The sequence below is a fragment of the Arachis hypogaea genome, chromosome 6 (assembly GCF_003086295.3).
Source record: "Arachis hypogaea cultivar Tifrunner chromosome 6, arahy.Tifrunner.gnm2.J5K5, whole genome shotgun sequence".
In the NCBI taxonomy this organism is placed as follows: domain Eukaryota; kingdom Viridiplantae; phylum Streptophyta; class Magnoliopsida; order Fabales; family Fabaceae; genus Arachis; species Arachis hypogaea.
In genome coordinates, this window is record NC_092041.1 from 118,720,471 (window position 1) to 118,864,649 (window position 144,179).

Here is a 144,179-nt window from a genome sequence, read left to right on the forward strand (position 1 = left end):
TTTCAACAGGAATCATATTTACCTATTTTCTTTTTCGAAGATTTTTATCTTTGGAACCGACAGGCCTGCCATACTTCTGGCGTGTATTTGCTTCAGTGGCTATTTGTCTTACTGGGACATCAATTCGAATTGGGGCATTTTTCGCCCTGCCACGCTTCTGCCATGAATTTGCTTCAGTGGCTACTTGTCCTACTGGGACATCAATTCGAATTAGGACATTTTTTGCTGGTATATAAGATTTGGTTATCCTCTTTGTATCGTAAAATGTATCAGACAATTCATTTGCTATTCTTTGCAAATGTATAATCTTTTGAACTTCTAGTTCACATTGCCCTGATCGAGGATCTAAATGCATCAACGGTGATGCATTCTAATTAAGTTCCTTTTCAGGAAGCTTATTCTCTCCCCTTAATGTTGTAAATTTTGATTCATCAAAATGACAATACGCAAACCGGGCTTTAAATACATCTCCAGTTTGTATCTCAAGATACCTCACTATAGAGGGAGAATCATATCCAACATATATTTCCAATTTTCTTTGGGGTCCCATTTTGCTGCGATTAGGTGGTGCAATGGGAACATATATCGCACACCCAAATATTCTAAAATGGGAAATATTTGGCTGCTGGCCAAAAGCTAATTGCATAGGAGAGAACGGATGGTAACTTGTTGGCCTCAAACGAATAAGTGCTGCGGCATGTAAAATAGCATGCCCCCAAACCGAGGTTGGGAGATTTGTTCTCATAAGTAAGGGTCTAGCAATCAATTGGAGGCGTTTAATAAGTGATTCTACTAACCCATTTTGTGTGTAAACATAAGCTACTGGATGCTCAACACTTATTCCATTAGCCATACAATAAGCGTCAAATGCTTGGGAAGTAAATTCACCAGCATTATCAAGACAAATTGCTTTGATTAGATTTTCTGAAAATTGTGCTTTTAATCGAATAATTTGAGCCAATAATCTCACAAACGCCAGGTTGCGAGAAGATAATAAGCACACATGTGACCATCTCGAAGATGCATCTATCAGGACCATAAAATATCTAAAAGATCCACATGGTGGATGAATATGTCCACATATATCACCTTGAATCCTTTCTAGGAATTCAAGGGACTCAAATCCAACCTTTACTGGTGATAGCCTTAAAATTAACTTTCCCTGAGAATATGCAGCACAACAAAATTCACTAGTTTTAAGAATCTTCTTGTTCTTTAGTGAATGTCCATGGGAGTTTTCAATAATTCTCCTCATCATGGTTGTTCTCGGATGACTCAATCGGTCGTGCCAAGTTATGAATTCATTTGGGCTAGTAAACTTCTGGTTTACAATGACATGTGATTCAATTGTACTAATCTTAGTATAATATAACCCAGATGAAAGTGAGAAAAACTTTTTTAATGTAACCTTTTTATTTGAATCATGAGTTGTGATACATAAGTACTCATAATTTCCCTTATTCATAGTCTTAATATGATATCTATTTCGGCGAATATCTTTAAAGCTCAACAAGTTTCTCAGAGACTTGATAGATAATAGTGCATTTTTTATTATAAATTTTGTTCCTCCGGAAAACAAAATTATAGCTCTTCTGGAGCCTTCTATCACATTTTCTGAGCCAATAATAGTATTAATATATTCTTCTTTTGGCACAAGATGGGTAAAATATATATCACTTTTAAGAATAGTGTGCGAACTTGCACTATCCACAAGGCAAATATCTTCAGAATATGTCCTTGCCATTTTTCTTCAAAGACAAATGATAATAATAATAAAATGAGTAGAAGTACATGCATAGTAAAATTATTCACATGAATACTTAACAAACACATACATATATCAAACTATTCCATCATTGATCAAATAGCCAATATTTTCTTCAAAATCCTTAAAGAAATTATATACATCATAATGAGTGGTGGAATTTTCATCATTTGAAACAAAATTTGTTTCCTTTCCTTTGTCATCCTTTTTCAAGGATGCTTGATAAAGATCAATTAGGTGTCTTGGGGTACGACAGGTACGTGACCAATGGCCCTTTCCACCACAACGGAAGCATTTATCTTCAATTGATATACTTTGCCCATTATTTCTTTCTTTATCCCACTTCTGGTGGGATTCTTTCTTGTGAACATAATTTCTTTTCCTTCCATAATTTTTTTTACTACCAAAGCTTTGTCATTTACCTCTTCTGGGGTTATGATTTGCCGCATTTGCTTCAGGAAATGGGACGGCACCAGTTGGGCGCGCTTCATGATTTTTTTTAAGAGTGACTCATTGTTGCACTCAGCAACAAGAAGGCAAGAAATTAGCTCAAATTTTTTTTTAAAATCCTTTTTCTCGATTGCTACTGCAGGAGCACATTCGAGGCATGGAAGGTCGAGAAAGTTTTCCCTAACATATCGGGCTTGAGGAGGTATCACCGTCTTTTGATGATCGTACCTTTCTTCAAGGTCTTTCCACAGATCTATATTCATTTTTCAATCATACGTCAAGATGAAGACGAAGGAAAATCATAACTTTGGCTTTATCCTTTTGGGATGTATTATTTACAGCCTCAATGGTATCTCCAAGATCCATTGAATCAAGATGAATTTTAACATCTAGTATCCATGATAAATAATTATTTTCAGATATATCAAAAGCATTATATTCAAGATGAAAGAGATTCGACATAATAAAAATTTGTTACCTGAAGTCTTTTTAAAATTTCGTTAGAATTTCGTGCTGATAATGTGTTGCAGAATAAATAAAGAAGATAATATAAAATATAAATAGAAGACTCTAATATTAATATTTATCAATATAATTATCTCACTATAATAATAAAAGTAATTAATATATTTACTAGTATTATATATGTAGTAACGTATACTCAAAAGAGAGAAGAAAGAGTGTTTGTACAAAAGAGAAGAGTGTTTCTATTTCTATAGTTTGTTGTATGTTTGCCTAAGGTTTAGCCTCTTATTTATAGGTATACAAAAGATAAATTTTCAGATGGAATTAAATTCAGTCTTTCTTTGATAGCCTAAACTTTTTACTTGAAAAAGTTAGTCGCTTAAACATTAATGGACATTCACCTCATGCCTTATCACAATAATAATTATATTTTTTGTGATTGAATTTGAATTGATTGATTAAATTCAGCTTCGGTTAGATTGATTTGGATAATTATATATTGAATTAAAATTAAATTTGTAAAATATAGAAAAAATAGAGAAAGAAAAAAGAAATATGTGACACTAGAAAGAAAATTATGCTAAAGAGAGACGAAAGAGAAATAATGACTAAGAATAAATTAAAATTAATAAAAGTTATATAAATATTATTTTTTTAATAAAATATATTTAAATAATCAAATAAATCAATTGGTTTGGATTCTGTGATTCTAAATTCAATGTGTAAACTAATTAAAGTGAAATATAATCGGATTTTATATTCATTAAATACAATACTTAAAATTCTGAGAATAGAATAAGATAAGGTATTAAAAATAAGGCACAAAAAATAGAGACACAAAATTTAATATTTTTTATTTAATTTGGTAGTAAATTATAATAAATTATAAAAATTTAATTTATTCTCATTTTATTTTATTCAAAAAAATTTGAAAAAAAAATACAAAAATAAAAAATATAATTATAAAAATTAACAAAAATAATAAAAAATAAAAAATAAATTATGTCTCTTATATATCTTTGATCACAATATTTTTATTTATATCTTATTTACTAAACGATATTTTATATCTCTATATTTATATTTTAGTATTTCGTATATATAAACAAATGTAGCCAATAATAAAATCTAATTGAATTTAATGGAGTAATCGAGTTATCCATACCTGCTTTTGCTTATTGAGTATATACCTATTTTGGTCTTCAAAGAATTTTGGATCAGACACTTTAATTCCTAACAAAAATTAATTATTCGATTAGTCCCTAACAATTAATTCTGTTAGACACTTAGATCCTTTGCTCCGTCAACTCTAACGGAGAACAAAATAGTCCTTGACAACTCTAACAGATGACAAAATGGTCCCTAACAACTCTAACAGAAGACAAAATGATTCATGGCCCACTCTTTTCGGAAACGACACCGTTCTCTCCCGATTTCCATCATATCTCATATAACCTTAACATTCATACTTTCCTTCTTTACCTTCATAGTCTTCTTCTCCATCTTCTCCTTTCTCCTCTTTAACTCAAAGATCAAGTCATGATGTAACTACCACGCATGTCACACCTACTTCAACATGTCATGAACCACACACTTTCCAAATATCTATGACTAGTATACACACCTCCTCCCCACTTCGCCCACCAAAAGTATACACCTCCACATCCTCGATATATTACAACATCACTTCCAACTCCGACAACGTCCACCACATCCTCAAGATCAAGTTCTACAATTACCCTAAGGGCACGTCTTTTTCCACTATCTGCCAAGCAATATAGATTGTTGGACACTAGGACATCACGAGAAGATTCTCCTTCAACATCATATGTAAATTCTCATTTAGAATGGATCCCAAGTGCTTCATTCCTTCTCTTCTCAGGTCTAAGCTGGTAGACAGCTTTAACCTTGCATCCAAGCTATCAGTATAGCAAGCAATGTCACCGTCACCGCTCATATGAAAACTAAAGTGATTACTGAACATTAATTTGGAGAAGAAGATGAAGGAAGCGATCGAAGTGGTGGACAATGTGGCCATGGAAATAATAAGGCAAAGGAGGAGGGAGATGGCAATAATAACGACGGGTCTTAACAAATCGAACTTGCTGTCTAGATTCATGAGATTCATCGAAGACGATAAGTACTTGAAAGATATAGTCATTAGTTTCTTGAATGTGAATTGGTTGAAAACAAGTTGAGAATTTTTTTTCTTTTGAACATTGAAGTTGCAGAATATGCACATGTAACTTGAAATTGTAATGTTAAACTGTTAGGATTATGCGATATATGATGAAAATTGGAAGAGAACAGTGTTATTTTTGCATTGAGATTGCCAGGGATTATTTTGTCCTCTGTTAGAGTTGTCAAGGATTATTTTATTCTCTGTTAGAGTTGATAGAACAAAGAATCTAAGTGACTGACAAAATTAATTATTAGGATCAATCAAGTAATTAATTTTAATTAAAAATTAAAATATTTATTTTAAAACTTTTTGAGTACTAAAATAGGTATATACTTTTGCTTATTTTGTTGATTATTATGTGGAATTGGCAAAGCTATCGTTATCGAAAAGTTAGCAAAGGTAGGTGACAGATAGATATGAGTTAGCGTAGTTATACAGCATGCATGGTGTCGTGGTCCACTCTACAATAATACAAACTCAAATGCATTCATCATAGATGAATGAAATTTGATTGGGTTTTCACAAATCACAACTCATCATGGATGCTAATGTCATCAAACCAAAATACAGACATTACACTCCACCAACCAACTAATTCACTTGTCATGTATATAACAACACCATTATATATTATAAATTCTATCTCAATGCCCAATAATATAATAAGAGGTAAATGTTATTTTTATCTATAAAAATTTAGAATACTAATAAATTTTTTTTGTGAATGAAATAAATTAATTTTATATTTACAAAAAATATTTTTATATGATAAAATTATTTAAATATTTTGTTTTTATACTTTTATTCATAAATAATTTTGTTGATATTCTAAATTTTTTATGAGTAAAAGTAATATATAGTTTATTCATCTCTGTGGATGCAAAGCTAAATTCATTTATTATGCATGGATAAATTTTTCAATTTTTTGAACTCTCATATGAGTATTATAAATAGTAATTTATTCATCATTGAAATTAAAATTAGTGGGCAATAATTTTAAGAGAATATACATATACACATACATGTGTCATGAGTGCGCACACAGCAATTGAGAAATGTTAAGCAAATAAATGTTTTCAAATCAAATTTCTAAAAAATGTTGCTTTTGTTTTTAAATAGCAGGAAAAAAAATTTAACCAAAATAAAAATTTTATAAAATTAACACAACTTTAAAAAAAAAAAAACACTGACTTTTGAAAGGGATAGCTTTGTTAGTGTTTTGATTTTTAATTTTATGACGATGACTAGGTGATTGGTGAAGAGATTATATTATGAATATCGACAAATAAATAACCAAATAATAGCTTTGCAATATCTTTTTGGTAAGATTGTAATTTTCTTCTTCTTTTTATTTTATTTTATTGAATACTCCTACACATTATAAGAATATTTGTAAAAAAGAAAGAAAATCTTATCAGCTTTGCAAATTGTAGATTGATACGTGTAACAAAATGAACAAAATCGATCATCAATTCATATGTTAAACTTCAAGCTAAGTGAAATGATTATGTATTAGCCTCCTTTGCTTTGTTCATCATGATTATGGTTGAGGTTAATTTCATGCCATTATTGTTAGTGTTTATTACTTATTCACTAATCACCATAATATTGTTTATTCCTTTAATTTAATTAATGGTATAATCAACTTACCTTAAAAGCCACGAACTGATTTGTATGGCTCAAAATTCTTAGTGCACTAATTTTTTTATTTGTGTAACCAAAGCAACGAATTAGTTGTATTCGGTTTTTCTTGAATTGTATGTCATTACTTTGGTTAAATACATATTACTTAAAAAAAATCTAAAATCAAATATCTGAAAAATAAAATTGTCAAACTATTTTTATTTAAATATAACATCTATATGAAAAATAAAAATCCAAATTTAATTTCTACCAACATAATAGTTAATCATTTTTTAATGCCAATATAAGTTAAAGATATAACTAATAATTTAATAATAAAATTTACTAAAAGAATTATAAGGAACATATAAGTAATTTTTATTTAACAATGTTATATAATCAGTAAATATTATTTTTTTTAACCAATATTTGATTAGTAATAATTTGTACTCATATTTATAAAAATTTTATACACAAAAAATATAAAATTTATATCTATATTATCATAATTTTTATATATAAATTAATACAATTTGCATCTATATTTTTTAAAATTAAAATTTATTTATTAAAGATAATTTAATATTTGTGTCAGTTAAATAATAACAAAAATATTAAAAATTGCTAATTTAAAGAGTTTCTCATTTTTATTAGAAGCACTCAAGTGGCTTGTGCCATTATAGCTAGTGGATGACATTATTATGTTGAAAGTAGCTATACTCTATAAAAGGCCAACAAGGGGAAGACATGAGCATTGGCCTTACTTTTTTGAATTTAATATGAATTTTGATGACTACTATTGGATATGATATTAGCCTACCTAATAATTTTAAGAAGATATATTTTGTTTGGTTTACTAAAGGGGAAAAAAAAAGGAAGGTGGAGATAAAAAAAATTGTGGACAAGGCTAATTGTTTTTACATATATTATTAGAGCGAGGTTGTATGGTTTCATCATTGATTATTAGTCTAATTATTTCTATAGATTTTTTTTTCTTGTGTTTATTTTTAGGTAAGCTATATATATATTAAAGCTAAGTCTTGTAAATAAATGAGATTAACTTTTATAATATAATAAAACAATTCGACATTTTAAATCTATGATAAGAAATTAAAATACCAAATTATGAAGCAAAATTAATCATCGTAGTCTTAGTTATCTTTTATTGTTTATCTTCCTACATATATATTTGCTTACATAAATTCATTCTGTATTGTTATTATATAGAAATTATAATATATAAATTTAACACTAAACTCATCTATCGCAAATTAAATTAGTCAAATTTCGAAAAAAAAATGTAAAAATTGGTGCTAAGGAGAACATTGTGAGGGTCATAAAGAGAAAGGGACAAAGAAATCGTAAAATAAATAATAAAGAGATAAATAAATTTTTAAAAATTTATATTTTAGACAAATTAATCTCTAAAAAAATATATTAATAAAATTATTCAGGATAATAAACATGAATAAATTAGTTTAAATTAAGATTTTTTATTCTAATCATAGAAGTTAATTTAAAAATAATGTATTCATATTTATTATCTTAAAATATTTTATTAATACTTTTTTTTAGAAACTAATGTATTTGAAATATAAATTTTAAAAAATTTACTTGTCACATTACTCTAAAATAAAATAGATTTCACTTTAGTTATCAAATTATAAATTAAATAATATATTTTTCACACACTTTAGACAATTACATCTTCAAGTGTATGATTGCATGCACAAACTGTAGCCCACTCCCATGTCAAGGGAATGATTACCAACACTCATCTTAATTCCCTTTCTTTTACATGCGAGAGCTTTCTTTAATTTATTATTGCATATAAATTAAAATAACAATAAAAAATACATATTAAAAAAAAAAACAAGAAATATAGGCCAAAGAGTGCAAGGGGGTGCTTGTTGAAGAATCCCCTTTCCGGCAATAAGCAGAAAGTAAACAGAAAAAATATCAGAAAAAGCAATTGTCATTATCAACTAACAAAAAGATCCCACTATACCAACAATAAAAAGAAAATTAAAAAAGAAAAGTAAAAGATTAAAAAGAAATATAAGAAAAAGATCCTTTTAACCATTTTTCCGGATTCAACTTTTGTCACTTGGTTTGTTGTGCTACAAACACATGTATACACAAATACTATATACCACATATTTATGTATCATTATATATTTTTTTAATTTATTTATAATATATATTTTATATTTTAATATATTATATATATAATTAATTTAATATATAGTTAATTATATATATAGTTTTTATATATTAGTTTATTTCTGCTTAATTTAATCTATAGAGATCCATTATAACAACATAAAGAACGTATGCATAATATTGCAAGATATGAATAAAATTAAATTGATGATGGGCACAACTAGTATATATGCATGCACATTGCCAATATCCTCAAGAGTGAAACAATCAATAAAAAATGACTGCTATGATAGTTCCTAGAGCAAAATTTTAATTTTTTATAAAATGACAAATAGGTTCTTGATCTTTTAGTTCGCAGATATTTATTTTTTTGAGAATTTAAAAATATATTTAAATATCTGACTTTATCAAAATCTGAACATATCGATCTTTGGTCTAATTTGTCACATTTTAAAAATTCTTCCATATGTAGATTTGTATATCGACTTGGCCAGTACAACAAAAGCCATGTTTAATTTTTTTGTTAGGTCTGTCAAGTTTAAGTGAATAAATTTTGAAAAGATCAGAGACTTAAATGTATTTTTAAATCGTTAAAAATTTAAATGTTCGAAAACCAAAAGGTGAAAGATCTATTTATCATTTTTTCTTAATTTACAAAAAATTAAGTTTGAACCTCTCTTTTTTTTTTTGTGTGTGTCAGACCTTTACATAGTTTTCTCAGAAAATTAAACACTATTGTTGTGTGAAACCAGAACCCATGCTTAACCTAACAGATTTGGACTTTTTGTTAAGGTGTCATCCTCCCTTCACTATTTTTAGAGAATATTTACATCACGGGCTTGACCTTGTTGGGCTCAAAAATCATTGTCTTGTAATTGATCTTTTATGTTAGATACTTTTTTAATTAAATTCGTTTTAGTATTTTATAATTTATCATATATCAAACGCAAATATGAATATTAAAAGATATTTCGTATTTTCTTTAAAAAATAGCAAAGATTTAATTATTTTTTTTATTTTGAATATTTTCTTAGATTGTTTCATAGTTTATCATATATCAAACATAAATGCAAATATTTTTAAAATATTTTACATTTAAAACAAATAATTAACAAACAATTAATTTTTATGTAGTATAAATCCTCAAAAACCAACTTTTAAAATAATAAATTAATAAGAATGTAATTAAAATTAGAAATTTAGTAAAATTATAATTCAACAATAATTAAACAATGTTTGTTATCCACAATAATTGGAATATGCACCACGAAATACAATGATTATTCTCTTGCTAGTTAGATTAAACAATGCATTTGCCGATAGGTTCAAGAAAAAGAAGTGTGCTTTAATTAGTTAATTAGCTGTATAGTTAATTTTGCCTTAATTAATGACACGATAATATGAGGTCAAAAATTCATGAGCTGTGGCAAAAACTTTTGTGTTTTATGCAAATATTAATTTTTTTTTGTATTATGTACAAAATTTTCTATGATATATCCATAATTTTGTATTTTTAATTATATTAATACAAAGAAAAAAAAAGCGCACAATTTACACATATATCATGTAAATAATTTTTGGAGTAAATGTTTTTTTCGGTTTTTATCTTTTCTAAAAATTGAGTTGTCTTTTAATATTTAAAAAATGATGAATTAGTTTTTGTCTATTTTTTTATTAGACACATGGATTCTTTTGTAATCAATAAACAGAAATTGATATGTCTAACAAAAGAAATAATAGAAAAATCAATTTATCTAATAAAAAAATTGATGTATCTAACAAAAAAATAGATAATAATCGATTTATTATTTTTTAAACGTTGATAAATAATTTGTCAATTTTTAAAAAAGATAAAGACCAAAAAAATATTTACTCTAATTTTTACTAATCTAAACTAATTTAACTGGATTTAGTTGCAAAAATTGTTGTACAGTTAGCACTGCCGTCACAAAATTCTCAGTTGAAATATTATAGTATTAAAATTATGCTAACTTCCACTATGCATGTTTTTGGACTTTTGTCTCGCATTAAAGTAGAAATTATGATAATATTGATGACAATAGTGACAAAATATGAACGGCGAAAGCATTGAACACAAAAGAAGAGTTGGGTGAAGATATTTTCCCTTCAAGATAAGATTGTTTGAGTAATGCGGATCCCACATCAATAGAGACAAGCACCATTACATTCATTAATAAATCATCATCATCATTTTCATTATCAAAAAATAATATTATCATTTACCAAAATGCATGGCATCATAATTCATCACCCTATTGTTGGAATCGGCGTGACATGAAGTAGGTCCCTATCTTACAACCCTACATACATATTTTTATAATTTTTATCAGAGAGTTGAGACTTGAGATAGAGACTAAACTTTTTTTATTCATAACAAAAATCTAATTATTTAACGCTTTGATGAATATCGGAAAATAGTTAAATTAATCTTTAAAAAATTATTTATTTTTTAATTATTTTTTAAATTTTAAAATAGTCATATTAATTTTTTATTATTTTATTTATTAATAGTATTAAAATTTATTAATATGATATGTTACTCTAATTTAATATATATTTAAAAATTTTAATTAATTATTAACCTAATTAATTTATAAAATTAGATAAAATTAATTTTAAATAGAAAAATTTTAATGTCTTAAATTTTTTCTACAATTAAATTTAAATTTAATATAATTTTATAAATTAATTATGTTAATAATTAATTAAAATTTTTAAATTTATATTAAAATATTATTTAATATATTATATTAATAAATTTTGATATCATCAACAAATAAAATGACAAAAAGATTAATACGACTAATTTAAAATTTTAAAAAGACGAATTTAATTAAAAAAACTTTTCAAAAATTAATTTAAAAAACAAATATTTTAAGAATTAATTTGAGTATTTATTCTTTATAATATTAGTGAATAAGATTTTTTGCGCGTTGGTTAAGTTTAAGATCACTATATATACATTCGAATTTGATAAGTGATAAGTAATTAAGTATTGATAAATTACCAGTGAAAAAAAAAAAGTCAAACAATTCTATTTGTTCTTAAATGGAACATGCATTATGGTCTTAATAAATAGTGAGATCTCACTAATAATTAATATCATTCATCTTTATTTATAAATGTGATAAGCTTAAGCTGACGATGTTATTTACTCATCATTTTGAATTTTTCTTTTCTTTATACAAGACTTTTTTTTAGTTTAAACGTATATATATAGTTTAAACGTATATTATTCAAATAAAATTTTAATTAGTCCAGGTACATAACCTATAATAATTTTCACATGTAATAATTATTATTCACCTACTTTAAAGGGGTCACAAAATAACAATGCAATTTCTGTGCTACTTTATCCCACGCAAGCGGGAAGTTCGCCCGCTATGCTTCGCCAGAAGTCCGTTTCGTCTCATCTAGTGAGGTGGTTTTAGGATTTTAGTCCGTTTTATTTAACGGCGAGTTAACAGATTGACAGATTTAATATTTTTATTTTTTTTAACTATTAAATAATATATATATAAATTTTTTTATTTTTTATTTTTAATTATTATAATTTTTAAAAATATAAATAAATTATAATTTTTATATTTATAAATATTAAAATTTTTGTAATTATAAATATCTAATAAATATAATTATAAATCAAATTTTCATCCAAAACATAATTATAAATATTGTTCCCAAAGCAAAATAAACATAATGCAAAACATAATTATAAATATTGTCTCTAAAACAAAATAAATATAATCCAAAATACTCAATTTTCATTTTTATTTTCTTCTAAGTTAGATTGGGAGAAGTTGAATTTTGACAAAAAAAAATTATAAAAATATCCCTTACTAAAAAAATACTAAACTCGACAAAAAAAACCTGCGTTACCCTACCAAAATTTGCAGTTTAAACGGTGCAAATTAAACGAATTTTTACAATTTGACGGTTTCAATTTTTTAACCCAATCTATTTTTTTTAATGGGTTAGACATATCGACCCAGCAAGTTTAGGCCCATTTACTACCCCTGCATACCTGCTCAAAGGGATAATTAGTGGAAAAATACCAAAAACTGCCGAACCTAACGCCACATTGTTTTCATATTCTGTGGGCTACCATAAGTGAAGCCTAGAATATTCATTCACACACTAATTATTAATTATTGACTAATCACAAATTAAGGAATCAACTTTACTATTTTTGGGTGGGACCCAATTTCACCCATTTATTTATTAATACATTGAACAAGTGGATAAGACTAAAAGAAAAAGAAAAAGAAAGCTTAGCTAGCACACTCATCGACAAGCACTATAAAAAATAGTACTATCTAATATCATTATAAAGTGAGTTATCTAATAACATTTTAGACAGACATTGTGGTTAGTGAGAAAAAAGTTTGATAGCACACAGAAAAGGATTTTTTGCAATAATAATGGGTTCTCTTATGGCAGGATGGGACTCTAAATCAGGTACCTTAATTTTTATGTTATTATGATTTTATTTATTTTTAATTAAAAAATTGATATGTGAAAAAATCTGGATTTTTTTTATTAGCAACACTTAAGAGGAACCGTTCCCTTACCAAAGATGAAATTGATGCTTATTGGAGATCAAAGAAGAAGATAGAGGAAGAACATCTTAGAGCTATTTCAAATTTAGCACAAGTTGTTCAGGTTTGAATTTGATGGTGAAATCCATATAATATCACTGCTTTATCATTATTGTTAGTGTTTTTCTTTTGAATCAAGTTCTCGTTAATAGGACTTATAAGAAGCTATTATGAAGTGTGTCTTGATCAAAGTTGGCATGATTTAATTTTGTTATGGTTATGATTATGATTTCAACTAAATATGAGCCATCAACTTCATATTTATTTATTTTTATTTCAATTTGAACTGTATTCTGGTGATTAAATTTAGATTTTCTTTTTTAATATATATTTTTCTTTGAAACAGACAAGTACAACATCAATTGAAGTTGAGAAGAAGCTTCGAAGGGCAATTACCATGCCCTTAGGCCGTGGAAATGAGTCATTACATTTGAATATTGACTCAAATTTGGAGGAGCTTATCAAGAAAAATGGATGGTAATTAATTAGCTCTTAACAATCTTTATTTTATTTTATTTTATAATTTTCTCATTGATAGTTTGGACATTTTTAATCCTGTTTTATCATTTTTAAATTTTACAAATAACTTCTTAAAATTAATTTTTGAATTATAATTTTTAAAAATTATGGTAGCTATATATGATAAATAAAAAAGTTGAAAATAAAAATCGTTTTCAATAAATAAAAGTTATAAAAATTGTTTGATATTAAAAATTGAAATAATAAATATAATAATTAATTTTTTTATTTTGATAAGCACAATTGAAAAATATTTAAAAATCACAAAAAACAAATACATAATAGTTTTTTATTTAACAAAAAGAAAATGATATTATTCTTTTTATTAACTCTCAACACTAGAATAACTTCCAAGAAGAAATAATAGTATCATCATTTTGTTAAATATATTTTGATACTCGAGCTGGACAATCAATCTGCACTTTTGATATTTATTTCATAATAATCTTAATGGAATCTTAATATATAATTAATTAATTTAAATTGCAATATATATATGGTAGGTGGACCAAGAGTAGCTGGGCATTTCTGAATGAGCCTCCAGTTACTGAATCTTCATCCAACAAGTATGTGTCTCAATTTCATGTTGCAAACATGGGAACTACTCATGGAGATGGAATCAGTGCTTGACGCCGATGATGATGCATGAATCTAACTTAATACTAATATGTGAATATATTGGTTAATATTATGTGTGATGGAATGGTGTTTGTGTTTTTGAACCAATTAATATATAGTGGGGTTTGTTCTTTGAGTTATGATCAGAGTATGTATGACGAAACTTAATATTATTAAGATAGTTATAGATAATAGTTTCCGCAAATCTTCAATCCGTTTTTATTGTTTTGTTGAAGAGAAAAAAATCAGAAGAAAAAAGTATATATATGTACGAGTCGTTTTGATGAATTAGTATTTAATATTTATTTAACAAAAGTTTCTCCTTTTTTTTTCTTCGTTTAACATACCAAATGTTGATTAGTACCAAATGTTGATTAGTGTGCTTTGTTCTTCAGTACACTATATACTGTAGTAACAAATTGAAGTAATAAAAATTGAAGGAAATGATAATGGTGAAAGTTTAAATTCAGACAAATATGATATTCTTTTAATGCATTAAGCATGTGATATTCTTGTAACTGAGGTTGCATCCCACAAACAACATTATTATTGAGAGAATCTAATTAAAAATGGTTGGTTGATGTAATTGATAATTTTATTTTATAACACTTGTAAATTAATGTGTGATGTATCCAAAGCGTAAACCCAGTTGAAATGGATACAAAATTTCAATATGACAACTATTTTGAAATAGACATGACATATGAATGATCTTAGTTCATTGAACAAACTCTCTAATTGTCATGGAGCAGTGAGTACCGCATAATTTGCATCAAAGAGAGAGACTTTTAGAAAATTGAAAGGAAATACTTGAAAATTCTAAACAATTTCTTTGTGACAAGTTTAAAATAATTAAATAAATAGAAATGAAAGGTTTGTTATTATATATTTTGGATTTAGATCCTCTAAAGTTGTAAATTTCACTTTAGAGAGTAAAGTGTGATCTTTTACCCTTGAATAGTTTTTCTTTCATATTTATTCTTGGTTCCACCTATGAAATCTATGACGGTGAGAGATTGCACTTTACTCTCTAAAGTGAAATTCAAACTTTAGAAGATCCAAATTCATATATTTTTACACTTTTATTATCTATTAAACATTACGAATTAAAAAAAAAGTAAATAGTAATACAATAATTTATTAAAAATTTAAATTTAAACTTCATAAAATCTTCCAATTTGAAGGACCTTGAAAGTAGGGGTGTTCGCAGTACAGTTTGGATTGGTTTTGAGTAAAAAATTCATCCGATCCGAACACTAATTTTACTTGCGGTACGGTTTAAATTGGATGATCTTTTAAAAAAAACTCGATCCGATCTGATCCAATTTCAAGTGGTTTGAATTGGATTGGATTTGCGGTTTTGTAAATTAAAAAAATTAAATACATATAACAAGTCTCAATATCAAATTTTAAATAATCAACGACATAACAAGTTTCAACAATATTTTAAAAAGCCAACCATAACATAACAATAGAAATAAAATTATAAGTTAATTAAAATAAATAAATAAATAATATTTTGAATATAAAATATTTATTAAATAATAATAATATATAAATAATATAAAAATATATAACAAATTGAACATGTTATAAGTATAATTGTAAATATAATAATAAAATAATAATATTCTAACACATTGTGCAATTTAGATTGGATTAGATCGATTTTGAAAAGTAGATCCGAAATCCGATCCGATCCAGCCGTTTGTAAAAAATAGAATCCAATCAAATCTGAATTAGTGCGATTTTAATCGGTTTTTGGTTTGGATTGGATTAGATGAACGATTTAATTTGGATCGGTTTGGATTTGAACACCCCTACTTGAAAATAGAGAATTCTGAGAACCGTGAAAACCGTGAAAACCCTCTAAATCCAACCACAAGGACACACCTAGTAGTCACCTACAACTACAATGTGGTCTAATCAGGACATAGTTGGTGAAAGTGACATGTTTCTTTTACTTAACGAATAGTTCACACTCGAATATAAATAATGGGGAGATTAGCATTGAAAAAGCCATACTCTATGTAATCTTGTCAAGATAATTAGTAGACAAAGCAATGGACAGAGAGTTAGAAAAGATTCATTTAGAGGGCAAAAGTTCAATGTTACATTGGTAAAACTGATGGTTGGAACTTGGTGAAAAATAAAACAATTTATTGACCGGTATTAAAAGATTCATCATAATGTACAATTTTTTTACCTCGATTAAATGTGAAAAGATGGTAAAGATTGAAGAATTTTCACCAGTAGTCCACCATCCTTGGGACTTTCACCTTCCTTCCAAACCTTGAAATCAGAAGGAAAGTAATTAGCATCACTCCAACGTTTTAGGGAAATTAGGTCAAATGGTCCTTGTACATTTCCCTGTGGATCTTTATAATACCACATCTTCAACTGATTAAAAGGTTGAACCTCTTTTGTAATGATTGGTTGATCACTTTCATCGTCGTCGTCATCGTCGTCGTCGCTCAGCTCTATAACCTGCGGTTGAGATGGTGGTGCTGGCTCGGCCTGCTGTGCTACAGAGATCCTAAATACATTCGATTCAGCTGGCTTAGACACCCCATTAGTCTTCAATGCAAAGTTTAATAGTTGTTCTGCCTTAGACACACCATCATTCTTATGTGCAAAGTCTATTAATTGTTCTGGCTTAGACACAACACCATTTTTATATGAAAAGCCTACTAGTTGCTCTGGCTGCTGTTGATGATCTTCTGCCAAGACATAGACATACCACTGAATTATACAATGTATAAAGCTTAATCAATTCTAATATGCAGAATTAGTTTGATATGAAAAAGTTATATTCATAAGCAAATTGGCATAGAGCTACAGACTCATTTATTTCATTTTCTTCTTTTGCTGTCTAACCACACGAAAGCAACCTCATCTAGCCAGAAAATTAAATAGAGAACATCATGGAACAGAATAAACCTGCAGCAGTTCCACGAGAAATGGAGTTAAACATACTTCCATTTGTTGCCACATTGAAAAAAGGAACTTCTGATGATCCACTGCGACCAAGAATTGATGTTGGAGAATCGCTTTCTGGTTTTGCAGGATTCGGCACATCCAGTAGTTTTGTATCCTTGTATGAGAAAAAATCTGTATCTTTAGATGGTTGCTTGCTGGTAGGCTGCCAAAACTCTTCTACATGGTTTTCTACATTTTCATCTGGATCCTCTGGTGAAATAGATTCTGATTCTAGATCCTCAGCAATAACTTGAGGAACTTCGCGCAATAACCGTTCCTGTTCATCTGGATTCTGAAGCTTCTCCCTTTTCCGTAGGTACTCATCCAGTGTGCTTCCTATCGATTAAGGAATCCACATCTTGCATAAACTATATTTTACAGAATCCAAAGCCAGAAGAAAAAACCTCTAAGCAAAGGATTTCCTATTGAAAAATGTTCGTTGCTATACGTGACTGTTTTTCTATTCACAAGCATGGTTACTAAAAGAAAGTAAGGCCACTAAGATAAATAGATAAATCTAAAACAAATATAACCAAGGATCATAAAGTTGACATGGTTGACATATTGATTGCAATAAACAGCAAAAGATAAACAAATTACAATTAATGCGTTTAAAATCTATGGGGGAACAAATGCAATTAATAATATGGTTATGTATGCATTGAGTAGGTTCAGCAGTATACTTCACACCACATATTGCCATCATTTGATGCAAAAAGGTAAGGAAAGGAAGCCACAATACGACAAAAATGTCATCTAATAAGATAATACATATCAAGAAGGATATTCTTTACGCCAACCCTTTTCATTAGCTCGATCAATTAGATGTTTTAACTGCACAAGTTCTCTTGCAAGCCACTAAAAGAAGATTCAAAACATAACAAGAAAGAAGGAAAGAAGTTAGTTGAAGAATCAAGCCAACATGACTCTGGAGCTAGTCAACTAAGTGTGAGGAGATTAATAAGGAAATTGTAACACAAGGATTAATAATGGTTTAGTACATACATGCTTAGTCACATCCTCATGCAATATTCTTGCCATCTTCTCTATATCCGCCTACAATGTATATTATATAAAAATATTGTCACAGTGTATAATTTAATGAAGTGGATTGCTCTAGTGTTGCAAGAATTTCCTTACTTTAGAATAGCTCAAAGAATTGGAGAAAACTTACAATCATGGGTTTCTTGAGCAAGCCATCTTTTACCCTTTGATGCAAATCCTCACACTCCTCCTGCGACCAAAGTCACAGATCCAAAACCCCAAATTTAAATTATAAATACAATTTGAAGCATACAGTTCTTGAAAATGATTAAAGCATTAAGACCACTTGACATTTTTATTTTCTGGTATATGATTAAAATTTAGGGGCGGGGACGGTCAACAAATTCCAAGCTCAGGGCATGCCATACGTTTTGTTAAAGGTTTCCAATGTGACTTATGACTTAATGTAAGATTATCAGCATGAGTCAAACTGAAGTCCTGTGAGTTGAAGCCATTTTAATAAAATTAAGTCTGAAAACAGTAAGTTAAACTGATTTACCTCAGTGAAGTTATCATCTGAAAGCATTTGAATGCTGATGTCTTCAACAAAGCCAGAGGCTCGCAGGAGGATATCCTCATCTGAGCCCTTCTCTAAACCTAGAAGACATCCAAGAAAGAATTGTACACTAGCTAATCAGTAGAAAATAATCTTGGGGCCAAATTTCTATATCTGTCATACTCAGACATCCATTGTTATACTAAATGCAGAAATAAATATTACATGAATATGCAACCCTAAGAGAAATAGCAGCAGGGTGCAGCCAACATGAAATTAATTGCATGCTGAACACTATTGCTTATCCTCCATTTTCAGAGTTATGATTTTATTTTATTTTATTTCTATTTTATATATACATCGAACTAATATGCCTTCCTCATTCTATTTGTCACATGCTGTATATATGCGACTCAAACCCAGCATGAGTAGAACTGCTAACAGCTAAGATTGTTTTCTTCAGTGGCATCTGTTGCATATGCCCAAATCATTCAGTTAGGACTAATCACACCTGCTAAGTAAATACAACTGATGCCAAGAGAAAAATGCATAATAAGCACATGTGCGCCTGCTTCATTTATGGGAATGCCATATGGCATGAGCCTACTGGATTAGATTCAGCGCTTAATCAAATTAATAGCGCCAGGCATGCGACTTATGCAAATGTTACCAAAATTGAGTGCATAATAAACACATTTGGGTTTACTTCATTTACAAGAATGCAATGTCATAATCAACTAACAGCAGCCATGTCACCTGTTACTTGCAGCAGCTGGTGAGAGTTTTTCTGAAGATAATCGTTCGGGTCACATCTGACTCTTATGAAGCTTCCAACTACTTTAGTCTCAAATGTTTCGGGGTCCTTCACAAGCTCCTGAACAAGACTTCTCTTCAAGTAAACAAGTTTGATATTGAAAGGAACAATGGCTGCGAAACAGCTCTTGGGTTTTTCCACAACCCGTCCCCTCGGTTGACATTTCCTCTCCGAAGAAGCCATTGTCGTTCGTGGAGTTTCACATGCCGGGGAATTATCATCATCATCCGAATTGAAGTAGATATCATCGTCCGATTCAACACAGTTTGCGGCAAAGTGGGACTCGAGCAAAGCATTGATCTTCAACCGGCCAATTGTCTTCCTTCCGAACAACAAATGCAGCCTCTTGTCACAGACAATTCTCTTCTTTTTGGTAGGATGCTGAAGGCTATTCTCCCTAACATACTCATTTATGAGCGCAGCAGCCTCATTCTGAGTTATCTGCCTGCTTGTGTCAAAACCGAGGGATTGGAGAAACTGAATAAGATTGGTTGATCCCCAACCATCGTATTCCTTCTTTCTCTTAACATATTTCCTTTTCTTTCTCATAGGAGTCTCAAGCTGAACCTCGCCATTAATTTCCTCAACCCAGAAGGACCCATCATAAACATCGTCATCCATTTTTTTCCCTTATTTCCAAATCAGAAACCCTAAATTCAATCAATCTCTAACAGTTATAACAAGTCCTCCCTCTCACCTCTCAAATTTCCTATGCTTCCATGCTTTCTCTTCTTCAGTTTTCCCCAACCTCTAACAACAAAGTTAACAATAATAATTGTAAAGACAATAACAACAACAACAACAAAAAAAAATAATAATAAATTCAAATTGGCATAGGTAACCAAAAACAGAAACAACGTTGACAAATGATTATTCAAAAATGGCTTAAAAGTAAAACTGACGTCACTGTTTCATCTCCGGAATCCCAAAAAATTTAAATTCGGCAAAACAAAAGAGGGAATCGTGAAATGAAACATTTAAGAAGGAGAGAAAGAAAGAAATGGAAATAATGGAAGAGAAGGAAATGGAATTAAGGTAGGTTCATAAGAGAGAACGTGAGAACGAGAATACCTGGTTGTGGTGTGGTGCTGTTACGGCTGAGGAAGATTCTAGAAGCAGAGTGAAAGAGAGAGTGAGAGAAAGAGAGTGTGCGTGCGTGCGTGCGGGTGCGTGTCACAGTGTCAGTTGATTTCATTTGAAGTGCCGAGTGGAAATGAAATGTGGAATGGGAGAAGCTCACAACTCACAAGGACAAGCGCTGCCGCTGCTCATAGTTTTTGTTGTTTTATTTTATTTATTTATTTATCCAACATACTAGGTGTATACCATCATCAGCTATTAAATTTAGTCATTAATATAAAATATATATTAAAATATAAATATACATTAAAAATAAATTAAATAATTTATATATAAATATATTAATAATTAATTTTAATAACTAATTTTAATATATAAATCATATTTTTGTTTATTTATTTACTTTTTTGTTTTTTCTTTTGCTCAACCACCGTGGCACCGTTAGATTTGGAATATGCTTCCCTCCGTGTGACAAAAGCCATTGTACTAATTTTGCCTTTATATGTTTCATGCAATGTAGAAAGATTTTAAAATAATAATTTATTGTGTATTATTATATTAATAAAAGTAATTAATATTTAAGTCTCTTATTTAAAAAGTTATTTAAATAATAAATATATATTGAATTAGATAATTATATCAAAATTTTACAATAAATGCATCAAAACTAAACACACACATATACATATATAAGGGTACATTAAAAATAAATTATCATATTAATTATTATATATTTGTATATAAATATATATATATTATTTAATTTATTTTAAAGTTTTATATAAATAACTGATTTAATACCTATTTTTTAATGTAAATTTAGCATAATTGATAAGAGTAATAATTATAATTCTTGATTCATTTTTTTAATATGTAAATAACTAAAAATTTGAACATATGTGTTATTTTTTAAAGGTATGAAAATGATAAAAAAATTTAAAATATTTTTATCTAGAAATTAAAAAGAAAATTAGAAGACAAGATAGAACTTTTAATTATTTGTCATATATATGGTGGATATTGTCACTTTTTAGTTGATTGTTATTCTCCTAATGAAAATTTTCTTTTTTTCACCGTAAAAAATAAAATAATGGTAAAAATCACATGTAAAAAAATAGGATTATCAAAATGACAATATCATTCTTCTACTTAAAAAGTATATATTATTTGTTAGGTTATAATTCAATTTTTATTGTATATTATAAATTATAATTCGATTTGTTTGCTTTATTTTTAAGAGAAACTCTAATAGAAAGTTTTCGAAGTATCATCTTTTATACTTACGAAAAATAGATTAATTTAGAATTAAAATTTATATTAAAATTATTAGATTAAATAAGATTAGTCTCATTTAAAAGAGACGGTATCATCTTAATAAAAGAATTAATACATTTTTATTATTTGTATAATTATTATGATAGAATAATTAAAAATAATATAAAATTTAAATTGAATTAAGACCAAATATTATAATAAAATCTTACATTTAGTTTTAAATTATTATTTATAAAGTATGGTTCAACAAATATTCATGTGATATTTTGCAAGACCTAAAATAAAATTAAAATGGCTAATAAATTATAGTTCAAATAGCATAATCTTCCTGTTACGGTAGGTAACCGGAGATTAATAATAAGGATGGCGTTTGGCGGCCCAAGTGTATGATGGAGGAGAACTCCGGAAAGGTCCGCAACTCGGGAGGCTCCGTCCGACTTGTGCTCGCGTGTGAATGGGGGGTGGTACCTGCAAAGACACTCCGATGCCTAAGTTAGCAAGAGTGTAAGTAGGTCTTAGAGAGTATTGGACTTAGAGATACCTGAAGGGGTGTCAGGGTATTTATAGAGGCGAGCCAATAACCACCGTTGGTGTAGTGCCATATCTTTAGGGTGGTAACCGTCCCTATTATCTTGGGGAGGTTAAGATATGGCTTTATGAGACGGTTAGAGAGATTTTAGGGGCGGTTACTCATTTGAATGAGTGTTTATCTGCCAGCTAATCTCGCATCCGACCTCTTCTGACCAAGTCGTGGTTGATACCGACTTCTTATGTGAAGGCCGGTACTTAGCTAGGCTCTAATCCTTTAGATTAGGCCTTTTAGTTGGACCTGGGCCTTTATATTGGGCCAGGGTATGAACAGTGCCCCTACTTGAGCCCAAATTTTCTTTAAAGTTTGGGTTCAAGTATTCAACTCGGGCTCGCAGTCGACTTGTTTGAAAGAGTACGGATCTTGGAAACCGACGTGATTTTCGCGACCTTTAGTTTCTGACAGTTACGTCAATTCAAGCGTCGTGTCCGTTGAGGGATCATTTAGGGATTGAGGGCTTTGGTAACGGTGCAGTCTCATTAATAACTGCCTCGCTTTTTACCATTATGCCCCTTAGCCCTTCTTATAAATATTTTCCCTCTCTTTCCATTTTCCGTTTCTGCAATCTTTCAAACTTTCTCCTTATCTTGTTCATACTGCATCTTTGTGTTCGAAGACTTCTGTTCTTCTCCAACCTCCATTTTCGGATAAAGGTTAGTTTTGCTTTTTCCATGTCATGCTTTATGTTTGCATGTTTTGTTTTGCGAGTAGATAGGTTGACCTGTAGATTCTGGTTTCGAATCTCTCTTCTTTAGTGGCCGTATTTTTTTATTTTCTTTTTCTTTTTCCTTTTTGTAGGTTTTCTGCCACTTTCTTCTTTATATAAAAAATGGCTTCTGTAGACATTCTTTCTCAGTGGGTTGACGATACGGTCCTTGGGGAGGAACCGTTGGTTGACGCTGAGTTTATCACCCACCTTCGTACTCATCATAGGCTCTGTACTTCGGACGAGGATGAGCCCAAATACGAACTGATAATCCCGGGTCCTGAAGACCGGGTCTGTTTTGGGAGAGCTAATGAGGCGGCCCCTCATTTTTTCTTCATGTATGAATGTATGATCACCCGTTTGGGTGTTTTTCTTCCTTTCTCTGATTTCGAAATGTCCATTTTGCACCACTGTAAGGTTGCCCCTACTCAACTCCACCCCAATTCTTGGGGTTTTTTGAAGATCTATCAGTTTATAAGCCATGCTCTGGACTTCCCGACCTCTTTAAGGATTTTTTTCTTTCTCTTTCATATGACTAAGCCCTTCAGTGGGCTAAACAACAAACAACAATGGGTATCCTTCAGAGCTATTCAAGGTCGGAGGATTTTCACCCTTTTCGACGAATCTTTCCACGACTTCAAAAACTTCTTTTTCAAGGTTCAAGCTGTAGGGGGTCACCACCCCTTTTTTCTGGACGAGCATTCCTCCCCCCGCTTTCCCCTTTACTGGTTGCCGGCCTCCCCTTGCGAAAAGATTGGTCTAGATGACCTAGACGAAGTGGAGGCGGCCATTGTGGGGTTTTTCCGAGAAGCATGGGGGAGGGCCCCATACTTAGATACGAGGAAAATCTTTCAGGGGACGTCGACTTTCGTTCAATCTTGCATAGGTGGCGCATGTATTTTTTATTTCCGAGTTGTTTATGCCGACTTGTATTCTACCGACTTGTAACTTGGCTGTTTCTTTTATAGATATGGCAAAAAAGAACGCTCAGGAGGCCTACCAAAGGGTCCAGGAGGCTAAGGCGAAGTCCCGGGCTAGGGCCAAGACGGTCATCTCTCCGCCACCTCCTCCTCCTCCTAAGAATGTAGTTACTCCCTCTCAACCTCTTGTCATTTCTTCCTCGAGTTTGCCCCGACCACCCCCTTTTGCCCAAACTCTCTCTGAGCCCGAGAAGAAGAAGCGCAAGACTTCAGAGTCTGGCTCTTCTTCTTTTGATGGCGGGGTTAAGGCGGATGCTTTGACATTCGTTCGAAAGAACATCTATCCTTTTATAAGTATGGATGATGTTTCTGTTCGAAACCACCTTACCGCCATGGCTGAGGAGAGTTTTAGGACAGCGGGTGTTTGTAGCAAACTCTTGGACATTTTTGAGAAGGCTCCCCTCAGCTCTTTGGGGGCATCCTCGAAGGTTGAGGAGCTGGAGGGGAGACTTCTTATTTATGAAAAACATGAAAAAGAGTTGAAGGAGGAGAGAGATAGACTGAGGAAGGAGAGGGATCACCTTAGGGAGGAGGAGGGTAAGCTGCGGGCTCAATGCACCTTGGAGGCAAATTTGAGGAAAACAGCGCAAGAGAGCTACCACAGTTTGTTTCAAGATATTGTTGCTGTGAGGAAGGACTTGCTGAATTCCCGGAGCGCATATGCCGAGTTGGAGGATTCTATCGCCGAGGGCGCCGAGGAGTCTTGGAGAATTTTCTTGGAACAAGTCAGAGTTATTGCTCCCGACTTGGACCTTTCTCCTTTACATCCTGACAAGGTAGTTATCGACGGCGCTATTGTTGACCCTCCTGTCCCCGAGGTCATTTCCGAGTCAGACCTAAAGACTCGGGGGCAGAGGATTTTAGAGTCTCCTCCTCGTCCCAGAGATGCTCCGGGTTCTTCAATCCTTTCCCCGACTTCCTCTTTGGCTCCTCCTCCCGGTCCTGGTGGTGTCCCTCCTGGTGGTGGTGATTCCTCTACTCCGTCCAAAAAATGACTTTTTATTTTTATGGCTATATGGGGGCCCGGCCTGTGGGTCCCCCCCTTTTTTGAACTTATTTATTTGTTGGTGGTTGTGAACAATTTCCTTCTGGCCTTTTAAGGCCGTAAACAAAATATTCTGTTTGGTGCCCTTTTTTGGATAAGGGTTTTAAACAAAATAAATGCCCTTTTTTGGATAAGGGTTTTCTAATCAAAGTAGGTGCCCCTTTTTGGATAAGGGTTTAAGTTACTTTGCGCGTGTACATGCTTTTCCGTTTTGAATATGTTTGATCTTTTTCGGAAAACCCTTTTGTTAGCTTGCATTGTTTTCTCGAGCCTTTTTCGTGCAAAGACTTGTATGCAAACTTTAAACTTTTCAGGTTTTCATATCTCTTTTGTTATCCTTTATACTCAACTTTGCTTTAGTGAGCTTTTATGACTTAGGTTATTTTTGTGATGCGTTTTTCATCTACTCGGAGCTCGGTTTTCTTTTACTCGGAGCTCTTTCGAGTTTGTTTTACTCGGATTTCCTTTCGACTTAAGAGTCGGATAGTTTCCGAGTTTAATACGATCAACTTGTATAACCTCTTTACACCGACTTGTACCTCGTCGTTTTATCCTGACGACCATGTTAGGTCGATTCATGGGATTTTCACGCTTTGTCGAGCTTAAGTCGGCGCGTTTCGTAGAAAGACTTATAAGAAATAAAGGAGGATATTTTAAGAGAAATATAGTGATAATAAAGATCTTTATTAATCGGGAAGGTACCTTTTTGCTACTAAGGGTCTTGACAGTGTATTTTCCCTTAGCCTCTACTATGATGCCTCGTTAAAAACCCCTCTCCAGAAAAAACCCTTTTTTGGGAAAAAATCATGAAGCTGGGAAAAGAGTACATCAGGGAGTAGAGTTCGCTTCTAGCTGTAGTACCTTTTCATATTACATGCATGCCACGACCTTGGTAACTCAGTGCTATCCAGGTCGGTTACTTTATAATAACCTTTCCCTAACACTTCCTTGATTTTGTATGGCCCTTTCCAATTTGCGGCGAGCTTTCCACCTCCTGACTTGTTGACTCTAATGTTGTTTCTGATTAGGACCAAGTCATCTACGGCAAATGTTCTTCGAATGACTTTCTTGTTGTATCTGGTAGTCATCCTTTGCTTTAATGCCGCTTCTCTTATCCGGGCGTTCTCTCGGACTTCGGGGAGCAAGTCGAGCTCCTCTTTGTGCCCCTGTACATTTCCGACCTCATCATGAAGAATTACCCTTGGGCTTTGCTCACTGATTTCTATAGGAATCATGGCTTCTACGCCGTATACCAGTCGGAAGGGTGTTTCTCCTGTGGCGGATTGGGGTGTTGTCCTATAAGCCCACAGCACTTGAGGGAGCTCTTCAGCCCAAGCTCCCTTCGCTTCCTGTAATCTTTTCTTCAAACCTGCCAGTATGACCTTGTTAGCTGCCTCGGCTTGCCCATTGGCTTGTGGGTGCTCTACCGAGGTGAATTGATGTTTGATTTTCATACTGGCTACCAGGTTTCTGAAGGTGGCGTCGGTGAATTGGGTTCCATTATCTGTGGTGATGGAATAAGGTATCCCATACCTTGTGATGATGTTTTTGTAGAGGAACCTGCGACTTCTTTGAGCGGTGATAGTGGCTAACGGTTCTGCTTCTATCCACTTTGTGAAGTAATCTATTCCCACGATTAAGTATTTAACTTGCCCTGGTGCTTGGGGAAAAGGACCTAACAGATCCATCCCCCATTTTGCGAAAGGCCAGGGGGAAGTTATACTAATGAGCTCTTCTGGTGGAGCCACGTGGAAATTTGCATGCATCTGGCATGGCTGGCATTTTTTCACAAAGTCTGTTGCATCTTTCTGCAAGGTCGGCCAGTAGAATCCTGCTCGGATTACTTTTCTGGCCAGCGACCTTGCTCCGAGATGGTTTCCGCAAATCCCACTATGTACTTCCTCCAAGACCTCGGTGGTTCTTGAGGTCGGTACGCACTTCAGCAATGGTGTTGATATCCCTCTTCTGTAAAGGACATTTCTCACCAAAGTATAATGTTGTGCTTCCCTTCGGATCTTTTTAGCTTCTTTCTCCCCTTTAGGGAGGATGTCGAATTTTAGGTATTCGACTAAGGGATTCATCCATCCGAGGTTTAGGCCGACTACTTCAAGTACCTCTCGTTCATCTTCTGCTTTTGATACCGAGGGCTCTTGGAGGGTTTCTTGAATCAGGCTTCTGTTGTTCCCTCCGGGTTTGGTACTTGCTAACTTGGATAGGGCGTCAGCTCTGCTATTTAGATCCCGAGTTATATGTTTGACCTCGGTTTCCGCAAAGCGCCCTAGGTGTTCCAAGGTTTTTTCCAAGTATTTCTTCATATTGGGGTCCTTTGCCTGATATTCCCCATTTATTTGGGAAGTCACCACTTGTGAGTCGCTGTAGATCGTTACCTTTGTGGCGCCAACTTCTTCTGCTAACTTTAATCCTGCAATCAAGGCTTCATATTCTGCCTGATTGTTTGAAGCCGGAAATTCAAATTTTAAGGAAACCTCTATCTGGGTTCCTTTTCCATCTACCAATATTATGCCTGCGCCGCTCCCTGTTTTGTTGGAGGATCCGTCTACATAGAGTTCCCATGTAGTCGGTTTTTCCTCTTGCTCACCTGCGCATTCTGCAATGAAGTTGGCGAGGCACTGGGCTTTAATTGCAGTCCGAGTTTCGTATCTCAAATCGAACTCAGAAAGCTCTATCGCCCATTGAACCATTCTCCCTGCAACATCCGTCTTTTGAAGGATTTGCTTCATGGGCTGGTTCGTACGGACCCTTATTGTGTGAGCCTGGAAGTAAGGTCGTAGCCTTCTTGAGGCTATCACTAAGGAGTAAGCAAACTTCTCTAGTTTGTGGTACCTTAGCTCCGGACCTTGTAGAACCTTACTGGTGAAATAGACCGGGTGTTGCCCGACCTCGTCTTCTCTAATCAGGGCTGATGCGACAGCTCTGTTTGCGACGGATAGGTATAGGACGAGGTCTTTTCCCGGTTCCGGTCGGGTTAAGATAGGAGGTTGGCTTAAGAAGCTTTTGAACTCTTGGAACACCTCCTCACATTCCGGAGTCCATTCGAACTGGCATCCCTTCCTTAATAGGGAGAACAGTGGAAGGGATTTTAGTGCCGATCCTGCCAAAAATCTGGAGAGGGCTGCCCGGGGATTATCCCTTGCCCATCCTCTTTTGTGAATGATATAGTGGGGAGGTCGGGTGTCTTATCCCCAACCTGAAAGACTCTTTTGAGATGTCTTTTGCGAGAAGATTTGGTGATTCCACCTCCCGCAAATCCTCCTGAGATCATGTGGATGTGTCTCTCAGGGGTCTGTGGTGGAGGATCTCTTCTGTCCATATCATCTCGCTTTCTCTTTCCATGGGCGTCCGACCTCTCCATGAGATATCTGTCAAGCCGACCTTCTCTAGCCAGCTTTTCTATCACATTCTTGAGGTCGTAACAGTCGTTGGTGGAGTGACCATATATTTTATGGTACTCGCAATACTCACTGCGACTTCCCCCTTTTTTATTTTTAATAGGTCTTGGGGGTGGCAGCCTTTCAGTGTTGCAAATCTCTCTGTATACATCCACTATAGAAGTCTTTAGAGGAGTATAAGAGTGATATTTTCTGGGCCTTTCGAGACCGGGTTCTTCCTTTTTTCTGACTTCCCTTTCTCTTTCCCTAGAGGAGGAAGTAGGTCCAGGCCGCGAACTCAAGTCTCTTAATCTTGCATTCTCTTCCATATTGATGTACTTTTCGGCCCTTTCTTGTACATCACTTAGGGAAACGGGGTGTCTTTTAGATATGGACTGTGAGAAGGGACCTTCTCTAAGTCCATTGACTAACCCCATTATTACTGCCTCCGTCGGCAGATCTTGAATCTCTAAACATGCCTTATTGAACCTTTCCATATAGGCTCGTAAAGATTCTCCGACCTCCTGTTTTATTCCCAGGAGGCTCGGTGCATGTTTTACTTTATCCTTTTGGATTGAGAACCTCATCAAGAATTTCCTCGAGAGGTCTTCAAAACTAGTGATGGATCTCGGGGGGAGGCTATCGAACCACTTCATCGCTGCTTTTGATAAAGTGGTCGGGAAAGCCTTGCATCTCGTAGCGTCGGAGGCATCCGCTAGATACATCCGACTTTTGAAGTTGCTAAGATGATGCTTTGGATCCGTAGTTCCATCATAGAGGTCCATATCAGGGCTTTTGAAGTTCCTTGGAACTTTTGCCCTCATTATGTCCTCGCTGAAGGGATCTTCTCCGCCTGGGAGTTGGTTTTCTCTTTCATCGCGGGAGTTCTTGAGGGAGGATTCTAGCTGCAAGAGTTTTCTTTCTAACTCTTTCCGCCGTTCCATCTCCTCTTTAAGGTACCTTTCGGTTTCCTTTTGCCTCTCCCGCTCTTGTTCCAATTGCTCCAAGCGGCTATGGACCAATCCCATTAGTTCAGTTACATGAGGTGGTCCGCCCTTTTCTGATTCACGTCCATCTGAGGAATTTACCTTCGGATTCTTTACTCCGGAGGTGCCCTCTCTGTGTTGATCATTGTCTTCATTGCCATTGCCCATGTCTAGATTCTCTTGTTCAGAATCTGTTTCCACATGGCCTTCTTCGTGGGATCTATCCGCCATCGTTGAGTGATCTCTCGGGTCCCCGGCAACGGCGCCAATGTTACGGTAGGTAACCGGAGATTAATAATAAGGATGGCGTTTGGCGGCCCAAGTGTATGATGGAGGAGAACTCCGGAAAGGTCCGCAACTCGGGAGGCTCCGTCCGACTTGTGCTCGCGTGTGAATGGGGGGTGGTACCTGCAAAGACACTCCGATGCCTAAGTTAGCAAGAGTGTAAGTAGGTCTTAGAGAGTATTGGACTTAGAGATACCTGAAGGGGTGTCAGGGTATTTATAGAGGCGAGCCAATAACCACCGTTGGTGTAGTGCCATATCTTTAGGGTGGTAACCGTCCCTATTATCTTGGGGAGGTTAAGATATGGCTTTATGAGACGGTTAGAGAGATTTTAGGGGCGGTTACTCATTTGAATGAGTGTTTATCTGCCAGCTAATCTCGCATCCGACCTCTTCTGACCAAGTCGTGGTTGATACCGACTTCTTATGTGAAGGCCGGTACTTAGCTAGGCTCTAATCCTTTAGATTAGGCCTTTTAGTTGGACCTGGGCCTTTATATTGGGCCAGGGTATGAACACTTCCTATATTTATTTAAAATTTGCGAATTCGAATTTTCTAATCTTTGATTAAAAAAAAAAATTCTATGTAACCCTACAGTGAGATTGGCTAAATTTGATGGAATCATTAAACAGTAGTGTGCAAGGCTGTTACAAACATCATCCGCAGGAGATTGAGTATTAAAATTATCAGATCAGATTGGATCCAATATTTATCATTTTTAGTTTTAGATTCAATCTAATCCGTATATTTGGAGATTGAGTTGAATATAAAATATATTCATAAAATATAAAAATATTTTTAAAAAATATTTTTTATTAAAAAATATCAATAATTTTTTTTATTTTTTTAAACATGTTTTTTTAATAATATTAAATATATTTTTTTTAAATAATAAAATAAAATAATACAATATAAATAATTATTATTAGTTAAAATAAAACATAAAAGATATTTATTTATTTATTTTTGTGGGTCCACAAATATGCAAATCAGATATACAAATACTTAAATAAAAGAGTAATTCTTCGCATACAAGCGATTAAGGCTTGTAAACCTTACAAGTTCAATTAAAACTAACGCTCAAAACACGCTTCCAACCATTCTTCTTCCTCTTCGTCTTCTCCTTCTCCTTTTCTTTCGTTTCTTCTTTCTCCTTCTTCTTCTTCTTGCTGCACGTTCTTCTTCCTCTTACTCTTCTTCTTCTCCTTTTCTTTCGTTTTTGCATGTTCTTCTTCATCGTCTTCCTCTTCTTCTTCATTTACATTCTTTTCTCTCTGTTTTATTTTTTTTTTCAATTTTTCATGGTGAAATCGTTTTTGAAGAAGAAGAAGCAGTAGAAGATGAGAAGGAGAAAGAGAAAGAGTTCTGAATTATGCATAAGATGTATTTTAACGAATTTTGGGTGTATTTCTTTAAATCCTTTGGGTGTATTTTCTGTAATCCTTTGGGTGTATTTTCTATAATCATTTGGGTGAATTCCTGTTACCATTTGGGTATATTTCTGTAATCCTTTGGGTGTATTTCTGTAATCATTTTGGGTGTACTTCTGTAATCGTTTGGGTGTATTTCTGAAGTTCCATTATCTTCAAAAGGATTACAGAATACACCAAAGGATTACGAAAAATACACCCAAAGTATTTAAGAAATACACCCAAAATTCGTTGCATAATTCAGAACTCTTTCTCTTTCTCCTCATCTTCTGCTGCTTCTTCTTCTTCAAAACGATTTCAAAACTTGATTTCAGAAACCATGAAAATCGAAAAAAAAAAACGAGGAAGAGGAAGAGGAAGAGGAAGAGGAAGAGGAAGAGGAAGAAGAGGAAGAGGAAGAAGAAGAAGAAGAACCGTTCTAAGTGTAGCGCTTTAGAAACAGGAAACGTTGAATAACGCATTAAAAGGTCTAGTAATTTGTAAGACTTGTAAGTCAAAAAGACTTATATATATAGCACTTCATAATCTGATTCTATTATTGCAGATTAGATCCATATCGATAATTTTTAAATTGATATAACAAATTTACAAATTAAATCCGATCTATAAATACTCTTATCTAATACATCTGAAGAACAAAAAATAAAGTGTTCTTTGCGAATCGCCGTCGGACACCACTGGAAATTATTGAACAAGCTTGTCGAATGACCGAGGAATGTCATCCCTTACCTGAAGCGGGAATTTCTCAACCATGTTTAATTTACCTTTACTTTTTTCACTTTCCTTTTGTTGTTTTATGATATTTCTATTTGTATTGGCATAGTCCAAAATACCCTTTGTTTGTAGTCTATTGTGGACTAATTTTTTTCATTTAATGAAAATTCTGTTGTGAAATAAATAAATAAATAAAATATAATATAAAATAAGAAAATATAAATAAAATAATAAAATTTTGATATTTATTAATATAATTATCTTACTATAATATAAGTAATTTATATATTAGTAATATATTATAGTTCAAAAGATCCAGGAACAGAGATAAAGAGTGAGAAGATTATTATTGATTGTAATGTGTATTTCTTTTGTATCAGATCATACTTATTTATAGGCGTACAAGAATATTGTTATTTAGTTTCATTAATTTTATTTTATTTTGAGAAAGTGAATTCTCATATGTGGAAAGAGTGAACCGTTCATTAAATGAGCATCCACGTCATCATACTTATCTCAACATTCTCCTTTGAATGACTATTTAGGAATATGCCTCGTTAAAACTTTATTAAAGAAAAATTAAATAGAAAAAATTTTAGTGAAGGAAAAAAAATACAATATCCTTTGTGATAGAAACTGCCTCATTAAAAATCTTGTCAAGAAAAATCCAATGGAAAAAAATCAAACTAAGGAAAAGGAGTATAGTCTCCCCATATTGTCGATATTATTAAATATCTCGAAATCGGCGCATCCCAATCTCATGTACCAATCTTTCAAAGGATGATTTTGGGAGTGACTTTGTGAATAAATCTGTCAAATTATGACTTGAGCGGATCTGTTGGATATCAATTGTCCCTTGATTTTGAAGATCATGAGAGAAGAAGAATTTGAGAGAGATATGCTTTGTTCTATCACATTTAATGTATCCACCTTTAAGTTGAACAATGCATGTTGTATTATTTTCAAACAGGACAGTTAGAGCTATCTTATGATCAATCAGTCCACATGATGACATAATATATTGGATCAAATTCCTAAGACAAAAACACTCGCGACTAGTTTAATGTATCACTAGTATTTCAGCATGATTAGAGGATGTTGCTGCAATTGTCTGCTTTGTGGACCTCCATGATATAGCTATACCACCATATGCGAACATGTATCCTGTCTAAGATCTCCCTTTGTGTGGATCAGACAAGTATACAGCATCTGCATAGCCAACTAATTGTGACTTGGATTTATATGGATAAAACAATCTCATATCAAGTATTCCATGAAGATATCAAAAGATTTGTTTAATTCTATTCCAATGTCTTCTAATTAGAGAGAAACTATACCTTGTTAGTAAATTCACAGCAAATAATATACCGAGTAGTGTATTATTAGCAATATACATTAATTAAGGGAGGGGTATATTTGAAAAGAAAAATATTAATTATCAAAAAATTAGTAATTAAGGTAAAATTGATGCAAATTGAAAATTTGATAAACAAAGTTGAAATAAATCAAAATTTGGGAATATTTTTAAAATTTTTAGTAAATTTTAGGATAAACAATATACTTTATCTTATTAGTTTCTCTAATGCTTTTGAAATATGTATTTAAAATAAATTAACAAATATGATATGCAAAATTTATTCCTATTAATAAATAATTTATTTAATATGTTCTAATTTAAATATCATAAAAATAAATAAATCTTAAAATAATTTAATTTTATGTATATATTTTTTATTGTATTCAGTTAGAAATGGTTATAAAAGTTAAAGTATCATTTTATATGATAATGAATATAAGAACTGAGAAAAAATATAGATAAAAAAATATTTATTAATGGTAGTTTTTTTTGGACAAGATATTAACGGTAGTTAATTAGTGTGAGATAAAGTTGTGCCTAATTTTGTTGAAATTTTTTAACTTTTGAAATGATTAGAAAAAATTAGTGGGACTCAATTTGCTATGATAGTGAACATTGAAATAAAGAAACATGAGAAGTTTATTAACGGACTAAACATTAGTGAACTTAAAAATATAATTTAAAAAAATCAATCTAAAATTTAAAAGAAAAAGACAAGTTTAGACTTTTGCTTTTAAATAAAAAAAATATAAATACATACAAAAAAATATTTTGTAACATTAATTATTGTGCAATAAAATTTTAATGTATTAAAAAATTTATATACATATTTGTTTTAATTTTAAAATATAAAATACTTAAAATATAAAAATAATTACAAAATATTATTATGCACTCTTTTCTCATTTAGTATAATAATATAATAATAATGATAGTTTCTAAACCCAAATTAAATTCTTATCGTAAATAATTCAATTTAAATGATTAAAAATTTTTTAGTCTATTTATTTTAATAAAAAAATCATAAAATGATACATAGATATTAAATCAACGAGATATTATAAGATAGTGGAACGAAAAATAAAATAAAACACATAAAATATATCCTCTAGCAGTTTATATAGTATTCATTTTTTTTACATAAATATCTACACATTATAGGAATTATAGGAATTTATGATAGTAATCAATTTTCACATACATTTGTACACTATATAGATTTATGTATAAATTTTGAAATATCTACACCCTATAACAAATTATTGATACTTTCTAAAATTTATATAATTATATATTCATGCATTTCATTTTCTGTATACTAACGAGTTAAACCCTAAAATAATCCATGAGATTGGTGTTGTGCATTAAGATGGTTTCTGAAATTCCAATTGCACAATTATGTTCTTGAGATCAACAAAAATGTACCACATTGGCACGTTAGTTCTTGACCTATTTTTCATTAACAGTGTGATGACATGAACTGTTAGTGACACATATCACTCTATAGTTTGACCACGTGTAATGATATGATGATAGATTGACTAGTGATAATGACATACTGATGTGGATAGTTGTGCCACATGTCACAATACTATTTGACCATGTGTTAATTTGTGCCACGTGTCGCAACGTTATTCGTCCACATGTAATCTGCTATGTCATTATTGTAGATACACTAAATTAGTCCTTCAATTTGCATTAAGAGACTCATTTTAGTCCCCAAAATTAAATGTAGATACACCAAACTAATCTCTTCACCAGTTTTTTCTCATTTTAGTCCGTGAAGCTAACAACATTTTTATATGACATCATGTTAGTAGCGGACTCAAATATGAGAGGAGACCAATAGTGCAATATATCATATCTACCCAAATCACGCCATGTCTACACATGTAGAAAGCGCAACACCTTTTATACCAGAGACTTCGCCTGTAGTGGATGAATGTTTCATGTGTTCACTATCCCTGTTCTTTGAAACTTAAGAAAATTCCATTGGGACAAAAGAGAGTGTATTACTAATAATATGCAGCAAAACTTAAATTAACCAACTTCGGAAGGACAAAAACGAAGGAGAGCATAAGAGACGTACGAAGGACGAAAAGCTTGTGCATTTAAGTAAATTTTTTTTCTAAGACAAAGCCTAATCATGGTTGAGCTAATTTAGCCAAAATAACTAGGTCTAAAATCTTGACTTCCAACGTGTCATCTACCTTTACAATACCATCAGTACCATCAACACCAATCAACTTGCCTGTAGACACCATCAATGCTCCACCCATTATCTTTATTGTCTGATTTCCTTGGCACCACGGCCTCCATTTCATTGGGAAGGGCAGTTATCGTTTCACCATTTCCACTTGAGCCAAGCTCTACCTTGCAAGACCCATCCTGAACAAACGCATAATTACAATGTCCATTAACAGTATAATCAGGCCAAATGAATACAGTTCCATTAACTAGGAAGGTTAAATACCGCACACATAACTAAAATTCAAAACAATAATCGGTCAAATACAAAGGTCGGCTTGAAAAACCATGTATACAAATTCGAAAGCAACAAACAAAAACGTGTATAAAACCAAAGCTTCTAGGATCACATACCGGAAGAACATCTCTTATAACTCCAATAGATTCTTCACCTGGCCTGTGTACATTAACTAATATGTCTGGCATAAACCATGCCCCCTCATTGTCCCCACCTACAACAAAATCAAACCATCAAATTAACAACCTGACAAAGATACACACTACCAATTGAAATCTTACTGATAAGTTAACCAAATAAGTGACAAAAAATATCAATCACATGAATGAATCTACATTCCAGCCAGTCACTAGTCCACTACAGAGAGCATGTTTGTTAATAATCATTACTTGCCGCCTAAAGTATGATGACTTAATGAGAATTTGGTATACCATAGATGCGTGTAATAACACCAACACAGAGTAAATCTATGTGCAATATGTTAATTACAGAACAGATAGCTACCTAAAACTGGGGACATCATGTCCAGACCACCAGTTCCTGGAGTCATGGGTGGTCCTCCAGGGGTGCTAGGAAGATACACAGCGGAATTTGGGGTCATAGGCTGCCACCCAAGATGGGATATTAGTATTAAAATACTAAATATTTGATATCATGGAAAAAAGTAAAAAAGCACAATCATATGAGTCATGCGGTGTTCCAGCCTCATTATAGTTTCCGCCAGGAGTGCTACCCCAACCAGCACCAGGAGTGGGGGATTCATATAGCCGTGAAGGTGAGCTTCCTGCCTGAAAACATCAAAGCAAAAAGAGAAAATAAGATTTTTTGTTCATGCCATACAAATTCCAAGGCATATTAAAAGTTAAGGAACTGTTTTGACCTGGGACTGTGGGCCGGTTCCCCATGAGCCTGGATTTCCATCTTCCCAGTCCCTGATTAGTTTTCACCATCAGAATGCATAATACATATATCACATACACCTTACAACAAATATAATAATGAAACCCACATGTAACTCGAAAGTACTTAACAGTCACTATAAACTAGAAGTGCTTCTTATAACCCTCTTAAACTATAGTTTTATGTTTTGGACATTGAAATATATTACAAAATTGAAGAACCTAGATAAAAGAAGCAATCCATCAAATAACACATGCCAAACCAATAAGCCCATAGTCTGTAAATAAGAGGGAGGAGTGCTGAGCTTGTTGGAAGATGGCATGTAACAAGCCTCAAGTAAAGATTGACGAGAAGTTGGGGAAATGTAGGTCATTTAACAGGGTTGTTGATAGGGAGAAAAAACATAACAGGAGGCAGGTATCAGCTGGCAATGGAAGACACAACAATAGGAGAGAGAAATGGGCCATCATTTTCCCCCTTTGATTTTGCAAATAATTCCCCCATTTCTTTAAACCTATAACTGGATGCCCAAACATGTCAGAAGAGCAAAGCTTTCCAACCACTCTTTAGCATAAGAGATATCACGAGACTTGCATAAAGGTTAACGATAATATATATATTCAGAATAAAATAGGAATGGACAAATTACAAAAAAAGCAATATACACTATGTCACATCGGAAGGATGACAATAATGCAAACCTTGTTGGACTCATTGGGGTATAAGGATTCCATGCCCGGTCACGCCTTGGTGTCCTCATTCCATCATGTATAGGAGTTGCTACAAATAGCAGTTCAGTGAACATTATTAGCAGTTATGTTAATCAGTTAATCAAATACGAATGCCTCTAGTGTCATAAAATAGATTAAACAAACCTCCAGGATCTCTCATAGGGGTCATATATGGATGTAGGGGAGTTCGAGAAGGATGCATTGGGGTTTCACATCCAATCGAATATCGAGTTTCACTGGTTAAAGACATGGTCAAATGGGTAAGTATCCTCTGTTGAATGCAGTTAAGAAATTGTTTAAGAATACATGCATGCAACTTACCGCTGTGGGGTTACAGCTACATTATCCGATATATGGTTGCGATCAACTGCAGCAAACACAAGTCAGATAAGTTAGAGAAACACACCGCATAAAAATACAAGCATTGCAGGTGTTTTCAAAAAAGACTAGGCAACCTACCCGTCACAACCTTCATTTGGGACTCCAATTCAACCCGAACTGTTGTGCCTTTAACTTCTATTACACGTCCACAATAACCTTTATAAGCACCCTGGCGTACTTTGACCGTTGCACCAGCCAAACCATCGTGTCCTGTTCCACCCCTGTGCCTTCCTCAAGCTAAATCACATTAAAAGAAATCAACATCAAATCTCTCTCGTCAAAAGAAGCATCAAAATGGTACTTTAACTCAATATTCCAGTACATCTGAAAATTAAAAAAGATTTAACATACAATCAATTGGAGGCCCTCCTCGTGAAAACCTTCTCGGGGACTGGGGAATACGAGGTGGAGTTCTAAGGCCACGGAATCTCGAGTAGGCATCACCCTGAGAAGACATGGAACAACTTAACCAAGACATATTTGCATGAATCAAACTAAAAAACCAAAATGCATAATTTAAAAATTAAAAATTAAAATAAATAAAGGATGAAGAACTGGCTACGTTTCTGTCACCACTCGAACGTGAACCTCCAACGACCAAACACGAGCAAGCCCTAGCACATATAAAGCCTGCATGTTCAAGATGATGGCGATCATAGATGAACAAGAACCCCCTATATATGTGCTCCACAGGACCAGATTTTCCCTTCAAAAGAATCAAGAAAGCTGATCATCTGAACAAGAACTCTAAAGAAAGAAATAAGGCATAAGTTATAGAATCTTACATGGCAAGGACCTTCAACAACTCGCACAACATCCTTTACTGAGACTGTATTCATAGCGTTATCCTGCGCATTTATTTTCTTCTCTATCTTACATTTAATCTCTCTTAATTTAACAAGTGCAACTTCAGGCCTGTCTGCAGTCCCCTTAAGAACCTATAAAAATGTATCACATGATGATGTTAATATAATAATAAAAAATTCATTTTAAAAATGAATAAAAAAGGTACTGAAGTATTGGCTCAAAGTAAGAAAGTAACCTGAAATGCCTCGCTTTCTACACGAATTATTACACCAAAGTCCATATTACTGCACATGCATAGTTAAAAGTGAGAGAAGTGTGAACCATGATATACAGGCAAGAATTTAAGATAATCTCAAGATCAACAAACGACTTACTCTAACAATACAAGATCACGAAGTTCATAGTCCCCAATTTTTGTAATTCCAGTGGTCACTTCAGAACTCTCCACAAAATCATCTGCAAACACACGGATCTGAAGAGAGGACATTTCCATGTCACTTTTGCGCTACATATAAAAGCAAAAATTCACAAACCCTAGATCAACTTTATGTAGGGACCATTGAGCTCACATGTTCTTTTGTTGGTTGGATAATAGAATCAATACATGCTGTTCCACCTTCACAACCATGCCGGTAGCACCCTCTTGAGCACCAGTAACAACCTTAACGTGGTTTCCAGGTTCAAAATATTTACAAAGTTCCCTTTCATTTACAGCAAGGGTTTTCTGGTGGAATAAAAGGTAACTAAATCATCATGGAAATAATTCATTACAAAACCTTGGGGAAAAAAAGCACATTTCGGAAAGAAACTAGCCAATTAAAAATTTATACTTACAGGAAGACCCTTCAATTCTGGTCTTATATGAACATTATCTTCATCTACTTTCTCCACCCACCCCTTCAACTTATTCAAATCACCCTTCACAACAATTACAGCATCACCTTTCATAAAATGGCCTTTCTTTCTGTTAGCGAACAAAGTTGACAGACTTGCTACATCGCTGTCACCACTCTCACCAGGTTTTCGAAAATTTTCAAGTTCATTCAAAGTAGGTTTGACGTTTAGAGCATTAATGGATTTTATTGATACAGTTTTGTATAAGAATCCATCCTTAAACATCATTCCTCCAATTGCATCAAATCTTTCCCCATAGGCATCACGTCTATGCTCGACACGAATATGCAGTTCCCTGTATAAAACACACAGTCTATCAGACCAGGAAGAAGAACAGGAACAACCACCACTATCAAACCTAGTACAATGAGAAGGGATTGGACACATGGATCAGTCAATGATATCATGTCCTATCAACAAAGCATGCCTATGGATGATCTATTAAAGCTATTTTTTTTCCCAATGGTTTTGTGAATAGATTTTGCTATTCACTTTGTCATTTCTGACTAGTTATTGGACTACCCTGACTTATTTACTCTCCAGATTGAACATCTATAAGACTAGGAAGGAGAAAATTCCCAGGAAACAGAAGACATTCACTTATAGAGGAGATAATCACGAGTTACCTAGCTTCATCAACATTTAAAAAACGAGGAGGAGGGACAAACGCCTTCTTTTTCACAACTTCTCTACCTTCCTGCATGATACATCATTTTCACAACAAGAGACTCAAGTTGGTACGACTCCAATATGGAAGCTAAGAATTTAATAAGACATTTAAGCATTTCATACCAGTTTATTTGCAAGCGCCTGCAAGTCTATCCTTGGAATCAGTTTCACCGTAACCCTCTGCCTCACATTATCAACATCAACTACCTACAGAAGATATAGTTTGATAGTGAATATCGCAGCCAAAACGGTAGTATGAATAATTTGCCTAGAATATGATAAATACCTTGGCAAGGTCCCCTTTATATGTGCCAATCTTCATTCTGACCCAAGTATCTCTGGCAAGATCAATTGCTTTGCTTTCAACTGACAGCACATCCGTCATTTCTCTTATTGGAACTAGTGTTATTTTTGACGCCCCATATATGTTCCTTAAACCCTTAATAGCCTAAAAAATATGAAAACTATGAAAAATGTACAGAATATTGTTGATAACGATACACATGATCAGTAATTAAAACATGTTTCACATGACATTGCCTCTCTCACGTGGGCCTCTTTATCTGCTTCCACATAAATATAGTTTTTAAGATGATCAAGGGCAATAGCTGACCTGATTTGCAATTCAGCCCCCTTATCTATATACTTTTGCATAAGGCAAACAGCTGTCTCTCGCTCACGACCAATCTAATGAACATCAACAGAAGAATATATAACATGCTTCTATATCTTTGCAAAAGATTATCACAAAATCGGTTGGGTCATACCATACATTTCACCATCCACAGCTTTGGATCTCTAACAGATGGCAAAAGAGCTTGCTGGTCTACATCTGTAGCCTCTTCATCAAAAGATTCCACACGCCTTGCATATCTTTCCTAGATGTGTCTTTCTAAAGCTTCAAAATCTTCATTATCTTGCTCATGCAAAGGCCTATGAAGTCTGATCCTACTGACATTGTCCTCAGGAATATCATTTCCATTATCAACAAAGAAATCTGCACCGTCAGATTATTGTTTGCTAATTAAGATATTTGACGTAATTATGCAAGGTAGCTTATACACACAGAAAATTCAAATCTTACCAGAATTCATCAATTCAGAAAAGGCATAGATAAGATTTATAGCATTTCATACACTATGAAAGTGCATTTGTTACAGCTTTAGGGTAGGAAATGAGTGATTATGAACTTATATCTTTTTTATATGATTGAAAAGCTAAACAGATTTTCTCACAAGTCACTCTTTTCAAATTTATTAAAAATATGAAACTGGATTTTTTTTTTTTGCAGCTTAATTATTTAAACAATTTATCCAAACACATGAGAAGTTATTTCTTAGCACCGATTTCCCTGAAGCAAACAGACCCTAAATGAATGTATTTGTGAAAACTCTACAATCCCATTCACTATGTAACATCAGTCATATTAGGGGGGAAATGTAAAATAGAACACTGGGATTCAGACAACTAGAAGAGACAAATATATAGAGCCTATTGCCTACTCTTGAACAGAAGCACATTGAGAGAATCAGAACTTGAAACAGTGCTGGCACCGATTAACTTCATTACTTGTTCTGCCATTTGCACGTCTGAATGAATCCGGCATGCACCAAGCAGTGCCCCAAAAACAGCTTCATTCGGTTTCATTGGCATTCTCATTATCAAGTCATAAGCCTTTTTTAACCTCCCTGCTCTTCCCAATAGGTCAACTATGCATCCATAATGTCTGATTCCTATTTCAATTCCATATCTTTCCATTTTAGCTGCTACTTCCAAAGCCTCATTTACCAAACCACCATGAGCACAAGCAGAGAGCACAATGAGACAGGTGATTGAATCAGGCTTTATATTTGATTCCTCCAATCTGCCAAAACACTCAAGGACTTCATGGAATTTTCCATTGATGGCAAAGCCTGAAATCATTGCGTTCCAGCAGATGATGTTCTTCTCAATGGACTCTGATGCTTCAAATACCAACCTTGCATTGGCCAGGTCCCCACATTTTGCATACATGTCAACCAATCCACTCACAACAAAGGGACTCAACCTCATCCCTCTCTTCTTTATCATGTTATGGATTTCCTTACCGGCATCCAAGAGTCCCAGCTGAGAACATGCAGATAAAACACTAACAACAGTGAATTCATCTGGTTCAAACCCTTCACCATTCATTTCCTCAAAAAGCTGCAGTGCTTTTTCACCAAATCCATTCTGGACATGCCCAGCAATCATTGAATTCCAAATCTCCACGTTGCGTTCTGGAACGCGCTCGAAAATCACCCCAGCCTCCTCGACACTGCCCTTCTTGCAATAACCACAAATCATAGATGACCACACAAAGCAGTTCCTCATTGGCATCTGTTCAAAGATCTCCCTGGCAGCTTCCATATCCCCATTCCTAGCATACCCATCAACCATCACAGTCCACGTCACTACGTTCTTCGCCTCGTCCAGAACCTTATTAAACAACCTCCTAGCAGCAGCAGTATCCCCGTTCCTTGCAAACCCGTCAATCATCTGGCTCCAGGACACCGGAGTCTTCCCCGGCATCGCCTCAAACATTGAGGAGACAGATTCTTTGTCCCCAGCTCTCAAGTACCCACCAATCATTGCATTCCAAGTGACAACATTTCTGTCAGGCATTGTATCAAACACCTTGCGGGAGTCCCCAAGGAGACCACATTTTGAATAAGTTCCAACCAATGCTGTTCCAATGAACACATCACAATGTGAACCAGCTTTAACGGACTCGGCATGCAAGGCCTTAACGTGGTGAAGAATTGAAAGAGAAACACAAGCCTTGAACAACAAAGGGACAACGCTGGGATCATATAGACCTTCGCGGCTAGTTTGTTTATACAGAAGAAGAGCACATTTATGAGAACCTTGACTAATGTGGTTCCTTATGGAAGAAAACAAGAGCGATGGGTACGTTAATGTATTGTTAGTACTTGTGCAAAGGCTAAACCTTTGCATGGTTAATTAAGCAACTTTTAAAAGCTGCTCCAAATCTTCATGAAAGATTCTACCAGCATAGAAGTATGAACACTAATTTTATCTCTTCTATAATCCCTTGCTCACTCTTCCAGAACTTGAAACTTTTCCTTCCTTATCCTTTCAAATTTTCAATAATAATAATAATGTATTTATCAAATTTCGTTATTATCATGATGATGTATATAGTGAAAAAAAAAGTAGTTAACTCTAGCATAAAAAACAACCGAAAATTGTTGTGATGGAACCTAAAATCTTGACAATTGACAAATCATTTCAGTTACGATTTAAGGATAACTGCTGTGCATAGTTATAACTTATAAGTATGAACTCGTTTGCAAATAGGCATCGTTGACAAATGAAAAAAATTTAGGGAAAAGGACATATGATTATTTATGTAATTAATATAAAATAAATTATTTTTATTAATATAACATTATATAATTAAATGTATATATAAAATTGTTTTACAATAAAAATATATACAAGATTATCTTTTAAAAGTGATAGATGATCTTTATTGCTAACAACTATTATTTACACTAATATCGTGATTTAACTTGCTAACTTTTAAATTCGTTAAAATAAAATAGTTTAGAACAAAACTTGTCCTGCAAAAAATGTCAAAATTAATATACATTGCATTAACATATAAACCTATATTGTATTTTTTATGTAATTACATGTAAAAATATATATATATTAATTTTAAGTGTTAATTAATCTAAATGCATTTTGAAGTGAGTCAGAGAAAAACGAGGAAATTGAACTTCTTTATCTTATTGAGAATTAGAATTTCACATTTTTAAAAGCTATCTAAAGTTCTAAACATAAAACATATTATTTGCCATTAACTTTTAATACGTTTTAAAATTATTTTCTCTCTTTAATTATCCATTTTTTTTTTGGTGACTTCTTTAATTATCCATTTAAACGCAAAGCAATATTTATGTACATTAATTTTATGAAAACATTATTATTTTATAATAATAAAATAATATCTATCTGAGAGAAAAAAAAATATCCCTTACTATGATGTAGTAAATCACAAGAAAATTCAAGAAAAATATATAAAATAGTGTAAGTGAAAGAAAAATTGAAAAAAAAATGATGAAACATTTTTTCTTTGACAAAATCCATTTTGCCCTATGCCACCGAAGCACTCTCCCCCATTTTCTAGCTCAGTCTCGCTCCTAGTGCTTCCATAACTCAACCTCAGCTTCCACAAAAACCCTAAATCTGAAAAAAAGAACCTAATTTTCCACTGAAATTGAAGAATCAGACAAAATGGGAACCCTTGGGAGAGCCATATACACTGTTGGATTCTGGATTCGAGAAACCGGTCAAGCAATTGATCGCCTCGGTTCCCGTTTTCAAGGGAAATATTACTTCCAAGAGCAGCGTTAGTATTTCTTCAAATTTTCAATCTTTTAGATCGCCTTATTTTTTTTTTCATTCTCAGTTCAATCCCGTTTTGGATCCCATTGTTTTATTATGATCATTTCCTGTCATAGTGGATCAATGACTACAATGTAATAAAGTTTGATTTTTTGTCTGTTTTGGTATTTGAAGTTTGTTAGGACAATGATTATGGTGCTGGTTTTATAATGAAATGAATAACATGCTTTGAAAAAGAGAGGGGGGGGGGGGGGCGGGAATGTTACTTTTGCCAGAATTTAGCTGTTATTATGGATTTGAAATGATGGTTGACTCTTAGAATGAATTAGGGGATCATAATAGTATTACATTTTGTGAATGTGGTTGCATAGGATTGTTAATGTTGTATGAGTTTTGGGAAATGGATTGAAAGTGAAAGGTTCTTTGGCTTGATTACTATAACTTGTGATCCTGGCTGGCAACTAAGCACTTTAGTTTTCTCCCCTTCTTCACTCTATGTTATGCAGCTGTTAGTGCATTTGATAACCTTAGCTAAGATTGTAACTTAGTTGCTGACAACCCTGTGGTGCATAGAATTCCGATTGTGTTGCCTACCATTTTTCTCCCTAAAGAAGTACTTGTAATATAACTAAGACTGCAAAACATGAAAATCGTGTACTGGTGGAAAGGAAACATAAGATAGTAATTGCTTTTTAGAGTTTTCTTTGTAATTTATGGCATGTAGTTTATAACAAGTAGCAGTGGATACTTATTCATTAAACTTATAGAAAAACTGGATTCATGTGCTGTCTTTACTGGTTTGCATAATTCCATAAGATATATATACTAATCTGCTTCCTTCTTTTGTTTAGTGTCTAGGCATCGAACTCTGATGAACATATTTGACAAGACTCCTCTGGTTGATAAGGATGCATTTGTTGCCCCAAGTGCTTCCGTCATCGGTGATGTTAAAATTGGAGGTGGATCATCAATTTGGTATGGATGTGTCTTGAGAGGTAAGGGTTTTCACTTGATCAATTAGACATAAAAAGTACTTAGATTGTTTACTGCTTGATGCTTCAGTAACTAACAAGATCAAGTTTTGGAAGATGTTTTCTATTTGGGTTAGCAGTCAGAGCCTAAGAGGTTACCCTCCTCATAAAAAATAGATTCAAACAAAGTTTTCCCATAAACCAGCTTTCTTCTATTGGCAATATGATAAAATTGCAATACTTTGATAATCTAACGTAAATCAAAACTGAAGGTTTTGTCAAGTCTCTATGTTGTAGATCTACATAGCAATCATGTTTGAATTTCACTTTATACTTAGGTGACGTGAACAGCATCAGTGTTGGTAGCGGAACCAACATACAGGACAACTCCTTAGTGCATGTTGCGAAGTCAAATTTAAGTGGAAAGGTGTTGCCTACTATTATTGGAGACAAAGTTACTGTAGGTGAGTAATATTTTTGGATGACCATGAATATGCTACTGCATTCTACCCTTACAAGGGTGTTAAACTTTGCTTTGGGCAGGTCATAGTGCTGTTCTACATGGTTGCGTCGTTGAGGATGAGGCTTTTGTTGGTATGGGTGCAACACTACTTGACGGTGTTGTTGTTGAGAAACATGCAATGGTTGCTGCTGGATCCCTTGTGAGACAGAATTCAAAGGTTCCAAGTGGAGAGGTATGTATATGTGTGTTCAGGCTAAGCATGACTATGCTTGGGGTTTCGGATTAAAAACCATTTGTAACATACAATGCGTTGACCTGGATCAACTGGGTGAATTATAATTGTGTGTTCCATTTTATTTATTTTTAGGGGATTTTACATGGATATTTAGATATGGTAAGGATAATTATGCTAGAAATAAATCACAAAATGTAACATGGATTAGAAATATCTGAAGGGTTATTTGTTGTCAGCCACTTATTATGCCTTATTCTTTTACATATATAAAGTTTATTAAGAGGTATTTCCTCTTCTAATCTATAAATAGGCCCTTAAGAATCAACACTGAGGTGTATGCAGCAGCCTTTGATAATTATGAGGTTTTAGCAATGAATAAATAAGCAAATATGTCTAGAGAGGTTTTTGAAACCTGATGCACTTATTCTGTTTTCCAGCTTTGATTGTAACGTCTCACCCTATTATATTTCAAGGTTGCTATATATATATATATATATAATCTTTCTTCGAAGTTTGCACCACTGCCGAAAACAATAAACCTAAAATACAAGTTTGGTTCTTAACTCACTCTTCTAGATGATACCTTAATATAGCATCCTACTCCACTTTTATTGACCATCACTTATATCTATTAAGTATGAACTAATGGCATGATTTTTGCACTCTACAACAAATATAAGTCCTATTTGATCAATTCGAAGAGCTGTTTCCCTTGAACAGTATGAATATTAATGCCTTCTAACCTGTAAGATGTATCTAAATTGCTATATCATAGATTTATGGTAATGGAAACCTTTAATGACCTCAAATGTGGAATTCAAGACACTGTTTGTTAGATTGTGAAGCTATTTTAGTATCAGAAAGCTGAAGTAGTTATTCTTATGGTTGCATTTGGATATACCTTTTCTTAAAGAAAATGAAGGGAAAAAAAGCACCTTTAAATACTTTTAAAACAAGTACTCTTTTTTTTTCTTTTTTTCTTTTTTTATCGGATGCAACCTTTGCATATTTATATAAATAAAAATAAGTAAAACCTAATTGTTTTCTATTCTAGTGTTTTAGGAATGTTATCCAAACATTATACACAAGTTTAAGAAATATATTTATATTAGAAAAGTATTTTTCTTATAAAATAAGCTCAAACAGGTTCATCCAATTTGTTTGGTTGATTTGTTTCAAATAATGTTATGATATTATATTTGTCGTTGAAGATATGAAACAATAAACTTGCATATGTTTGTAGATATGGGCAGGCAATCCAGCAAAGTTCCTGAGGAAGCTCACTGATGAAGAGATAGCTTTTATCTCCCAGTCAGCCACCAACTATACTAACCTCGCTCAGGTGCACGCAGCAGAAAATGTGAAATCATTTGATGAAATCGAGTTTGAGAAGGGGTTACGAAAGAAGTATGCACGTAAGGACGAGGAGTATGACTCAATGCTCGGTGTTGTCCGTGAGATTCCTCCAGAGCTTATTCTTCCAGATAATATCCTACCGAAACAACAAGAAAAGTCTCTTAAAATTTGAGGTCTTCAATAGAACTCTTTTTCGAATTCCAATCCTGAAAGGACACCAAGGGATATTGTTGTTTTGTTCAAATTCATGGAAGAGGGATTATTTTCACTTCCAATAATACCAGACATGTTCTAGGCTAGAGTATGACTCCTTTCCAGAGGACACAGGAGTCAAAACATTTCCATAATGTTTCAAATTCCGTTATCTAGTCGGAGAAAGGTAAGACTTCTGAAAGATGGTGTATTTGCATCTTTGGCCTTTTGATGTATTCATTGCAAGTCAATGTCACATGTTTGTTGATGATCTTTATGTTCAAGACATAAACAGATCATAATTTATTCTTGTTCACATTATTAGTATAAGAGGATGATAATGTTTTTTTTTTCCTTTCTTTCTTCAATGGTGAACATATGGTTATTCCTTCTTAAACTCCGATATTTCAATCTGCCATTGAACATCATATACTAGCCTGCCATTGCCATTGAAGGGTTATACATAAGGGTGGAAGCGAGTTGAGCTGAGCCTGGTAAAGTTTGCGCTCGGATCACGAATATTAGGTCGACTTCAAGCTCAAAGCGAGTCTAATTTTCGAGTTTAAACTCAATTCGTCAAAAGTTCATTCAGCTCAAGTCTCGCAAGTAGCCTAAATCTATTTAGAGAAGATTTACAATTTAAGTTTACTCCTTTTTTTGGTTTCATTATAAGATATTTAGTTATGAGAACCTAATCTCAATAACTACTACAAAGTATCAGTTGGCTTGATTTAGTAAATCTAAGTGTGATTCCTGCAGCTTCTCTAAAGTAGTAGAAGCCTAGAAGGTTGAATTGAGTGTGTAAGACTAAGAGATTATTATTTGTGTTAGCCATGAATGAAATAATGCAAGTTCTACATTGTTGGCTTTTTCAGTTTGTGTGTGTGATAGTTATGGCATACACTGATATACTCTTAATAATCATATTAAACTTAACCTATTTGCTAGATTCTTAGGCCAACACCAAGGAAGCATAGGTAGGCTGTTATACTGTGCTTTTTCATAAGATTCTTTTTTCTGACACCCATGTTCCAGATTCTGTCTAACTCCTGGGTAATTCTGCTGTTAGAACCTTATTTTTTTTATTTTTTTTAATGTTCCTTGTCTTTGTCTTATGTATCAAAAACATTAGTGTGACAATATAATCTAAGATTCAACAAGCCAAGTTCTTGGCTTGATCTAATAATTAGTCCCCTCGTCCGTTTCGTTTTGTGTATGTGCTAATGTATAAGCTAGTAACAATTCCTTAAATAGAGTTTAGATTTGTATTAGATTAGTCTTTATGAAGCTGAGTTTGTGGCAAATTAGTCCTTAACTAATGGAAAGAGAAAATGCCATAAAAAAACCAAAAAAAATATCTAAGAATTATGGTGAATTTTACATATAAAAATATATTGGTTATTGGTTTTTAAATATTTACTTAAAGGTAAATATTAAATTATTGTTTCAGATTTTTGGCATATTTTACCGAGCCCAGAGACAATGCTTCTAAACCTTATGATCAAAGGTACAATAAATTTATGTTATCAACACCATTTTTCTTTTTCTTTTTCGAATTCGAGATGTTTTGTCTTTATAAGACAAAACGGCAAATAGCTTATTAATTATTATAATGAAGCAAGTTCCCCCCCCCCCCCCCCTTTCTCTAGCCTAACTTCCATGCAAGTGGATTATGATATTTCTAGTTCAAATTGGCCTTGTGACCTTCTTTAGAATAATATATACTGCTACAAAATTATTATTATTATTATTTTTACTTTTCACAGTATTTCATAACTCGATAGGCTAGATCTGAAGTCCGTTTAAGAATGTGTTGCTTGCTGATGCGTGAGCATCTTTTCTATCTTTTCCTAGTGAATTTGCATGGATTTTGTCGAGTTTAATCAAGAATTAATTATATTTTAGCCACTATGGATGCTATTTTGAGTTTCTGCAGCACAAGAATCAAAGGAGATGACTGCGAGTAGCGACGCGCACGCGTGACTGACGCGTACGCGTGACATGCGCTACGTGCAGAAAAACACAGAAAAACGCTGGGAGCGATTTTCGGACTGTTTTGACCCAGTTTCCAGCCCAAAAAACACAGATTAGAAGCTGCAGAATGGATAATCAAGTGGTCCCCACCCATCAGCTGAAGACTTGTTAATTAATTTGAATTTAAATTCAAATTTGATTTTTAGGAAAAGATATTATTTTTAATTTTAGATAATTAGATTTTAAATTTATTAGGATTAGTTATAAATAGGAATTTAGATGCCATCAGATGGGAACATGGGACATTTTACCAGAATCTTTATTTTTCTTCTCTGAACCATGAGCAACTAATCCTTCATTGTTAATGTTAGAAGCTCTGTCTATTTGTATGGATTAATTCGTTTGATCTTTCTAATTTAATCCAAGTTTTGATTTATATTTCAATAATTGTTTTCGCTCTTTATTTTATAAATATGGGTGGAACGGAAGTATGACCCATGTTCTAATTAAGTTATTGTAAAACTTGGAAAAGCTCTTTACTTGAACAACAGCTTGAAAACATATTATACTGAATTTCTAATTATTTGTATTTAACGGGATACATGACATATAATCCCCTTATTTTTGGATAATTAGAATTCTTTTGGCATATAAACTAGAAATTGATCATCACCTTCTAATTGGAATTAATTGACCAAGGAATTGGCAGTTAATGAATTTTAGATGAGACTAGGAAGGTTTACGGAATTAGGGTCTAGTCACACATAGTTTGCCATGAGTTAAATCTTGCATGATTAAAATAGTTAGTAAGAAAAATTAATTCGGAAAAATAGATAACTCTGAAATCTTAATTGTTTTCTCAATATTTTATTCCCAACTTATTTATTTGCCTGTCTTTAATATTGAACTTCCAAAAACTATTTTCTGTTTGCCTAACTAATCCTATCAAACACTATTGTTGCTTGATCCATCAATCCTCGTGGGATCGACCCTTACTCACGTAAGGTATTATTTGGTACAACCCGGTGCACTTGCCGGTTAATTTGTGGGTTGTAAAATACCACACTATTTGCCAATAAATAACTCCATGCACAAGGTGTAATTCGAACATCCTACATTTACTTAACCGATCTAGTGATAGGGTGTCATTAATGCTAGTCATAGGCATGCAGCATGTGTATAGATTATGATTTTTATGTCATTTGTGAGATGCTGATGAATGGGAATCTAAAAAAGTTGCACAAAGACACAAATGATTGGTCCTTGATTTCAGCTACATTAATAGTTCTATTCATCACAAACAAAAGAAAGGTTCTTCAACCGGCCATATCTCACCTCAATTATGGTTATGGGAAAGGAGATCACGTTCTCTCTTCTTTTCTCTTGATTCCTTTTCGGCCCCTTTTCTAAAATTTTGAACAATAATTGATAGAGCTCTTTGGGAGCAAAACCTATCATTTGAGATATTTAGATCATCTCATATTTAAAATGAACATAACATTGCTCATATTTGTATATAAAATTATATTATATGCATATATAAAATCAGTTGTTAATTAGTTATTATGTATATAAATATATTATACATGCTTAATATTTTATATAAAAAAATTATTATACTATTGTAAACAAATTTAATTTATTTATTAAAATTTTGTTCTACTATAATAATTTTAATTATTCTAATAACTGATTATTTAATTAAAATATATGTGAATCAATATATATAAATATATATGCAACAACAAAGCAGCTTATTTAATAGCATATTTTTAGTATATATGAAGTATCTTTGTTGTATAAACTTAAATTTGGTATAGTAAAATATGTTATTTTCTACCTTATTTTCTTTGCTAAAATTTCATTAAATTGCCATAAAGGAAATTGATTTTATTTTTGGTTGAATGAGAATGCTATGTTTTACTTTACATATATACATTGTATTCTCAGAATATCGTCAGCAAATATGAAAATGCATTATCAACCTTATCTCAATATCATTTTTCGGATAAAGTGAATAGTGATTGTTAAATTACTTTGTTGTATTTAATACATTTATCTTTAAATCATTGCCTATATTATAAGGATTTGGATCCTCTAAAGTTTGAATTTCACTTTAAAGAGTAAAGTGTGATCTTCTACCCTTGAATAGTTTCTCTTTCATATTTATTCTTGGTTCCACCTATGAAATCATTGGTGAGAGATCACACTTTACTTTCTAAAGTAAAATTCAAACTTTAGAGGATTCAAATCCATATTATAAGTATACAAATCCACAATGACTTTGGAATTCTATGTCATCTTTATAATGCATACCTTCCGCCATTTGCTCATCATGCTAGATTCTTTTTCAGGCCATTCAATTTAGGAATAATTTTATATGAAAAAATATATAAAATAAATAATAAATTTTCCATTCATTACAATACCAAAAAAATAAACAAATGCTAATGAGTTATAGTCAAATGGTATAGTGTTCCAGAAAATGGTACCCTCAATCCCTTATTTTGGCTTAAGTACATGTATAACAAAAATGATGAAGACACAAATTTTTAATTTAAAATGTTAATTTTTTTGATAATTTTTTTTTCTGTCTAACTTATCAAACACAATATAAAATTAATATCTTATGTATTTATGTACTCTTGTATATTTATATCTGTCTTATTTATATTTATATATTTTTGTGTATTTACATCGATGTCTCATTTATATTGACACAATAACCAAATACAATCTCGATTTTGTAACTAAAAAAAAGCAGGATTTTGTCTATGCAAAAATTAGAGATCAGTTAATAATGATGTGATAATGGAATAATTAATCCATTAAAATCATTTATTGACAAGAAAACAAATCATCCATTTCCCATGAACAACGAGTGATATTATAGATATATATTATAGTTCCTATCACTAATATATATACTTTGCATGTTGAATTCTCAAATATAGTAGCTCTATTCAGTTAGATTTTCATCTTTATTTGATCATTGACCAATCTATCAACACTATCATGAATATCTTAGTTTTTTTTCTTTTATTTCAACAAAAAAATAAATATTAGATAAAAGGAAGTGACGAAAAGCTAAATTACACGTTCACCATATATATATATATATATATATATATATATAATATATATATATATATATATATATATATATATATATATATATATATATATATATATGAAGTTCTTTGTAAAAACCTTCAATTTATTCTTATATTTTAAGAGTATGTTCTACCAGATATAAACATGGCCAAGCTTTTGTAGACAAGTTTAATGTTTGCAATTAGATATAAATTATATCAATACAAATATTCAATCATTTAAATATTAACTGATTATTATATCTTTTCTTGCATATCTCTTACTTTCATGGAAAAGATACTTAAATAAATTTAGTAAAAAATGGTGAAAAATTTTTATGTACTAACTTTATGAAAAATAAATGGCATAAGAAATTTATTTCCCAATATTAAACAACACATAATAGAGCCAAAAAAAAAGTAGCAAAAGCAAGTACAATCTTTATCTTTATAGTAATACAAATGGGGAGTTCATTTGCTGACGTGGCGCTCATACGTTGAGTTTGGGAGTTTATTTGCTTACGTGTCGTCATTAGAAATTTTTAGATTTATATTTATAAATTATAAATTATTATTTGCTTAGGTTGTTATTTTCAAATTTTAAGTTTGGGTTGTTTTACTTAGGTGGTTATTTTTTAAATTTTAAATTGTTTTATTTGTTTGGGTTGTTTTACTTAGGTTGTTGTTTTTTAAATTTTAAATTAAAGTCAACCAAATTTAAAAAAATTTAGTTATGATGCAACTATAAAAGGATAAATTATGAGAGATGTAAAGCACCACAATTTAAAGTACATCAATCCTACAATCGACAATTTGTGTGTACGTATACGAGTGATACAGTTATGGACACTATCAAATTACGGAAATTCTCCATTGCCATACTCAATTGAGATGGTTTGGCTCGATGAAGACACGAGTTTTCTACTAATATCCTTTTATCCATGACTCCAAGGTTATTTATTTATTTTTTTAAATTAAAGTCTATGTACATTTGATTAGATATTGAATAAGTCTATATTTAACTTTTTTTTATGTTATTTTCTTTTTTAAGCAGGTATCGAATAAAGCTTGGTGTCATTGATGGTTCTAACGTGCATGTTATGTAGTCTTTGACAAAGAGGTAAAACAAGTTTTGGGAAAGAGCTGTGTAGAGATACTTGATCCACTCCTATTGGTAAGATCTAACCAATATTTATTTCTAAAAGCATTAGTGAAGATATTTTTATTGGTACTTTTTATATTATTTATTATTAATATATTATGTAATACCCTGCAGAAAGGAGATCTATCGGATACACCTACACTTTTACTCAACCTAATTGATAAGATCTTTCTCTTCATCGTTGAAGTTCAAATATCTGATAATCCACATTTTTCCCCTTCTTATAAAGTTAAGAAGATAACTGATAATGTGGATCTCATAAATAAATTCAAAGAGGCTCACCGTATTCAAATTGTGAGTATATATAAGTGTACTTTCTATTGAAAATTAATTTATTTTTTGCTTTCTTGGTCATTAGTAGTATCTAATTTATAAATAATAATTAATTATAATTTTAGGAAGTTGACTACACCGGTGGTTTGCTTCCAATTTCAAAGACATCATCAATCATTGAAGGGGAGAAAGTAAAAGGTGCTAAGGTATTTGTTCAAAAAATATATTTTTTTTTTGTTCTCTCAAAATTAGATCTTAATTTTATTCAAAATATATTAGTGAGATAAAATCAAAGGTTAGAAAGAAGTCTTTAATTTAACGTAGTTTTTTGTACAGAATTTGTTGATTGAATTCTCCAATGAAGTTACGGCCAATGATGAATCCGAATTATTGGAAAATGCTATTACACCAACTAAGCGACTATCCTTGGAGTCAGAAGTTTCGAAGGTGGAAGGAGATACCTCAACTTGCAAGAAGATCAATATTGAGAAAGAAACTTGAGAATTTTGATGCACATGTTTTGAGAATCCCATTTAGAGTCTATCTAATAGAATAATGCCAAGTATATGTTTGTTTTGGTGGAAACATTGTATTTTCTTGAGTTGTTATTTTTTTTTTGTTCTTTTCGATTTTTATGTTTGAAATTTCGAATTTTTTTAAATATAAATTGAAGTTATTTAGTTATTACTTGTGGTTTTATTTTTAATTTGATTCTCACCGTTGATATTCTGATAATTTTTAATTTAATATTTAATGTCATAAAGTTATAAATTTCTTCTTTGAATTATTGTTGATACAATTAAGTTAATTATTAATTTTTAATGTGTACTTATTTAAAAAAATCTAATTATAATTTTTAATTAAAGTATTATATTTAGAATTTTAAATTTAAATTCAAATATACTTTTTTTTAATTTTTACGTAAGCAATTGAGTTTGAGAATATTTTTTAAAAATTTATATAATTTATAAGCTACTATGCTAATTATAAAGGATTATAATAAAGTAAATAGAATTATCTTATTAAGATGTGAAGTTATTTATACTATTTAAAAAAAATATAATACTGTTTAAATTTTAGAAAAAGTATAATAAAGTTAATACTATTTATGATGAAACTAAAAAAAATAATTTTTAAATTAACAAATTTCTATATTCCTAATGGACAATGGATGTTTGATTAGAAAAATTTATTTAAAAATTTAAAATTTATACTAGCTAATTAAGAAATTCTATTTAAAAATTTTAAATTTGAATTTCTAATACTAATTTCTAATTAAGTAAGTTTTTAACTATTTCGATTTTTAAATTTAAACTTTTTTACTTGTCACACTTATAAATTTTTATTATTATCTTTTAGATTGTCTCTCCACAGTAGAAGTACTTTCATCTTTTTCTCTCTTTTTAAGTATTTTTTTCTAAATTTACGTAATTTATAAGGTTATTAATTTTTAGATTGTATTTAATTTTATTTATTTTTATCGATAAATAATATGATTGATACTATTTATGACGAAACTAATAAAAATTATTTTTAAATTAACAAATTCCTATATTCTTAATGAATAACAAACGTTTAATTAAAAAAGTTTATTTAAAAATTTTAAATTTGCACTAGCTAATTAGAAAACTCTATTTAAAAATTTGAAATTTAAAATTCTAATACTAATTCCTAATTAAGTGGCTTCTTAACCATTTTGATTTTTAAATTAATTTTTTTTTATTTGTCACATTTATAATTTTTTTTTCTATTTAATTCGTTTATATGGTTATTTTTTAGATTATCTCAGCACAACAATAGAGGTATTTTCATCTTTTTCTCTTTTTTACTCATAAGTTATTCATTTTCAATCTCTTTATTTAAGGAAATGGAAAAAAAGATTTTAACTATAAGTTGAATTTATTGATCGTGAGATTAAACTTATATTTATTTGAAAAAAGACACTTTTATAAAAAAATATATTATTTTCTGTAAAATATGTTTACGTAACTAAATAAACGAGAATAAAAAAGAAATTAAAGCAGCCATTGAAAATAAAACTTGTGCAATTTTACATAGACATAAGAAGACACTAATTTCATATTCTATTTGGTAAGTTAGACATGAGAAAAAATTGTAAAAAATTAGTGTCTCAAGTTAAAAATTAGTGTTTTAGCATTCTAAAGAGACACAAAATACATGTTTTTAATGGGTATTTGTGTATGACTATGTCTTTCATTATTTTTGTCTCAGTAAACAAACACCATATATGTACTCCTGGGTAATCCTGTATCTATGTTTTGATGGACATATATACCAAAATCAAACGCTGTCATATGTGTACTATTTTATTTTTTTTAATAATATAAAAAATTTGATAATAAAAATGTATTATGTATAATGTATATATATTTTTAATTAGTCAAAAATTTATTTATTTGATATTTTTAGGTATATATTGAAAGATGCAAGAAGTCCAAAGAGAAGCAAGATTATATTAAAGAGAAAATTGATATTAAAAGACAAAGAAAATACAAAGTGAAGCACATTTCAAGGTAGATTTCATATAAAAAAATAATTAATTATTTTATCATTTTTTTTAGGTTAGAATAATATATTTTTTTATTTGGTATTTTTAAGTATGTCAGTTCTATATATTTAGTTTTTATTGGGTATACAAAATAACTAACATGTCATGAGTAGTTTGGCCGAATGAAAGCCCATAAAATACAATATTTTCTATATATTATTTAGCTATTGACAAGTAATAAATTATTAATTTACATTGTCTTCGTAATATGTTACTAAATTTGTTTACGAAAAAATTACAGGAAATTCGAGTGATAGTTTCAATGGTGTGCATTTTGAGTCGGTGTTGTCGAACATTACAAATAGTATTAATACAGATTTATTTTTAGATTTTTTTTTGGAACTTGCTTATGTGACATGCACTTTATGTATTTTGATTTTTCTACTATTTATTCAATTATAAACTTTAACAGAAAATATGTTCAAAAATAATATCTCGAGTTATCTTATTAGGTAATAATCCAACACCATATCGATCAAGGTCTCCAACTACTAATCTACACTCTGTAGATGAAAAAGAACGATGTTCCAATATTAGTGATATTAGTAATTCGGGTATCACACGTGAAGCATATGATAGCCCATGTCATCAGACAAGTCAGCAATATCTTCAACAAACATCAAACCATATCGACCAATTACAAAGCCAGCGTATGTTAATATGCTTTTATTACTTAAAGACCAAACATTTAACTTTTCAATTGGTCTATTAAAAACAATCTTTGGTATATGCTACATAATTATTATAGATTCATTGGAGTACACAAATCGAATTAGATTGCAAAGGGATGCAAGACTGAATAGGAAGACTATGCTACTTCAAAAGAGACATGGTAAGATAAGCATGATAGATTGTAATTATCACAAAGCTAAAATTTTACTTCTTTTATCTTTAATATTACCTTCATAATATATATTCATAATTCAGCTGATTCAAATATTTAACATATATTCATTTTTTTTATAATATAAATTACTTGATGTATTATCTCTAATGATTACAGGAGCAAGTACATCTAATTCAAATTTAGATACTAAAAAATTAGAAGAAGCGTGCATAGCCAAAAATATTACAATTAGTTATTATCAGTGTTAAAAATAATTATTAACAATAATTTTTAACACTGATAAGTATAAAAATAATATTTATAAAAGATTACCGAAAAATACAATTTATGGATTAAAAAGATGAGATCATATAATACAATTTTATTGTGCCAACCTCAAGATTTAAGTTTTACATGCACGTTAATCAAACAATAAGAATTACAATAAATCAATGTTCAAATACAAAAATTATAATATATAACCATATCTTAGTTTGAATTTTAAAACTTGAACACTAAATAATAATTGTTTGTTTATAAAAAGCATAACAATAGTAAATAATAAAGTGTTGATATTGCTACTTCTTAAATTACCTATATTCTCAGCAACATCGAATATGACTGGGTCAGGGGCGGAGCTAGACTAACTATTTAGGGGGCGATATTTAATAATTTACTAAAATTATTACCTACTGCAAAGTAAAAGTGAGAAATTTGAGTGAATGAAGATATCAGAGAAGTCCAAAACAGGATCCAATTTTGAGTTCTCAATATGTTGTATGCGAGGAAAGGTACAACTGCCATTTTGAAGCACTTGATCGGACGCTCAGGGATCTTATGTCAGTTATCGATCAACATAAGACACATCAACCATTTGGTGGTAAGGTTGTTGTTCTAGGAGGTGATTTCAGACAGATACTTCCGGTGATTTCGAAAGAAAGTAGACACGATATATTGGCATCCGCTATTAACTCATCTCATCTGTGGTCATTTTGTAAGGTTCTGAAACTGCATACGAATATGAGGCTTCTAATGTCTTCTTCGGATCAAGATGAAGGTGAAATGAAGAGATTTGCTAATTGGATACTTGATGTTGGAAATGGAAATATTGGCTCTGTTGTTGGTGATGAATCAGAAGTTGAAATTTCAGATGATCTATTGATTACAACTACTGATGACCCTCTCTCTCATTTGGTAGACTTTGCATATCCAAATTTGTTGCAAAACATGTCAGATTACATGTATTTTCAGAGTAGGGCAATTCTTGCACCCACGCTTGAGAGTGTCGAGAAGGTAAACGATTTTGTCTTGACAATCTTTCCGGGGATGGAAAAGGAGTATTTGAGCTCTGACACAACATGCCAAGCTGATGAGAATGAAGATGTACAACAAGAGTGGTTCACACCAGAGTTCCTAAATGACATCAAATGTTCGGGACTACCCAATCACAAGTTGACTTTGAAGTCAGGAGTCGCTGTAATGCTATTGCGAAACATAGACCGGACTTCAGGTTTATGCAACGGGACAAGATTAATAGTTAACGAACTTGACAGCAACGTAATTGGAGTGACGGTAGTGACCGGTAGAAATATTGAAAATAAAGTGTACATTCCAAGAATGAACTTGATCCCTTCAGATTCAGGATTGCCATTTAAGTTCCAACGGAGACAATTTTCATTAACAGTATGCTTTGCAATGACCATTAACATGAGTCGGGGTCAATCATTATCACATGTACGGCTTTATTTGTCAAAATCAGTGTTCACCCATGGACAACTTTATGTTGCTTTGTCAAGAGTTAAGAGTCACAGTGGCCTCAGGATTTTAATTATAGACGAAGACGGCAATCCAAAGTCATCAACAACAAATGTCGTGTTCAAAGAGGTTTTCAATAATATTTAGGTAAGAATAATATTATTTTTATTTTAATAGCATGTTATGATTTACACTTTTGTACAAATATTTACTATAGATATAACTAATTTATCTATAACTCTTTTTTCAAATTTGAAATGAAATGTGTAACAAGGAACACAACATCCTATGCCAAATGCTTTTCTAATGAAGTTAGTAAGATACTAGGTTGTCGATAAATTTTTATTAGCTTTTTGATATAAAATTTAGGGTAAAATTAACATGCTATTATTACAGTTATATATGTTCTTATTTTTTTATGGCTCCCTCCTTATGGTTCAAGAATATTATAAACTTCAAACTCTTCTATTTATATTTTACTTTGAATAAAGATAAAATAACATATTTAACACGTTTATTATATAACGACGATGATAGTGTTATACTAAATTTAAATATAAGCCCGTGCATCGCACGGGTTTAACACTAGTATAATACAAAGAGAATTAATGTAGCGAAGGTAGACTGAATTTTAAATAAGTATTATCCGTAAAAAATGAATTTTAAATTTTAAGTTTTACTCCATGTCTTAGTAAATCTTTTTTTTTAATAGAGAAAAATGAGTAATATTCTATATTGGCCTTCAGAAAATAAAATTTTGACGGTTATTTTAATTTTCAGAAAATTTTGGTTATCAAATCATTCTAGATGAAATTATAGATTCTACAAAATGGAATATAGAGATTTATTTAACAATAGAAAGTTGTCTAACATACAAAATGGAATATAAAGATTTATTTGTATGAATAAAATCTTTTTCAGAAATAATTTAGGTATAACTCTTAAAAAAAATCTTAGCAAGGATATATTTAAAAATTATTATTAATAATTTTTATTTTAATAAACACACAAAAAATATATTAAAAATTAAAATGTTACATATTTATTATAATTTCTTTTTAATTAGTAATCTTTAACATATTTTTTATTTTTTTCACGGCAACTCTTATTTCGACGATGTGTTATAACTTAAATAATGGTATAGTTTTTCTATACTCAACTAAAAGTCGCGAATTCGAATCTCTCTATTTTTAGTAAAAAAAAATTCTCAACAAGTTAAAAATTAATTCGTTAAGGATCAAAACTCTATTTAAAAATTTAAAATTAGCTTATAAATTATTCAAACCCTATATTTATTTAGTCACAAAAAAACCCTACATTTATTTAAATAAACTAAAGATGTAACCACTAAATCAACCTAATTTAATTTTTATTTTTTAACATGTTTTTCATATGGTAAATCCAAAAAATAATAGGGAGCGCAATACACGGAAGTTTGGTGCAGCAGCACCGTGCGCCTGCGGCATCTGATTCTGATCCCTCTTCTCTTCTCTTCAGTTTTTTCATTCATTTCATTTCAGAATTCTCTCTATCTCTCTATCTCTCTATTCTATTCTATTTTCTCTCTATTTCTATATATAGCATTCCAAAAACACCACCACTAAACATATCAATATATCATACAAAAACCATAATGGGAGCTGAACCTTTGTCTAACCACACTACAATACACGACCAACAACATTCTCGTCCTCTCGTACTTGGTCTCCAACCCTTTGCCCTCGTGGACCACGTGGCTCGCGTCGATTGGTCCTTGCTAGATCAAATTCCCGGTGAACGTGGTGGCTCCATACCTGTATATATTAACCCCCTTCACTTATTTCACTTTTTCTTTTTTCTTCAACAAATTCGTTTCCTATAACTTTCTATGAGTTCTTTGTTACTGCTAGGTACTAGGTAGGTAGGTCCTTGTGTTTTGTATCTCAATTTTCTTTTACATTTTTGGTATATTGTGTTGTTATGTTAGTCTTAGATATTTTCCTAGGCATCACATCATATTTAAGGTAACTTATATCATGTAGTAGAAGTTAATCAGAAGAAAGTGTGGATATGCGAGAATGATAGTCGAGAATTATTAGATGAAAATTTAGTTAAATATGTCAAACCGCGTTTTTCACCTATCGTTTTCATGCTAAGACAACTTCACGTGAATAGTTTCACGTGAATAGTCACCATAGAAGACGATAGGTGAGATTCATTAGTTAAACATGTCAAACGATTTAACAGTTTTTACCTATGGTCAGCCTCGAGTAGGTTTTGAGTTAATTGGTGTTGGGAGAATCATGTCTCTTGTGAAATTTTCAATACTCAGCAAAATTGTACCTACTAGGAGGATTACAGATGTTTGTGGTTATGTATGTTTTGATCAACTATCCTATAATTTTGACACATTATTCATGCACATCATATTGTAGCAAATACTATTTGAATGTATAATATGGACATGACATGAGAGTGTAGAATTTAACTTGGTGGATTCCTTTTCTTAATGATTTTATCAGGTTGGAATTGAGGAGCTTGATTTTATACTGAAGGAAGTGAAGAGTCATGTTCTATCATCCCCTGATGATGGTTCGAGCCCGGTTAAGACCATGGCTGGTGGCAGTGTTGCAAACACAATCAGAGGGCTAAGTAGTGGCTTTGGGATCTCTAGTGGCATTATTGGTGCTTGTGGGGACGATGAGCAATGCAAGCTCTTTGTTGATAACATGAAATCCAATGGTGTGGACCTCTCAAGGCTGAGGAAGAAGAAGGGACACACAGCACAGGTTTGCTCAGTCTTCAGTTTTAGAAAGAATTGCTTTATCAATAAATTAGAGAGAAATTTTATCTGTAGTTATATTCTATAGACATCATATTATTAATCGAATACCATTGGAATGTTCGAGTGGTAGGCAATGTTGCCCTCTTCCTATAGTTCTCAAGTTTGAGCCCTGAGGGTGAAAGGAACTTGTGCTTGGACGCATTGACGGATTTAGAAATTTTAGTAACAGGGGCAAATATAAGACATTCTCAAGAGTAAGATATGTATAAATTTATATACTTATAAATAAATGCCCAAATTTTAGTGGAGGTACATGCCCCCAATTCACTTGGATTCGTCCTTAGTCAGGAGAGGTAGCAACAATTCCTCGAGCTAGATTAGTTGAGTCCTGATAATAGGGTTCGGATACCAGTCAAAGACAAAATTATATACTAATATTAATAAGTGTGTGTTTGCAAATAACATATCAAGTGAAGTGATTGTGCAAGAATTTTGACAACTTGGTTTTGTGAAACAGTGTGTTTGCTTGGTTGATGCCTTGGGAAACCGTACAATGAGACCATGTCTCTCAAATGCTGTGAAAGTTCAGGTACATGACTCTGTTCTCTCAATGAATATGTAGAGTTTGGAGCAGAATATATATGGATTCAGTTAAATTTTGTAATGTTTGAATTTTACTTCATTATTCTGCAGGCAGAAGAATTGACCAATGAAGACTTTAAGTGCTCCAAGGTGACTTAATCAACTAAATAGCATTTCATCACATAAGACTCTTTCGCTCTTATCATATTTAGATATTTTCATTATGTTGGGGATTATATATATTGAGCCTTTGAACTGAATTATATTTTTGAATATGGCAACTTGTCTGCTGTGACTCTTAGTTACTGTTATATTTACATTTCAGTGGTTGGTGATGAGATATGCAATACTTAATTTGGAGGTTATTAAAGCTGCTATTCTTTTAGCCAAACAAGAAGGTCTTCTTGTTTCCTTGGATTTGGCTAGTTTTGAGGTATAAATCAAATCTCACTCGCTCCCAACTTGTTCTGATGTCATTTAGCCGAAAGCCCGAAATGTATTATCTTCCAATCTTAATCCGAGTTTAAAGTTTGTGTTTGGATACTGTCTCTCAGACAAAAATAGAGAAATAGTTATGAAAAAACTTGTTTGGTTGTCGAGACAGGGAGAAAGATACAAATTTTATCACACTGCCCTCCTAGACCACCGTGGACCACCAACATAGTTGGTTGGACTGGTGCCGAAAAAGTTTTCTTCTTTCTTGTCTTGTTCTTGTTAGAACCAAACATGTTAGAGAGACTTCTTTTGTGTGTCTAGATTTGTCTCAGATACCTTATCCAAACACATGAGCTATATAAACTATATCACTCATCTTATATGGTCCCTTTACTTTGGCAAGATGGTCAGGAATTTCAAACAACCACTCCTGGAGCTAATAGAGTCTGGGAACATAGACCTTTGCTTTGCAAATGAAGATGAGGCAATGGAACTTTTAAGGTGGCTGCCATTTGTATTCAACTCAGCTTCACCTTGATCTAGTTTCACTTGTTATGTTGTTCTATTGATTGTTCATGGCAAAATTCTTTGCAATGGATTAGGGGTGAAGAAAATGCTGATCCGGTGGCTGCCGTAGAATTTTTGGCCGAATATTGCAAATGGGCTGTAGTAACACTTGGTGCCAATGGATGCATTGCAAAACAAGGAAAGGAGGTATATTATCTTAATTATTTTGATTTTGCAGCACATGATCAATTTTATTTAAACATATAACTTAGTGTTCAAGATGGAGAGCATATTCAAATAGACCTATCATCACTATTAGGTTCATTTTCATCTATTGAGTGAGTTTGATAATCAAACTAATGAAAGTTGTGTAAAATTAAATGTCATTTTTTCCATAATTTTGGCATGCTAAGCTCAAACTGAAAATTATTTTGTACCAAAACAAATTACTATTGAGATATTTGATTGTTAATAAGTCATTATCATAAGAGTTATGTTATGTTTAGTCATTTCTTGAATTATGTTTTACGTTTAATATTGTCGCAGATTGTGCGAGTACCGGCGATAGGGGAAGCAAAGGCAGTCGATGCCACTGGAGCAGGGGACCTTTTTGCTAGTGGATTTTTGTATGGCGTTATAAAGGGTTTCTCACTTGAAGATTGTTGCAAAGTAGGAGCATGCAGTGGTGGAGCTGTTATTCGTTCTCTTGGTGGTGAAGTGACATTAGACAATTGGCAATGGATATTCAAGCAGATGCAGTTAAAGGATCTTCTTTTGCCTGATACATCCAAATGAATGAATAGCCTCCATTGAGATACATGTTTCCACTTTTATTCTTCTTTTGATTTATTACCATCAAATGGCAGCTATAGTGTTCCATTTTTTGGACTGCTTTGTTCTATGCATGGAAGATAAGCTTATTAAATTATCCAACATAAAGATAAGGCAGCTTCCAAATATTGTTTCCATTTAGTAATTCATACTTGTGTATATGAGTACTTAGTTATTTATTTTAAAAATTATCAAACAAGATATGAATTGAATTGGATACAGTCAATGTAAAAAAAAAAAAAAAATTACATACACACTTAGTCCTATATTGTCATATTAGCATAGATATTTGATAAAACTATTCGATATTATAATAGTCCTAAATGCACGTATTTGATTAAAAAACATTCTAGAACTGTTTTACACTGTAAACATATGCATAGTAATGAAACACTTTAAAGGCTAATTTGAGTAAAATAAATAACTTAAATAAACTCTCTCAAAAAAAAAAAGCTTAAAATATGAAAATTTTTTTATTAATGGCCGTTTATAAATAAATTATTTTGTATTTGAATTTTTAGTTATAATAGTACTTGTTTCAAAATTGTAGCATTTAGATAAATAATTCAAAAAATATAATTTTTTCACAAAAAAATAAATATTAAAATATTTTATTATGTATAATATAGTAGGTAAAAATAAAAAACAAATATAAAATGTGTCATGTATGTTTTGTTACTGTTTTTTATTTTTGCTACCCCTACTAGAACTCAAACACGGCTCTAAATATGGTTGATTCCAGGCCATAAACTCAAATATTTATAAGGCTAAGCACCGTTGTCTCAAAACATTTTAATTCCAAAGATATACGCACAATATATTCATCAAGTGTGACTTTTAGCAGAGCTTTCTTTCTCTTTACCCTATTTGTAACTAAAACATTTCTTTCTACCGAGTTTCATCCCACTCCACAAACGAAAATCATATGCGAACAGAACAATCGCAAACATTCATGCATTGTATGGTGCATATGCCTCAGATTGGCCAAATTTGGGTAATAGTTTTGAGCATCATTTTTCACCATTAATTTCACTAGATTTACCTGGAATGAAGCCGTAAATTGAGCGTTCCATCAAACACTTTCAAAGTCTATCAAACGGTATCACTAAATTGTTCAGTTATCAGCCATGGAAGAATTGCATAAACCAACATGATTAAGAAAATAAAATCCATCAAAGAGATATCTTTTCCCATGACACACTCACCATGAATTCTACTCATCTGTAAATAACTGTTCTTAACCCCTCTATCGCTGGAGCTTAAATTATCAAATGTCCATAGGAGCAACATCTGGACTTGCAGCGGCTGCACCTTGATCAGCACCGGTACCCTGATCTGCAGGAGCATCCTGCTCAGCTGCAGGCTGAGGTTCAGCCGGAGGTTCATCATCCCTAACAATCTCAAATTCATCAATCAACTTTTGTACAGTCTCTTGATCCAAAATGTGAAACGGCTCACCAACTCCAACCACAGCAATAGTGCATACGGAGCTCCTGAGCTTTTCACCTTGCAAAGACTCTCTAGTTGCAATAAGTGCATCTTTAATCAGTTCTTCGCGTGAGGAGCTCATGAAGTTCTCAAACTTGCGTTCCAAGTATGTCTTGGCGGCTTGTGAGCGAGAACCAATTGCAAAAGCCTGATATTCAAAATAGTTTCCACTTGGACAGTTATAATAGAGGTGAGCTCCTGATTCATCCAGTCCACCGACCAAGAGGCCAACCCCATAAGGACGCTTCCATGACCGCTGGGTGCAAACCTGCCATTAAAATTGCATCACAAGAGAAAGAGTTCTTATAATAAATTCAGCAAATACTTCTTTCTTTCATACATCAATTTTGTAGATATTTACAAAATAGACATTATGCATGCCTTAATATGCATAGAGTTGCATATATCTTCAACACCCCACCACATATCTTCAAAGTAAAGCCAGGTAAACAGAGTTGCATGACATAGATATTATGCCTTGATATGCATAACACAAATAAAGTGTTAAATACAGATGTTGTCCCATTCAAGATTTTCTCTCACTCCACTAATATGTTGCATAGATTCAATGAGCTATTCAAACTTCAGACTGGACCAATGGCCTCTCACAAACCAAATTAGAGGAAGCACATCTAGTTAATGACTATAACTCACCACAAGGCACACTAGGTGAACTGATTCCCCCATCATAGCTAAATAGCTTTCCCATTACATTAGCAGCAAAGACACCGAAGAAGATTGTTAGTTTTTGCATGCAACTAACTAGTCATTTCACATTTAAGAGCTCAGCTCAATAGCCTCTAAACAGAACAAGAAAAGATTGACAACATTTCAAAATGCACATCCCATAACTAACTTTGAGGTCAATCACAAATACATCCAAAAACAGAAGACAAAAATCACAAAGTAAAACAGATTTGTAATCATTTCCAGCCACTTAGTTAGAATGTACAAACTACAAGCAGCATAACCACAACATCTCATATTTAACACTATAGCAAACAGTACCAGTTTAAAGAAACTTTGTTTTTAACACTCAATACCACTGCAAAGTCAAAAATCAAGGTAATAAATACTTAAAAGAACGGAATTTGAACATATCTGGTAATAGCTGATGCCAAATACAATCATCCTTTCATCATAGCCAATTTTAGCACCGTAATCGAGATGACTAAACCACACTAAAAAACCCTCAATTCATCATAAAAGAGAACTTCCACACTTCATCACTACTCACAGTTACAAATAACACCACAAACCTAAAAACCAATCAATTCCACCACAATTAACATAATCAACAATTATAGCACTGTCAAATTTGACAATTCAAATTAATAAAAAAAACACCAAAACTGCATATGCAGATCCAAACATTTCAAAACACAAAATAAATCCTAGCACAGCAATTGCACGATCCAATCACCATAACAGTAACAAAAAACCGAAAACCCTAGACCTTGATACCTGAGCCTTGTCAGCGAGCTGAACGACGAGTCGTCCAACGGGAAGAGGAGACTCATAGGTATACGAATAGTTGATGCACTCGTTGCGCATGTAGCGCGAGAGAACGCGGCCGTCGGCGGTGAGTCCGGCGATGGCAACGCCGATGTGGTCATCGACTTTGAAGATCTTCTTCTGGTGAGAAGAGAGCTCGGAGTTGGCCTTGTTGACGCATGCTAAAACGACGTGCGTTTTGGATCGGAGGCCAATTGCGGCGGAACCCTGCTTCACTGCCTCCATTGCGTATTCAACCTGGAAGAGCCTCCCAGCCGGACTCCACGTAGTAACATCGGTGTCGTATTGGTTTCTGAACATTGTCGTTTAGAGGTTTGGGGGTAGGTTTGGAGTTGGGGTTTGGTTTCCGCTTCTCTTTCTTTTTCTCAGCTGAAGAATGAAAACTGAAAACCCCCGAGAAGCAATAAAACTTGCTACTATTCTCAATCCTTTTCTTTTTCTCCTTTCTCCCTTCTTTGTTTATTTTATTTTATTTTTATAATTTTTTCTTCGTATTGCTCAAGAAAGTAGTAGGACTCTTTGTATATTATTAAAAAAAACAACATTTTAAACTTTGAAATTGTTTCAGTTTAACAAATGCTTAAAATATATGAATATATTCTCCAAAAATGATTCTAGATATCACAATAATAATAATGATAATAATAATATTTATAATAATTGTTTATTATTATATAGTTGCTATTTATTTATTTATTTATTTATTTATTTATTTATTTATTTATTATTATTATTATTATTATTATTATTATTATTATTATTATTATTATTATTATTATTATTATTATAGGTAAAATATACTTTTTGTCCTCATACTCACTTACGGGTTCGAGTCTCTCTGTCTTTGGTTAAAAAAAATTTTTGTCTCTGAAATTTGACAAAAATTTTAAAAATATTCTAAGTTTTATTTTGTTTCAATTTTGTCCCAAAAATTTTAAATTTGTATCAAATATATCCCTAACGGCTAGTTGTTCAAAAAATTTAAGACTAATTCAACAATAATTTCATAAGAATAACCTCAACACAAGTAAATCAAGCATAATTTTTATGTATTATTATTATATTGGTCTTAAATTTTTTGAAATTTTAGTGTCGAAAGTATGTTTAATGCAAATTGAAAATTTTTTGGAACAAAATTAAAACAAAATAAAATTTAGGAGTATTTTTAAAATTTTTGCCAAATTTCAGAGATTAAAATACACTTTTTTGGGTTTTTCATGGTATCTCCTAACCCGATAGGTCAAGGACTAATCAATCGCGGTACTGAGCTCTAAGGGTTTGCCGCTGACCAATGGATTGCTGCATGTACAAGGATATTATTTAATATAATTAACGGGCCCTAAATGTTAAATTTTGTCCGATCCATAATGTTATTCTTTTTATGGATATGGATCGGGGTGCTCTTCCAAAAACCGATGGAGTATTGCTTCTATGTTTTGTTTCTTTCCTTTTTTTTTGGACTAGATTGTATATTTTGTTTTTAAAGATCAACAAACATAAGTTAGATTGTGATGGCCGTTTAGCCCAAAATATAAACAAAAAGAATACTGGCCCAATATTTTAGCTATACACCAAAACCAAAAACTTTGCAAGTGCAAAGCTTTCACTTTTTGCTTTATAGACGAGAACCTCTATGGTTGGTCAACTTAGTTCAAGTTAAATTAAGTTAGAAATAACCAAGTTGGATTGCTATAGTGGTCAGTTCACTAGTCTATTTAAATAAATATCTAGTAAAAAATTCGACTCTCGCTTTGTGCATACATTAATTCATTGGTTAACGGTAAATCCTTAAATAAAGTTCAGATTTATGACGGAATAATGATTGATTTGTCGGACTAAAAAATACCGTGAAAAAAATTAGAAATAATTATTTAGTATTTAGTATTTACACGCATGCACCATGCACACACAATGTATAAAATTGATTGAAGATATTTTCAATAGCATGCATATGCTAATACATTTTGAATTGATTTCCAAAATTATTTCAAAAGAAAGAATGTCATAGCCATGAGCTTATTTGCAGGTATATATTTTAATATATGGGGACATTATTGTTCATTTCATTCTATTTCATTTTTAAAACGAAAGAAATATTATCTTTCACTTTTGCTGCTTTAAGCATTGAAATCAACTAATGTATATCATCATTAATTCAAGATTCTCCTAAAGTAATTTCTCTTACTTTGTGGATGCATAAGCTTTTTGCGAATAATTGATAATTTATCTTTCTTTTTGAGAATAAGGAAAAAAAATATATATTGGGTGACACAAATTACAACTAGCAGCAAACATGTTGATTTGCTCCCACATGGTTCGAATTATTTTATTTATGTTTAGTTTGCTATGCGACGACCATGTCCTATGCAAGCACATAAAACTTATTTAAAAAATTTTATTTCTATCTATATTCTCACAAATAAATAAATTTATATATTTATTATTAGTGTGTTTCTATCTTAAAAAATGCAATTTTAAGTAACTAACGTCAAGCCTCAACAATTTTTGTTTAATTTGAATCATCTACTTTCTCATCTCTACAGCGACAACTGCTTTACACATAAGAAGTACCTAACACATCATAATTAGGTACAATAAGATTGCATGCCGATAATGCATTGAACATATATATAACTTTTTCTTTTTCCCCTTTCTCTTAAACTAATTAACATGTAGATCTAGAATAAGAATTAGGATCTACACAAGATACTTTAGTTCATTCTTTTTGTTTTAAAAGGAGTGAAAGAATAAAAGAAGGACAATGCTAAAGGAAGAAAAAGCCATCATCATAGAGCTTTGACATTTTTTTTATGGACCTAATAGCAATCTTATCAATTAGCTGCCTTTATAATTGCCCGTTTGAACTTTAATTTGTGACATGTGATTATGAATTTCAAATATCCAACTATGTATCTGGTTTTAAAAGTTTATTATATTTTATTTTATTTGTATAAATAATTATATTACGTGTACATTAAAAATCAATCAATATATATAAAACTACGTATTTGAGATTTTATAAAAAAATTGTATTATACTATTGTAAACAAAGTTTGAATGTCTTCGAATCCTACCTTGTGTATACAGCAACCCATTGGCCAGCGGCAAACCCTTAAATGGAGTTCAGTATCGCGGCGGATTAGTCCTTGACCTGCCGGGTTGGAGGATACCGTGGGAAACCAAAAAAAAAGTTTGAATGTCTTCGGCTCTTAGATGAGTTTGGGCTTTTTGTATGATAAAATTGGTTCAATTCCGCAGATTTTGTTTTTGATATTGGACGGTGTTTTTTTAAAATGTGAGTTGATGGGATGTTATTCTCAAATGTGAAATGTTTAATTAGATAAACAAAAATCGAACCGTTCGATTTGTGAGAAGTACAAAAATCGAACCGTCCGATTTGTGAAGATACAAAAATCGGACTGAAGGATTTGTGAAATCGGACCGAAGAATTTGTGAGAGTACAGAAATCGGATCGAGGGATTTCTGTTAAAAAAATAAAAAATTTAAAACATAAAAAATTTGACCATTCGATTTGTGTATATTTCACACTTTTAAAAAACACCAAAAATTACAATGTTAAGGTATATCACTACTTTTATTTCCATATAAAAAAAGCGCTTGAATTAATTAATTACTTTATTATTAAAAATACATTAGTGTATCACATATTCACATTTCAAGGGATTAAACTTCCAAGCATGTTGAAGAAAAAAAAAACGGCATTCAATCATTTTCCAAAATATATATCTTCCCACAAATCTATGCCAAATGTGTATATGGTATTTTAATTTTAATATTCTCATGCAATAATACTAATTGTTAATAAAAAAAATTGTGAATTGAACATATAACCTTTTAAATTTTAATGTAATAAAACAATGGTGATCAAAATGACTTAGCTAGCTATATCCATATATAGGAGGAAAATACTTTATAAACAAATATTAGCATAATCTAAGTCAAAGTAAATTAGATTGTGTTCATGTTCATGTTATATTCATGCTTTATTTCGTATCCTAAGGAAAGCGATCATCATTAGATTGCAGAAAAGAACAGAAATAATTTGTTTTTGGTGAATCAATCATAATCTAAGTCCCTGAAATTCAAGATCACTCATAATGACGATAATGATGAATGGCCAACCACATTTTTGGAGTCGGAGTAGAAGTACAATTTTTTTTTTTTCACGTAGCGAAAGAATATAAAAAGCCAATTTATATTTCAATGTTCATAACTTCATAATTCATATATAACAATTAGTGGTCCCATTTAAATTATAGCAGTTTTAGTTTTTTACACCAAATGCCTCTTTGGGGTTTCTGATTCACAACACGGGTCTAACCTTTGTGAAGCTACTTTTCTGTGTCTTGTGAACCAAACTCTGCTGTTTTTACTGTTATCGTTTGCATAGATTTATTAATTATTAACAATTATTGCGCATATGCATGTTCAGATATTCTACTTAAAACTTGTACTGAAGTGGAGCCCAACCAACATGAATAATAATATATTTATCGTACGTGTTTTTTTATTTTTTATTTTAATTTAACTTGTTATAAATAATATAAATTATAATTTTTTTGATAGAAATGTGTTTAAAATATTTTTTAAATTTTATGCATTTAATATATTTTTTCAATATGACTTTTGTAGGTAAATAACTATTTTCTTGTACGGAATAAAAATTGTGTCAAAACATGTTTTTCTTTTATATCAAAATAAGAGAATTTAATTAAAAAAACATTTTCTTATATTTTAATAATTATTACAAAATCTCATATATATATATATATATATATATATATATATATATATATATATATATATTAGTAAATTTTAGGAGGATTTAAGATTTTGTTTTGTTCCGGGGCTTACCTAGAACCGGACGGTGGTTGGACTTGTTTGAGGCCCAAGCGCTGGAGGAGTGTGGTCTCCGACTTGGTTTACGTCTGGGAGCCGCCTCCGAGTTGTGTGTTCCAAGAGATGGGGGGTGGTACCTGCAAGGACACTCCGATGCCTAAGTCAGCATGGGGTTAAGCAGGTTTAGAATGTATTGGAACTTGGTTATACCTGAGGAGTGTCAGGGTATTTATAGTGGTGATCCAATAACCACCGTTGGAGTAGTGCCACCTTTTTAGGTGGATAACCGTCCCTTTATCTAGGGATTGTTGAGATATGCCTTCTAGAAGTGGGTTGAGAGATTTCAGGGGCAGTTACTTATTTGAATAAGTGTTATCTGCCAGCTATCTCTTGAGCCCAACTTCTTTGGAGAGAAGTCTGTGTTGAGTCCGACCTCTTTTAAAGAGGTCGGTGAATAACAAAGGCCAATCTTTGGATTGGGCCTTTTGGCGTATCTGGACCTGGGCCATAGCGTTGGGCCAGTGTATGAACAGTGCCCCTACTCGAGTCCAATCTCTTTTGCTTATGAGTTGGATTCGAGTATTGAACTTGGGTCTGTAGCCGACGTGATTTTAAATTTCTTAATCGCCAAGTCTAATCAAACGTCGCGTCCATTGGGGTTTTCGCATTTACACGTGGGAGCAGTTACATTGGTAACAGCGCGTTTCTTTAATGATCGCGTCAATTTACCCTTATGCCCCTGGCGTGCTATAAATACTTTTCCCTCTTTAAACGACTTGTTTTTGGCCAAGTCTTTTTTCTAAGACTGATTGGTACAACTCGTTCTTTCTGAGTTATTTAAGGCTTGTAGGCTTTGTATGACTGGTTTTAGCACATCGTGCTTAACCAGAAAACATTTCTTATCCTAGTTTCGTACAACTCGTTCAATTCGAGTTGTTTTGAGGATACATGACTTGTTTTAATACAAATCATTTATTTCAAAACTCGTAATTATTTCTGAGTATAACCTCATCTAGCTCGTTCGATGCGAGTAGTTTTAAGGTCTTACGATTTATTTCATTTCAAATCGTTTAATTAAAACGTGGCTATTTCTTGATCTAATTTCATACAACTCATTTAAATTCGAGCTGTTTTTTAGGACTTCACAACTTGTTTCAAGTACAAATTGTTTATTTTGAGTCCTTTTAGACTATCAGATCATCTTTATAACCATCGGACTTCGTTGCTTTATCCATTATGCCCCTGCTCGAGGTCGAGCTTTATGAAGTCGGACTCGAGCAATCAAGCAGAAAGGATTTTCGAATGAAGCCTTTTTTTGTTGAACTCATTCATTCTGAGTTTTCTAGATGACTTGTTTTTTATACAAGTCACTTTTTTGAAGCACAACTCGTTATATATCAAGTTGTTTTGCGCAATTTATTTTAATACAAATTACTTAGATCATATGGTTATTTTTTACTCGATTTTGTTCAACTCATGGGCTTGAGTTGTTTTAAATCATCAAGCCGTATTATAACCATTGGACACCAATTTATACCTCGTCGCTTTATCCGAGCGACCATTGGAACGGCCAGCTCGTGATTTTTGCGCTTTGTCGAGCATAAATTGGCGCCTTAGGTGAAGGGATTATATGCTTATTCCCTCCCCTTTCTAGTTTTTACAAGGTTGTCGTCCTTGTGTATGATACAACTTGTTTTATCCAAATTGTTTTGGAGGAAGTTTTTACGTTTCGATTTTGTTCAAAAACGTTTACAATCCTTCCTTTTTAACTCGTTTCTATACGAGTCGTTTGGTTGGAGTGATTCATTTTGATACAAATCACTTTTAAAGCTTTGCTTTTAGATAGACACGACTTGTGCTTTAACACAATTTCGTTGAAAATATGGTTGACTGGCATAACTCGTTTAATCCAAGTTATCCTTATGTTGTTGTGAATGCTAGAACAAGTTTTCTTGGAACAACTTGTTTTTGTGAAAGTGTTCCATTTTATACGACAAGGTCGTTTATTTTTAGAACTTGTAGAGATGAGATTGTGGGCTTGAGATTTTGTACGATCCATTTGTTATCCGTGTGGATCGAGTTGTTAGATCGTATTTATGCCTCAAGGGGCATATTTAGTTAAGTTACTTTTGCGACTTGTTCTAAACACAACTTTTTCAACCCGTTTGGCCCGAGCTGTTTCGAGGTGTTTTCTTTCCAATTCACATATGTAACTTCTTTCCATCAATTGGTTCCTCGTCGCTTCATCCAGGCGATTTCTATATGATCGCCCCGTGATTTTGGCGGTTTATCGAGCTTCAATTGGTGTGTGTTAATTGTAGAAAATCAATTTTCATAAGGAGTTGTTTTATCTCCTTATGTTGGAGGTGTGTTGCGACCTGGGTAGTTTTTCACCCTCGAAATTAGACACTTTGTAGTAGCCCTTTTCTAAGATTTCAGTAATCTTAGAAAAAACCTTTTTGATCTTTGTTTTGAAAAACCTTTTTCTTGGCTGACTGTCCCTTTCTTTAAGTTAAGTTTTCCTTAACAACTCGGGACAACCTTTTGCCTTAGTGCTTTCAATAGGTTTCCTGATCTCTTTTTGGTATTCCTTATACTCAATTTTTGATTTATTGAGCTCTTATGATTTAGGTTATTTTTGCGATGCGTTTCCTTTTTTCTCGGTTTTTCCGACTTGTAAGTCAGATAATTTCCGAGTTTACTACGATCGACTTTTATAACCTCTTTACACCGACTTGTACCTCGTCGTTTTATCCTGACGACCATCTAGGTCGGTTCATGGGATTTTCACGCTTTGTCGAGCTTAAGTCGGTGCGTTTCGTAGAAAGAAAGAAAAACGAGAAGGAATTTATAAGAGATAAAAGATCTTTATTTATTTGCGAAGGTACTTTTATTGCTACTAAGGGTTTTTCACTATCTATGATCCCTTAGTCTCTACTACGATGCCTCGTTAAAAACCCTTCTTCAGAAAAAATCCTTTAATTTTTGGGAAAAAATCATGAAGTTGGAAAAAGAGTACATCAGGGAGTAGAGTTTGTTTTTAGTACCTTTTCATGTTACAAGCATGCCACGACCTTGGTAGCTCGGTGTTGTTTAAGTCAGTCACCTTGTAATAACCTTTTCCTAAGATCTCAGTAATCTTGTAGGGTCCTATCCTTTTTGTTGTCAGCTTTCATTCGCCCGAACTCAGTAGCCTGATATTTTTTCTTATCAAGATGAGGTCTTTTGCGGCGAATCTCGTAGCCATCCTTTGTTTCAAGAGCTCTTTCCTTATCTGAGTTTGCTCTCAGGTTTCTGGAAGGGGGTCACGTTCTTCTTTCGTGCTCTAGCATCATTGTAGAATGTTGTCTTTAGTTTTTAATAATTTTGGACTTTAGCTTTCATGATAAGCCAGTGCCCCTACTCGAGATCGAGCTTCATAAAGTCGGACTCGAGTATTCAGTCATGCCATTCTTGAATCTTATTATTTGTTGCTATGTGACTTTTACAAGTTATTTTGGACTCTCTTTTTGGGATGTCGGACAACTTGTTTTATACTTGTTGTGTCAACTTAGTAAGGTCAGATCCTTATCTCTTGACTCGAGGAGGCATTCTTATAAATCGCCATCCTTTTTTCAATTTGTTTTAAACAAATTGTTGTGAGGTCGGGTTTACATCCTCTTCGTATTGATGTTTGATTATGGTCACGCTGTCCTCAAGTTATTTTTGCAATTCGTTTCAGGTTTGCCCCTTGCCAGCTTGTTTTAGTACAAGTGGCTTAATGAGGTTAGACCACGATTTGTATTTATAACTTCTTACACCCTTTGGATCTTGTCACTTCAAAAAGGTGTGCATCAGGAAGTAAGGTGCACTTTTTAGCTGTAGTATCCCTTTTTGTTGTAGACATGGCACAATCTAGGTAGATTGTTTTCGAGTAAGTCGAGTATGTTGTAGTAGTTCTTTTTCAAGTCTTAAGTGACTTTGTTGGGATCGTTTTTGGTGTTGGCCTTTCTTCGTCCGATTTTGGTCTCAAGAAAGAAGTCGGACTTTTCTTTGTAAGCTCTTAAAGGAAGTCGGATTTTTATTTGTAGACTTGAATCCTCAGAGGAGGTCAAATTATCTTCATAAGCTTGGATCTTTAGAAGAGGTCGGATTTTTCTTTCTAAGCTTGGAAAGAGGTCGGACTTTCTTTCTAAGCTTGGAGGTTTTCGACCTCATTGTAGACTCTGATCTTTAAAAGAAGTCGGAATCTCTTTCTGATATTCTTCGAGGTTTTTTACCTCATTGTAGAGTTGATCGTGAAAGAGGTCGGATTTTTACAGACTCCAAAATGAGGTCGGATTTTTTCCTTGTCGGATCTAAAGGGGTCGGATTCTTCTGAGCAATGAGGTTTTAGACCTCATTGTAGAGTCTAACCTTTAAAAGAGGTCGGACTTTCTTCATGAGCTCTCTAAAAGAGGTCGGATTTTCTTTGTGAGCTCTCAACTCATCCGACCTTATTGTAAAGTCTGACCTTTAAAAGAGGTCGGACTTTTATTCGTGAGCTCTCTAAAAGAGGTCGGATTTTCTTTGGTGAGCTCCCAACTCATCCGACTTTATATTCGTGAGCTCTCTAAAAGAGGTCGGATTTTCTTTGGTGAGCTCCCAACTCATCCGACCTTATTGTAAAGTCTGACCTTTAAAAGAGGTCGGACTTTTATTCGTGAGCTCTCTAAAAGAGGTCGGATTTTCTCTGGTGAGCTCGCAACTCATCCGACCTTATTGTAAAGTCTAACCTTTAAAAGAGGTCGGACTTTCTTCATGAGCTCTCTAAAAGAGGTCGGATTTTCTTTGGTGAGCTCCCAACTCATCCGACCTTATTGTAAAGTCTGACCTTTAAAAGAGGTCGGACTTTTATTCGTGAGCTCTCTAAAAGAGGTCGGATTTTCTTTGGTGAGCTCCCGGCTCATCCAACCTTTGAAGAAGAGTCTGACCATCATTCCCTCCAATGAAGATTGGGCCTTTGTCACCCCGACTTTCTTTTTTTCTTTGGATCGGATTCCAGTTTTCTTCCTGGAAGACATCCATCTTTATTGGTGTGCAAACAACATTAAATTCTACCACAGGAATATTTCTTTCCATATTCATTGGCAGTGATGTAATTTGTGAGCAACCAACGAAAGATGTACCATGAGAATTCTTTGTGTTATTCACTGTTGTAATTGACAGGTGAATCCACTGAAGAAAAAACTGGATTCATCACTCCGTTGTCGGATTGGGTTGCATTCAAATTGGCTGATGCTGTGTATTTGGAACATGCAACTGTTCCATTTCATGAGTGGGTATCATGGTTTTTTCCGAGATTGTAAGTTGGCACAGATGTCATTGTCCATCTTATTTCACGAAGAGGTTGGGATTAGTCATGTTCCCTTTTCCTCTCTTTTTTTTTCACGTAACTTCTTTTGCCAATTGAATTTTCTGAATTGAAAATTCTTTTATTCAATTGGCTTTCGAGTTCGTCTTTTTTTTTTACGTAACTTCTTTTGCCAATTGAATTTTCTGAATTGAAAATTCTTTTATTCAATTGGCTTTCGAGTTCGTCTTTTTTTTTTCACGTAACTTCTTTTGCCAATTGAATTTTCTGAATTGAAAATTCTTTTATTCAATTGGCTTTCGAGTTCGTCTTGGTTTGCTTCTTACAATGGCCTTGGGACGGTGCTTTCTTCTCTTTTAATCCAATTTAACTGTAGAAGTAGAATCATCATCCCTATTTGATATCCTCTGCCCATTGGGAGAAGTTTTTACGGGATTTCTGGTATCCATAGAAACTGTATTCCAGCTTCTTTTTAACATGATTGCATCTTATTCATGTCGAGTGGTTGTCTGACTATGTTATTGATCATCCGCCATTATCAAGAGTTGAGCTCCAGGTCCCCGGCAACGGCGCCAATGTTCCGGGGCTTACCTAGAACCGGACGGTGGTTGGACTTGTTTGAGGCCCAAGCGCTGGAGGAGTGTGGTCTCCGACTTGGTTTACGTCTGGGAGCCGCCTCCGAGTTGTGTGTTCCAAGAGATGGGGGGTGGTACCTGCAAGGACACTCCGATGCCTAAGTCAGCATGGGGTTAAGCAGGTTTAGAATGTATTGGAACTTGGTTATACCTGAGGAGTGTCAGGGTATTTATAGTGGTGATCCAATAACCACCGTTGGAGTAGTGCCACCTTTTTAGGTGGATAACCGTCCCTTTATCTAGGGATTGTTGAGATATGCCTTCTAGAAGTGGGTTGAGAGATTTCAGGGGCAGTTACTTATTTGAATAAGTGTTATCTGCCAGCTATCTCTTGAGCCCAACTTCTTTGGAGAGAAGTCTGTGTTGAGTCCGACCTCTTTTAAAGAGGTCGGTGAATAACAAAGGCCAATCTTTGGATTGAGCCTTTTGGCGTATCTGGACCTGGGCCATAGCGTTGGGCCAGTGTATGAACATGTTTACTCCGAAATTCGATCCAAATCAACGATATATTTTGTTAAGTTTGAATTTGTCATTTTTTACTTTGTATTATTTTTGGATTGGATTTGTGTTATGTTTAAGTCTTTTAGGCGGGTTTAAAGTTTTTGTTATAATAAAGTTAGTGATGTCATATTATATTTTTATACTTTAATTAATTTTTTATATTATATAGTATTGCTTTTATTTTAAAATAATTTATTTTGATATAAATATAATATAATATTTATTAAATTTAATTTTTAAATATAAAATTTTATTATTTTAATATATAAAATTTATAAATTTGTATGTACTAATTTTATACTCGATTTAATTTTATTTATTTCAGAACACTTTTGAATCAAGTTAAAATAGACATGATAATATTTTAATATCAAATCCAAATCTAATTAAATCTAATTCCCCTCGAGTCATCAACGCCCCTGTTGTCCAAATTTACTATATGAAAATGCAATTTTCGGTCATTTGATTGAATTAAATGTTTCATATTAAACCATTTAAAATCAAATAGCGTCACTCCAAAAATCCTTAACTAATTAACTTCACTCATCTTAACAATCTTTTTTGAGTATTAATGTAAAAAATATATTTTAGTATTGATTTTTTTTTTATATGGACAAAAACAAAAGGCCAAATATTAGCACGCTTTTTAAGGTGTATACTTGGAAACAACATTATTCGCCATTATCACAAACATCTTGTTGCATTGTGCAGCTGGTTAATATATTATGTTTATGTAGTATTAGCAGTAGGATTTATTAATTAATTAATTTTCTCAGAGTTCATTAATTTAAATATACCATAATAAATTTAAAGCAATGCTATATTAAATTTTATATTATTTAACATTCAAATATGACGTTACACCTAAGAAAAAAAATGATATACAAAAGTAAGCACTTTCTTCTTCTTAACACTTATTTTATTTATTTATAAATAAGAAATATTTATTTATTAATGTGTACTAATAAATTTTTTATCCAACAATTTTTTTAGTGGAATGCAAAGTAAAATTCAAAGTGAGTAAAGATAACTGGTGAATCAATTTAAATTTGATTTGTGGGTAAAATTTTAATTTTATTCTTTTATGAATAATTTTGCTAACGTCTTAAACTTTCGTCTTATTAAAGATTTTCTTTTGTCTCATACCGTATTTTTAAATTTATTAAATTAATAATTAATTTGTCATAAATCAAAACTCTATTTAAAAATTTATTATTAATTAATAAATTATTATATATATAAAAAATTTGAATTTTGACATTTATTTAAACAGACTAATAAATTAATTATTATACTAACCCAACTTAATTTTTTTTTATTGAAGTTTAAACATGAATAAAGTCAACTTATTAACCCGTAAATTTTATATATGTATTATTTATTATAAATATTTAAATGAACCAACAATTTTCATTCCATCTTTAGTAGCAATTAGCAAGTAGCTAGCAAGCATGCATTGGCAACAATTGATGAGTAATGAGCTGACAGCTGTAGGCACCAAACGCAAGAAAAACCATTCGTATAAGTTACCAGTTATTATGTCACAAACCCTCCAACAATTTTACATTTTAATATACCGAAATTACCCCTCAATATGACAATAACGTTACTTCACTCGCCTATAATTCTATGGAAAAGTATAAGGAACCAAAAGTTTATCAGCCAAAAATTAAACAAAATTACATTAATTTATATTAATAATTAATTAATTTTAAATTTTTTAAATTTAAAATTTAAAAAAGTTTAAATTGATTAAGTAAACCTAATTAAAATCTATAAAAACCTTCCTCTTTTCTCTCACATTAACCTATTCACCTCCAACAATCACAAATTCGAAAAATATACAAAAGAACATCCATTTAATATGAAAAAGAAACATTCTGATACTTAGTAAAAGAAACATTCATATATATTAACTTGTAAAGATTTTGAATTCATCCAAAGGTATTTAACTGGATTTTGACTGATATGCTTTTAGTTCCTAATTTTACTCTAATTCTATATACTATTGCTACTGGGTGTTGGACTTGAAACTATTCCGACCAAACGACACACCGGCGAAGACTTCCTTAAATGTTTTTATTATAGCAGCAGTTTTCCCTTCTATTATTAACTAAAATACTATCAACATGGTTGGCTTAACGATAAACAAGTTGAGACTTGAGAGTATACTTTAATGAAAAGACCAATTCCAAATCTTGTACTTACACAACACAGTCTACCAAATATTAAGAGTTAAATTTCATAATAGTATCTCATAAAGAATAGTTAATATGATGAATGAAGTATTAATATCAAAATTAAATAGTAGGATGTAAACCACAATTACAAGATTAGAAAAGAAAGAGAGAAAAATTAAAAGGTTCATTGAAATGATTCAAATTTCAGATCTCTTGAAGATGATTACTCGTTACTAAGTGTTACTCCAGATAATGAGAATACACAATGAACATAACAAAAAATTTATAATAGTCGTTAAGATATAACTGAAAATAATAAATCTAAGAATTAATCTCTACGTACAAGTGGTTTGCGCTTATAAGTTTTACAAGTATGAAAAAAACAAAATCCACTAAAAGCCCACGTGCCTCTTTAACAGACTTTTAAATTAATTCAAATTAATTAACACGCAAATATATAACTTCTATTTTTCAAAAGATTTTGTTTCATTTTTTAAATTTTTTTGTCAAATTTGTTGGATCTTCTTATTCTTTCGTTTTTTTTTATTTTCATTGTTTCTAAAATCAAGTTTTGAAATTGTTGTGAAGATAATGGAATTTCAGAAATACACCCAAACAATTATAGAAATACACTCAAACGAATACAGAAATATCTCTAAACAATTACAGGAATACACCCAAACGATTACAGAAAGGATTACAGAAATGCACTCAAACGATTACAGAAATGCACCCAAAGGATTTAAGAAATACACCGAAAACATGAGGGAGATAGTATATTTCTTCTTGAAATTTTTTAATACTTTGCTGGTTAAGGATGAGGCACATGGCAGAGACAATCTAGAAAAAAAAACCTAGAAGGATAGTAAAACAGTACCTTGAATAATGTTTTTTCGTTTTTTCTGGTGATTTTTGATGGAGATTTGTATATTTTCTTATTGATTTCTTCTACTCTTAGCAAGGAGTTAGAACGCGTCTTTTGTTTCATCGGTTGAATCTTGATAGTTTGCGTTTTGACTGAGGAAGAAGAGAAAGAGTGCGAACGCGTGCATTGGACGCTCAATTTTAAAGGAATGGTGCTCGTACTTTTTTCTTGGACTTAGACCAACTTATTTAATTTATAAACCAACAAGACTTGTATGTGTAGCAAACCTCTAAGTCTAATTATCATAACTCATATATATACAATACAAACTAACTTAAATATTAGAATGTCTTTAAAAAAAACCTTTCCTAGCATTATTTGCAGCTAAACGAATTAGCTGAGCTCCTGTTTTCTTATAAGCTCATCAATACTCCAAAAATATATTATTAATATTTGATGTTTTTATAAAAAGATTTGGTCATTTTTTATAAATATTATAACAAAATTTAATTCTTTTAATAATTTTAGTATTAATTTTTTGTATTGATTTAATATTTCTAACGGTTTTTTAAGTAATTTTCTCTTTATTATATGTTTTATAATGATATATTTTGGTTTTTTGCTTAATTGATCTCCAAAATTTATCTCCTCCAAAATTTATAGATCTTTTCCTTTTGAAATCTAGAGCGACGGGCTTTCCAAGTCACCCACCGAGCACCCGGTCACCACACGTCTCTGACAGTCAGACGGCAACAGCCGAACAGCTACGAGGTAGAGACCAGAGTCTCCGGTTGCAAGTGGCGTGTACCCCTCAAACACGCACAAACACAGTCATTGCGCTCTCTTTTTCGACGGTTACACTCCGATTTTTATTTTCCCTCTCATTCCGTTGAGAAAAGTCCCTTTCACTCCTCTATCTCTCTCTCTCTCTCTCTCAAGTCTCAACACGCTCTTTCGTGCTTCTTCTTCTTCTCTCACTCTTCTGGAAAAATCACTTCACAAAAGAAGAAGTACAACAACAATAACAATACAGTGAAGAAGAGAAGAGAAGAAGCTTCTAGAACCGATCCTAGCCGTTGAGATGGAGTTTGGAGCTGCGACGGCAACTTTACCGAAGAAGCTATCGAGCGGTTACGGTGTAGCTGGAAGATCGGCCTACGACGGCGTTTTCACAGCTCCGGTAAAGCTCAGAGCTCCTAGTTTCTCTACTCGATTCGATGATTACCGTGAGATTTTCGGTGCCGGAGGTGGAGGAGGAGGATCGCTAGGTTCTTCTATTCCGATTCTCGAGCTTCCGGAGCTCAACGAAGAGAGGAGCAAAATCAACGAGGTTCGGCGCTCGCAGCTCGATTACTCTGCAGTCTTCGGCGGGTTCCGGAACCTGGACGGTGCTGTGCGTTTTGACGAGCTGGCAGCTGAGCCTAGGAAGAAGAAGCAGCAGGATAGCTTCGCCAGTGGAGCATCAACGCGGTGAGTTTTATTTTATTTATTTTTTGCTTGTTCTTGCTTATACGTTAGGGTTTTTATTGATTTTACTGTGGAGTTTGAAAATCGTCCTATAAGCATGCGTTTTGTTGTTTTGGCTTTGAACTCCTCATTCGAATCGAGAATGTTTGCGCTTGGAATTTGTTTCTGATACTTTTTATTTTTGTTCTGAGTTTTGACCGTTTTGTCGGTCATGTGATTTGCTTCTGAGAGAAGAAAATCAAATTGATAGTTTATTTTATTGAGTGGATAGCAAAGTTAGTGATTCTGATTGTTACTTCAATTTTCGAATCTAATACTTTGCTTAACTTGTTGATCCATTTCGCGGTTCCTTTCACTATACTTCCATTCGAGAATATCTTGTTCGCTAAGGTTTGAGATAGACTAGGATTATCATTTCGAAATTTATTCATTGATTTAAGTAGCTTTTCAAGCACAATTACTAAAAATGCATTGTCAAGGTCCCTAGTTGAACCATCTTTGATTACACTGTTCTAACCTAGCTAGTGGAAGTTCAGGCTCCTGCATTTGGAATCTGTACGTGCTTTGTAGCCAGATGCCACTGTGAGGAGGCTAAGATAAACATGCTGTTTTACAGTATATTATACAATATACAGGTCTTCATTTTACAGTTTAATTACATTAAGCTCAGGCAGCTGACTAGAAAGGCGACTGTTTATACTTTATATCTCTTTAAATATGTCTTGATAAATGCTGTGGTATTAAGTAGGACAAAATGAATTCCTGGCCTGGCTGGAAATATTGTACATCATTAATTGTGTTATGGGCCCAGTTGACCTTAATGCGATCTGATCTCATTGGGTCCTGTGGAACTGTTTGTCTGTAACCAAATATATTTGGAGCATTTTGAATGTTAAGCAGAGTAGCAGATTCATAAACTGGTCATTTGAGAAGATTTTTTCTTTTTTCTTTTTTTTTTTCGGGGGCGACGCTGGCCCGGGGGGGGGGGGAGGGGGGTTGGGGACCCTGCCTTTTGTAGTAATTAATAAAATAAATGCTAATAATCTTGTTAGAACGTAGAATGCAGACATTTATAATAATGTTATTCTTAACTTATTATTCTGCAGGAGCAAAACCAATAGAGATGATCAATCTTACAAGGGAGACACTACTAATTATTCGAAGGAAATTCCAGCGGTATCACGGTCATCAAATGATGGCAAAATGATCAATATGTCATATCATAAAGTTAACCAGGGAAGTGAAGATGGAACGAAGGGGACAACTCATATTGCACATCCTATCCCTGCCTATACTTGTTTGGTTGAAGAAGTCAATCCAGTGAAGATAAACAGAGCTAATAAGTCCACACCAGCTGCACAGGATGCTTATTCCAGTAATCATCATTATAATGAAGGGACAAAGGAAGTTGGATATCGAACTGGTGCTTCATCTGATATTGCCAAGAAACAGTCCTCCAACAATGGAGTAAAAGTTAAAAATAGATCCAGTTCTGTTGATCTTTTTTTTTATGCATGTGAGACTAGCAGTGGAAGTAATGGAGCACATCGCATCAAAGTTCCTCCATCAGACCATATCTCAGGCGATAGTAGCAACCTTGATGCTATGAGATCAGCAGCAACCAAATGCCAGACATCTAAAAGTGACTCGCCTACAGGTGCTTCCCGTGCTGATTCACCATCATACCTGGATGATTTGGTAGACTCAAATTCTGAGGCTGCCGCTTCTGTAGCTGCTTTACGAAAGGCAATAGAAGAGGCTCAATTAAGATTGAAGGTCGCAAAAGAGTCATTGAGAAGAAAGAAAGGTTTTCCTGATCGTGTGAAGCGGAAGTCTAATATTGACCTTAAAGCCAATGTGAAAAAGGAGGCTGAAGTCCAATATAAAACAATGAAAATGGAAGAGATTAGGATGAGGCAAACATTTGGAGAAACAGATGCTTTGCCACAAGTTTCTTCTGAGGTAGGAAGGCCAATGAGGAAAGAGCGAGTAAGATCAGATGCTGGGGCTAAAGAAATGTTTGTTTCTGCGCATGAAGCTCAGAAGAAATTGCATTCAACTAAAACAAAACGTTTGGAAGAGGTCGAGCACAAAGAAGCTGATCATAATGCAAAGGTTGTTGAGCCTAAAGAGGCAGAAATTAGTAAGAAATTGCCGCATAACAAGAACACAGATCATGACTATGAGAAGCCAGAAGAGTCTGGCCATACAATTGAAGTGGTTAAGGGATATAGGGAACAAGAAAAGGTCCGGGTAGGTGATGAAGCATGTGCAGGTGAGGAACTTGCCTGTGAAACCAGGCATAGTAATCAACTAAAAATAGCTGCAGCTAATCGAGCAAGCCTACACAAAGAACATGTCAATGAAACTAAACATAGGTGTCAAGAAGTTATAGATGAAACAAAGCTGGTTCAAGTGGCATTTGATAGTGGAGAGCTCCACAAGAAATTAAAGGTAAATGAAGATGGTGAAGCTGATAACATGGTTACACCAGTTCATGATCCAGAGGACCTCGAATGCAACTTGGATGAGCAGGGGTTAATAACGAGAAATGAAAAACAAGTTGCTTTCAAGCCTGATGATGATGGAAAAATGGAAGAAGCATTCCCTGAGGTGGAAGAATGTAAACAAAATGTGAGAGCTGTTGAGCAGCTGAGTGAGATTGAGAAAGCCATCGAGGAGAATGCTGAATTGTCCGATGAGCAGGAGGAGTTGTTTTGGCAGAAAGACAATACAATAGCATTCAGTCCTCATGTTTCATACTTGGAAAGTGTGGTAGGAGACATACAGAACTCAGCATGTTTAGAGGACAGAAAGAATATGGACGAAGCTGGATTTTTGGAAAAAAGTATAGACACGGAAGATTCTTGTCAAAGACAAGGCACCGAGAATAATTGCAGCAACATTATTGTGCAGGAAATACAGGAGGAGATTGTGGATAATGTTCTTGATGAGGAAGAAATTTTTGAAAGAGTTTCAAAGAATAATGATTTAGATGAAGAAGAAAGGGTTCAAGACACCATAACAAGGGAGGATGAACTTGAAGGAGGGTTTATTCTGGTGGAAGAAACAGAGAGGGAAATGGAAGATAACAAGGAGTCGGTGGACATAACTGGAGTGGCTCAGATTGATCCTAACTACATGGAGACAAAAGCAAAGGAAGCTCGAGCTGGCAAGTCAACAGAAACTAGTTCTAGCAATGAGCTCAATGAAACTGAGAAGTTAAACGATATTCAGGTAGCTGATACAATTATTGAAAACGATGAAGCTTTCAAAGTAACTCCTGTGGTTTATCCATATGATGTGCAAGATGATATAATGGTTGCGCACGATGCTTCATTCCAACAAGATAAAGATGAAGAACCAGAATCAGTTAAGGCAAGAAGCAGTTCCTTGGAAGAACATGCAGCCGAGACTTCTGTCTCCAATCAAGATGTCCTTGAACTCAATGAAGGAGTAACTAAAATGCAAGGTGCAAGTGCAACAGTCATCTGCGAAGGAGCTGATACAAATATTGGTGAAACTGACGTGAAGTGTAGGCAAAATGATGATAAATGTTTGGAATCTACAGAAAATGACTGCAATCTGGCATCACATGATGAAGAAACAACTGCTGAGCCTGTAGAATTCTGCATTGACACAAAGGAGGCTAAGGTTACATCAGATGAAGAGGTACATGAGAATCGATCTAAGTTCTCTGATGAGGAAAATTTTTTTGACTATACTGAAGTGTGTGAAATACCTACTATGTCTGAATTGAAATCAAGCGGAGAAGAGGAGGTCGAAACAATTCAGAGTAGTCCACAGGAGATCCATCAAGCACCTGTGACAATGGAAGCAGAAGAAACCAAAGCTAATCCGCAGAAGCTAGAGCTGGAAAAGGAAGACCTCAAGAAAATTGATGAAGGAAAGGAGAGAGAAAGGGTAAGACGAAGAGAAAGAGAAAAGGAGAAATTAGCTGTAGAAAGAGCAATTCGTGAAGCTCGTGAAAGGGCATTTGCTGATGCCAGAGAGAGGGCTGCTCTGGAGAGAGCTGCTGCTGAAGCGCGGAAAAACATCGATGTGCGAGAAAGGCCGGGAAAAACTACTGGTCAAGCAAATGAGAAGACACTAGCCGAGAAGGCCGCTATGGAAGTGAAACTTAAAGCTGAACGTGCTGCTGTGGAGAGAGCAACTGCAGAGGCACGTGCACGTGCCCTAGAAAGGGCACTATCTGAGAAGGCTGCCTCTGAAGCAAGAAATAAACATGACAAGTCAGACCAGTATTCTGGTGCTTCCAGAGATAATGGAGCGAAACAAAACTTCCAATCAAAATCTTTCAGCTATGGTGGTATGTGATGTTAAATATTTTGCTACAGCTGACTCTTCTTAGCTACATTTATTCTTTATTCTTTATTCTTTTTCCTTTTTCCTTTATTTAATAGTATTTTCTGCTTCAATTTTTATTGATTCTCTACAAATTGTATTTGCTTGGAGAAGTTCGAGATTCTATTGATTTATATGATGGAGCTAGTGGCGATTCTGCTCAAAGATGTAAAGCTAGGTCTGAGAGGCACCAGAGAATAGGGGATCGTGTGGTATGGTTTTCGGTTTGCTCAGATTTTTCATTTTGGGATACTTATTTGTTCATATATCAAATGACTGGATGTCTGGATTTATCACTTCTATTGCTTTTGGGATAGTGCAGGCAAAGGCTCTTGCGGAAAAAAATATGCGTGATCGTCTTGTTCAGAAGGAGCAAGAGGAGAGAAATGTAATTTGCTATCAAATCATTTTCTTCCAAAAAATAATAATTATAGATAAACAAGTAACATCTTGCAAGCTGTGTGCTTCCCATGTTTCACATTGTCTTGCACAATCTTATCCTGTGTCGTGCAGAGGATAGCAGAAGCTCTAGATGCTGATGTTAAAAGGTGGTCCAGTGGGAAGACAGGAAACTTGAGGGCATTGCTTTCAACATTACAATATGTATGTGTTAACATTCCAAATAGTTATAATTCCTTGATGATGGATAGCATATGAACTTGCCATAGATATCTTTTTCCTACTGTTCATGAATCTCATCCCTATTATTTTGGGACAAGCTTTCATTTTGTATTTGATAATAAGCATCAATGATTCGATGTTTTCTATTAGAAAATGTCACTCATTAAATACGACCAAATATTGCCTTGCTTTAACCTCATAAATATATTTAGTTATCTTAATTCCAAACCATTGGCTTCCCTCTATGGATCCATTATGCTGAGGAAATTTACTATTTTGCCCCCCTGCCAAATCTTTGTTATTTTGCAGATCCTTGGGCCCGAGAGTGGCTGGCAACCAATTCCTTTAACAGATATAGTAGCCACCAGCGCTGTAAAGAAAGCTTATCGCAAAGCAACTCTTTTCGTGCATCCTGACAAGCTGCAGCAGCGGGGAGCAAGTATTCAACAGAAGTACATTTGTGAGAAGGTTTTTGATCTTCTAAAGGTTCGTCCTCTTTGTCCATCTATATATATAATATATATATAACACGGATGCATGTTCAACCTACAATCAAAATAAATGTTTGGTAACTTGATTTTTGTTGTGGAAAAAAACGCTGCTTCCCAGAGGTTAATCTTGTTTGGGTAAATTATTAAAATATATTATAATGAAGGATGTGATAATTTTAAGTTGAAAAAATATTTTATATGCATGCAACTTTTTGAAATTTATGATCATAAATAGGAGGTGATTTGAAAATTTCTTTTTATTGACATGGTGATTTGAAAATTGTTATGATTTATATTGACTTCAAGTATTAAATATAGAGGAATATTAGAGAACTATCAGAGCTTATTGTTTTTAGCCATCAATTAGCCATCAAAGTTAAAAATATGGGATAATGTATGTTGTGTGATTACAAGACTAACAGAACTAGACTAAAAGAATTGATGGCTAAGTGATGGCAAAAAATAATAAAGTCTGATGGTTCCTTAGCATTTCTCTTAGATATAAACGTATATTCTATACTCTTCTCTTTTAGCGTAATTTTACCATATAAAAGTAGTTTCTTTTAGTAAACTATAATTTTTGTCCTTGAATTTTGTCAAAAATATCCTAAGTTTTATTTTGTCCCAAAAATGTTCAATTTGCATCAAATATTTAAATTTTCAAAATATTTATGACAAATCCAACAATAATGCATGATAACTATGTTAGATTTGATTGTGCTGAAAGTTATTCTTGTGAAATTGTTGTTGAATTGATCTCAAGTGTTTTGAAAAATTAGCCATCAGGAATATATTTGATGCAAGTTGAAAACTTATGGGACAAAATCGAAACAAAATAAAATTTAAAGATATTTTTAAAATTTTTAGCAAATTTTAGAAAAAAAAACTATACTTTATCCTTTTTTAATATATATATATATATATAATAAAAATTATTTAAAAATCAGTTTTCAACTAAATCATCCAAAGAATAATTAATTATATTGAAAAACAATTATATGAATTTAAATGATTTTTGAAGAAAGTTAAATTTTTAGTTTTTCTTAAATATCTTAGCGCCATTTTCCGCTTCATCTTTTTACATTCTCAAGTTCGGTGTGTTTTAGTAGTAAATCATTATTTTATCCCAAAAATAAAATAAAAAATAAGTCTTGTGACTCGCCTTTAAAAATTTGTATCTTAAAGGGAAGTTCGTTAAACTCATTTAAAAAAAATGCATTAGACCTTGGATGAAACCTGTTAAGTATATCTTTGGTGTGATTTGTTCGTGTTTGAGGTCGGGGTTTGGTTTGGTTAGTTTTATCGCACCAAAACTGAGATGGCTAATGTAAGGGAAGATTGACGGTGAGCATTTTACTACATTTTACGTTTTACTGAGATCGCAATTGTATATTACATTATTATCTATGAAGAATGTTTCTTATCTTAATCATTGAAGGAATGAAGTTCCAAGGCCATTGATTTTTATTGTCTCCAGGAATCTTGGAACAGATTCAACATGGAAGAACGATAGTTGCTCACTGCACATGGTGGGGATAATTCTTGCGGAAGTGTATGCTATGTTCAATGAAATGAAAAGTAAGCTTATTGTAGGAAGGCCTATAAGTTAAACTTTCAATATATAATTTAATTCATGTAGCGTTCTCCATTTCTTGTTCCCCCACCCAAGATAGGCTTTTAATCAAGTAATAAAAGAGTAAAGATAGCTCAGTCATTCAGGATTGGGCGATTGGCTGAATCTGGCCATTTGATTTAACCGGTTTTTGAATTACATCACCATAAAAACTTATTTTTAACTATATTTTTCTATTCCATTAATAAAAAAAAAACTATACAATCATGTAAACAATGAAAATAAAATTTACTAGATAACTTGATGAATTTTAATTAAGAAAAATTATTAATCTCAGTTTATTCTCTAATATCTAAGTAAATAAAATATAGAGCGTTTCTTTTATCATTTGATGTTTCTAAAAAATGATTTAAAAATATATTAAAACTTTTTATCATCAGTTTTTAATTAATTCATAATGTCACAATTGCATTATAAAATGCAACTGTGTTTGGGCCCTAGGCTAGTTCTCAAACTCCTAGATCTGTCTAACGCCCGACAACTAGTTGATGTGATCCTATGCAAACTTCCATGGCACACTCCCTAGTTTAGTTACTGACTTACTGTTAAATGCTACCATGATGTAAACATCTTTTAATTGTAATTAAAATAAAATAAATGATTTAAGTGATATGGTCGATATTTACCTATTTCGATTTAAGTCGTATCAAGAAATTTTGAACTCTAGAATGCAACTAAAAAATAACAATGTTACAATACCAAAATGACATTTAAACACATCAACCATTGACTAACAAATGAGACAAAATTTTGGCGAGTACAAGGACCAATATATTAACTTCGAAGACCTGATTGATTCATTCATGATTCAACCAATTTCTAAGAATCAAAATGAGCATTACCTCAAAATAAAAAAGAAAACCGTTTTAACTTATTTAGCTCATAATTTTTGTAGTCTTTGGAAATATTGTAAACTTTAGTATTAACATTGCAAAAAAGATTCGATTCTTTCCTATGAAAAAACTATAACAATTTTATTTTAGGATTCTAAATTTATATACTTAAATAGAGAAAATAACTCAAACTGAATTTATTTTAATGTAAAGGTCAACAACATCTAAATAGAATGATTATAAGAAGCTAAATTCTTTTAGAACTATTTTTTAACTTTAAACAATTCCTTTTTGTAAAAAACTAAAATTAAAGTTGAAATTAAAGTTTACTGTAATTTTTACAGGCCAAAATGGTTATTTAAGACTTTCAACTATTTTCAAGAAACTACTAAACTAGTTTTCAGTATTTTAATATCTTACTAATATTTATTTTGAGATATTGATCCGATGTAAGATTAACCTTTATCGATACTTAACTGACCTAGAATCAACTCCACACTTGTACATCACACCATAAATATAAATATTTCTCCTACATGATACAATTTTTTGGATAAAATCTTAAGAATGTTTTCCGAATGATAAATAAAATGCTAGTTTTAAATAACTAAAAGCTTACTTAAATTTTATTCGTACCATAAAAACTCAACTAATATAATAGAAGCAAAGTATGCACTAGAAAAAGTTAATGAAGTGAAAAAGTAAATATTTAATCATCATTGATTTTGTAATTAAACTCCATTGTCTTGATTCAATGATAATTAGACCATCACTTTTTCACTTTAGAAAAACTTGATCCAACTACAACAGATAAACATTAATATTACCTCAAATATTTAGTCGACGGCTGAATTTCGGGGTATATCTTTGCCCTCAACGATACAAAATGACTTAAAAACAGTACGCCACCTGGTCCATTCCAATTTTCAAAACTCAAAACTGATCAAGTGACATCAAATGGCAATCCGGTGGCTGATAACAACAAACGGAAGCACAAGCGGCTACAACATAAAATCACCCAGCTCAAATTGCTAATTTCCCTAAACACTCGAGTATTATACTATACCAAGATCAGATGAGTGAGTTTACTTGCCAAGCACATAGAGCATTATGGCATTCTGTGCGTGTAATCGGTTCTCAGCTTGCGGGAACACAATTGAGTTTGGAGCTTCAATAACTTCATCCGTCACCTCCACCCCTCTTTCTGCTGGTAAGCAATGCATGAAATACGCATTTGAGCCAGCTATTTCCATAAGAGTTCGATCCACCTGCAAAATGGCATTGTTATTTCCTGCCAAACGCTACATCCATTCAATCATGCCACAGCATTTGTAAAACAGATAGTCAATAACAGAATAATAGCTGATGAATCCCAATTTTATTTTATTTTTCTCAAAACACCCAACCAGTTCCAATTTATATTGTTGCTATTATTCATTCAGCAATTTATTTCCTAACTATAAGTATGAAAAGCCAACTGGGCTGGTTTCTAAATATTCAGCAAGTTTCTGGAAGCATGTTGATTCCGATGCATTTGATATTGTAATTAGATACTTTGATTATCAATTATTGTCTTAATTGTTCATCACAAGATCTATGCATAATTCAAACACTATACTTCCTTATCTCAGAAGAACACATTTCTTTTTAATTGACTTATGAGTTATGACTGGTACCCACAACTTCATCCACCATTTGAGCAAAATCACAACATACAGTAACAATAAAAAGTTCTATCAGAATGTGCTATATTTGTGACACGTTAAACCTGTTATCATATATTTTCTGGCTGAAATATCATATCAAGTACCTGAAATCCTTTAAACACTTGACGGCGGTATGCAGCCTCTTCCTTTTGTCCCATGCTGGCCCAGACATCTGAATAAACAACATCAGCTCCTCTGACAGCTTCTTTGGGATCATTAGTTATCTCAATTTTGCTGATTCCAGCCTGCCGTGCCTTCTCCACAGTTTTCTCATCAGGTTCAAAACCCTTTGGGCAGGCACAAATAAAGTGAAATGGAACTACAGCTGCCAGCAACAACCATGAATGGACAATATTATTTCCATCTCCAACGTAGACAACCTGTCGCATATTGTAAATATGTTCATATGATTATTCTTCTAAGCAATGCCAAGAATTGTGAACAAGAAAGTTCATTAACATAGCAATGTAGCCTAACCTTGGTGCCTTCCAACCGACCAATATGCTCAATAATAGTGAGGGCATCAGCCATTATTTGACAGGGATGGTTGTAGTCTGTCAATCCATTGACAACTGGCACAGTTGAATACTTGGCAAGATCAAGTATGTCCTGTAATTAAACAGGAAGAAGGCAACCATACTATTTTATTGACAGAAAGATCAATCACGTACAGAGCGGAAATACTTTCATCTCACAACAATCATAACTGGGGCCAATAATCACAAAGCAGGTTTCTTTCAATATATTACCCAAGTTACTAAAGCCACATATACAGTACCAATAATCATTATTCCAGGAGAACCATTTGTAGGTATCACACTGGCATGTTCAGTCCAATCAAAGAAGCATTGCAATGTGTCAATGTCTACTGGGAAATACTTTTCTTTGAGCAAGCACAATACCCCCAGCAGGTACCTAGCTTAGTCATGATTCTAATGCATGTTATGCATGCATAGAAGTCCAAAAGAACAGTAACGAAGAATAAAAAAATCTTGAAACTACCAGATTGCTGTTTATGAAAAATCAAGGAACGGACGACGACACAAAAACAGTGCATCTAATAGCTACCATACATGATACCGACTGAATGTAATGAACAGTTAGATGAGTCCTACAACTCATAATAATGCATCAAGAAAAGTTAATCAACAGAGGAAGAGAACAGATAAAGAGAGGAGATGAAGTTGGGGAGAGAGAAAGAGAGGAGTCAAGATAATAGAATATTGCAAAAAAAAAAAAAAAACACCAACACTCTGTAAAATTACACATAAAATTCTACCAAAGAAACTTTGTCACCAATGTTTACCTGCTTACCAAACTCATGCTTAATATCTAAATCCAGAAAATGAAGAAGTAATCAATAAACAACCGTATTTCTTATCAAATATACATAACTCACCATCATACCTGATGAGCAAAAACACGAGCCATGATTATATCATTATAGCGAGACAAAACACGAGCAACATCTCGAGTCTCCTCTCGCTTGCCCATTTGGATATCATCAGGTCCTAAATATATAGCATGGCCACCTAACAATGAAAAGCCAGTCTCAAATGAAACACGCGTTCTCATTGATGGCTTTGCAAAGATCATTGCCAATGTCTTCCCTTTAAATGGTTGAAATGTCCTGTCCCCTGATTTAATTAATGCCTTGACCTCAATGGCTCGATCCAACATATTTAAAATAGTGTCCTTATCAAAGTCATTTATGTGAAGAAAATCTTTCTTCACCTCGGTTTTTGCTGCATAGTTCAGGAAAAACGTAAGATTTGATAATAGAAGGCATGAATTTGCTGGATTCACGATAGAAATGGACTAATTAATCTCTTGAAAGGTACAGAATTATAATTACAGTGTTCATGTCATGCATCTAAATTTTAAAATTAGAAATACTCCATGATAAGTGGTACACTAGATATGCGGCATGTCTCGTTGGAGGTTTGGATTGCTACATGCAATTAAGATTTACTTAAACAGAAAATTTTCTAAATATATATATAAAAGAGAAGGGGGGGAGCAGGGAAGATAGTCACGTCTGAAAGAAAAAAAAAAAAAAAAAACACATACCATTTCATACCACACATCAGAAAAATACACATATAACATGAAGAACATAGTAAAAAGTGTATACCGCAATGGATGGATATGTTTGTTACTTGAAGTGTATTTCAGTAAACTACAACCAAATTATGTAAAATCTACCATGTTCTGCCTTAGTCGAAAGCATGGAGGTCAACATTATTAGGATATTTGCATGAGTGGAATGTAAAAGAGAAGCAAGAAAAACAAATGCAAACAGACAATAAAATGAGGATGGGACATAATGGAAAAAGACGTTAATGATATTATCTACGTCTATTACCTTAGATGAACATATAGAATGGTTTTGTAAATGTTTGGGACCATAATGAAATATATCAGAAAGTAATTGTGATTTCTACTGTTTTTTCCATTTTCTTCATTATTGTGGATGGAAGAACATAAAATCATTTTGAAACATCATTTCCACTAATTTTAAGGAGTAAAAGTTTGAGCATAAACAAGTGCCAAAGTAACACCTCAATCACTTCTATTTCTTTCCTTTTTCAAGCAGCTTCTTCAATTACTTTTCTTTCGATTTTGTTCACAAAAACCTGAGAAACCATTCATCCAAACAAGTTTTACAGAAAACTAAATTATACTAAACAGATGCTTCATAGTCGTAGGTCCTTATTGTTGCATGGGCAAAGGACAATAATGAATAATCCAAACTCAACTATTTGAGCACATAGTCGTAGTACAGTAAACTCTCATTTTAATTCTTGATGTTGTAATTTAGGAAATTTTAATTCTATGTCTCTGTTACAGATTATAGACGAATTCAAACCTAACAAATACAGTTTCAAGGATTAAGCTGTCTCAGAGTACAAAGCTAGAGAAAAATATCAAGGACTTAAAAGTAAGTCTTCTAAAGTCAAGAACTACTGTGACCTACGCAGACTATTTTAGGATTAAAGTAAAATTCACTTATTATCAAGTATAGTTTCGATTAAAATTGCAGAAGATTTTTCTCGCACAAAGGATTTCTCAGCAGGATTTTGATTATAAGCTATTTTAAAATTTAGAGCAAAAGCTGATCTAATCCACACATGCAAACAAAATAAAAACAGAACTCCTAAAATAGAACAAGAGCATTTCCAGAACCCTAACTCGATCGGCTGAAATTATAAACTGAATCGAAATCGAAATCTGTAAGTAACTTCAGTGTTCAGTGTTCAGATTTAGAGCGAGTGAGATTAACAGATTTTCAAACTGAATTAAGTTGAGATCATGAATCACATTCATCCACAAACGGAAACCGTTCACCTACAACGAAACAAGAGCATTTCCGATTTCATAAACCCTAACTCGACGAAGCTGAAAATCGTAACCTCAGGCGCTAAATCGAAACTCTACAACTAACTTCTAAGCTTCGTAGCGAGATTTTGTTTAACTGATTTAACATAGGATTGATAAGAAGCCGAAGAGTAAGAACGAATAATTCTGTTACCGGCGAGAGGAGAAGAATCAGTAGAAACGGCGGAAGCAGCAGCGCATGAGATTTTGAGCGGAAACTGAAGCGGAGAAGGGAAGGAAGTGCGAGGATAACGAACACATTGACGGCGGCGAAGGACGGAGGAAGAGGGGGAGAACGCGGAGGAGATAGAAATCGTAACCGATGGAACGGAGAAGTTGAAAGAAACTAACGCCATTTTTTTCGCTGTAGAGCTGAGCTAAGTAACACTTCAGAGAGTTCACACTTCACACACACTGCTGCCTTTGTTTTCTTTTACTACTCTTGGTGATTGTGGTTCTTCGTTTTTATATATAAACTAGTACCTTAGACCCTGCGATGCACGGACTTATATTTTAATTTGACATGATTAATTAAAAATAGTGTTTTATAACTATAGTTTTTTTAATTTTAGTATAATATTATCATCATTTAATTATGTAATTTTATATTTATTTAAAATAAAATATAAATAGAACATTTTAAAATTTATAATATTCTTGAATCATAAGAAAAAAGACATAAAAAAATAAGAATATATATAGTGTTAAACTATATTGGTAGCATATCAATTTTGCACTAAACTTTATATCAAAAAACTAACAAAAGTTTATCGACAATATAATATTTTACTAACATCATTAGATAAATAATTGCCATATGATGTTGTGCTCTATGTTACACATTTCATTTCAAGTCTGAAAGTATAATTATAGATAAATTAGTTAAATTTATGACAAATATTCGTACAAAAGTGTAAATCATAATATGTTACTAAAATAAAAATACTATTTTTCTTACCTAAATATTGTTAAAAACTTCTTTAAACATGACATTTGTTGTTGATGACTTTGGATTGCTATCTTAGCCTAAAATTAGAATGCTTAAACTATTGCGACTCTTAACTCTTGACAAAGTAACAAAGTTGTCCATAGGTGAATACTGATTTTGGTAAGTAAAGTCCTACATATGATAATAATTTATCACATAATGAAATATCTAAGTTTTTCAATATGTTTCTCCTTTTATATAGTATCCCGTCAGCTAATAATGTTCGCGACAATTTGATTTGCTAATACTATTAGATATCAATAACATCACAAATAGTTTTCCCAATTGATCTCATAATAACCAAATAACATTAACACTAACAGACACATAGTATGAAACTAAAGAATTAAAAAAAATACCCACCTATTTTTAAATTGGATGACAGTTGCATCTTTAAGATTGAAGAACATCTTTGTGCCATGCATGGAATTTTGTAGGACTTTACTTGAAATGATTATAAAATAAACAAATAATTTCCGTAACTTTGTAGTGTTCATAAACGTATCACTCGTATACGTACACACAAATTGTCGATTGTAGGATTAATGTCAGCAATTTTGTGAATATCGGTCATTGGAATAAGTAGAGAGGTAAAGAAAGGGATTGATGTACTTTAAATTGTGATGCTTTACATCTCTCATAACTTATACTTTTATAGTTGCATCATAACTAAATTTTTTTAAAATTTGTTTGACTTTAATTTAAAATTTAAATAATAACAAACTAAGTAAAACAACCCAAACTTAAAATTTGAAAATAACAACTTAAACAAATAATAATTTAAAAACTCTAAACTAACGTAAATTTTTTTAAAATTCTAAATTTCTTTAAAAGAATTTATGTTGCTGCAATATAAAAAAAATCAACAAAATTTAAAAAAAATGCTAAAAAGAATTAACAAATTTTTAAAAAATAGTGTTAAAATATAAAAAATAACAATTTGAGTAAAATAATTTCAAATATAAAAAATAACAACATCTCTCGTAACAATCTAAAATTTTAAAAATAACAACTTAAGTAAAACAATCCTAACAAATAAAATAATTTAAAATTTAAAATTTAAAAAATAACAATCTAAGTAAAACAACCCAAACTTAAAATTTGAAAATAACAACCTAAGCAAATAATAATTTATAATTTATAATTTATTTATAATTGATATTTATAAATATAAACAAATATAAATATAAAAATTTCTAATGACGACACCTAAGCAAATAAACTTTCAGATTTAACGTATGAGCGCCTCATTAGCAAATGAGCTCCCCATTTGTATTTGTATTTGTATTTGTATTTGTATTTGTATTTGTATACTATACTATAAAGATAAAGATATAAAGATATAAAGATAAAGATTTAAAATTTAAAATTTAAAAAATAACAACCTAAATAAAACAACCCAAACTTAAAATTTGAAACAACTTAAACAAATAATAATTTATAATTTATTTATAATTGATATTTATAAATATAAATAAATATAAATCTAAAAATTTGTAATGACGACACCTAAGCAAATAAACTTTCAGACTCAACGTATGAGCGCCACGTAAGCAAATGAGCTCCCCATTTGTATACTATAAAGATTTGTATACTATAAAAATAAAGATGCACACGCTGACACGTATAGGGCTCATTTTCATTTGATTCGTTTTGGCTCCTTTTATACAATTTATTATTCGTAAATGTAAATTTGCAAATAAATTTTTACAAAAGAATTTCGTATATACTAAGAACGAATTCGTTTTATGAAATTTAATTAAGTAAGTTAATTTTAAATTTTAATGTTAAAAAAATTGTTAGATATTCTATAAACAGGCAATACCATACCTGTCCATACCATTGTCTCGTATCACTTTTCAAAGAATAATGTGTTTGGATATTAGTTTAGGTTGAAATATATAAATATTTATTTAATTATATAGACATGAAATTTAATCCAAAAATTTCTCTCTCAAAAATGAAACATATGAACAAATATTTTCCATTTCTACCTTCACAAAACACAAAAATATAGTAAAAAATATTTAAAACAAAAAATTATATAACTATAACCTTATATTCAAACCAAACAAATCTCCATCTCTGGTATCTCTATATTTTTATTTCAGGAATATTATTATCCTCTAGCCTTAGCAGGGGCATCATCTCCTGTAATATACAACATGTTGAAACATTGATATTGATGCCATTAATAAAGCATAATAATTTATTTATTGATTGATTCTTTAGATAAGTGGAAGGGAACTTTATAATTATATAATTAGAAGCTAATACATCATAGAAAATCTAATTATTAATTCATGAATATCTTAATACCTAAATTAGAAGTACATTTTAACTTATTTTCAAAATTAAATTATCAAAAGGCACACAGCTAGAACTTCACTCATACACTCCAAGATCAAATAGAGGAAACTCATTAATTTGTGAAACAAGAAGTTGGTCTCCTAAATTGCAAGATTTATAATTAGTTAATTAGGTGACTACTCATATGAAGATATTTTTATATAAAAATAACTAGAATTATTTTAGATCCATCAAAATTTATTAATTTTTGTTATTATTTAGCTATCAACTCAATTCTTTTAGTCTAGTTTCTTTAGTCTAATAATTCAACAAACATATTTTATTCCATACTTAATATTGATGTCTAACTAATAGTGAAAAACAATAAAAAAAAAGCACAATTAATTTTTAGGGGTGCCATTATTAATTGGAGATTCTGCTGTTTTTAGGAAGAAGCCCTCTATGTCTGCATGTTTCCACAGCTCAGTGAACATGTCATCTAAGCTGTACTTAAATTGAAACCCCAATTCTTTGATCTTCTTGGATGAAAATATAACAATGTCCAATTGATCTGGAATATCCCTGAACCTAAAATTCCAATACGTACAGTTAGCAATTTAGAATGGGAACATTGTGATATCATCTGATCTAACTGAAAAATAGATTAGTACAAGTAGCTCTTTTATATATCATACAGTGTTAGATATATAAGCTAAGATTAATAAAGTGACCTTACTTTGTAGGGACATTGTATTCATGGTATTTTTGGTTAAGCAATTTTGCTCTGTCATGAATGGTGGCTTCATGTGCAGAGAAAATGTATCTCCCTTCAGCTTTTGGATGCTCATAGAGGAACATATGATCAAGACAAAGGTCATCTAAGTGCACGAATTGATCTTGCTTTATTATTGAAAAATGTGCCTCATTCCCTGATGAGTGATGACAATTCATAAGTACTACTCCATCATTAAATTTCACCAACTTGTTTCCCTTATAATATTGTTCTTATTGTAAAAAATATTATGATATATATATAAGCTTCTGAAGTTTTCTTAGGAAGATAGAAAAAATTGAAAAATAAAATCAAGAAGTAGCACAAAGGTTTAGTCAATTGGTCACCCAAGAGTCAATAACAATAGTAAAAAAAAAAAAAATTGATTGTTGTTCATATATGCATGAATGATACATTGATACTAATGCACCTGTGATGAGTGAAAGAGCAGTGATAAGGCTTGGTGGCATTGTTGGCATGAGAAATGGACCAACTACAACAGGTGGAATAATTGAGATGAAGTCTATGTTGTTTTCTTTGGCAAATTCCCATGCTTCTTGCTCTGCCTGTGTCTTAGAAACAAAAAACATCTGCAAGAAATCGATTCTAGATTATAATCATTTATGTATCTTTCTAATAGTGTAAATTTAAAAAAAAAAATTATTTATAACATGTATAAAAACTCTTATAACTAAAAGATTTTGAATTTTATCCATGAAATTTGTTCAGATGACACTGATTTTTCTATAAAAAAAAATAAACTAAAAATAACAATTGAATTAAATTGAATTCACCAATTAAATGTCAAGAAATGTTAGCTTAATTTGTCCCAAATCATATGCAATTTTATCAATGTGTAATAGCACAAGATAGGAGGACCAAATTATGTACAAAAAGTTTTACTTAAATTAAGAGTTTGTAACATTATATTAGATGATTAAAGAGTTTTTTTTAAAAAAAAAAGAGGGCATATGATTATGATGAAGACTTATACTAACCCAGCCAGTCATTTTGACTCTTCTACGGAAGTCAACGTCACTCCACCATGTCTCATCGATCAAAGGCTTTTGTTGTTCTGTAACATCCACAGTTCCTGCTGAGGATGTGAATATCAACCTTCTCACAGTTTTGGCCTTCAAGCATGCTTTCATTATGCCTATTAATCCGTTTGTTGTGGGCTTTATTACTTCATTCTGCAATTCTCCAATCCAAATTTTCCAATTAATCCATATTCAGTGTTCATCAATATTGCAAATTTCAAGAGTTTTACAACTAATTTTCATAAGGTTTTTAGTTAATATAAATAACACTATAGGAAACAAGTTAGGTTGGTCTCGTTAGCTCATTAGTCTATTAAGTAAGTGTCAAAAGTTTGAATTTCGCTTTATACATGCAGCAACTTATTGATCAATGACAAATCTTTAAATAAAACTAAAAAATGTTTCGTAATCAAATCTGTTTTAACTACATTATTTGTAATTAAGTCATCGTATTCGTACGGTATACAATTTATATCAAAAAAGTAATTTATGTCATTCAATTAAGAGCTTAATGCTTCATTATCGTGCATTTCAATTAAAATCAAATTCTCTTTCTGTTACAACTTATATTTAAGAAAGACAAAAAAAAAAAAACACTCGTGAATTCGATGGAATGTTATAAAAACAGAAGTTTTTAATTGATTATTATTTAGATTAATTATTTCGCTCATCGTTATAATTTTATCAAATTTTTTAGTTAGATCCTTATGATTTAAAATTTTGTAATTAAATTCTTATGTTATTTTTAATGAGTCCCTTTTATAATATAAACATAATAATTCAGTAACAGTTATTTTAAAAATATTTCACAAATTATCTCTTACATCAAATATAAAAATAATTAACAATAATGACTAAAAAATTTTATTTAATATAAAAGTTAAAATTTAAACTATAAAAATTAAATTAAAAATTTATAAAATTATAAAAACTAACATAATAACATTAATATACCTCAGGATCCTTGGACTCAAAATCCATGGGGTTGGCAACATGGAAAAACTAACAAAGAGATAGCTTGGCCTTTGCACCTTCCAATTCCACTAAATACTTCACCTTCTCCATATTAGCTATATACATAATATTAGTTATATGTAAAATGTCAATTTATACCGATATCTAATTATATATTATCTCTAACGAGTTATAATTCAAATGACATAATCTCTCCATTTTTATTTAAAGATTTTAAGTTCGAGTATCATTCTTAAATTTAAAAAAAAAATCTAAACATGATCCATGAAACCTGAAGTTGAACCCATGCTACTCCCTCTCTATAGTTCTTGTTATTTTTATTTCTATTTATTATTATTATTATTTATTATTATTATTATTATTATTTCTTTGGCTTCTTTAGTTGCTGGTAACAATTTAAATAATAGTAGGGGAAAAAGACATATAGGTCCTGATTTTTTAAATTTTTGACAAATACATCCCTGACAAAATTTAAATACAAAAATTAGCAAACGGAGGACAATTTAGTCTTTCCGTCTATTTTCCTCTCATACACCAAACGGAACTGGCTGACGTGGATGAAACGATGTCCAGGTGTCTGTTACGGTGCCACGCTGGAAGGGAAATAAAGTTCGAAGGACAAATAAGTCTTTGACGTCATTTTACAAATAAAGTTTGAAGAACAAATAGGTCCTTTAGAATTTTTTTTTTCAAAATTAATAAACTCCTTTCTTAAATTCTCTCATCTACCTCTCTCCATTTTTATATTTCTCTCTACTATATTAGTAATTTGACAAATCAAAATGTCATTTGATTTTTTTTACAATTAAAATATTTTAAATGTAAAAGTATACACATTAAATTATTTTAAATTTTAGATAACAAATGTTAAAATTAATTATTAATAAAAATTAGACTTTTTCATATAAAAATAATAACTAAAAATCTTATTATTTAATTTTTTATCTGCGGATATCTTGGTCTTCTTAGTCAAAAACTTTTGTCAACTTACGACTTTTTTGTAAAAATAGTTTGATTTTATAAATCTTTTGTGTCATACATAATTTATACTGTTAGAACAAAGTGAACTATAATTTTTTAAAACAAATTATTCTCGTAATGTTATTATGGATAAAAATACTAGTTCTAATATAATACACAAATGCACTAATACTAACTTAATACATGAATGATGCACAAATGAACTAATGCTAACTTGATGCATAAATGAATTGATGCTAACTAATGCCACTGGTATGATGAAAATTGAACTAATGCAATTTAACAAATTCTAATATAATACACAAATGCACTAAAACTGAACTAATGCAATTTAAGAAAAAAAATAGAAACAGAACAAGCCCAATTTCTATAATTTTAATACAAATAATTTAAATTGCAGAGTACAACAAGTTAACTAGATTTTAAATTACAAGCATAATTTTATAAACTAATTCTCATAATACAAACATAATAGAAGCATAATGAAAAAAAAATCTCAAGGACCTATTTGTCCTTCGAACTTTATTTGCAAAATGATATCAAGGACTTATTTGTCCTTCGAACTTTATTTCCCTTCCAGCGTGACATCGTAACGGACACCTGGACACCGTTTCAGCCACGTCAGCCAGTTTCATTTGGTGTATGAGAAGTAAATAGATGGAAGAATTAAATTGTCCTCCGTTTATTAAAGTCAGGGGCTTTTTTATATTTAAATTTTATCAAAAATGTATTTATCAAAAATTTAAAAAGTCAGAAATTTATCTATCTTTTTCCCTAATAGTAGTAACGAAAGACAATGGTAAGTGAGTGGTACTTTTTTCTGGAACAAATGGTAAGTGAATTCTAGGTAAACAAATAAGCAATTGTTTAACCAAATTATCATCTTGTTTACCAGCATTTCTAAACTTATGTGAATAATTATATATAGAAGGACCACTTGGAAGAATAATCCCATTCAATTCAAAATGAATCAACATTCTTCTTCTTTATCTTTTAGTTTAATTAATTCTCTTCTTTTTCAAGCATCGATAATAACAATCCAAGCATATTCTTACAATCTCACACTACTTAGGGACAAATCTTTATATATCACTTCCATAAGTTTTCAGTAATCCTTTTAAATTTTTTGGTGACTGAAATAAATTAAACAAAAAAAATAAAATAAATAAAATAAAGAACTACTTAAATAGAGAGATAATCTCGTTTAAGATTATTTTTAAACTCCTCTCAAAGTGAAAGAAGTTTCAAATGCAAAAATTGTAACTTCATCGTCATCTTTAACATAGTATCTGCAACCGTGTTTGCATATCTCATAATCAAACGAAAGTCAACACGCCAATTTCAATGCATGATATCTCTTATTTTGAACACCAATGAATCAATAAATTCAAAACCATCTTGAGTAACAAGATTAAATGCTTCCACACAATCCGTCTAAATTTAATTTGTTGAATTAGTTTTCTAAATGAAGAATTTACTCAATTCCAAGCGTAATTTTAATGGAATATTTCTGGACTACTATTTTTGATATTTACAAAAAATAAACTAAATTAGAATTGAAATTTATATTAAAATTATATATGAAACATATCTCATTTTGGAGAGACAATTATCTTGATAAAAAATCAATAGAATTTTGTTACTTGTATAATTATTTTAATAGAATAATTAAAAGTAGTATAAAATTTAAATTAAATTAGCACTAAATATATATTAATTAAAGTGTCAAATCTCATATTTATTTTTAAATTACTATTTATAGTAGATCACTTTACGAATACTAATATTGTATTTTATGAAATTTAAAATAAAATTGAAATAAAAATTAACATGGGATTATAGACAAGAGTTTGATAACTATAAGTCTTGTCCAAACCTTATCTTTATTTGAAGTTTGAATTAGAGTATCTTGATTTTAATGCACACAGAATGTTGTATATCTCTAGCACGTGATCACATTCTAATTCATTGAGTCAGATCTTTCACTCAACACGTGATCACTTACCGGCATGGAATTTGGCTGGGGAGTAGTGGCTGATTGACTTACTGGTCAACGTGGGACTAAATATTCAATGTGCGTGCTTAAAATCGTAAATTGGGGGTAACATTTGAATTGCAGATTAGTAGGACTTAATTTACAAAATAGATGCCAAAATATGAATAGACTTTAGCTTGGAAAGGGTTTTGCAAATTATAATGATAGTCAGATAATATGATTTGATAATAAAAAACTAATTACCATATATTTTGTATTTAGATAGATACTCTATATGAATAATTAATTTAATGATTATTATTAGTACACGTGGTATATGTTTCGAAGCATATCTGAAATGAATTTATGTGTAAATTGGGTTTGAAAAAGAGATTACAGAAGGTGCAAGGTGACTTGAACGTGATTTGCATCTCCGAAAAATGATAAAGTTACTTACAAAAAATTCCGACCTTATTTAGCCAGAATTTTAGATAAATTTATGAGAATTAGGATCGAAAAATATTTATATTTGGTGGGATATTTATGGTATAAAATAATAATTTAGTTATCATTTTTGTATCTCTTCACTTATAAAAATGGGTGATTATTTTTTTAATATATAAGAAGTTATCCGGTTGGTGATTGAAAAATATTTTTGATAAAGGTAAATCGATTCGAAGAAAGGCAGAAACAGTTTTTCGAAAAAATGTGTGCGTAAGCATGGGATTAGAAGTGATTGACACGGATTAGACTTCGATTGACTTATTAATCGGATAAGTTTAATCGAACAAGACACTCGAATGAGTGATCGAACGGTTATGGTAGTGAGGAAGTTAAAGGCATTCATTACACGAAAAATTTATGGAAAACGTGTGCAGTCAAGAGGCGGGAACGATTACCAAGGAAAAGGCAATTAAGGCTGTGATTTTTGTAATTAATTGTCAGTTAGTTAATGCAAATTATAAATATTAGAAAGTCTGAGGTAATAAGGGTTGGAATTTTACTTCAGAAAAACACTCAAGCACACTCATATCTCAGAGAATTTCTGAGTCTGCAATCGAGTTCATTTTCTGTAGGGTTCCTTCCATGTTTTTATCTCTTTAATTTATCTTTTATGTAAACTTTATCTTTCAAGTAACTTTATCTTTTAAAGTGTTCTTTATCTTCATTCTCTGATTTACATTTCCGCACTTAAGTTTTTCATGCCAAAGTCCTTTGACATAATCGAAGGCATTTTACTGTTTTCTTTTAATTTTAACGCAAACTTTTTCATTTTCAATTTGTTTCTTTTTTCGAAAATGTTACTTTTTATTCCTTTCTTCAATTTACAAATTTTAGTTTACCTTTATTCTCAATTCCCATTTAATCGAAGATGTTTTGATGCACTTTTAAAAAATTGATACCTGCAAAGAGGAGTAGGTTTCACTCCTAAACCATTAGATATCGAACCACTATCGATTTGCTAAAAATCGACAAAACAAATTGGCATGCCTGGTGGGACGGTTTTAAAAATCGAAGTGTGTCAAACAACTTTTTCAGTATTATTTAGTGTATGCGATTATGAAGTGGAAAAATCATTCACATGGCTGACGAGTTATCGAAGGTGAATGGTGGTTCATCCACCAATGATAGCATACAAGTATCTATGCAACAAGTCGACGTGTCTTCACGCTCGGAGGCTGCAATTGTGACTGAAAGTATAGTAGTTACGACTGTTCAGACTGGAAATGTAAGACGTAACATTTGTCCACGTGGCACTTTGCCACCATATAAACTTCCACTAACCGCTGGCTAGCCTCCTTATGGTCTCCCTCCTGGTTATACCCCACCGGTGGGTGATTTTATTCCGCCTATCCGTTTTGGGAATGCAAGTGGAGCGAATAACACTCAAAATTCACAACAACATTTCGAGTACTCTCGTGATTATAATGTGGGCTCTACTTCGAATGCTGCTAATTCAATGGCGGTATATTGACAACAAGGGGAGGAAAGTCATCATGACTTAGTCAATTTATTGACACAACAAATGACTACAATTCTGAATCCCATGATGGCTGATCATGAATCAAAATTCGAGCGTCTTGCTAGACAAGTCGAAAGGATTGCTCGAATTGTTGACTATGATGAAGGTGAAAGGCATAATGCCAGGGGAAATAACGAAGGGATAGAAAATGTTTTTCAAAATGAAAACAACGTTTTAAATCAAGAAAATCCTTATGTAGTTCCCTGAGGTCAAAATGCTGATGACGTTTTAGCTAGATTACGTGCTAATCATGGCGGCAAACGTTATCAAGTCACTAGAATTGTGGAAGAAGTGCTTAATAGAGTGGGTCTAAGTGTTGGTTTTATAAATTGACCACACTTTGTATCTGCTTTCCTCCAAGTTGTTCAAATGGTTGAAGTGCCAATAGGGGTGAAGAATCCAAAGATAGTCACAAAGTTTACTGGTGAAGTTGGAGAAACAACCACTGAACATGTTGCTCGTTATTTGGTCGAGATTGAGAACTTAGCTAATGATGAAAATTTAAAAATGAAGTTCTTTCTTTCTTCTTTGACGAAGAATGCATTTACTTGGTTTCCGAATCTCAGGCCAAATTCGATCACAACATGGAATTAATTAGAAACTGCTTTTCACACTCAGTTTTATCGAGGAAAAATGAATGTAGTAGTTACTGATCTAGTGGCTTTGAAACGCGAAGATGGTGAAACCATCGATGATTATTTAATGCATTTCAAAAACGCTAGAAGTAGATGCTATGTGTCATTACCTAAAAGAGCAACTATGGGGCTAAGATTCTATATGCGCGGGAAATTGCTTAATGTGCATATTCCTTATTTAGCCAATTTGGTCGAAAAGGTTCGTCAGACCGAACTCATGAAAAAAGAGAAAGAGAAGTATAGAAGTGAGCAAAGGTCAAAGAGTAAACCTTTTACTCGAAAAGAAAAGGTTGCGTATGTGACCATGGAGTCTTCAGATGAGGAAGTCGATTTTGAAACAGAAGTCGATTTGGCCGAACTTAAGAAATGCCCTCCATATGTTTGTTCTTTACTTAAAAAGCTTTCGAGTAGTGAAAAGTCGAATGATTCAAAACTAAAAAGTGGAAAGAAATACAGTTTTGATATTTCAAAATCTTACCGAATTTTCGATGTGTTGCTTAAAGATAAACAATTAATTCTGCCTGAGGATAGAACTTTACTTTCTGTGAAATATTTGAAAGGAAAGCCCTGTTGTAAATTTCATCAAGCAACAAGTCATTCGACTAACAGTTGTGTCCATTTCAGGGACTTAATTCAGGAAGCAATAATAGAAGGACGGTTGAAATTTGATGATGGCAAGAAGGAAATGGAGGTTGATGTTGATCCCTTCAATGTTGATGCCAGTTATGTAAAGCCATGTTTTGGAGTTAATATGGTTGGCATGTCCTATGACTTCGATGTGACTCTAGACGATTTTGAGTCACAGGTGAGATCTGCATATCCCAGAGTAGGGGTTGGTTTGTTGGGCTTTTTGGTTCAGCAAAAAATCAAAGACCGAAACGTATCTCTGTGTCCTCGGTACAATGCTTTTTTTTTATGCCGAAGCGGCAACAATCTTCGAAAAGGAAAGGATGAAGAAAGAATTGGCTCATAGAGAAGAGCAGGCACGACAGAGACAACCGATCCGGTGTATAGAGGGTTCTAGCTCAAAGACCCCTTCACAAAATATGGCTACACCTATAAGCCGATCCCAGGCAATAGGTGTTCAGTGGATTAGGAATTGTCAGGAAATCCAGAGACGTGATCATCTGTATCGACGAAATCCACAATGGGGACATCGAGCACCTTCTCGAAATCAATATCCCTACTATCGGGGTCGAGCCAGGGGTTACCCGAAAGGAAGGGGTGGAAGGAGAAATTTTAATCAGAGTAAGAAACCTCAGTCAGAGATAGGCAAGGAAGTAAGCAAGGGGGCAACGCCTTCTGTGCATTCTCGAATCGTCTTTCCCTCTGATGGAGAGACTTACCCAAGGAAATTCCATCACCTGCAAAGATGGAAAAAGGCAAGGCAATAGCCCAATCCTCAGGAGTCGATAAAAATAAAGATGTCGATGTTGATGAAGAGTATTTTGATGAAGGGGATGATGACATGATAGGGACGATTTCGATCATTCCAACTGAGTACCTTGGGGAATGTGAAAGTAATCCAGATGAAGATTATGATCTGGAAGATGAGGAGGCTTTCTCCTTTATTCGGATTGAAGATGAGCCAGGGTATTTCCCTCGGCCCACTAAAAAACAAATGTCCCATTTACGCCCACTTCATATTACTACCATTTTGAATGGGTTCAAGATAAACAAAGTCTTGATTGATGGTGGATTGGTGGGGCAGCAATCAGTCTTCTACCTGAGAGGATCTTAAGAAAGGTGGGAAAACATCCTGATGATTTGGTTCCCACAAATACTGCTGTAACAGATTTCAGTGGGACTTCTACACCAGCAAAAGGGCTGGTCACTTTCACTGCGAAGGTTGGGTCATCGGAAAGACATTTTGTGTTTGTGATAGTTCCATCAAAGGCCAATTATAATGCTTTGTTAGGGTGAGATTGGATCCATGGTGTGGGGGCCGTATCTTCTACTGTGCATCAGAGCGTGCTTCTGTGGACTAAGGAGGGTAAACCTGAAATCGTCAAGGCAGATTCAAATTTATATATCGAACAACTGCATGTCAATTTCAGGATGTATAATCGTAAGTTAAAGCCCTTAAATGTTAATCGATCACTGAATCCTTATAATTGTGAAGGGTGCTACTTGTCTTCGAAAGGCCTCTCGGTGAAGCTACGCTATCTAGAGTTGGGTTTTGAACCAACTAGTTGGGACTGTCTTTCTTGAAGATCTTGGAGAAACTGCTCTATGGGTCAGGTTGAGGAAGTTTCCGACTACCTGGTAACTTTATGTAACTACTTAAGTAATTTTTATTCTGTAGAAAATAAAGATGATTCTTCTGATGAAGTTGGATCACATAATGTTAGTAGTCTTTCTAGTAATGATAATATCGATTCAATGTCTTCAGTCAAATTTTGTTATAATTTTCCTTCTTCTTGTAATGAAAGTAATGATGCAAGCCAGACTGCCGATTTTATAACAGAGGCTGAAGGTTGTGGTAGGCTTAGAGAAGGGGGGTTGAATCTATGCCTTCCTTTGTGTAGCTGTTATAACCCTTTTAAACAAAACTTTCAATCTTGATTCTGTTTGTACTCAGCAGCGAAAATTTATGAGATAATTTATTTTTGTCTCATGAATATCAGAAAAATAGAACACAGCAGAGAAGAGAAAAGTTAACACCAGCATATATCCTGGTTCGGTTGCCTTGTGCTATGCAACCTACGTCCAGTCTCCTCCACAACAATGGAGGAATTTTCACTATAGTTAAAAGTATTACATACACCAATTTCACACTCAAGTTCTAACCTAACTTGACATTGGCTATGCTAGCACCTAACTATTCACTCTTAGTGCTAACCCAACTAAGAAAGGGATACCAAACAGGTACAAGATACAAGACACTTAACCAACCTAAAGAAATTAGAAAATAACTCTAGAATTTTCTCTCAAGTGTATCACTCAGCCTTTTTCCACTCATGGCTTTTACTTGAGCTTTCTCACAATGCATTTTTTCACAAGAAATTATAGAAAGATAAACATAGAAAAGTACATTACAATCAGTAAAACATGAAGGAGATTGACTTCATCGACAGCCTCTTTGCTATGTGCGAAACCAGATTCTCAAACCTCAGATACAGTTCTTCAGTATAGGTCGAATGCTTCTTTGAAAGAAAACATTATCCTAGTAGAGGAACTTCTTTGCAGAACACCACTCTCACACTCTGGTTTTTTCTCCTTGGTTCTGAATGAGCGGGAAGTCTTCTTTTATTCTCCTTGCATGTTGCTGGGATCTTCTCCCAAGGTCAACACCTTGAGCCTTGAGCTTCACCAACCACAGATTCACTTTTTCTCAATAAAACTTAGAGTAGAAATTTTGCTTCTGACTTCTCCAACTTGACCGAAAGTCATAAATCAGTAACCATAGAAATCTTCCCATGGTCAACTTGATCTTAACCATTGAAAAACGACTTGGTCCCCAAGATATGTTTGAAACCGTGGATTCACAGCAGAGAAGAACAAAAACCATCTTTCCTCTGTATCCCATTTCGGATAGAGCAGATAGTTGGAAAGAAGAGAAGAAGATCTGATGCATGCAAGAGGAAATGGGTTACCTTTAACCTAAGCTTGATTTAGTTTGAACTGGTGATTTGATATCTGCCTTTCTAGCTTAATCTTTTTCTTTCTCTCTTCTTTGGTGAAAAGCTTATGGAAGAAGCTCTCTCTCTTTCTCTTTCTTACTTTTCTGAAGCTTGTGATTTGACATGGTCAGAGAGGAGAAGAACGTTTCTTGTGGTGTGAAATCAAGTTTGGAGGGAAATAAAATCAACTCGGGCTTGGATCAGTTTGTGATATGCTTGGCCCGCTATGATTTCTTTTGCTTCTTTCTTTACTTTTCCTTGGGCTCTCAATTTTGCTTTCATCCTACCACCTCTTGTTTTATTTTCCATTTCATTTGGGCTGCTCAAATTAATTAAGGCCTACAACATAATAATAAATGATTAGTAATATATACTCATTAATTAATTAATCAACACTAATTATTTATTTTGGCAAAAATAATGTTTGTCATCACTAATTAATTTAGTTAATTTTTTAACTCAACAGAGGCTCATTGTGTAGAAAATCAAAGTAATGTTAATGTATTGAATAATCGAGTTTCTTGTATTTCTGATGATATTATTGATTTTACTTTTGATTGCATATATGATCTAGAACCATTGGGTTTTGAGAATTATTCAGTAAAAGATGATGATCATTATAAAGGGTTTGAATCTCAAGATCCCTTGGAGGAAATTAACCTAGGGACTTCGGATGATGTTCGAATTACATATATATGTAAAGATCTTGTTGATCCGTTTCGAACTGAGGTCTTTAATCTTTTACACGAGTTTAAGGATTGTTTTGCTTGGGATTATCATGAGATGTCTGGTCTTGATCATTCACTTGTAAAACATCGATTAGCGCTAAAACCGAATGCTAGACCTATGAAGCAAACTCCTAGACGTTTTTCTCCTGAAATTAATGAGAAAATCAAAGAAGAAATAGAACACTTGATTAAGGCAAATTTTATTCGAACTGCACGCTATGTTGAGTGGGTTTCGAATATTGTCCCAGTAATGAAGAAAAATGAGAAGTTAAGAGTATGTATCGATTTTCGAGACTTGAATAATGCTACTCCAAATGATGAATATTTCATGCCGATTGCAGATATGTTGATTGATTCTGTGGCAGGAAATGAAATTCTCTATTTTATGGACGGTTATTCGGGATATAACAAAATCTTTATTGCAGAGGATGACGTGTCCAAAACTGCTTTCCGTTGTCTTGGAGCGATTGGCACTTATGAGTGGGTAGTTACGCCTTTTGGTTTGAAAAATGCTGGTGCAACATATCAGCGCACAATGAATGCTATTTTCCATGAGTTTATTAAAAAATTTATGGAAGTCTATATTGATGACATCATGGTCAAGTCGATTTCGGTGAGTCAACATATCAACCACTTGAGGAAAGAATTTGTTACCATGAGGAGAAAATGGTTAAAAATGAATCCTTTGAAATGTGCTTTTGGTGTATCGGACGAAAATTTTTTGGGTTTTGTTGTTCATAAAAAAGGAATTTCCATCGACAAAAATAAGACAAATACGATATTGGCGTTGTCTGCGCCCAAATCGAAGAAAGAAGTACAATCCTTTTTAGGCAAGGTGAATTATCTTCGAAAGTTTATTTTAAATCTGTCAGATCGAACTCGAGTGTTCGCATCTTTAGTGAAATTGAAAAATAATTTGCAATTCGAATGGACAACAGCGCATTAGTTGGTGTTTGATTCGATTAAAATTTATTTGTCTAAAGTCCCGATTATGGCGAATGTTCGTCTATTTGAACCCTTGAAATTATACATTGCAGCATCTGAGAGCACTATTGGGTGTATGTTGACCCAAGATGATGAAAACAGGCATGAGCGAGCGGTTTACTACCTTAGTCGAGTCTTAATTGATATCGAAACAAGGTATTCTCCAATCGAAAAATTATATTTGTCTCTATACCATGCTTGTATGAAATTAAAATATTATATGGTGACAAAATCGGTAAAAGTTATTGCACAAACTAATCTAATTAAATATATGTTAAGTTTTCAAATGTTACATGGACGAATAGAAAAATGGATGCTGTTATTAATGGAGTTTGATTTACAGTATGTACCAGCCAAGGCTGTAAAAAGACAGGTCATTGTAGATTTTCTTATAGATAATTCGAAAGATCTGAATGACCAGGGAGCAAATAGAATCGATATTGAGATCGATTATTGAAAATTATATTTTGATGGATCGAAACATAAAGATAGTGCAGGTGTTGGAATTTTAATTATCTCACCAGAAGGAATTTCGTCAGAATTCTTATTCGAATTAAAATATCCTTATTTGAATAATGTGGCAGAGTACGAAGCTTTGATTTTGGGTCTTGAAATATTAATTGGTAAAAGAACTTTGGAAGTTCAGATTTTAGGGGATTCTCAATTGGTATTAAAGCAGTTATCAAAGAAATTTAGGTGCAATAATGAGATGTTACAGAAGTACTTATTAATTGCTTGGGAGTTGTTAACTGCTTTTCGAAGAGTTTCTTTGGTTCACATTCCCAGAATCCATAATGAAATTACTAATGAATTAGCCCAGATCGCTTCGAGATATAGGATTAGTCCAGAAACTTTTAAGAAATTGGCTAGTGCCCATCAAATTTTAGTGCCAGCAAATGAAAGACAAGTTTTATGCATAGATGAAGTGGTAGAGAAAGAAAGCGCAAATTTCGAGAGACGTATCGAGTGAGTTAGTATTAATGGGAGTTTAAATGATAATTATTAATGATTTACGAATTTGAGATTTAAATTTGGATTAAGTGTTTCATCTTCTGATAATGCTATCAAATGTAAACACGTTAATCCAAGAGAGAAATTTATTGATCGAAAAATATTTTTGATAAAGGTAAATCGATTCGAAGGAAGGCATAAATAGTTTCTCGAAAAGGTGTGTGCGTAAGCATGGGATTAGAAATGATCGACACGGATTAGACTTCGATTGACTTATTAATAGGATAAGTTTAAATGAACAAGACACTCGAATGAGTGATCGAACGATTATGATAGTGAGGAAGTTAAAAGCATTCATTACGTGAGGAATTTATGAGAAACGTGCGCAGCTAAGAGGCGGGAACGATTACCAAGGAGAAGGTAATCAAAGCCGTGATTTTTGTAATTAATTGTCAGTTACTTAATACAAATTATAAATATTAGGAAGTCTGAGGAAATAAGGATTGAAACTTTGTTTCAGAAAAACACTCAAGCACACTCACATCCCAGAGAATTTCTGAGTCTGCAATCGAGTTCATTTTCTGTAGGGTTCCTTCCATGTTTTTATCTCTTTAATTTATCTTTTATGTAAATTTTATCTTCCAAGTAAATTTATCTTCCAAGTGTTCTTTATCTTCATTGTCTGATTTACATTTTCGCACTTAAGTTTTTCATGCCAAAGTCTTTTGACATGATCGAAGACATTTTACTGTTTTCTTTTAATTTTAACGCAAATTTTTTCATTTTCAATTCATTTCTTTTTCAAAAATTTTACTTTTTATTCCTTTCTTCAATTTACAAATTTTAGTTTACTTTTATTCTCAATTCCTATTTAATCAAAGATATTTTGATGCACTTTTAAAAAATTAATATTTACAAAAAAATAGATTTCACTCCCAAATCATTAGATATTAAATCACCATCAATTTGTTAAAAATCGACAAAACACTCCCGTTATAACATTATAATAGTTGTTGATCGATAAATAGCATGAGGTAATAGAGTGACATGACTCTGTCGAATTGGATATGTGAATTTATTATGCTATCTTAAATGGCCAAATCTTTAATGAGTCCATAATATTAAATTATTTGGACTAATGTACAAACAATATACTTGAATTGTTTCGAAATTGACATAAATATCAATAGTTGAGAATTGAGATAGTGGTGAATATTGGTGATTATTTTTTTTCTTTGAAACAAAAAGTTGAAAATAATAAAGTGGAGCATCAATAAAAAAAATATTAAATAAATAAAATAAATTAATATTTTTAATCATTTTTGTAATGTCATCAACAATCTAAAAAATTAAATATCACTCTACTTTTTGTAATTTTTAATTGACTTGTTGACTATTTCTGCAATACTTATTTTTTATTTATGAAGATTCTGTTATTTCTTTTTAACTAGGTGTTCCAAATGATAACAATAAAACCAAACTCACCAATATTCTATCAATTCGACTGTACGATTGACCTTTGAACCACGTAAACTTACGGTGATTCAATTTTATAATCATCAGTTCCATATTCTATATCCATATTTTAAAGTCTTTCGCTATTGCTGTGTTAATACACTAGCGCCTTTCCTTTCTTTCAACAGCACAATCTTATTGAAGTCACCCATATAGTAAAGAGAAACTTGACATATTCCCATTAAAAAAAATTCAACTCTTCCCACACAGCAAATTTCTCCTCCCTTGTATGCACACCATACACCAAACAAATCGCACAATAAAAATTATTGTTTGTCAATTTTCCTTCTATACACAACCATTTCTCTTATTTGTAACAATTATTCAACCTAAATATCATAGCATCCCACATGATTAAGAAACTTCTGGAAGTACTTTCCGTTTCCACAAATTTCTGATCCATCGCATCATTACTCCAAAATTACACTACATCAAATTTAGTAATCACCTCTTTCTTTGTCTCTATCAATCTTAACATATTCATATTATTGTTATGCTTAAATTTTTTATCATTCTTCATTTTCCAACATCCCCTAAATCCCTCACATTCTACGAACTAAAATCGTTTAAAAACTTTATTACACACCTTAGTCTGATTTTTGGTGCGGTTCAATTTTTATCTTTGGTCAGATAGCTAATTAATTTTGTTGTTTTTTCTTAATAATTATTCATATTCACAATTAGATATCATATAATTATTCATATTTTTTATTTTATAATTTAAATTTTTAAGAAAAAAAAATTGATGAGAGGTGACATATACAGGAAAAAGAAAAAGAAGGGAGAGTTGATGGGAGATATAAAATTGCTCAACCACAATATAGAAATAGTTCAATATAACATATAAGTGATACTCAAAATCAAACAGAGCATTTGCCATTTGGTGACTTGTTGAAAGACAACCCTGACTTCTTAAAAACCATGATCAAGAGCACAAAGATATGGACTTATATTTATTCATTTGTGTGTGATATGCCATTTATTCTTGTTGTCTTTGCCTCTTTGCAGTAGTTTTAATAATATTAGGAAGGATCACTTGATATCTTTGCATGCTTCATCATCATTTTCTGGAGTTGCAAGTTTATTATTATTAGGAAGGAGGCCTTTTTCTCTGCATGTGTCAACTGCTCCAGTGTACATGTTCTCTAATGTGTATTTGAATTGGAAACCCAAATCTTTGATCTTGTTGGAAGAAAATCTGATAAGCTCCAATTCATCTGGAATATTCTTGAACCTATAATTCCATTGTGCTCAAATTATACCAACATTCACTATTTTTTCCCCCAATGCACGTTGTGATTAATATATATACATCAATTAAATTTAACACTTATTATTTGTATATCAAAAGTCAACCATAATCAACCACGATATATACAAATATGTATTTTACATCTCATAAAAGATTTTATCGTATTACTATAAATAAATTTGATTATCACAAAAAAACCTTTAATTATTTGTTTATTGCAATTCTGATAGGTTTGATAAATATTTTTGTGATATTTATTATGTAAAAATATTTTTAATTTATCTATTACGTTCAGTATAATTATATAAAAATAATTTTATTTATTTATTATATTAAAATATTTTTATAAGTAGTCTAGGAAGACGAGATTTAGTTTTTGGACACTTAATTAAGTGGATAAGTAAAATAATTAATCACGTGACAACCTGAACATTTTACCTCTTTATTAAACATCATCTAAAATTATTAATTGTCAATAAAAATAGTTATAAAGTTATTTCGTATAATTCTCATGATTAATTATTTAATTAAAAAATATGTAAAAATTGGTATGTATAAATATACACAATATATAGCGACTAATTTAATAATTAATTTTTTATATACACATAATATTTTTATAATTTTAATTAGTATAATTTCATAAAGATATAAGTTAAAGTGTTTAGTTTTTTAATATACTGATAATACTGTGTCTTTTAATGATGTAGTAATATATTATTAATTATATTAATCGAATTTATATACAAATTGAATATTAACTTATAATGTGAATATAGGTGAAAATTTATATGCAGTTGTTTTATACATGAAGTTGATATTTAAAAATTATTAAATAATTTAATTAAATTGTTATTTAATAATTTTTAACTATCAATTTTACATAAAAATAATTATATGTGAGTCTTTATTTTTTAAATAATATAAACTTCTTACTCAAGTTTGGCACATTTAATTTGTCATTACTTTAGTAATTCATTTTTCTTTTAGCTTTAACTGTGAAATTAAAGATACCCTTTGAGAAAAAAAAATCAGTAATTAAGTTAAACATTGCTTATTAGTTAGAAATCAGTTAAAGTATACAACTATACATACAATTAATTAATTAATCAACGTAACAAAGCATGATGTGATATTTCTTACGTTGTGGGAACATTGTACTCTGGATATTTTTTGTTAAGAAACTTTGCAATCTGATGAATGGTGGCATCACATGCAGAGCAAATGTACCTCCCTTCAACTTTTGGCTGCTCGAATAGAAAAATGTGAGCACGACAAAGATCATCTAAGTGCACAAATTGCCCTTGCTTTATGATTGAATAATGTGCCTCATTCCCTGACAATTTAATCATTAGTATCACTCCATCATATAATCAATTTTTTCTCTATTAAATTCTTTATACAATAATAAAATTAAACAGATCATCTTTAAATTTTTCTTTCCAAAGAAGGAGTGTTAAAATTTAAAATATAAGATTTAGAGTTTAGAGTATTTTATTTTTTGTTCTTTTTATTTTTTTTCTACCTTTAATAATATATTAATTTTTATTACGATGTACCTGTGATGGGTGAAAGAGCAGTAATAAGGCTAGGTGGCATTGTTGGCATAATAAAAGGGCCAACTACAAGAGGTGGAATAATTGTGATGAAATCCATGTTGTGCTCCTTTGAAAATTTCCATGCTTCTTGCTCAGCAAGTGTCTTAGAAACAAAATACATCTAAAAAAAGAAGCAGAATATAAAGTTGAGACTCAAGGTGATTTGTTATAAATATAATTATGCTATTAGCAAGTAATTCCTAGATAAAATTGCAAATAATCCCCTTCTACATTTTAGGTTTGTGTAATTTTTTTAGGGTAAAGTATTAAATTGGTCCTCTACGTTTGGACGTAATTATGTTTTAGTCCTTAAGGTGTAAAGTATTCTATTTAAATTCAAAAAAAATTTATTTAGCATCAATTTAGTCCCACAATGAGATCAAAGTTAAATAATTAATGGAATGTCCTACATAACAACAGTACAAAAACAAAATCGATAATTTGGAGAACAAGTACAAGCTCCAAAGGCACAAAATCAACCGTGGATGCATCAATACGTTTATTTATTATTTTTCTTATAATATAAATAAAATATTTTCTATAGAACTAAAAAGAATGATAAATAAATGTATTGAGGCATCAACGATTTATTTTGTGTCTCTGAAACTTGTACTTGTTCTCCAAATTATCAATTTTGTTCTTATAGTGTTGTTATGCAAGACATTCCGTTAATTATTTAACTTTGACCATACTGTGGAACTAAATTGATGTTAAATAAAACTTTTTTGGATTCAAATAGAATATTTTAAATCTTAAGGACCAAAATAGAATTACATCCAAATATAGAGGACCAATTTATTATTTTACCCAATTTTTTTAATATGTGCAATAATATTATATATGCACTAAAAATCAATTATTAAATAAGCTATTGATATATATATATATATTGATTTTTTATGTATTTATAATATAATTGTTTAAAGAATTTAATTGTTAATCTGCAGTAAAAAGGTTTTACACAAAAAAAATACTCTTTTGTGAGGATGTTGTTTCTTAAAAAGACAACAAAACAAAATATATTAATCAATGAAAAAGGACTTTAAAATATTAACTAGTAAATGAATTTTTTTTAGTCAATATCAATTTTTTAAATTTTAAATTCTCTAAAAAATAAAAAATTATAATAATAAAAATACTATTATTAACTAATTAAAAATTAATTTTCTATAACCATTCGTATGTTATATACTAACCCAGCCAGTCATTTTGACTCTTCGGCAGAAGTCAACATCACTCCAACAAGTTTCATCATACAAATCTTTTTTGGGCTCTGAAACGTTCACTGTTCCTGCTGAGGATGTGAATATCAACCTTCTCACTGTTTTGGCCTTCAAGCATGCTTTCATTATGTCTATTACTCCGTTTATTGTAGGCTTTATCACTTCGTTCTGCATTTCAAATATATAATTAAACCATGTTTCTCAATTTACATACAATCATCATATATGTGAAATTTTTACATACCAAGATAAAATTAAACGTATATGATGATAAATTAAATTCATAATCTATATTCCGTTACAAATTTAACATTTATACCCATGAATGATTTTAATCATTTAATCACGTGTTATATATTTATTTATGAGCATTTATCACATGATATTATAAAAGTAGCAATGAATAAACATCTTTTATTTTTATTTATTTATTACTTCTCAAAAAAAGTTGGAATCCATTTATCATGCTTTATTTTCAAATGTAGTTGCAGTTGCAGTTATTTTTAAAGTATAAAGAAATTTTAATCCAATTGTCAAAAAAAATTAAATACTTTTTATAATCAGTACATGAATAGTTATCTAAAAAATAAATAATATTAAATTATTGTGTAAAATAATTTATGCTGTCACTGTATCATAATTAAAGTACCTCAGGGTCCTTGGACTCGAAATCCATGGGGGTGGCGACATGGAAAACTCCGGTGCACCCATTAATGGCTTCATCAAAGCTTCCCTCTTCACCAAGTTCAGCTTTCCACAGAGACAACTTGGCTTTCGCCCCTGGTAATTCCAGCAAATGCTTCACCTTCTTCATATTTGCTGTATATAATTAATAATACCACTTATAATGTTAATAATTAATAGATATTCTATCATTAATTTACCACTAACAGAATAATATTAATAAAGCTGAAAAACCAAAAGAATTAATTAATAACATTGAAAAAATCAGAGTGTATATATGTATGCTTGTTAATTTTGGTTTGAACACTAATCCATATGGTAAAATTTAAGTGAAAATTAAGGGGGACAAAATTAGTAAAATCATATTCTAGATAACTCTAAAGTCTAAACACAAAACTAAAACATATTTTGTTATTAGATAAAAAAATATATATTTATTCTTTCAAATATTATATTATTAAGAGAAAAAATAGTGCCAACGAGATGAAATTCAAATCACATCCTCTTTTTATCTTCAGTTAAAAATTTTAGATTCGAGTTTCATTTCTAACTTTAAAAAAATAGTGTTTCAAAAAATGTTACAAATATCGATATAAAGACTTGACCTGGGTCGCGCACGGTGGCTCGAACGGTGTAGCCATGCTCCAAGAGTCTCATGACAAGCCATGAACCGATGAAACCAGAAGCTCCGGTAACACAAACGGTTTCAGACACTGAACCCATGATCTTTCTCTGTTCTCTCTGTTTCTTTTATTTTCTCTTCTTGCTCTTCTATTTTTTTTTTGTCTGTTTTTATCTTTTTAGGTTTATAAATGCAATTGAGAACATTGCATGGATAAGGTACATTTTATAGATTCCTTGGTGGTGAAAGAGGAGTTATGAGAAGAATTCTAATGGAATGTTGTGAACTTTACCTACCCATCAAGTGATGAAATTTTGTTTGGCACGCACATGGGTCTACAAGAACATTGTGTGTGAATAATATTAACAATTAATTTGTGTTGTGTGGGCTTAGGCCTTGTCAAATTTTCTTTATGCTAAAACGTATTTAGACAAAAAAAAACATTTATAAATATGAGTATAATTTTATTATACTATTTATAGAGTTTAGTTACTATAAAATTGAATCAAATTTGATTATAAATATAAATATAAAAACTATTAAGCGTTTCTATATACAAGTTATTGTGTGATCTTCTAATAAAAAAAAGCAAAAAATTGTATGTAATTCCAAATTTAGAACAAAAAAAATGTATTATATTTGTTTTATAATGATATGAGATATTTTTTATTATATGTAAATTCTATATCAAGAACAATTGGTTTTATAGAAACATGTTTTATCTTAATTATATTCCCATGACAATATATTACTGTTTTATTGGATATTCTGTATTATATTTATCAAGCGGCATTGTTGGATATAGATATATATAATTCTATATGATGTAAAATACAGAATCAATTATAATGTAAAAGCAAAGGATTGTGTATAAATAATATGAGTGATGCTAGATTATATTAAAAATTAGTTATTTATATAAGATATATATTAAAAATAAATTAAAATAATATATATTTATATATAAATACATAATTATTGATTTGGTAACTGAATTTTGTGTGTGTATAATATTTTAAAAATAATATTTATAACTTAAAAAGTATCAAAATAAATTTATCATTATAGCTACTTTATGATTATTTTGATATTGTAATAAGAAAGGAAAAAAAAAGGAAGTTGTTATCATGTTATGTCATTTAATGATATGACATTCATGATTCATGGGCTTAGGTAACCACGTGATCACCAGACAGTACCGAAATTCCAAAGAAGTTAGCTCAGATCTTAGATCTTACTTGATATAAGTAGCCCTTTTATTTGGTGGGTTGACTAGTTGCTCTATTATTATATTTCCTATTTCCTATCAACATAGCCATTTGTTAGTTTTGATATTTCTAGTCAAGTAATTTGCACCTTTGGGGCCATCACAATCATTTAGACGATTTGACACTTGTGTAATTGATTAAACTAATATTTTTAACACAAAAGATTTTTAAATCCAATAAATAATTATTTTTAATAATAAAAAATTTAGATATTGATAAAATTAATTATAAAAAATTTAAATAAATTTAATAATTATAAAAGTTTATTATTATCAGATAAAACTAACAACGTCTTCATTCTATTAAGATAATTCTATAAATATTCTCTTTCTTTTTTTCTTTTTGGTCAGATTACACCTTAATACAAATATTTTTTCTCTTTCTCAGATTTTATAAGATTTGAATCCTGTTGCACTCTAAAACAAAGCATATATATAATAGACCAAGCATTGCAGTGCGAATTAAAGTTGACCAGCTTAGTGCTTAATTTCAAAAAATTTGGCAATAACTTGTACATAATCTCCATCCAAAAAAAAAAACAACATACACACAAAAATGGCATTTTGAATAGAAATATTAAGTTAAAAGTCCATATATTATTGTCCAAAACGAGACGGTGAAAACACCCCCAAGCTCAAAAAGAAAAAAAATGAAAAAGCAGGTGAATGATTCAAAGGTTCCTGTATCTGGCTTGCGACATGGAGGAACCGCCTGATCTAGTCTCGCCAGACTTTAGAGCCAGAAATTCAGAAGATCTAGTAGAAGCCATGAAAATTTTTGAAAGGGAACAAGCCCAAGGAGAAGCACAGGAAGAAGTACCTCATTCATTAACGAGGGAGGATATGCATGATGATTAAGAGGCCTTGAGCCTCTTTGCTTTTCCAACCTTTGGAGTTAGAATGTCTTTGTTTTGGTTTAGAGTTTTGGATCTGACTTTTATGTCATATAATGAAGATCATGATATAGAATATTAGAGGGGCAGCGAGCAAAAGTACCATTCGCACTCTCAAGGAGTTGCAAAACCAAAAGAAACCTGGCTTCACTATTCTGGTAGAAACCAAATGTACTAGAAATAAAGCAAGAGAGGTGATTAAGACAATGGGATTCAATCATGCCATAGTCGAAGAAGCTGTCAGTTTCGTTGGAGAGATCTGGATCCTCTAGAAGAATGATGATTTCAAAATCAAAGTTATGTCAACCCACAAGCAATTTGTGCATATGGAAATTGAAAACAATCAGCGGAGGAGATCGAGCCTTACGGATGTGTATGCAAGTCCACAGGAAGCACAAAGAAAAGAAATGTGGGAGCTTTTGCACAACATCTCAAGAAACATGAATTTACCATGGTTGATGATAGGTGATTTCAACGACATTGCAGAGCAAAGTAAGAAGAAAAGAAAAGGGAGAAATGATGCCCATGCGTGTAGAAGTTTCAGAGGCTGGATTGACAAATGCAACCTCATAGACGTAGGCTATTCAGGATCAAGATTCACATGGAAGGGGGAATAAGAGAAGGCCAAGAAAGAGTTTATAAAAGGCTGGATCGAGCTTTATGTAACTCAGAGTGGTGTACAAATTTTTCAAATGCATTTGTGGAGGTGCTGCCAATAATACAATCAGACCATCACCTTCTGCTGCTACACACAAGACCTGAGACTAGTACCCAAGGAGAGAGACCTTTCAGGTATGAATCCATGTGGAATAAACATGAGGACCTCTCAAATGTTATTAGAAGTGCTTGGAATAACAAGTATGACTTTCCAGTAGCTTTAAACAATTTAACTGAAAGTCTGAAAAAATGGAATAATAAAACTTTTGGTAACATATTTCGAAAGAAGAGGAGGATTTTGAATAGAATTCAATAGACACAAAAATATAGGCTTTATGGTAGGAATAAATTTTTTGATGGGCTGGAAAAAGACCTTTCGGAGGAGTTGGAAAAAATCCTTGATCAAAAGGAGATCTTCTGGCTGCAAAAATCCAGACAAAAGTGGCTAGTAAAAGGAGATAGAAACACTAAATATTTTCACATAAAAACTTCCGTGCGCAAAAGAAAGAACAAGATAGTGAATCTGAGGAACAATAATGGTATCTGGTGTGAAGAGGTAGAAGTTGTAAAATTGATAGTCTCAAATTTTTTCACTGACTTATGCCGGGATGAAAGACCAGAGCACCCCACTATTCGATGCAGCTGGCAATATAAAAGATTGGAAGAAGAACAGAGACAGATGTTAGAAAGAATGCCCATTCCAAGTGAGATTGAAGAAGCTATCCACAGCATAGGTTCCCTAAAGACGCCTGGAGAAGACGGACCCTGCGTTGTTCTTTAAAGAAAATTGGAAGGTCTTCCAATGCTCCATCTGCGCTTTCATTCATAAACTATGGCAAGACCCCCTCAATACAACAGGTAAACCAAATTCTTCTAACACTTATACCTAAGATCAACCAGCCTGAATTTGTCTCTCAATTTTGACCCATAGCCCTATGCGATGTGATATATAAGTGTTTGAGCGAAATTCTGGTCAAAAGGATAAAGCCCACTTTGAATGAAAGAATTGCTCCGAATTAGTCAAGTTTCATTCCAAGTCGGCTAATCCATGACAACATCATAATTGCAAAATAAATGGTTCATACCATGAAAAAATGAAGGGGAAAAGTCATTTATGGCTATTAAAATTGATTTTGAAAAAGCTTATGATCGTTTAAACTGGCATTTCTTGGAAAAATGCTGCTTGGAGTATGGAATGTCGGAAAAAACTATTTCCATCATCATGCAGTGTGTGTCATCAGTTTCCTTCAAGATCTTATGGAACAACGAAAAACTTGATATGTTCAAGCCAAATAGAGGACTAAGGCAAGGGGATCCTCTGTCCCCTTACCTTTTCGTCATCGCCATGGACAAGCTCTCGCAACTCATAGAAAAGACCGTTATAAAGGAAAAGTGGATACCAATGAAAGCGGGACAAAGAGGACCTCAAATATCACATGTTCTCTTTGTTGATGATCTCTTGCTATTTGCGGAAGCAACGGAAAATCAAATGAAAGTTGCGCTTGAAACTCTAGACAAATTTGGAGCTGCATCGGGGTTCAAAATCAATGCAGAAAAAGACATCCATTCTATTATCTAAAAACGTCCCCAACTGCAAAAGAGTAGGCATAAAGGAGATATGCGGCTTCCATGAAGTGCCATACCTAAGAAGATACTTAGGTACTTACTTGACAAACAACCGAAAGAAGAAGGAAGACTTTAAAAGCATTATTGAAAGAACAAAGAGCAAATTAAAAGGATGAAAGGCCAATTGCCTATCCTTAGCAGGGTGCATCACTCTTGCAAAAACTGTAATCAGTCCAATGCTCAATTTTGATATGTTACATACAAAAATTTCTATTGGAATTTGCAATGAAGTAGAAAAATGCCAGAGAAAATTTATTTGGGGAGAAAATTCAAACACACAAAAATTGCATATTGTGAAATGGGACACTCTCTGTAAAACAAAAACAAATGGGGGCCTAGGCATGAGAAATCTTCATATCATGAATGATGCCTTTTTTATGAAACAAGTATGGAGGTTAATGCACGAAAGAGAGACACTGTAGGCAAAAGTCCTTTTCAATAAATATGGAAGGGGAAAATATTCAATCCTGAACATGAAAAATAGGACATCAGATTCAAAGTTTTGGAGAGATTTGATAAAAATCAAAGAAGACATGAAAGAGAACCTGAGTTTTTCTATTGGAAATGGTAAGTCAACTTCTCTATGGAGAGATAAGTTGTTGTATCATGAATGTGCTTTTATTGAGGATGTACAGGAAATAAACGCTTCCCTTCTCAATATGAAAGTGGCTGATGTAGTGTTAGAAAATGGAGAATGGAACTTGAAATTCCTAAGGGAGCTCATTCCAGAAGATAAAATATTAAAGATTACTGCATGCCATCCTCCAAAAGAGAGCCTAGGTGAGGACAAGATCATGTGGAGTCCCTCCCAAGATAGAAACTTCACAGTAGCCAGTGCTTATAAAACACTCTCTCAAGCAAATGAAAATCAAGACCAAATCTAGAATCTTATATGAAAATGGAAGGACCCCAGTGTATAAAATATTTTATGTGGTTAGCAAATCAAAACAAATTGATGACCTCAGAAAGGAGACAAATGATCTTTGGTGCAAATCCAAACTGCCACCGATGCCCCAATAATCTAGAAACACTACTCCACACATTAAGAGACTGCACAGAAGCCTCAAGAATTTGACGGTAGTTAGTGAAACCCTCTTACATAACTACTTTCTATAGAGCTCCCTTCGAGACATGGATCCGCTGGAATCTCACAGTGGAAATCGGTGCTAATGCACAACCATGGCTGTCCCAATTTGTTGTGTCTTGCTGGTGGCTATGGAAATGGAGGAATAAGGAGATCTTTAATTCCCTTTTAGAAGACCAAGTAATGCACATTTATGGATTAAAGAATATTTGCAGAGGATCAATAATGCTTTTGAAAAAGTCAATATCTTTAAAGGAGCAAGGAAGAAAAAGAAAATACATATTGCGTGGCAACCTCCGGAGGATGGATGGCTAAAAATCGATAGTGATGGAGCAGTCTCACAGGAGCACCGTATAGTAGGGTGTGGAGGCTTGATTCGGGACAGCCGTGGAAGATGGGTAGCGGGGTTCTTGACGAATATTGGCAAAGGAACAACATTCACGGCAGAAGCTTGAAAAATTCTCCATGGATTGAAACTAGCTTGGGATTTGGGATTCAAAAAATATTCTAGAAACTGATTCAAAAATTGCATTCCAAATTCTTAGCAAAAGAGAAGAAAGGGACAATCATCCAGAAACAATCATAAGAAGCATCAGCCAGTTAAATGTAAAACTCTGTCATACACATAGAGAAGAAAACAAAAGCGCTGACTGGCTTGCGAAGGAAAGTTTACAAGTATGCCTTAGATTTTATTTCATAGACACTATGCCAACAGGGCTAAGGAACATTATAGATGATGATGCTAGAAGGATATTATTGCCCTATTTTATCCTTGGTTTTTAATTTTCTTAGGCTCAAAATACCAAAAAAAAAAAGTTTTTGTATCTTTTTTTCACTATTTGGTGAAATATAAAGATTTGGAATAGTGTTTTTAATTTCTTTGCTTGGCATGGCATAAATTTTTTTAAAAAATATTTTATACTTATCCTAATTTTGCATTGACCCCAACTGAAATTAAAAATTTCAATAATTTCTTATACTAAATTAAAAACTAATTTAAATTAGTTTAATAGTTAATTCACTCATTCATTTAAGTAAGTATTAAAAGTTCAAAACTTATCTTATATAACTAAAAAATACCATAAAAAATATTAATTGTTGAATTAAAGTTTCAACTACTTAAATTAGTAATAGTAAATTCAATTAGCTTTACTTATCATTAACAAGTCAAACTTACAAAAATTATTATTATTGCTAGTCTCACCTTATTCTCTTTCCCATCACCATAGATTCCCCATAAATAATTAAAGACAATAACTATTTGAATTTTTCATTTTTAAGTAGGTGGCGTCTCTGGTGGCTATGGTTTCGGTGGCTATTGGTGGTTAAAGGTTGACCAACGAATGAGGAATTGACAGCTAAAATGTGATATATTGTCCTTAAGCCTTGTATTATTTTGCTAAGGGTTAAGTACTGAAATCGTCCCTAAAGTCTGGGGTAAAAATTAAAATCGTTCCCGACCTTTTTTTGTTATTAAAATCATCCTCAACATTACATAACGTTATAAAATCATCTTTTCTAAATGCTCCACCTTACTGTGTTGAGCTTCTTATTTCAAAAAAATCATCCTTTTCCACTTCAATTTTATTCTTTTTACCATATTATCCTTCATTATTAATAAAAATAATTAAAAATAATATTAAAAAATTAAAACAAACCCCTCCCCCCACCACCCCCTCAACCACTCAACCCTTACCCCTCCCCCCTCCCGTAACTCCCCTCACCCCACTCCCTCACTCACCCTCCCGTAACCCCCTTAGCCCACTCCCTCATCCCTCACCCTCCACCCCCTCATCCCTCACCCCTCACCCCTCACCCCACTTCCGTAACTCCCTCACCCCCTCACCCTCCCATAACTCCCTCACCCCACTCCCGTCAGTTACTATTCGGTGCGGTGAATGGACAGAGAATCACCATCCTCGAGTGGCAGCACTGCCGTTGCTGGAACCACTGCTCCAACAGAATCATCATCAGTGCCGCCACAAGATGCTTGGATTCACACATACAATTTCTTTCTCTCTCTCTGGCCCTCTCTCTCCCACTATCCTCAGGTTAGCTCTCAGCTCCCTTTCAATTCGTTAGGGTTTACTTTCGCCCTTAACAATCTCAACTTTTCTTCTTCAATTCGTAATCGCGCTGATTTTTGCTGCAGTCTACGATTCCGATTACGATATCGATAGTTAACTAGGTTGATGCTGCAAGATTGGATGTGAAAATGCTCCCGTAACCCCCCATCCCTTTCCTGATGCTCCTCTCTTCAAAACTGAAAATTAAAATTGTAATTGATGATTATTGAAATTATTGTTTATTGCAATTGCTGTGATTATTGAAATTGTTATGCTTCTTCTGCCTCTGATTTTTTTTGTTGATTTATTTTGTTTTGTGAATGTTGCTGTTAATTTGTTTTGTTATGAGTAATGAATAGCTATGGTGGCAGTGGTGATGGTGGAGAGAAAAAGGAGAGGGAGGAGGTGGAAGGAGATTGAGGAAGAGTGATAAGAGGAAGGAGATTGGAGAAGAGTGAGAAAAGGAAGGGAAAGAGGGGTGAGGGAGTTACGGGAGTCGAGAGTGGGGTGAGGGAGTTACGGGATGGGGGAGGGGTGAGGGTTGAAGGGTGGGGAGTTTGTTTTAATTTTTTAATATTATTTTTAATTATTTTTATTAATAATGAATGGTAATATGGTAAAAAAATAAAATTAAAGTGTAAAAGAACGATTTTATAATGTATTGTAATATTGAGGATGATTTTAATAACAAAAAAAAGGTCGGAGACGATTTTGATTTTCAGCCCAGACCTTAGGGACGATTTAAATACTTAACCCTTTTGCTAACTACAGTAAATCTTAGTTTGTTACCACAAGGGATATAGAAGTCATTTAGTGGAATGGTCTGTTGGCGATTGAGGGCATGGCCAGCAATCACCGGAAATGAGCGAGATGTGCAGTGAACATTGTTAGAGAAAATTAGCGCACGGTGAAGGAAGGACACGTGATTTCAGTGTCGAATCTTGTGGGTTTAATCACTCTAACAGCAGCATATCTGTTCTTCAAAGACATCAAACACCTGAAGCATATGAATGATGGAGATAGCGAAGCTTTTCATTTGAAGAGAATACCATACAAGCGTTGCAAATAAAGCTCAAGGGTGGCAGCGAGGAATCTTAAGCATCTCGTCAGCGCAGCGGCAGTTGAAAATACCAACAGAATCAGAAAACTCGAGTGCGCACCAAGAATCAAGCGGCGGCGGCGACAAGCAGCATAGATACGTGTAGCAACACCTTCTGCTGAGGCGGACTAGTTAGATTTTATAAAAAATGTATTTGGGGTTTAAATGTCTTAAAATATTTCACCAATGTTAACCATTAAATTCTTATGTTATTTTTATTTGTTATGTTATTTTTTAAAAAAAAAGATTTGTTATATTTATCTTTTTTTAAGTTAATTATACTTATTTTTTTTAATAGAATTATTTAGAGATTTTGATTGATTTAACTTATTTTAAAATTTAAAATTAGTTTAGTGATTAATATAAATAGATAGTATTATTCTCTCATAAAATACAACAATAATCTTTTTCAAACACACAATAATAAAAATTCTTTATTTTTTTGTTTTTCATTCTTTCGCAATTTTATTCTTTAACAAATTAAAACAAAGATGTAATGACGAAAGAAGCACTCATCGAAGAACCAATGATCCATATTGTTAATTTTTCTTTTGAAAAAAAAAATGATGAAGAAGAATCATAATGAAGGCTCCCATTGCTTTTCTCAACTGAAAGTATATGTCAACTTGAACTTGTTACACGAGAGTCATGTAAAACCTTGTTGGCATGCGTGTGTTAAAGAAAAGCCCTATTATCATTTCTTTCTTACCACGTTATTTGGCGTGCAAATATCTTTAAGTGTTTTCTTTCTTTTTTTTTCAATATAATAAATACAACAGAAAAAACTGAAACAAAAAATTAAGCTAATTGGTTATAATAAATACTTCCTCAGAGGCATTATTGATCACTGAAAAATAAAAAATATTATTTGTATACAAAAAATTATTTATTAATGTATTTGTGTATAAATATATGTGTGATTTAATTTATTTTTAATATGTATTTGTATTCTAACATATATTTTATACTAATAATATAAGTGACTTTAATAACTAATTTTAATATACACGTAGCATCAAGATAAAGGACTTTTGCTTTTGTTTGCAATCGTATTTGTTTGTGGAGACAATTGCTGATAGAGAAAAAAGAATGAGATAAAATCAAAATTTCATAGATAATTTTATTGGAAGCTATTCAAATAAAAATGTTTAAAATATTTTTTTAAAGATATTTTTTACAATTAAAATTTTATATATGTAATCGATTAAACCGTATTATTTCTATCATAATTAGATTGGACGAACCGATTTAGCCAAAAAATCAATGAATCAAATTTTAAATCGGTCTAAATTAATATTTTCTTTATAAAAAATAATTACAATACTCTATTATAGAAAATGACTAAAATACTTATATATATTTAAAAATCCTAAATCTTAACCCCACGATGGTATTAAGAGAAGAGAAGAGAAGAGAAGAGAAGAGAAGAGAAGAGTTAGGATTTAGAGTTTTTAAAACTAATATATATAATAAGAGTATTTTGTCATTTTCTATAATAAGGGTAGTGTAAAATATTAATTTAGATCGGTTCAAGATTTAGTTCATCAATTTTTTAGTCAAATCAATTTGTTTAATCTAATTTTAACAAAAATAATACAATTTAATCAATTATATATGTTAAATTTTAATTATTAAAAAATATTAAAAAAACGTTTTAAATTTCTTTATATAAATGACTCCGAATTTTATTTAGCTCTTTATTTAAGAAAAAGTTGCCACCAACGAATTAAAAATTAAAGTTTGAATTGAGTTAGTTTCAACAACAATAAATTCAAATATTTTTTCCTGCATAATCGCAATCTTCTACATCTAGATAGCTCTAATTTTAGCACATCTAAATTTTACAATGCTAGAAAATTGAAACATTTAACTAGAAAAAAAAAAACTCGGCCAAGTAATAAGTATCATTTATGTTAGGCCTTTTGGTTAAGTCATTAGGTGATTTATTTATTTGCTTTTAATTTTTTAATAGCACTATTAGAAATATAAACACTTGTGTTACTTTAATCAGCTTAATTTTTTAGGAAAAATAATATTATAATATGATATTAGAGTATTATATCTAAAATATTTAGAATTCAATCTTTGATAAATCTAAAAAAATAACATAAAAAAATAAAAAATAAAAATGTCTATGTAAAAAATAAATAAACTCAAAATAGACTCTTATTCTATAGATATAAATAGTTATGTTGTTTCTTTTTATTAACTTAAATTTTTAAAAATAGTAACATTATAATATAATATCAGAATTTTATATTTAAAAAGTTTTATTCGGGGTTGTTTGTACGTTATTTTTTGAAAAAAAAAATTTCAATAATTTTTTAAAATTTTTTTTATAAAAATAAAAGTGATTTTATGTTTAAATATTTAATGTAAAATTTTTTTATCTATTAATTATATTTGAGTAAAATAAGATAAAAATATTTTTTGTTTATTTATTATATGAATTTTTTTTTAAATCTTTAAAAAGAATATAAATTGTAACTTTTAAAAAAAATATTTTTTATTTTTCTAGTACTTTTATTATTATTATTAAAAATTTTTCAAACACACTAAATTTTTTTTATGAAAAAAATATATTTTTTATTAATTTAATAGCCCAAATAAATACATAATCTTCTCACCTATGCTTTAATTTATATAAACTACGGACATATATAAAATATATGCAATTTATTCATTATTATTCATTGATTCATTGGCGAAAGTAAAAGACTTAACTAATCTTATATCATTATCGTTTGCTTTGAAAATTTAATTTTAACATACTGTCATATTATTGTAAAACAATTATATATATATATAATTACATAACAATATATTAATAAAAATAATTGTTTTTTATATAGATTATATAAATTATTATTCAAAAAAATATATAATTAAACGACTGTAAAAAATATTGTACATTTTTAATGTTTTAAAATTAAACTCTAATAATATCGAGTTGTTTTAATTACATCTGTTAAAGTAAGGTTTCGTGTGCATTTCAATCGTTTTCTTCTTTTTGGTTATTGGTGATGATGGAACATTATGGTAAGAATATGTTGAATTCATCAAACAAGAGGAGTAATGTATACAAATGCTATGCATGTAATTGTTATGAGTTATGACCTGATCTTAATTGTGCAAAAGCACTAGTAATCAAATTCTTATACAATAAGCAGCATCGGAAATGAACTAAATCGTAAGGTAGGTGAAGATATATATTAATGTCGTGTGGTTTACATCATTGATTTAATGTTGACCATTAGCATTATTTTGCTTGCTTGTTCTTTGATTGCTTTTTTATTTTGATTTTACTTGTTGTGTCTGCATTTGGTCTCATCAGTGAGGAAAATTTTCAATAAGGGAGATAAACCGAGTTGAATTTAATTAATTATTTAATACATTTAAATTATAATAAAATTCTATTCTCTATATTAAAATTTGCACCGTTGAATTATCTTAATATATGTTTCATCAAGTTCAAGGGTTCAACCCTTTATAAAGGACACATAATTTTTTAAAATATAATTCATTTTTAAAGTTTTTTATTAAACAAAAAAGTATTATTGTATTTTCTATTTTTCTAGTCGCTCCAAAATACATAGTATCTAGTAAAAAATCTAATATTTAGGTTAAATTAAAAACATTTCTATCATTATTTTTCTGTCCAAATTATTTCTGATTATTTTAACCATAACTTTTTCCTTGGTTCTGGTTATTCATCACACCTAAAAAGGTGATAGATTTTGGCCCCTAATGAAATACTGTGTGACCGTGACTCGTGAGTTTCTGATTCTTCTATACAAATCAATTTCCATCCATTAACCCCATGGCCCCACCCTATTTCAGAGTTGGACATCTTTCTACCCTTTTGAGCCAACTCCAATTGCATTACCAATACCACTTCTAGCTTATTTTGGCATTTTGAAAAAGAGAAAAGAAAAGAAAAAGTATTATTATGTTAATATGTAAAGATAATATCTCAATTAATTTATATGCAATATTAATATAATAAACTTTGTACAAACATCTAATTATAATTACTAAATACATTTGGCTTATGCCATGGAATTAATTTAGTGGTAAAAGATTTATGTTAATTTATTAGTTCATATATAACTTTTTTTTGTTTTTCGCAATATTTTTTAATCCGATAAGTCAAAGATTTATTCTTTGCGGATCGGAATTTCATTTAAAAATTTGTTATTTTGACCAAAAGATTATTGCATACATAAGACAGAATTTAAATTTATGACATTTGCTTTAGTAAATAAGCTAATGAATTGAAAATCCGAATTATTATATAATTAATTAACCTATGGTATAACTCTATATTTAGCTTTTGGCTTTTTTTTTCCTTCATACATTTTTTCCCTTCAAATCAACACAAATACACGTACTATACATATAAAGTACTTAGAGATTGCATATTTTGAAGTTAACAATTTTACATTGCAGAAAAGAGAGAGAAATCAAAGATCATAAGGAGAAACATTTGAAAGCAAAATAATGAAGCACAGGTTGTTCTTTATGCCATTTTCAATTATTGTGTGCATCATGATGATACTCATAGTAGAAGCAGATAACAATAATGATGGTTTTGTGAAAGCAAGAGGGATTCAGCTTGTGTTGAATGGAAACCCTTATTATGCAAATGGTTTCAATGCATATTGGCTAATGTTTGAAGCATCTGAACCTTCTCAAAGAAACAAAGTGTCTTCAGCATTTCAAGATGCTTCAAGCCTTGGACTTAACATTGCAAGAACTTGGGCTTTCAGTGATGGTGGCTATAAACCTCTTCAATACTCTCCTGGATCCTACAATGAAGACATGTTCCAAGTTAGTCCTCAATATCTTGATACTCCCTTTTTTGTTTTCTTTTTCTTTAGTAACGGTTTCAAAAACCGCCGCTAACTCGTTTAGCAGCACTTCTTATGACCTCGTCAGCTGCGGAACTATTTAGCAGCCGTTGCAACTGCCACTAATAAATCCAATAAAAACTGCTATTATCTAATTTGAATATCAAAGTTTACTTATTTTTGCAGACTGAGCATATAAAAGTAGTTTTCTTAAATTATTATTATTTTTAAGATTTCACCTAAGATGATTGTTATGGTATCTAAAAGTGTTTGCCTAACTTACTAAAAATAGTTAAAAATCAATATCAAATTTTAAAAGTATAAAAGTAAATAATTATTAAATATTCCAAAATTGTCATAAAAAGTAAGTTAGACAAAAGTTAGACACCAAATTATAAATATCATAGAATTCACCATCACCTAATCTGATTGATCATTAAATTGATATGAAGTATTCTTTATGGTCTTTTTTTTTGTGCATTCATTTATTAGAGTTTGATATGGGAAATGATGTGTGTGGTTTAATTTTTGTTTTGGATGGAAAGGGGTTGGATTTTGTAATATCAGAAGCGAAAAAATATGGGATGAAGCTTGTGTTGAGTTTGGTAAATAATTATGAGGACATGGGAGGGAAGAAACAATATGTTGAATGGGGAAGGAGTCAGGGCCAATCCATAAATTCTGAAGATGATTTCTACACAAACCCTGTTGTCAAGGGATACTATAAAAACCACATTAAGGTAATAAAGCTTTGCTTTTTCAACTTTTTTGTGTATACTTTTTTTTTTCTTTATCCAAACATGTCATTAACAATTTTTTTTTTTTAAGATACATTAGTTTAACAAAAGAAATTAATAAATTGGTTCTTATTTTTTAGAATACTAGTTTCTGACATTTTTAAAAAAGTGGCAAAGTGATCTTTAATTTTATTTTCTAAAGAATAGCATAGTTAAAGAATTAAATTATCTTAAAATTTTAAAAGATAAACAATTAATTTGTTTATTTATTTTATTATAGACTAATTTGTCTTTGTAAGCTCTTCTCCATTTAAAGGACATTTTGCTATCCCAAAGATCCTGCTTTCAAAATTTGCTCTAGCTGGCCAAAAGGTAGAAGAAATTTTATTTTTTCTTAAAAAAATATTATTTTGGTTGAAGTTGCTCTAACCTTAAATGTTTATTTGATTAATGTTTCATAACTTGTAAAAAATAATTGGTAACATTTTTTAATGGTGGTAGGTACTGTGATATAAATCCTCATATAATTGGCATACTATTTTGAATTTTATTTTTTACAGAGTGTACTTTTTTTTTTTTTTTGGTTAAGGTAAGGGGCCAGAAGCCCAAACAACAAAAGGAACTACACTAAATTAATCATTCTGGGCCAAGAGGTGCCAGTAATATCACTAAGTATCCAAAGATCGCTCCCTGGAGGAGGGGAATTCCATACCATGAGGCTTTGTTCTTGTGCCGCTCCAAGATTGGCGAGAAAATCTGCACAACCGTTTGCTTCGCGATAAACGTGCTCAATCCTAACTTGCCAACCCCTGTCAAGGAGCTCGCTGATCCTGTAGTAGAGGACCGACCCAGAATTCCTCTTCAAGGAAGGGTTTTTGACACTGTTTACTACTGCACTTGAGTCACAATCAAGCCAAATTCTTCTGAACCCCATCGTCCAGGCTATTTCCAGGCCGGTGTATACCCCCCAAAGCTCAGCAAGGTGTGCGGAACAGACACCCAGATTTCTGGAAAAACCCATGATCCATCTTCCTTCACTATTTCTTAGAATACCACCGCATCCCGCCCTCCTTGGATTATCTTTTACTGCCCCATCTGTGTTAATTTTAATCCAATTACTTTGTGGGGGTTGCCACTTGATACTGATAGTCATTCTCCTGTGAGTATTGGTCCCAACGAGATACTTCTCAAAGGCTTTTTGAATGGTGTTAACATAATCCTGAATAAGATTGTACGCTACCACTGGTCTCTTGAAGGATCTTTGGAATATTTCCATATTTCTCCAATTCCAAATCCTCCAACAAGCAACCATATAGATACTAATCCATTCCGCTTGAATCGAGCAACCCCAATCCTTGTTCAAACACTCATGGAACCAATCAGACGTTGGAATGGAAAAGAACTCCAACGCTAACTCGCTTCTAACCAGCTTTTTCCAGATAACCTTTGCCCCCTCGCAATCTCTCAAAACATGCATAGTGTCTTCAACTTGATTTGTGCAATAATGGCAGAGGGGGGAAGTCCCATACCATTTACTCCTTCTGTAGTTAGTGATCAATCTACCATGTATGGCTTGCCACATGAATATTTTTATTCTTTGAGGGCCGTGCCATTTCCAAATCTTCTTCCACACATTGCTGGTACCAATAGGAGGTTGGATAATAGCTTTATAAGCTTCTCTAACTGAGAATCTTCCATCTGAGGAATTCTTCCATGCTCTGCTATCAGGAGGATCTGAGGGTCTAGGGGCAGGGATGGCTTTAATTAAGGGAATGCACTCTGTCTCAATTACAGAGTTGAGCACCTCCAAGTTCCATTCTCCCTCTGAGTTCACATAATTCTGGGCACTTGCATCCATATCTTCAATTTGCACGTTAGGCCTAATATGGTCCGCAAGGCACCCATCCATGTTAAGCCATTTATCCTTCCAAAATTTGGTATTTTCCCCGTTGCCAATTCTGTGAACAATATTCTCCTCAAAGGTTGGCCATACTTGCTGCAAAGCTCTCCAAAGGTTGGAGCATCCCACTGTAGGGTTATGAGGTCTATTAGTGTCCCCATTACAATACTTATACCATAACACCCTCGCCCACAAAGTGTCAGGATCTTCGTTCAAATTCCAACAAATTTTAAACAAGAAGGCTTGATTCATCACTTCCAGCCTTTTGAACCCCAAGCCTCCAGCATCCTTCGGGAGACAGAGGGTTTCCCAACTAATGAGATGCACCCTGCGGTGATTTTCGTCCGAACCCCAAACAAAATTACGTTGAGCTTTCTCCACTTTGCTGCAAATGCCTTTTGGCAATTTGCTGTGTTGCATCGCAAAATTGGCAATCGGGCCAATAGAAGATTGAGCTAGCACTACCCTTCCCGCTATGGACAAGCTTTTCTGCTTCCATCCCTTGAGTTTATTCTTCACCTTGTCTAGAATGTGCCCATAATTTCTCTTGCTATCCCGTCCCTCCACAATATAAGATCCCAAATACCTTCCAATCTCTTTTGTTTCTTTATAGCCTGCCTCTTTAACAATCATTTCTCTACACTCATTATTCACCTTTTTTGAGAAGAAGATTTGTGTTTTCTGGGCATTGATCACTTGACCCGAGGCCTCACAAAAAATTTCAAGACATTTCTTGATGTTACGAATTTGTCCCTGAGAAGCTTCAGCAAACAACATGATGTCATCGGCAAACATCAAGTGGAAAGACAGTTCAGGTAATAATTAACCATTTTCATTTTTGTTTGTGAAAATTTTGTAATTCCATTTTCCTGGCCCAAAATGTTGAGAATGTTTTATTCGGAGTTTGTGTAGGTTTTGGACATGTATATCTAAATTACATTTTTCATTTCCGCTGGCCTTTTTATTTTAAAAAAAAAATCCCATTCTTGCTCTTTAAAAACTACTTCTTTATTATATATATTCTCTATAATAAGCTGTCCTTGTTACGCGTGATTATATAAACAATTAAATATCTTTGTAGACTTTTAGCCAAGTTAGGTTTGCAGTTAATATATATAATGCAAAACAGAGTCAAAATAGCAGCTCTATGTCCCACGGCTATTATTATTTGGGTCAGCTCTTTAACCTCAATTTTCACAAAAGCATATAGTTAGTTGGTGTTGTTTTAAATGATGGTCTTTAGACCACATACTAACTTAGGTTGATGGAGTGGTTAGTTCAATGAATATTTTTTATAGACATAAAACACAATTGAAAATTTTTTTTGGTAATTGTAGTTCGATTTAATCTTGACGCCTTTCAATATCAAAACTTCACCTAATTATGTAATAATATTAAACCTAAGTTTAGACTAGCTATGTATCCAAAACTCTGATTTATTAGATACAAATAATTTTGACTTTAGAGATGAATAAGGGTAAAATAATTGAGGTTGTATACCTTTTGACAGGGTTGGATTGAAGAGATGGCATCTTATGTGAAATCCATAGATGGAAATCACTTGCTTGAAGCTGGTCTTGAAGGTTTTTATGGGCAATCAAAGCAAGAGACTAACCCAAGCTTCCAAGCAGGAACAGATTTCATAGCAAATAATCAAATCCCTGAAATTGATTTTGCAACGGTTCACTCTTACCCTGACCAATGGTATTTTATTTTCTATTTTCATCTTCTATTTTTTTTGCCGCAAAATCTTTAAAACAGAAAAAATTAGAAAAAAAATAAAAATATTTGATAACAAAAAAAGTCAAAACTTGTTGTTTAATATTCATTAATTGTTGCAATAACACAAGTTCTAGCTTTTTTTTTGTCTCACTAACATTTTTTTTTGTCTTATTTTGATTTGGTTTAATTATTCATGAGCAGGCTATCAGGTTCAAGTTATGAAGATCAAATCTCATTCCTAAGTCATTGGCTTAATGAACATATACAAGATGCACAGAACACTCTTCACAAGCCAGTTCTCTTTGCTGAGTTTGGTATTTCAACAAAAACTTTTGGTTCTAACACAAAACCAAGGGACCAATTTTACAACACGGTATACTCCAAGATCTATTCGTCGGCAAGTGGTGGCGGCGCAGCTGTTGGTTGCTTGTTCTGGCAACTCCTTGACCAAGGAATGGATACTTTTCGCGACGGTTATGAGGTAGTTATTAGCGAAAGCCCCTCAACGGCTAGTTTGATTGCCCAAGAATCTCAAAAGATGAACCGGATTCGAAAAAAGTACTAATGGCGGGAATATAAATCACAGAATTATAAATGATAATATATAGTTTTTTAACAAACTTGTGTTAAAAATCAAGGATAAATATACTAATCATAGTTAAATGAAAGTGTGTTATTAATATGAATTTGGTGCCCTTTAGCATATGCTAAGAAACTATTGAGTTCTTAAAAATTTTAACATGTAAATGTAATATATTTCATCTATTTTGAAATATGCATCAATCCAAAAAGAATGATTTGTTTTCAGTTTATCATAGTTTAAGAAATTAAAATGACATATATGGTCGTCATTCAATGAAATGAAATGAAAGGTAAAAATCATAAATGTAATTGGAGTAATTTTTCTAAGATTAAAGCTATGGAATAATAACATTTTCAATCCTTGTACAATTACTCTTAATGACAGCTATTCTAATTTCTATAAGAATGGAAGCAATCTAAGAGGAAAAAAAATGTGTGCTTACATTAAAAAAATCTTAGTTATACGTCAGCAGAAATTATACTATAATTATGATAAACTCCTTCGAGTAAAGGCTCCAATTGTGTTATTTGAAGTGGCTTTTTAGATAACTGTTCCATCCTTAATTGTTGCATTCTTCACTACAACTATGATGCCTGACCTAATGTAAAATCCTTCTTCTGGCTTGTCTGCTTCTTGTACACCCTAAACAATAATTAAGAGTATTTATTAAAAATTAACAAAGTATACATAGGAAACTAAAGAGATACTGTTGAGTTTGGTCTCTAAAATTTTTAACACTCGTCGAAATAATATCTGAATTTTAGAAATGACTAAATTAATCCATGAATTTATAAATTGTGAATCTCTATTGTCTTTAACATAAAATATTATAGTCTTAGGCACAATGGAGACTCAAGATTTGTAAACTAATGTACCAATTTGACCATTTTTATAAGTTGGAGACTATTTTAATGAGTGTTGAAAATTGTAAGGACCAAACTGAGCATTACCACAAAAACAAAATGCAAAGAACAAATTAAGAAAAACACTTACATCACAATTTGCAATAATCACATCTCTTCCTATCCTGGCATTCTTGTCGATTATGCAATTCCTTTTAAAGAAAAATGTTGCAGTAGAAAATCATCAGAAATTAAAAATGAAGAAACTAGAAAGTATTGTAGTTAGCTCAATGTATTAATTATCCTCCCAAGATAAAAATACAAAGACATTGAAAAACACAGATATGTATTTTGAGACAAAATTGGTGTTTTTTTTTGTTAATTTAAATAACTAAGGTAACATTATTATCGCACCTGATTTTGGTATTCTCTCCAACACCAATTGGGACCTTTCCTCGTGCTACAAGAGATTCAATTTCAGAATCAGTTTCATAGTAGTCTGCTCCCATCATCATTGTATCCTAGATTAACAAAAAAGCCAAATAAATACATCCATCAAATGTGGTACAAAAAATTTAGCATAAGAAAAAGAGGATATAAACTCAAGGATCTAGAAGCTTATGTTGATCATGCTTTCTATTACTAGAAACATTGTTTACAAACACAAGTGAAAAAACACTTCTAATTTAGTAACACTTTAAATAAAAGTACGGTGGCAACTCATATAAAAACGTTTTTATGTAAAAGTTATAGCTAAAATATGGACATGTGTTATTTTAAACAGTTTAATCAAACATGTTAAATCATATGACATTTTCTCTATCATTTTTTATACGAAAAACAGATCCGAGCAAAATGTACAATAAATCAATAGTCTTCTTACCTCAAGAACTGAACCAGACGCCAAACACGAGCGGACGCCAATGACTGAACGTTGAATGTTACACTCACTCAAAAAGCAACCATGCGAAATAATTGCGTCCACGATCTGTTTAAAAAAAAAAAAAAGCATTCATGTATGTCCATTCAAGGATGAAAAATTCCATTAAAAAAAAAGAAAGTAATCCAAGCTTATTCCATACCTTAGATTTTAGTACTTTAGTGGGAGGTAAGAATCTTGGGGAAGTGTAGAAAGGCGTCTTTGGATCATAGAATTCAAATTTTGGAGGCTACAGAAATTAAAATCTATGATCAGCACATACAGTAGCATAGTTTTCTAAGTAATAATATTATTATTAAGCTCATTATGAAGATCAACAAAACAAGTTTTCATGATATTTTGTTGTTGTTAATTTACTACTTCAAGAACTTTGAAGATTCATAAGTTTTTATGTTAAAACTAAACAAACCTGTTCTGTTAAGGCCATATTTGCATCATAGAAGGACTTTATAGTTCCAATATCTTCCCAATAGTCTCTAAACAAATATGACTGCAAAATACAAATAAAACAAAAAACATTAATAAGTCAATGCTATGCCTACAGGATTTTAGTTTCACAAAAATGTCATATGTTATTTTACACACTTCCATTGTGTATTTTAACGTCTATTTTATATGAATAACTGACTTTTAGTATATACTGTATACGTAGAATAATTATTATTTTCACTCAGCATTAAAAACAATGATTATAAATAAAAAAAATCGTTCGAAAAGATTGGAGTTCTCTCTTACTTGGACTTTGTGATCCCTCACTGCTGTTGGGATGATTTCAGATCCCAAGTCATTACAAGAAGGACAACTCAATCTTAGTAGTTTCAGCAGAATTTCAGTTCTAAATACATAAACTCCCATGGATGCCATGTAAAGATTTTCCTTTGCTTCTTTTGCAGGTAATCCTAGAATGTTGGGATCAACTTGCTGCAATTATTAAAGGGGAGAGAACCAATGGATTAGCCATGCAATAATTCATATTCTTTACACAATTACATTTTTGTCCCCGTAAAATTCATGATTTTTTTTTTCAAATTCAAGGTTTAATTATTTTGTTGATTTTTGTAATTTAACTAAATTTTTAATTAGATCTTTATATTTTTTTCTTTTTAATTGGGTCTATGTACTGTTTTAAATTTTGTAATTAGGTTTTTATGTCGAAACTATTAAAATTAATAGAATATTTCTTCCAAAATACATACGGTCAAAGATCTAATTAGATTAGTAATTATGAATGTCTTTAATTTACAAAAAATATTCAGTTAACTTTAATATTTTTAATTACAAATTTAATAAAATTATAAAAAACAAAAAAAAATAATTGACTCTAAATTCAAGATGTTACGTTACAAAAGAAAATCTAAGGAGACATACCAAAAACAAAAAGTCACGAATTCTTAAAAAAAAATGATTACCATTTCCTTCAAATCTGATCCTTTTGGTTTTTCTGCAAACTGCCTAACCCGTCCCATTCTATCAATTTTTACCAGCTCATAATCTGATGCACGACTGTTAGGGAACTATTAGTGATGATTGATGAACTCCAACAATATATATAATAACAAAATAAAGATTATTGTTAATTGTGAGATAAATAATCATAAATAAATAAAGTCACAAAGATTTTGCTACCTTTCATCCATTGGTACACAAGCAATTGTGACATCAGCATTTGATTCAGTATGTCTCTACAGGTGCAAAAGTAGTTCCTCTTTAATCATTGTCAACTTTAGGAAATTAATTAATGATTTATGGATGTGATCTCATTTGAATTTGTACCTCCAAAAATTTCATGTAGTCCATCCGGCAAAGATGATCACCAGAAAGTATTAACACATTCTCAATGTTCTTGTGTTTGGCATCCTGCAAGGCAAATCATACACTCTAACAATTTCACTTTTCACTATCCAAGTATCCATGCTAAATTAGTTCGGGTTAATATTTAAATTGATCCTAAAAAATCACGTATAAATCAATTTAGGACTTGTTTAGATAATTTTTTATGAAAATATCTTCTTTTAAGTAATCATTTTAAAAAAATTTTTAGAAAAATAAAAATAATTTTATATTTAAATATTTTATATAAAAATATCTTTTTCTTTATTTAGAAATTATATTTGAGTACAATAATATAAAAAAATTTATTTATTTATTTATTATATTAAAAATATACAAATTATAATTTTTAAATTTTCGTTTGTAATACTTTTATTTTTATTACTAAAATTTTGTTACACACACTAAAAAAATATATATTTTTTTAATAGTACTCAAATAAACACTTAATCTTTAAAAATTTTATGCTTCAATTTGATTCTTAAAGAAATAAGAATACAAGTTAAATTAATCCTTTTTACCAATGACATGTCAACA

General features: G+C 31.9%; 12 protein-coding genes and 2 pseudogenes across 18 annotated transcripts in view; 6 read left to right on the plus strand and 8 right to left on the minus strand.

Moving 5' to 3' along the window:
* Positions 1 to 12,912: 12,912 nt before the first annotated feature.
* Positions 12,913 to 14,719, plus strand: LOC112697982 (uncharacterized). Its single transcript, XM_025751406.3, has 4 exons — positions 12,913 to 13,127; positions 13,213 to 13,331; positions 13,614 to 13,744; positions 14,290 to 14,719. Exons 1-4 carry the CDS (start codon positions 13,091 to 13,093, stop codon positions 14,414 to 14,416), a joined length of 414 nt encoding a protein of 137 aa, XP_025607191.1. The 5' UTR covers positions 12,913 to 13,090; the 3' UTR covers positions 14,417 to 14,719.
* Positions 14,720 to 16,468: 1,749 nt separating this feature from the next.
* Positions 16,469 to 21,031, minus strand: LOC112756292 (uncharacterized protein At5g08430-like). Of its 6 annotated transcripts, none has more exons than XM_072198513.1 (9): positions 20,809 to 21,031; positions 19,680 to 20,485; positions 18,927 to 19,024; positions 18,558 to 18,617; positions 18,389 to 18,439; positions 18,178 to 18,241; positions 17,345 to 17,719; positions 16,823 to 17,124; positions 16,469 to 16,696 (listed from the first exon to the last, which is right to left on the minus strand). In XM_072198513.1, exons 2-9 carry the CDS (start codon positions 20,356 to 20,358, stop codon positions 16,616 to 16,618), a joined length of 1,710 nt encoding a protein of 569 aa, XP_072054614.1. In that variant the 5' UTR covers positions 20,359 to 20,485; positions 20,809 to 21,031; the 3' UTR covers positions 16,469 to 16,615. The 6 variants fall into 6 exon arrangements, with proteins under 6 accessions (XP_072054614.1, XP_072054616.1, XP_072054615.1 ...); XM_072198515.1 differs by having other exon boundaries at positions 17,381 to 17,719; positions 19,680 to 20,487; positions 20,809 to 21,009; XM_072198514.1 differs by having other exon boundaries at positions 16,823 to 17,121; positions 19,680 to 20,487; positions 20,809 to 21,009.
* Positions 21,032 to 35,665: 14,634 nt separating this feature from the next.
* LOC112757934 (putative transcription elongation factor SPT5 homolog 1) lies at positions 35,666 to 41,221 on the minus strand (annotated as a pseudogene).
* On the minus strand, positions 40,823 to 43,710 carry LOC140173178 (pentatricopeptide repeat-containing protein At3g21470-like). 2 transcript variants are annotated; one of them, XM_072197843.1, is made up of 4 exons: positions 41,942 to 43,710; positions 41,207 to 41,436; positions 41,053 to 41,126; positions 40,823 to 40,887 (listed from the first exon to the last, which is right to left on the minus strand). In XM_072197843.1, the coding sequence occupies exons 1-2, from the start codon at positions 43,413 to 43,415 to the stop codon at positions 41,318 to 41,320; spliced, it is 1,593 nt and encodes a 530-aa protein (XP_072053944.1). In that variant the 5' UTR covers positions 43,416 to 43,710; the 3' UTR covers positions 40,823 to 40,887; positions 41,053 to 41,126; positions 41,207 to 41,317. The 2 variants fall into 2 exon arrangements, with proteins under 2 accessions (XP_072053944.1, XP_072053945.1); XM_072197844.1 differs by having other exon boundaries at positions 40,826 to 40,887; positions 41,212 to 41,436.
* Positions 43,711 to 44,281: 571 nt separating this feature from the next.
* On the plus strand, positions 44,282 to 48,445 carry LOC112697985 (gamma carbonic anhydrase 1, mitochondrial-like). The gene is made up of 5 exons (XM_025751414.3): positions 44,282 to 44,835; positions 45,683 to 45,826; positions 46,141 to 46,266; positions 46,346 to 46,497; positions 47,744 to 48,445. Exons 1-5 carry the CDS (start codon positions 44,721 to 44,723, stop codon positions 48,026 to 48,028), a joined length of 822 nt encoding a protein of 273 aa, XP_025607199.1. The 5' UTR covers positions 44,282 to 44,720; the 3' UTR covers positions 48,029 to 48,445.
* Positions 48,446 to 61,122: 12,677 nt separating this feature from the next.
* LOC112697987 (uncharacterized) lies at positions 61,123 to 65,072 on the plus strand. The gene is made up of 8 exons (XM_025751415.3): positions 61,123 to 61,494; positions 62,201 to 62,467; positions 62,981 to 63,052; positions 63,157 to 63,195; positions 63,371 to 63,478; positions 63,884 to 63,981; positions 64,083 to 64,194; positions 64,534 to 65,072. Exons 1-8 carry the CDS (start codon positions 61,333 to 61,335, stop codon positions 64,780 to 64,782), a joined length of 1,107 nt encoding a protein of 368 aa, XP_025607200.1. The 5' UTR covers positions 61,123 to 61,332; the 3' UTR covers positions 64,783 to 65,072.
* A 735-nt stretch (positions 65,073 to 65,807) lies between these two features.
* LOC112697988 (proteasome subunit alpha type-1-B-like) lies at positions 65,808 to 68,376 on the minus strand. Its single transcript, XM_025751417.2, has 2 exons — positions 67,771 to 68,376; positions 65,808 to 66,574 (listed from the first exon to the last, which is right to left on the minus strand). The coding sequence occupies exons 1-2, from the start codon at positions 68,119 to 68,121 to the stop codon at positions 66,086 to 66,088; spliced, it is 840 nt and encodes a 279-aa protein (XP_025607202.1). The 5' UTR covers positions 68,122 to 68,376; the 3' UTR covers positions 65,808 to 66,085.
* Positions 68,377 to 82,815: 14,439 nt separating this feature from the next.
* On the plus strand, positions 82,816 to 90,894 carry LOC112697989 (uncharacterized). Its single transcript, XM_025751418.3, has 7 exons — positions 82,816 to 83,664; positions 84,768 to 87,991; positions 88,141 to 88,238; positions 88,349 to 88,414; positions 88,540 to 88,629; positions 88,957 to 89,133; positions 90,616 to 90,894. The coding sequence occupies exons 1-7, from the start codon at positions 83,276 to 83,278 to the stop codon at positions 90,649 to 90,651; spliced, it is 4,080 nt and encodes a 1,359-aa protein (XP_025607203.1). The 5' UTR covers positions 82,816 to 83,275; the 3' UTR covers positions 90,652 to 90,894.
* Positions 90,895 to 92,396: 1,502 nt separating this feature from the next.
* Positions 92,397 to 97,174, minus strand: LOC112697990 (ornithine carbamoyltransferase, chloroplastic-like). The gene is made up of 5 exons (XM_025751420.3): positions 96,843 to 97,174; positions 94,718 to 95,055; positions 93,788 to 93,919; positions 93,415 to 93,690; positions 92,397 to 92,872 (listed from the first exon to the last, which is right to left on the minus strand). The coding sequence occupies exons 1-5, from the start codon at positions 97,042 to 97,044 to the stop codon at positions 92,690 to 92,692; spliced, it is 1,131 nt and encodes a 376-aa protein (XP_025607205.1). The 5' UTR covers positions 97,045 to 97,174; the 3' UTR covers positions 92,397 to 92,689.
* Positions 97,175 to 100,290: 3,116 nt separating this feature from the next.
* Positions 100,291 to 102,773, minus strand: LOC112697991 (bifunctional dihydroflavonol 4-reductase/flavanone 4-reductase-like; annotated as a pseudogene).
* Positions 102,774 to 116,954: 14,181 nt separating this feature from the next.
* Positions 116,955 to 121,750, minus strand: LOC112697992 (dihydroflavonol 4-reductase). The gene is made up of 6 exons (XM_025751422.3): positions 121,530 to 121,750; positions 120,890 to 121,059; positions 120,214 to 120,408; positions 118,979 to 119,138; positions 118,563 to 118,755; positions 116,955 to 117,401 (listed from the first exon to the last, which is right to left on the minus strand). The coding sequence occupies exons 1-6, from the start codon at positions 121,645 to 121,647 to the stop codon at positions 117,200 to 117,202; spliced, it is 1,038 nt and encodes a 345-aa protein (XP_025607207.1). The 5' UTR covers positions 121,648 to 121,750; the 3' UTR covers positions 116,955 to 117,199.
* Positions 121,751 to 125,477: 3,727 nt separating this feature from the next.
* LOC140173798 (secreted RxLR effector protein 78-like) lies at positions 125,478 to 125,942 on the plus strand. Its single transcript, XM_072198388.1, has one exon. The coding sequence runs from the start codon at positions 125,478 to 125,480 to the stop codon at positions 125,940 to 125,942; it is 465 nt and encodes a 154-aa protein (XP_072054489.1).
* An 8,186-nt stretch (positions 125,943 to 134,128) lies between these two features.
* Positions 134,129 to 140,259, plus strand: LOC112697993 (mannan endo-1,4-beta-mannosidase 7-like). Its single transcript, XM_025751423.3, has 4 exons — positions 134,129 to 135,068; positions 135,634 to 135,828; positions 139,236 to 139,429; positions 139,649 to 140,259. The coding sequence occupies exons 1-4, from the start codon at positions 134,739 to 134,741 to the stop codon at positions 140,010 to 140,012; spliced, it is 1,083 nt and encodes a 360-aa protein (XP_025607208.1). The 5' UTR covers positions 134,129 to 134,738; the 3' UTR covers positions 140,013 to 140,259.
* Positions 140,260 to 140,265: 6 nt separating this feature from the next.
* LOC112697994 (glucose-1-phosphate adenylyltransferase large subunit 1-like) overlaps positions 140,266 to 144,179 on the minus strand; it is a 5,312-nt gene continuing 1,398 nt past the window's right edge. The window contains exons 5-14 of the mRNA XM_025751424.3: positions 143,586 to 143,669; positions 143,439 to 143,494; positions 143,222 to 143,315; positions 142,548 to 142,733; positions 142,222 to 142,302; positions 141,955 to 142,041; positions 141,756 to 141,860; positions 141,287 to 141,393; positions 141,024 to 141,084; positions 140,266 to 140,672 (exon numbers count right to left, since the gene is read on the minus strand). Coding sequence (XP_025607209.1) covers positions 140,571 to 140,672; positions 141,024 to 141,084; positions 141,287 to 141,393; positions 141,756 to 141,860; positions 141,955 to 142,041; positions 142,222 to 142,302; positions 142,548 to 142,733; positions 143,222 to 143,315; positions 143,439 to 143,494; positions 143,586 to 143,669 — 963 coding nt within the window. The 3' untranslated portion in view covers positions 140,266 to 140,570. The remainder of the gene's footprint in view (positions 140,673 to 141,023; positions 141,085 to 141,286; positions 141,394 to 141,755; positions 141,861 to 141,954; positions 142,042 to 142,221; positions 142,303 to 142,547; positions 142,734 to 143,221; positions 143,316 to 143,438; positions 143,495 to 143,585; positions 143,670 to 144,179) is intronic.

What these genes read in the sequence shown, in the direction of transcription:
- LOC112697989 (XM_025751418.3), top strand. Translation starts at nt 83,276, where the DNA reads ATGGAGTTTGGAGCTGCGACGGCAACTTTACCGAAGAAGCTATCGAGC. An exon ending in GCCAGTGGAGCATCAACGCG is followed by an intron (nt 83,665 to 84,767) that starts GTGAGTTTTATT and finishes ATTATTCTGCAG; the next exon opens with GAGCAAAACCAATAGAGATG. An exon ending in AGGAGCAAGAGGAGAGAAAT is followed by an intron (nt 88,415 to 88,539) that starts GTAATTTGCTAT and finishes TGTGTCGTGCAG; the next exon opens with AGGATAGCAGAAGCTCTAGA.
- LOC112756292 (XM_072198510.1), bottom strand. Translation starts at nt 20,358, where the DNA reads ATGGATGACGATGTTTATGATGGGTCCTTCTGGGTTGAGGAAATTAAT. An exon ending in CCAGCTGCTGCAAGTAACAG is followed by an intron (nt 19,025 to 19,679) that starts GTGACATGGCTG and finishes GATGTCTTCTAG; the next exon opens with GTTTAGAGAAGGGCTCAGAT. An exon ending in CAGATGATAACTTCACTGAG is followed by an intron (nt 18,618 to 18,926) that starts GTAAATCAGTTT and finishes CTTTGGTCGCAG; the next exon opens with GAGGAGTGTGAGGATTTGCA.
- LOC112697987 (XM_025751415.3), top strand. Translation starts at nt 61,333, where the DNA reads ATGGGAGCTGAACCTTTGTCTAACCACACTACAATACACGACCAACAA. An exon ending in TGGATTTGGCTAGTTTTGAG is followed by an intron (nt 63,479 to 63,883) that starts GTATAAATCAAA and finishes TACTTTGGCAAG; the next exon opens with ATGGTCAGGAATTTCAAACA. An exon ending in GAGGCAATGGAACTTTTAAG is followed by an intron (nt 63,982 to 64,082) that starts GTGGCTGCCATT and finishes GCAATGGATTAG; the next exon opens with GGGTGAAGAAAATGCTGATC.
- LOC112697993 (XM_025751423.3), top strand. Translation starts at nt 134,739, where the DNA reads ATGAAGCACAGGTTGTTCTTTATGCCATTTTCAATTATTGTGTGCATC. An exon ending in ACAATGAAGACATGTTCCAA is followed by an intron (nt 135,069 to 135,633) that starts GTTAGTCCTCAA and finishes TTGGATGGAAAG; the next exon opens with GGGTTGGATTTTGTAATATC. An exon ending in ACTATAAAAACCACATTAAG is followed by an intron (nt 135,829 to 139,235) that starts GTAATAAAGCTT and finishes ACCTTTTGACAG; the next exon opens with GGTTGGATTGAAGAGATGGC.
- LOC112697982 (XM_025751406.3), top strand. Translation starts at nt 13,091, where the DNA reads ATGGGTTCTCTTATGGCAGGATGGGACTCTAAATCAG. An exon ending in ATTTAGCACAAGTTGTTCAG is followed by an intron (nt 13,332 to 13,613) that starts GTTTGAATTTGA and finishes TCTTTGAAACAG; the next exon opens with ACAAGTACAACATCAATTGA. An exon ending in CTTATCAAGAAAAATGGATG is followed by an intron (nt 13,745 to 14,289) that starts GTAATTAATTAG and finishes TATATATGGTAG; the next exon opens with GTGGACCAAGAGTAGCTGGG.
- LOC140173178 (XM_072197843.1), bottom strand. Translation starts at nt 43,415, where the DNA reads ATGCAAAGGTTTAGCCTTTGCACAAGTACTAACAATACATTAACGTAC. An exon ending in CAATGTGCTTCTGTTCAAGA is followed by an intron (nt 41,437 to 41,941) that starts GTAGGCAATAGG and finishes CTGACGGTGCAG; the next exon opens with ATTTCTTTGTTGATAATGGA.
- LOC112697988 (XM_025751417.2), bottom strand. Translation starts at nt 68,121, where the DNA reads ATGTTCAGAAACCAATACGACACCGATGTTACTACGTGGAGTCCGGCT. An exon ending in AGCTCGCTGACAAGGCTCAG is followed by an intron (nt 66,575 to 67,770) that starts GTATCAAGGTCT and finishes TTTTAATGGCAG; the next exon opens with GTTTGCACCCAGCGGTCATG.
- LOC140173798 (XM_072198388.1), top strand. Translation starts at nt 125,478, where the DNA reads ATGGCTATTAAAATTGATTTTGAAAAAGCTTATGATCGTTTAAACTGG.
- LOC112697992 (XM_025751422.3), bottom strand. Translation starts at nt 121,647, where the DNA reads ATGGGTTCAGTGTCTGAAACCGTTTGTGTTACCGGAGCTTCTGGTTTC. An exon ending in TCGAGTCCAAGGACCCTGAG is followed by an intron (nt 120,409 to 120,889) that starts GTACTTTAATTA and finishes TTTGAAATGCAG; the next exon opens with AACGAAGTGATAAAGCCTAC. An exon ending in GAGTCAAAATGACTGGCTGG is followed by an intron (nt 119,139 to 120,213) that starts GTTAGTATATAA and finishes TTCTTTTTTTAG; the next exon opens with ATGTATTTTGTTTCTAAGAC.
- LOC112697985 (XM_025751414.3), top strand. Translation starts at nt 44,721, where the DNA reads ATGGGAACCCTTGGGAGAGCCATATACACTGTTGGATTCTGGATTCGA. An exon ending in ATATTACTTCCAAGAGCAGC is followed by an intron (nt 44,836 to 45,682) that starts GTTAGTATTTCT and finishes TCTTTTGTTTAG; the next exon opens with TGTCTAGGCATCGAACTCTG. An exon ending in TGGAGACAAAGTTACTGTAG is followed by an intron (nt 46,267 to 46,345) that starts GTGAGTAATATT and finishes TGCTTTGGGCAG; the next exon opens with GTCATAGTGCTGTTCTACAT.
- LOC112697990 (XM_025751420.3), bottom strand. Translation starts at nt 97,044, where the DNA reads ATGGCGTTAGTTTCTTTCAACTTCTCCGTTCCATCGGTTACGATTTCT. An exon ending in TGATTCTTCTCCTCTCGCCG is followed by an intron (nt 95,056 to 96,842) that starts GTAACAGAATTA and finishes TGAACTATGCAG; the next exon opens with CAAAAACCGAGGTGAAGAAA. An exon ending in CTCGTGTTTTTGCTCATCAG is followed by an intron (nt 93,920 to 94,717) that starts GTATGATGGTGA and finishes GTTTAATTACAG; the next exon opens with GACATACTTGATCTTGCCAA.